Consider the following 138,377-nt stretch of genomic DNA (forward strand, 5'->3'; position numbering starts at 1 on the left):
GACAGGATCCCAGGCAAGATGGACCATTGGTCTGCTCCACATTTTGCAGGTCCTGTGCTCTCCAAAGGGGACCCCTACCTTACCATCCTGTTCTCAGCTATGCTGCCAGCACCATTGCCATTGGGAACCCTCCTAGAGTCTGGCACTACTTTCTTCCTCAGCTGGAGGGCTCCCATGCTTGGCCTACATACTGCTGAGCCCCGTCCAGAGGGAGTTCCCCTGATCCCAGCACTGTTGCTTCTGGAAGGAACCTGGTGTCTATTCCCAGTACTGCAGCTATTGCTATACAGGCAGTTCCCGGGTTACATGGATCCGACTTACATCGGATCCCTACTTACAAACGGGGTGAGGCAACCCCGCACTAGCTGCTTCTCCCCAGCAGACTAGGGAGACGCGAAGCTAGCACTCCCCCACCCCAGCAGACCAGGGAGACGCGGAGCGGCTTTTCTCAGCAGACACCTCAGCTTGAGAATAAAGGACTGAGGGAAGTGAGGTGTGGGAGAATAAAACTGAGCTCTGGAGAAATGTTTGGCTAGAGTTTCCCCTACAATATGTACCAGTTCCGACTTACATACAAATTCAACTTAAGAACAAACCTACAGTCCCTATCTCGTACGTAACCCGGGGACTGCCTGTATTCCAAACAGTATCTCAGCGTGGAAACGGCTTCCTCAAGAGGCAGCAAAATCACAGAATTGCTGCTTCTGCTTCTTCCATTAGAAGCTTGCTCCGGGCTCAAAGACTGCTGCTGCCTCCTGTTGAGGGAGCCAGCCTCCCTCTTTGCAGCTGATTTGAATCCTGTGTGCATGCATATTTGGAAGAAAGTGGTGGTGGGGGGGGTTATTTAATTGTTTCTCTCTTCCCGTTGGGTGTGCCATGGGATTAGCAAGCATTCGTGAATGAGTATTACTGGGAGCCATGACAAGACCCAACCTATCCTGCCTGGCACCTGCAGTCTTGTTTTCCTCATGGTCTTTGCCACCATTGAAGGCGAGAGTAACAGAATGGTTCAGAACCCAGGTGCACTTCCCTTGGGTTTGCTCCCAAATACAGGAAGCCATACATAGGGGCTCATTGAAGCTGCTGAGCTCTGCATGGTGGGACAAGGGCAGACATTAGGGTTGTGTGATCAGAGTGCCTAGAGGGCTCAGCCACGATCAGCAGTCCCTTGTCAGGGATCGGCAACCTTTCAAAAGTGGCGGGCCAAGATTTAATTGATTCGCTTCTATTTATATATCAGCGTGCCCCCAGACGAAGTCCCTGCGGGTACAAAGCCCCAAAGGGCCCCGAGCTCCCACCAGCGTCCTGCACGTGCCGCGTTCTCAGCCCCAGCGCCACCTCCTCCCACCACCACTGGGCGTGGTGCAGCCTAACCTGCTGCTGGGGAAAGGGGAGGGCACCGGCCACTCGTGCACCACAAGAATCCATCCCACCCAGACAGGCCCCTTGCAGCCCTATCTGCAGCCTGCCCTGTGGGAGCAACCGAGATGGATGCCCAGTGGCGGAGGGGTGCGGGGGGGGGGGGGGGACACGGACTTGTTGATGGAAGGGGGCAGGGCGGCGCTCCTCCACATGTAGCTCTGCAGCCTGTCAAGGGGGGAAAGGTGCGAGTTTGCTTACTTCACCACCCTGCCTGCCCCCCAGAGCTGATGTTGCAGCTTTGCAGCTGTGTGCCGGTTGTGAGGCTCCAGCAGCAGCACAGGCTCCCCACATGCCACTCAAAATCACCTTCTGTGTCATTTATGGCACACGTGCCCGTACATTGTCGACCCCTGTACTAGGCACTGTAAAACCATAAAGTAAGACCCGGTATTATTATTTGTATTTCTGTAGGACTTTAGAGCCTGAGTAATGGAGCAGGACCCATTCTGCATGATGCTGTACAGACAGAACAAAAAGATTGTCCCTTCCCCGAAGATCTCGGTGCCCTGAAGCATCTCTTTAGACTGTAAAGAATCTGAACTTTCCTGACTTCCAGTCCAATACCATTTCCACTAGGCCACACTGCCTCTTTGAGGAGTCTTCTCAGTAAGGTCAGTTTTCACAGGCTGATGAAGCCATGTGCTGCCATGTTCACCTTTCAGTAGGACCTGTTGTCTCTCCTTTAACTCATTTCTTGCCCACTTTTCAACTCTTGTATCAACTTATCTCCTGTTTAACTCATAATTTTGCATGTGGAACTGGATCAAATGTATTACTGAAATCCAGGTAGATTAGATGCACTGCATAGCCGTTATCTTATAATATTGATTATCTTCTCAGAGAAAGAGTTTGGGGTGGTCTGGCATGATCTATCTTTTGTAAAACCATGTTGTATTTTATCCCAGTTACCTTTATGTCCTTAACAACTCTCTCTTTCAAAAGTTGTTCTAGGACGTTGCATAGAGTTGAGGTCAAACTCCTAGGGCTGTTGTTTCTTAGATCACTTTTTCGTAAAAAAAAAATGGGTACTACATTTATAGTTCTCCAGTTATATTGTACAACCTTGGAGTTTACAGATTAATAAAATCCCTGGCCATTGGTCTTGCAATTTCATAAATATCCTTTGATGGAGATTATCTGGGACCCCCAATTTGAACCCACGACGATGCTTAAATTCCATCTTGGATGTGGTAGTTTCTATTTCCATATTCCTGTTCCCATTAGCCACAGCCCCCAAGCTCTTCAATACCCTTATTAAAAATGGAGGCAAAGCATTTGTTTAGGCATTGGGCCATGCCTGGTTTATCTGTAATCTCCACCCCATCCTCAGTGTTTATCTGTCCCATTTATTTCCTTGTTTTCTTTTTATTTATGTAGCTATAGAATCTTTTACTGTTTATTTTAATTTCCATTGCAAGGTCCAGCTCTGCTTGGTTTGGGACAGTTCTCATTTCCCCCTCTGTAGTTCTATACTTTCTGACCTCCAAGAGGCAGCTTTCCTGGCTGATACAGGCCTTCTTCCATTCTTTGTAGACTTTCTGCTTTCCCTTAATAACTTGTTTGGGACGCTTATTCATCCAGTTTGGTCATCAACCCTTTCCTTGGAATTTTTTCCTCTCCGTGCTTGGGATGCAGGCTTCAGGTAGTTTCTGCAACTTTGACTTCAATAATTCCAAGCATCCGCCATCTTAAGATCCTTAAGTTCCGCAGTCCAGTTCACTTCCCCAATTTCCCTAATTTAAAACATTTTTGGTCTCTTGAAATTAAAAATCCTAGCTGCAGAACTTCTTTTTTCTTTCATTTAGTTTAAATTGAACTGAATTAAGTCATGATCACTTGATTCAAGGCCGTCCTCTACAACCAGTTCTTTGGAGGCCCTTTCAATTCTTCTTGTTGGTTCGGTGACGAGATCTTAGAAGTAAAAACTGGTACATACAACAGGAAAATATCATTAAAGGGCCTTCTTTATCATTTTGGTTCAAAATTGTTTTGTCTAGTACCTTTTCTTAAATTAAAACATGTACAAACAAATAACTTTCATTTCACTGACCTATGACAGGAGTAAAAATCATTTTATAAATTCAGACACAAAACATTTCTCTCTCACAGCCCTTAGGAAAATTATTTAATTTCCTATGTAAATGTGGCCATCTCCGGGGTGACCCACAAAATATTTAACAGAACATGGAAATACTACAAAACACATTTGGCCGAGGGATGAACAACAATATCCTACCCCAAAGGATTCTAAAACTGTTCTAATTACACTCCTTCTTTCCAAGGGTCAAATATTTGTAGGAAAAAAAATCTGATAGGGCTCTTGTTGCTATATAATACATGTGGGCTGTGTCTAGACTGGCCAGTTTTTCCGGAAAATCAGCCACTTTTCCGGAAAAACTTGCCAGCTGTCTACACTTGCAGCTTGAATTTCCGCAAAAGCACTGATGATCTCATGTAAGATTGTCAGTGTTCTTGCGGAAATACTATGCTACTCCCGTTCAGGCAAAAGTCCTTTTGCGCAAAACTTTTGCACGAAAGGGCCAGTGTAGACAGCCCAGATTTGTTTTCTGCAAAAAAGCCCCGATCGTGAAAATGGCGATCAGGGCTTTTTTGCGGAAAAGCGCATCTAGATTGGCACGGACGTTTTTCCGCAAAAAGTGCTTTTGCGGAAAAGCATCCGTGCCAATCTAGATGCTCTGTTCCGAAAATGCTTTTAATGGAAAACTTTTCCGTTAAAAGCATTTCCGGAAAATCATGCCAATCTAGACACAGCCATAAACTTTAAGGTCAGAAGGAATCATCGTGATATTTAGTCTGGCCTCCTGAGCTTAGTAGAGCCCTCCTACTATTCATGACAGTATGTCCCTATTTGATTAAGCCTAGTGCAAGTAGTAATCAATAACATTGGGAACAGGTAATCAGTCTGCCTCACACATCTGCTTTCCAGAGCCCCCCGGGATAATGTCTGCCTGTGTATAACTTAGTGCTAACACTTTACTTACTGAAAACACGAACATTCCCTACTGTCAAAATGTAACAAGTAGAACACTGCAAACAACACACCAAGAAGCTATCACAGATACTATGGGAATCACAGTTGATCAAACGTTGGCCCCTCCAAGTGAAAGTGATGGTAAGCAGAATGTGATCTCTGCAGCCAGAACAAAGCCCAGATTCTCTGTCTAGTTCTAAGGAGAACATGATAAGTCTTTAATGAGTGCAAGTGGTCAGGTTCTATTAACTCATATGAAGAACAAGCTCAGTGTCACCCCATATTACACTTCAACAATGGTTTAATGCAGGGGTGGTCAAGACAGCCTCCGTGGGCTGGATCTGGCCCACTAAGCCAGTTGACCCGGCCCATGGCTGCCCTGTCACTCCCCCAACCCCAGGCCAATCAAGACCTGAGGAAAGGGACACACATGAAGTTGCCTCCTCTGGCCAGAGACACGTGGCGCCAGAGGGAGCCACCAGCTGTTCATATGTATGTATTATTCTTGTGTGTAAAATTAGACATATGGAGTAGGGAATACTTCATGGGTTTTAAATGTGTGAATGAAAGTCATCAAGGGAGGCCTCAGTGTCTGGGCAATCTTATGCAAATAGCCTTCTGTCCTTAAGTCTCAGCAGTGGTTGGTAGGGACAGGTCAGGTGACTCCCCATGCAATAAGGGAATTCCTTTAAAAGAATAAGAAGGTAGGAGTCTTTTGTATTTGGCTGGCTGGACACATCTGAGAAAGGTGAACCAGAGACCCAGTGGACGGGAGCTGACCCTGGTATGAAGGTGCAGCGGGAACAGAAACAGTTTTAGGGTGAGTTTGTAATAAGTGTATGCTGAGGATTTTAGTGTTAGAATTAGCTAAGCGTTTTCTGTTACTTTTGATTTGTAATCTACTTTGCTCTGCCTCTTCTCACTTATTACCACTTAAATCCTACTGCTTGTACTTAATAAAATCACTTTTACTTACTATCAAGCCCAGTGTAAATAATTATTACCTGGGGGAACAACCAGTGTGTACATTCCCCCCTTTCATTGTTAAAGGGGGCTTACCTACATAATTCTTTGGGGTTTGTTCCCATTTGGGGAGTGGCATCCCAGAAAGCTGGGCCCTAAACTGCACTCTCCTGGGACCTGAAGAGATTCAGTGTCTGTACTGCTTCTCGGGGAGGAAGTGGGGTGGATCTCAACTTGGTGCCTTGGCTGAAGGAGACCAAAGGAGCTGGCCCAGCAGGATCCCAGAGAGTGGGAAGGCAAGTGGCAGTGGCCGTGTCAGCACTCCGGGAATCAGCCCTTAGGGGTCGTCTCTGACTTCACCACATCATGGACACAATGTGCATTTTATAACAAACTAATATATAGTAAATAGTAAACCAAAATAAAAATAAAAAAGTGCTTTTCAGTTGAACAAGAGACCATATTCTGGTCTCATGAAACTTTAAATGCCACTTCAAGATATTTTCCACTCAAAGTTGCCATGCTAACATTTTGTAAACTATTCTGTTAGCCTGGGGCAAAATGTGTGTGAGAGAGTTCATGAATACTTGAAAAGGGTCTTGAAAAGAAATGGTGAAACCTATTTTTTCAGGTGCTTCTGTGGACTCCAGTAATCCATTTTAAACTCAAGACAGAATGGAATACATCCTACATGTATTGTAGTGCTCAACTTTCTCACTCTGTATGTGTCCAAAGAAAATAATCCCTCTGGTAAATCATAAAAACCACGCCAATAACACTGGAAATTTGGAAAAATATAGCTCTGAAAAGATCACTATTTGTGCTTGAAAGAGGAGACTGTATATTTGCTTTTGAACATGACACACAGAGCAGAGCTGTCTCTCGCATGTGAAACAGGGATTTCAGTTTATTAAAATCATGAGCAATGACATGGCTTTGGGTGTTTTAACATGCTCACGCTGCAATATAGTAACAGAGTGAAACAGAGCTGATGACTATAGCACTGTTCCTCTTTAACCAAAAGCGCAGGATCATGGTGATTATTGTGTTGTCTGATATTTACATGGTAAGAGTTTGCCAGTCCCTTACAACTCCCTAAACCAAAAGGGGGTGGAACTCTGAGGGACTCAAGAAGAAACCTTAGGATATATCTTGTTCCCTTCACTTTGCCAAGAGCCCTATTCTGCTCCCATTCTAGTCAATCGCAAAAACTCCCTGGGCTTCCCTGAGCAGCCAGAGGTAACAATTCCCAGCTGCTTCCAAGCAGAGACTCCCCACCCTCTTACAGAGGGGGGCCTACAGAGGTTTCTGGTGAGGAGCAAAACCCATCAGGAGCCAAGCCAGAGGAACGAAATCTCTTTGTGACCTCTGGGAAGGGTCAGCTCCCTTGAGCAGGTGGGAAGCTGCTCTAAGCCTGGCTCCCCACGCTGCAGCCCCTTCCACGCTTGGCGTCCCTCCCCGGCCAGCTGGGGTCAAATCCCGCGAAGGGGGTGGGAGGAGATGGCCGGAGGCTCCCACCACCGGCTCCCGCGCTGCAAACTTCGCACGCAACCGGGAGGCGGCAGGCAGAGGAGGGGAAACTGTCCCACTCCATTAAACCCTGACGATGAAGGGGACTTTTTTCCCGCCTGCCAGAGGAGTCCGCGAGCCCACAACCACGCCACTGGGAGCGCCCTGCTACACGTGCCCCAGGAGGCAGGACCCCTCCGCGGTTCAGCCTGGTCAGATGGGTTGGGGCCCGAGGCAACTAAGCAAGAGGGGGGTCCCATAGGGAAGAGCTAGGCAACTGCGATCGGTCAATGCCGGGCAAGCCGGGAAGGGCAGGAGGCTGCAGCAGCTGGGGGATCTGAAGCACCGAGCACCAGGCTCCGGCTAAGCTCAAAACTGTCCCGTAAGCCGCCCACGCTCGTTTGCTGGCCCCGTCCCACGGACTCTGCGCACGGATCCCCCACGGCTGGAGTGCCGGGGCCGAGGCAGGCTGCTGGAGGGCGAGCTCGGAAGGGTTAAAAGCTCGGAGGGTTACACACAACGCGCGATGTGGGATCCGCTGCAACTGGCATTTGCCTGCACATGACCTGCCAAGCGCCGGGTGACAAGAACCCGGGCTCCTAAGGAGTTTCCCACAGTCTGTGGGATCTGATCTTCGGCGCCGCGCCGCGCGCTGAGCTCCCCGCCAGGGCCTGCCCGATTGCACGGATCCCCGCTGCCCCGCAGCCTCCCGGTGCAGCCCAGAAATTGGAGGGAAGCCTCTTTCCACAGGTCGGTTTTATGAGATGTTTTTAAAGGGCTGCCTTCCGCTCCCCCCGACTCCCACGAGCTGCAAAGAATGTTTTTAGATGCTTGGCTGGGAGCTATGCGCTCCCACACTGGCCACTGCTGTGAATCGGAGTGTGAATTATATCCCTATAGCCCCGGGGCTGTCCCCCCTCCCCGCCGATGCGTGCCTGCGGACTGGGGCCGGTGCATGCCCACGCCTCATTACAGAAAGCGGAGTGTTATCCTGACTTACAGCCTCTCTCCTCGGTTCCGTCCAAACGCGCGCACAGTTCAGCGTGCGAGGTGCAGGCAGTGGGCACCGACGTGGGGTGACTTTGCCGCGATCTCCCCTCCCCTCCGGCAGGTAAAAGGCAGGAGCCTCTTGGGGCTCCCCCAAGCCGCGGCAGCTCCTTATCGCGAGCGGAGCCGCAAGGCAACCTGTCCCCGCGGGCTGGGACACCCAACTGCCCAGCCATTAGCTCCGCTTGTGCGGCCAAGCGATCCGTGCGGCTCGCTCCTTGCCCGGCGCTTCCCAGGCGCCTCTGGGGCGAGACTGTCCGAACCAGCCTCGGCGTGAGACCGTGTTCTGTTTACACGGGCCGTTCCCGCGAAGCCTGCCATGTGCACCCCAGCCCCCCCCCCTTTTTTTGTTGCCCAGCAGGTGCGCGCCCATTAACCCTTCGTTCCTTCTGAGCCACTGCCCGCGCTGATCTCGCCTCCTTCTCCCCGCAGCATGGCTCTCCGGCGGCTGGGAGAGGCGTTCGCCAGCATCCCGCCCCTGCAGAGCGCCCTGCTGCTCTTCCTCTGCCTGCTTGCCGCCGTGCACCTGACGAAGCGCCTTCTGCTGCAGCGGCGGCGCCTAGAGCCCCCGGGCCCCTTCCCGTGGCCTCTGATCGGCAACGCGGCTCAGCTGGGCAGCGCCCCGCACCTGGCCTTCGCCCGCCTGGCCCGCACCTACGGGGCCGTGTTCCAGCTGCGCCTGGGCAGCCGGGCCGTGGTGGTGCTGAACGGCGAGCGCGCCATCCGCGGGGCGCTCATCCGCCAGGGGGCCGCCTTCGCCGGCCGGCCGCGCTTCGCCTCCTTCCAGCTGGTGTCCGGCGGGCGCAGCCTGGCCTTCGGCGGCTACTCGGAGCTGTGGAAGCTGCAGCGCCGCCTGGCGCACTCCACCGTGCGCGCCTTCTCCACCGCCTGCCCGGCCCCGCGCCGCCTGCTGGAGCAGCACCTGCTGGGCGAGGCGCGGGCGCTGGTGCGGCTGCTGGTGCGGGGCAGCGCGGGCGGCGCCTTCGTGGACCCGGCGCGCAGCCTGGTGGTGGCGGTGGCCAACGTGATGAGCGCCCTGTGCTTCGGGCGCCGCTACCGGCACGGCGACGCCGAGTTCCTGCGGCTGGTGGGCCGCAACGAGCAGTTCGGCCGCACGGTGGGGGCCGGCAGCCTGGTGGACGTGCTGCCCTGGCTCCAGCGCTTCCCCAACCCGGTGCGCGCCGCCTACCGCGCCTTCCGCCAGCTCAACCGCGACTTCTACGGCTTCGTGCGCGGCAAGTTCCTGCAGCATCGCGGCAGCCTGCGCCCCGGGGCCGCCCCCCGCGACATGATGGACGCCTTCATCCGCCTCCAGCAGCAGCAGCCGCGCCTGCCGCTCGAGCACGTGCCCGCCACAGTCACCGACATCTTCGGGGCCAGCCAGGACACGCTCTCCACGGCCCTGCAGTGGCTCCTCATCTTCCTCATCCGGTGAGTGCGCGCAGGCCGGGAGCGGAGCAAGGGGGCCGAGCTGGGCTGGAAGAGCCCGCGCCCCCACCGCTGTACGCAGGGTGTCGGGGTGGGGCCGCCAGGGCCAGGCAGCCATAAGGGCGACTGTGAAAGGGGGGCACTGTGGGGAGCGTTAGTGTACATTAGGGGTGGTGAACCTGTTTGGGGCTTGGAGGCCGCTGACCCAGGGAAAATTAGGGGCCGAACACCATAGAGAAGCAAAGCAGTAAATAAACACAGACACTGATGTGGCCCTTGACTGAGGATAAAGACATTCCCCTTGCACACCACAGCCTAGTGGGGCTAGTAGATTTTGTGTGCTCCAGCCCCACAGGCAAGAGCACCCGCACAGGATCTTTAATGCTACGGGGATCCGGAGCTTCAGGGGCCAGGTCTAGGCAAGCTGGGGTACACATCTGGCCCACAGGCCTTAGGTTCCCAACTCATGGGTTAATAAGGTAAAGCTCCTAATATGGGGTCAGCAACTGGTCGCCCACTAGGACAGGCATGGGCAAAAGGGCCTCCAACAGCTGGGTCCGGCCTGGCAAGCGGGTTGATCCAGCCCGAGGTCCTGCTGCTCCCCAGCCCAATCAAGGCCTAGGAACGGGGGAGGGCGTAGAGCTTAGAGTCATACCCTGGCAGTTGGCTCTAATCGCCAGTTCAGCACCTCTGGGAGCAGTGTGGAATCGTGCAAAGTCTCCTCCCGCCATCCCCACCCTGCAAGGAGTGCACAAGCTTAGAAGCACCATGTGCTCCAGGCAGAGGGGGAGGAGACATCACACACTCCCCCTGCCTTCAAGCCCTGAAAGGACTCCTCCCATCCTGCAAGGGGCTTGGCCCTTAAAGTCAACTGCCAGCTGAGCAATAGCTGGCAGCACAGAGCTCTCTTGCAGGATGAGGGTAAGGAGCGAGAGACTTCACATGCTCCCCTTCTCCCAGTCCCTGATTGACTTGGGGTGGAGGGAGGAAAGGAAAGCATGCAGTCTCTGTCCACTGCCAGGAGCAGGGCGCCTATAGGGAACCGCCAGCTGTTCAGAACAGTTGGCGGTTCTCTCTGTAGAGGGAGCAAAGACTTTGCGTGCTCCCTCACCCCCAGACCAATCAGGGTCTGTGGATGGGTAAGCACAGATGTGTCCTGGCCCCGCCCCTTCTGCCTGAGGCCCCATCCCTTCTGGGGCGGCCTGGGGCCACTTCAAAAATTTCTGAAGTGGCCCTCGGTCAAAAATTATTGCCCACCCCTGCATCAGGGCCATCATAGTGTGATGTCCACCCAGCTCTGGACTGGCATTGCCGTCTTGCCTACAATCAACCTCCATACACTTTATCTCAGAAATTGGCATGAACTGAGCCTCTCTGATAATGCAAGATCCTAGCCCTTATCTCACCTTCCCCCAGGCCATGAACTAGATCCTGCATAGAAGGAGAGTCCAGTGCAGTATTCCCTCTCATTGTTTTAACATTCATGTTCAGAATAAATGTTATGTGCCCCAAGGCACATCTGGATGTGCACCACCATAGAAATACATGCTGCTGGCTGTGAGCTCTGTGGGCACTCTGTTAATCAACTAGGCGGTGCCTGAATCTCTCCTGGGCAGCCATCCTAGCACTCAGCTTACAGTGAACACTAGCAGGGCCGGCCCACAACATTTTGGCACCTGAGGTGGGGAGCTCAAATGATGCCCCCATGCCCTCTCGCTTGGGCCAAAACATTGAAAGGACTCAGTTCTGCCTTTTTCCTGTTCTGCTCCTCTCCTGGCACGCCACCATCTCTGTGCATGTAGAGCAGAGAGAATACAGGTCGTCCCCGACCTACAAATGCGTTGACTTACGACCGTTCTTATTTATAACCAACCTCCCATTAAGCCGGTCCCCAAGTTACAAATATGATCCGCACTTACGAACAGCGCAGTCACATTTAAATGAATGGGGTCCAACTTACGAACAGATTGAGTTACGACCAAGTGTTTGGAACGTAACTCATTCATAAGTCAGGAACAACCTGTACATATGCACCAGCAGCAGACACAATTTTTCTACACTCTGGGTCCTGGTGGCGACCCTTCCCCCCCCCCCAACCCCCCACAGTCTGGCACCTGAGGCAGCCACCTCAGTTCATCTCATGATAAGGCCAGCCCTGAACACTACTCCAGTGGCTTAGGACAGGGGAGACGTGGGTTCTGTACCTGGCTCTGCTGTGACCTTACATAAATCACTTCGTTTGTACGCCACCTCCCTACCTTGGCAGGATCAAGTACATGGTAAAGATTGTGCAGAGTGCTATACAAGAAATGGGTATCATCCTTACAGTGATTGTAGCTCTTCTTACCTATACCAAATGGGGATGAAGTTGCCAAGTCCTAGACCCTCTTCACTATTGCTGCTACACTAGCCTGACTGCAGCTGTTTCTTTCCAACAAGACCACCTCCCAGCTTTCTTAGGGGTGCGGACTGTGAAAATCTTGTCACAACTTGATTAAAAAATCCTCAAACCCTCTTTAGGGAAACATGGCAGTGACCTTCCTTTTAAAGCAAGAGCTTTTGGCAAGGGTTAAAATAAATTTACAAATACAGAGCCTGATTCTCTTCTGATCTCTCTGAAAGGGAGGGGGTGAGAGGAAATTCAGAATCAGGGCCACCTGGCTTTTTATTGCCTCAGGTCGGTTGAGTTTAATATCAGTTTATGGGATGCAGTTATGGCTATTGTTTAGACTTAAGCTAGAAGGATGTAAAGTTGCCCTTTGCTAGTCAAAATTTCAGTGTTCTGGGGAAATATATGCTATCAGTTTCATTTAAAAAAAGGTTTCTTCTCTTCGCAGCCATACTTCTGAAATGTGACAATGATATTGTGTCACTGATCAAATAGCAAGTCTATTTCCTCATGCCAGTTCCTCAGACCCAATTAGATGCAGCTGTTGGAAAGGATCCATATATAAAAGCCAACTAAAATAAACAATACTTAGAAACTAATAGGTCTAGCTGTCGAGATCATTTTGTGTGACATAAGAGACAAGTTGGAATAATTCCTGCAACCAAAATCTAATGTATTAAATACACTCCATGAACAAATTGGCCCATTATTACAGCAGTATGCTTAGATTGCCAGTGACGTGCAAGCATCACACTGAATTGATCTGCTCAGTAGTGCTTTGTTTCTAGTTGAAAATAAACATAAGGTAACAATCCCTGTATTTGTGGGCACTAAAGTACCTTGGTTGTTCATGATTAACTCACACAGAAGCTCTGGGAAAACTGCCAAAACTGAAGATATTAAAAAAAAAAAAACGTAATCCCAGTGGCACTCTATGTAACGTTTACTGGGTCCATGAAGAACGAGGCTGGCAAAAAGGCAACAAAACAAACCCAAAACAGTAACAGATTTTACCAGGTCAGGATCAAAGAGGTCCTAGGAACAGGATAGCATCTACTTAAGCAAGATAAAGACTTCTTGCACTGGTTTACAAACCCTGTATTATCTTACCGCTCCTTTCTTGTGTTTTCATGACTAGTGGGAAAAAACAGCCTCAAAGCTTAAGAACAGGTGGACCTATGGGACAGCCTGTGTGTATAAACATATCATAATGTTCATCTTGCTGAAAATGATTGGACTCAGCAAAAATACTGTGGTTGCAAGAGGCTTTTACATAGCAGGAAACTGGTGTTACTTCCTTTCCTTCCCCCAGTGTTCTCTTAATCATTTGTACTACTTCGCAACATCATCTCTTTATGCTCCTCTAGGTCAAGTCTACACTGGCACTTTAAAGTACTGTAACTTTCTGGCTCAGAGTGTGAAAAAATAACCTCCCCCCCAACGCAATAAGTTATGGCACTGTATAGTGCCAGTGTGAACCAGACTACAGCACTGTGAGCTGCGCTCCCAGCACTGTTAGGATACATCTATACTGCCACACTATTTCAGAATACATCTGGTATCCTGAAATAGCTATTCTGCTTCTTGACAGTGCGCCTGTTATTTCGAACTAACGAGCGTGCTATTCCAAGGTCCCTGTAAACCTTGTTCCACAAGGATTAAGGGACGTTTTGGAATAGCGCTTTATTTTGAAATTGACTTGAAATAAGCTATCCTATATGCGTAGCTCAAATTGCATAGCTTATTTCAGTGTAGATGCACCCTTAGCTACTCCCCTCGCAGAGAAGGTTTACAGAGGGTACTGGGAGATCTCTCTAGCAGCACTTGTGCCATGGCCACACTTTCAGGCTTATATAACCTGTGTGGCATTTTAACTGGAATACTTTACATTTGGACTTGTTTTCCATGCGGACATACATTTCACAAAGCAATCAAACCTCAAAGGCAACATGCACAACACTTTCAAAGATGAGCTGGAAGATTAATTTCATAATTTTGCAAAAAAACATGGTCAATAAACAATACTGGATTTATGGCTTATTACAACAATCTGTAATCCACTAAATGTCCCTTTTAGTACTATGACTACAGGCATGGGTGGTTGGTAAATGTAGGGCTAGGGGAGGCAAGCCCCCAGCCCCACCCCTGTCCCTTCAGATGAGGCCCTGCCGCTGCCTCCCTGCAACCCCACCACCACAGGGAAGAGGGTGGGTGGGAGGGTACACACACCCCAGCCTCTCCGGCACCGGAGCACAAGGAGGGTGTGTAGCGCATGGCCACAGGCTTCCCCCTCCCCTGCCCAGAGCACAGGGAGGGTGGACAGAGCAGCTTCAGCCTCCCCAGCCAGGAGCACTGGGAGGGTGGCCATTGGGAGCGTGGCCACTGGGAGCAACAACATTGTGCCCTCAGAATGCCTATAGTTTGGGCTGGCAGTTTGGGAAGGCAATGCCTTTCCCTGCCTAGGATACTGGATGCTCATGACTACAGGGGCCTTATTGGGCCACTTCATCTTAACTAGTCTCTTAGAATAAGTAGCACATTTTCTAAACTGTTGTACAGTATTTAGCTGTGATACTCTGGATACCTCTCCCAAACTTGAAGAAGAGCTACTTGTAACTCGACAGCTTCTCTCTCTCTCTCACCAACAGAAGTTGTTCAACCTGTATTAGACTATCTCTAATCCGTCACTCTTAGGACCTGACCGGTGCCAAATCATAGAATATGCCAGACCATGGGAAGTCATATTATTACCAACATTTCCACTGCCCACTGGGCTCTTAGAAGATGTTTAGGGGTAAATTAGAGCAAACAACAGCACAGAACACTGAGAGCTAGGACTGGTGGCTGTAAACGAACTTTATGGGACTGCCGGAAATTTGACCACACCCATGGTAAGTGGGCATTTGGCTAACTAAAACCATGCCAGACCATGGATATTGCTGGACTGGAGAGTGCCAGACTAGGGAGGTTCAACCTGTAAAAGATTACATCTCACCCCTTATCTTATTCAGAGAAGAGAGTGAGAGACACAGGAACATGAAAAGGCCAAACTTGAGTTTAAAAAAACCCCAAGATCTCAAAAAAATTATAGGTGTGGGGAGACAATAGAGCTATGTGGCTTTTAAGGAGGGTAGGTAAGAGGGTTAAAAATAAACAAGGAGATGTCACATTTTTCCTAAAATATGTTTTTGTTAATTTCCTTTATAATCTCTTTTTCTTTGAGATCCTTCTCCAAGTCTGTATAACAAATCTGGAATAATTTTTGCTAAATATAATGTAGTATCAAGAAAAAAAATGTATTTGATATTAGTAAATATCCACAAAGATTCGAGTGTTCTTGAACTTTCAGATCATTAAAAGAGATCAGATAAATATTTGTTTTAGTTTAAACAAGGATACATACAGCTCTAGTCCTTGCATAATATAGTCCCATGTGTGTTAATTCAAATAATGCAAATGGATTTGCTAGTTACATATAAAGCTGTTCAAGAAACAGAATTTCCAAAGTTCCTACTTTTGGAAAGGAATGTGGGGATAAGTAATTCTGATTTAGAATGAAATGCAGAAATTATAACATTTCCTACAAAACAAAAAATTCTAAAAAAAAAAAAAATTCTCATTTCAATCCATTGCGTTTCAATTTTTATCAAAATAGACACAATATATATAACATGTTAAATGTAATATAAAATAATATTTTAATATTGAAGTCTAAATTAAATCAAAATACTGTGAAACGAATCATTGACTTTTTCCCTATTGAAAATGTCATAATCAACATGTTTACATGAAATATCTTATTTTGACACAACGCCATTTGAAAATCGTGGAAAAATTTGAGCAACTCTAGTTAAATACAATTCTTTTAAAAGCAAATCTGTTTGAAAATTTAGATTACACTTGCAGAGATGATGTGTATATATTTTTACATCCCAACAGATATCCAAAGGTGCAAGTTAAAATGCAAGAAGAAGTGGATAGGGTGGTTGGCAGAGATCGCTTGCCCTGTGCAGAAGATCAACCTCATTTGTCCTATGTTGTCGCTTTCCTTTATGAATCCATGCGCTTCAGCAGTTTTGTGCCGGTCACTATTCCACATGCCACAACAGTTGACACCTCCATAATGGGCTACTTCATTCCCAAAGATACAGTCGTGTTCATCAATCAGTGGTCAGTGAATCATGATCCAGCAAAATGGTCCAACCCTGAGGATTTTGAGCCAACAAGATTCTTGGATGAGAATGGATTAATTAACAAAGATCTTACTAGCAATGTGATGATTTTCTCTTTGGGTAAACGCAGGTGCATTGGAGAGGAGTTATCAAAGATGCAGTTATTTCTCTTTACCTCCATACTGGTACACCAGTGTAATTTTATCGCTAATCCAAATGAGGACTCTAAAATGGATTTTACCTATGGGTTGACTATTAAACCTAAACCATTTACAGTTAACGTCACTCTTAGGGATACTATGGATTTGCTAGATAAAGCTGTCCAAAGATTTCAAGCAGAGAAAACAGCTAGTGAAAGTCACGTATCAGCACATTTGTGAACATTGATGTTTGAATAAAATACATAAGGAGACTCCTGCCTAAGTAAATAAGAATGTGCGGTGCTGGTGAGCTTTCTGTAACATAATAAGTGCCCCAAACACTGGGGAGTGGAATTGCCCATGCATTAAGCAGGCCTTCTTTTTTAATTCCAGAAAGAGGCAGGAAATATATTACCAATATATTAACTGCTGAAATATAGGCAGAGTGCATGATTTGAAAGTACATTTTTGGTGAACAAACAAGAACACGGCAGTTAATTTAACACCCTCTTCATTAACTGCCTAGCTGGCACGTCCCTGCCACTCCTTGGGCAACCCTTTCAAAGTCCCAATTTGCCTTCAAAGACTCTCCATCCCAAAGTGAAATCTTGTATGGAAAGAGGTGCCTAGATTGTTGGAGCCGGATTCTTCAAGTGCACTATGTGGGGGAACTGCCATATGCTCCTATGGTGTCCTGGGAGGAGCACTGAGATGTGGTTCAGTGCCTTGATGGTAAACATTCAAATGAAGTTTGGCAAAATGCCAAGCTTGCCTTTAACATTCCAAAGTATTTAAAATGGAACTAAAAAGAGACTGGTTTATGAGCACAATGGAATTTTGAAATGTATTTCATAATCTATATGCGAACAAATGGAAAGTACGGAACTATTTCATTGCATTGCAGGCAGAAAGGTTAAAATTGGTAAGTCACCAAATGGCAGACACGAAATATAATCTATTAACTTATTCATAAGCAGAATCAAAGGTACAGATCAAAGGAAAAAATATATTTTCATTAGGAAAACCTATGTGAGGGTGGCCTTTTATTGTGGACTGTTTATTCTGTCAGCTAAAAGCTCATGCCTGGTCCTACCAGGCCAACACTTAACCACATGAGCAGTCCCATTAAAATTCACATAGGTTTGCAGAAGGACATGCGTTTTAGAACTTTTGTGCCACTAAGATCAGATACTGTGCAGAATAGAGCCATTATAAGAATGTAATTTTATTATTAGCCTGAGTTACAATTATGCCTATGATAGTTCATCACATACCATTAATGGGATCTACTTCTAAGAAGTAGATGAAACAAAATAATGGGAGTTTTGGTTACAGATCCCACTTGGGCCCATAAATTGTAATTCAAACCATTTGTAGTTTGTATTATTTCACAAAACACTTAAAAATTTCAAATAAAGATTGCCTTGTGATCAGCTGTTAAGTAAAACATACCTGAGAAGCATTTCAGTCTTGAACTACTGTGTGATGTTTATGTAGGATAATGAATGCCACTCAGGCTATGTCTACACTACAGGGGTTTTGTGCAAAAACCCACAGACCGTCCAAACCTCAAGTGTGATTTTGCACAAGTAAATTTACAGTAACTCAAAAGAACAGAGGGGCTTTTGCAGTGTGCATATTCCTCTTTCTATGAGGAATAACTCCTTTTTGCGCAAGAGTTCTTAAGCAAAAAGGTGTGTGTGGACGCGCAATAGGGTTTTTGCACAAAAAGAGCCAATGGAAAAAAGCCACAGGTTCTCTGGTGGCTGTTCTGTGAAAGAAAGCTCTGATTGCTATTCAAGAGAACGTCCATGCAGTCTGGATGCTCTCTTGCACATGAAGCCTGCCATGTAGATGTACCTTCAGAGAACCTGCCTTTTGATATATAAAAATGCAGCTCTTGCATAGTGTTGGGCACCTCATGTGATACAAATCCCCTCAACTGTAAATGAAATCCATGGGAGTTAAGAACACTCAGCACTAAGAATGTAAAAGAGTAGTCGAATAGTTGACTACTCAACAAGTTTTGGCTTATCAGGTAGTTGAGTCAACTACTCACATTTCACACACTCCCTTGCTGTTTCTATGTCGGAGGGTGGGGGGAAAGCAGGAACTGGTACTGGTGGGAGATGGCTTAAAAAAGCCACAGGCAGCTCTTACTGCATTTCAAAGGCAGAGCCACAGTGGGGATAGTGAGTGCTCCCCTCCCCCCTTATTGAGTAATCGAGTACTCACTGGAAATTCCATCGACTACACAATTAGCTGATTAATCGAAATTTAACACCCTACTCAGTAGAATTACAATAGCACAGTGTTTCTTAAACTTTTTAAGACCGAGGAACACCAAGGATTTTTTATTGAGGGGGGAAAAAAAAAAGGTCAGGGGTTTGGGGGAAAAAGGTCGGGGGTTATTGAGGAAAAAAGATGGCCTGCCCCTTTAAGGCCAGCCATTTTGAATTCTGTTGTTCTCCACAGCACCCCTCTGACTGCCTCCTGGAACACAGTTTAAGAAACACTGCAATAGCCTGTGCAACTCAAGCAATGCCAGACTTTGTGCAATACAGAGGAATATGGGCCTTGTGCTATAAACATGAAATCAATGGGACTACTTGACAGAGTGAGGACTGCTCATGTGAATAAAGATTTGAAGGACCCATCCCTACATTATACAGTAGGTGACAATCCTACCCCCCTATTGATAGCAAAGGCAAAACTCACTCTGGTGTTGGATAGGAGCAGTGTTGAAGGCCTGATCCTGATCTCACTAAAGTACATAGGAGCTTTGCTCTTAACTTCAAAGGAATCTTTATCAGGATCTTAAAAGCATTGCCCCTTAAACCTAGGGGTAGTGACACACCTGACTCGGCTATCTAAAATCTCTGGTTTTGTAGGGAATGTATGTTAATTTTTTTTAAACTAAATATTTAAAAAGTAAAGGCTTTTTTTAAAATCTAAAAAGTATCCCTCAGGTATTTTGTGGATTATATAACATCTTTGAAATCCCAGAACTTAGCCTGTATCTGTGAAATTCTGTGTAAGACACTTAACATAGCATTCAATCTAATATAGATCTGAGTATGACTAAACACCACATTTGTCACTTACACTTTTATATGTCCATAAAAAGGCTGTAACCTTCAGAATAGTTATTCTAATTCAAGGATCATTATTTTCTATTTCAATAAAAACACCTTTTTGTCATTTTGTACTTCTCCCAAAAGCTTTAAAATATATATGACTTCTAACATGACTGTTACTTGTGCAACTGAATTGATTTGTATGGATGGCTTTGATCAGGTGATACACAGTGTAAATGCTTGTCAAATATGTACATCATACAATCCCTATGAAATTCTTCAAGTTTCTTAATACTCATAAAATGTATGCAGTTATTCAACAGCTCATCTTTGTGGTCATTTTAAGATGGATCATTCACTGTACTACCAAAATATTAAATAAAAACAATCTTACAGTAAATCTGCTTAGTTTATAATTCATTTTGGGGATTCCTCCCCTTCCCTAAAAAATTGCTTTGTCCCTGCTAGACTGCATTGACCAAAATATCATCCTCCCCTCCCCTCACACACACACCTGAGATTAAGGCAGAATCAGTTTGGGCTTTTATTCTTCTAGTCTTTTTGCATTCTCTCCTCTTTCACCATCTTTTTTCCCCTCCTTTCATCCAGGGGTCCTCATCCCACCACTTGGTCTTCCCAGAACTTCCCTATCAATCTTTTTCCTCCTCCCAATTTTTGTTATGTGAAGAACATTCCCTGTTAACTCTGCCATGATCTCTCAATCCCATCTCACCTTTCTTGATCTTCCCCACTTCCTGTTCACCTTTTCCCAATATCTATCACACCACTTTGTATTGCTCCTTCCCTGGCTCTTCCCTTCTTTTGTTGGCTCCACTACCACAGACTGCTTTGGTCTCCTTTCCCCTTTTCAAGCACCCCCTTGCCCATTGTCTTCTGGCTAACTAGCCCACCCGCTGTCTGTACTTCACAGCTGTCCAAAGTTGGAATTCCAACTCCCTCTTCAAGGTTAACTGGCACATTTTTTTACTCATCAGTGCTAACAGACCCTCTTGTGTTGATGCAGCCAGAGGACTTGGCTTGAAGTTTATAGTAGGGCACCAGCAGCCACCTGTTTGCTATCAGTTTTCAGCTGCTGGCCTGAGGAAAAATTTGGGGAGGGAGTGAATTTACAGGTGTAATTTACAATCGCTGATCTGGCAAAAAGAAGCTTCTAAATCATGTCACCTTAGGCCAACCATCACAACTTCCAGAAGTGGGGTCAAGTGAAATACAAATATTTCTGTCAGACTCCACTGGTTCCCAGCTTTAAAATGACAATGGCTGTAGCAATGGTTCTAGATTGGGCAAGGGTGTGTCCAACAGCAGACAAGTCACACCTTCATCAGATTTCCTAATAGTGTATGCCATTACCTCCCTAACCTGTGACTGGTTATCACTTTGGCAAATGAGAGAAAAAAAATAGATGCTGCTCCTAGGAAATTCTGTTTCACGACAAACAAGAAGAAAAGTGAGTCAAAGTTAAACAACAAATATTCAAATCCCCAAATTATTTTTAAAATCCTCTTGATGTGTTGTATTGAGGGCTTAGCAGCTGTATCCCAATTAAGACTTCAACAGAACTTTTTACAAACCCACTTCCCAATCCCTGTAACAAGTGTGGATGGAGAAAGGTATGAGAGAGACCAAATGACTGGATTAGTCATAACAAAAAGGCATCCTGATGCGCTCCACACACTCGTTGGGTTGTATATCTGGTAAACAAGGAGAACAAAACCAGAAATTAATGGATCAAAAATGGGTTTATTGGAAAGTAGATCTATGATGTCAAAAATAATGAGAACTGGGCTTGTGACAGACACTTGGGAAATCAAAGGGAAATTATCATTTACAATTCAGAATTGAACTAACCTTTCCTACTCCACTACTATGAAGGAATGCTAGAGAAATAAGACAGTGGTTTTCAGCCCATGGTCCATGGACCTTTAGGGGTCTGCAGACCATGTGTAAGATTTCCAAAGGCATCCGTACCTCCATTTGAAATATTTTAGGGATCCACAAATGAAAAAAAGTTTGAAAACTAGCAGCCCACAAGATAGCCTCTCTCTCTGAACAGAGAACATCGATAATTTTTGATGAAGTTTTGTTCTGCATAACCACAATTTCCAAAAGCTTTATGTTTTGTTCTGATTCTTTTCCCACTCTGAATCCTAATCAGTAGATGTCCAAATATTGGTGTGAAGTTATTAGTGTTTGCTCTGGGACTCAATAGGAGTATGTCTTCAGACTCAAAACCCCAAACCACATGTGACTATTTAGTGTTGAATAATGGCAAGATCACATTATTGCCTTTGACTGTCCTGGCCCTTTTATTCCTTCACAAACCACCACAAAAAGGTCTCAAGGGCCCAGTAATTTCACAGAGCTCAGAAATTAGCCTCCAGCACGTTCATCCCCTTCTCACTGGAAGGATTATCACTTTTTCTTTGTCTCGCCCAGCTCCTAAAAGTACTGATTGTGCCTTCTGTGGAATTGCTGTGGGCTGTAATAAGGAATTGGGAGATACAGAGAGAACAGAGGGCTACCAGGGGTTTCTTGGAAAATCAGCAGCTCCTAAACTGTGTCAACAGACAAGGTCCATATCAGTGGTGCCTATGAGAGTCAGAATGGAAGGGGGAGGCAGAATTAAATAGTTGTATGGAGCAGAGCACCAGAATGAATTGGTCATGGGGGACAGAATCAATTGTCTATTTTCAGTGGTGGATGGAGTTTTTGAGGGGGGCGTGCTCTGCTAAATACCACCACTTTATCCCCCCTGCCCAATTTGACCCTTGGTGATATAGTGAGCCAATGGTTCAGTAACTGGAGATAGAAAGCTGCCATCCAATCTACTCCTGAAGTGGAAAAAAATTAGATTCACCAGGAGAGAGATCAAGCTTCTCTTTCTAGCTTCTTCTGTCTGGAGCAACATTAACTTCATCCTTGGAAGTTTGCCCGTGTCCTACAGGCACATGCTATTATGGGCTGGGTTGTATCTTGTTATGAGTCAAGCATGGCTTCCACTTTGCATTCAGGCTACATGTAAGGAAATTATAGGAGGAAGTTTTAAGGTGTTTTGTACACAACTGTTGTAAGCTGAATAATGTAGCTGAAATGGGGATACTGTCATTTCTACCTTCCTCGTTGAGCAATAAGATTTTGAAAGACTCCTTAGGAGTCTCCAGAAGTAACGATTTTTTTCGTGCCACTGGATTCTGACTTCTGAGGCCGAGAGAGTGGGATCATCTCTGTGCAAAGGCTTTCCCACTATAATAATATTTTTCACAGACAGGTTACGTTGTGCAAAAAACAAAAACAAAAAAATATGAAAGACACAACATGTCTTCCTCAGCTCCCGAGAGATGACCAATAACATGACCAATCCACTGCAGAGTACTGAGAAATGGTACCTCTTGGATGCTGTGTGAGAGAAACAGACCTCTCTAACCCAGGTTATATTTTGACTGTGGGCTAACTATAGTTTCTCCACAAAAGGTGTGAACCTTAGATTGATTCTCTGTGGCCCAGCACAGTTTGACTGGCTCAAATCAAGTGAAAAAGTGCTATTGAAGAAATCTGTTGGTTTAGTTACTCTAATGACAGCGAGAGTTAAAAGAAAAGAAAAGAAAAGAAAAGAAAAGAAAAGAAAAGAAAAGAAAAGAAAAGAAAAGAAAAGAAAAGAAAAGAAAAGAAAAGAAAAGAAAAGAAAAGAAAAAAGGAAGCTGTTTTCTATGGTGGCTTTTCCTTTCTTTGGTGAAGTTCATTCGAGCATATAGCTGCTAGAACACAGTGTCATGTTGCCACTTGTTCTGAGACAGAAAAATGCTCATTGTGCTCTTCCTGGCAGAGAAGAGGTAGAGCTGTACCTACACCGGAGAACAATATGCCTGCAGAGAAGCTTTCTGGGTAGCCTTTCCAAGTGGCACAAGAACAAAGGAGAGAGGTTTTTCATAAGCTTTCTGCATGTGAAACATTCCCCCTCTCACTGACACCTTGCATATTTTTGCCAAGCCACCTTCTTTCACTTGCATGAGAGAAACACCTGTGATAGTGAGTTGGCTGCAAACTGGCTGGTACATCCTGAGAAAAAGCACTTGAGAAAATAATGCTCGATGCAGGAAACTGAAACAAGATCAAATCTCAAGAATAGGAAGAAATCAACCCAAGACAAATCTTTACAGTCTTTATCTGTGTAACATAAGAACATAAGAACGGCCGTACTGGGTCAGACCAAAGGTCCATCTAGCCCAGTATCCTGTCTGCCGACAGTGGCCAGCACCAGGTGCCCCAGAGAGGGTGGACCGAAGACAATGATCAAATGATTTGTCTCCTGCCATCCCTCTCCAGCCTCTGACAAACAGAGGCCAGGGACACCATTTTATCCCCTGGCTAATAGCCTTTTATGGACCTAACCTCCATGAATTTATCCAGCTTCTCTTTAAACTCTATTATAGTCCTAGCCTTCACAGCCTCCTCTGGCAAGGAGTTCCACAGGCTGACTACATGCTGTGTGAAGAACTTTCTTTTATTAGTTTTAAACCTGCTACCCATTAATTTCATTTGGTGTCCTCTAGTTCTTCTATTTAGGGAACTAATAAATAACTTTTCTTTATCAGCCCTCTCCACACCTCTCATGATTTTATAGACCTCTATCATATCCCCCCTCAGTCTCCTCTTTTCTAAACTGAAAAGTCTCAGTCGCTTTAACCTCTCCTCATATGGGACCCGTTCCAAACCCCTAATCATTTTAGTTGCCCTTTTCTGAACCCTTTCCAAGGCCAAACTATCTTTTTTGAGGTGAGGAGATCACATCTGTACACAGTATTCAAGATGTGGGTGTACCATAGTTTTATACAGGGGCAGTAAGATATTCTGGGTCTTATTTTCTATCCCTTTCCTAATAATTCCTAGCATCCTATTTGCCTTTTTGACTGCCGCTGCACTCTGTGTGGAAGTTTTCAGAGAACTGTCCACGATAAAGTAGAAAGAATTATACTGTAAGAGAAAGATGAATTATGCTGTAATAATTGAATAAGTTGAAGGAATACTGTTTGTCTCTGAACAGGAAGAAGAAAAGTATGTTAATGTTGTTTGTAGGTATGCAGATTCCAGAGTGCTAGCCAGAGTTAATAAGAAAAGGAACATTAGGTGTTAGGGAGAAAGCAATTGAGAACCAAGTAGATATGAACAGGAGATTGCTGTGTGCTTGATGTGGAAATGAAGATACTTGACTAGCCTCACATTAATCATGTGAAGTTTTGCCCCTCTTTTAATCGTTTCTTTGGACTGTATAAATCAAGGGGTTTGAACCTTGTATGGCACTCACATTTTCTGGATGCATTTTAGCAGAGCTTTGCTAAAATAAACAGAGCGGTCTGACAAATCTGTGAGTCCTGTCTGACTTTGACAATTTGGAGGTCCCACTGAGATGGCAACCATCTTCACTGAAGCTGTGTGATCCCTGACTGTCTTGCAGGATGACCGTGGTAGCCGGCACCTGGGCATTTCGCCCAGCGGTCCTCTGCCAGAATAGAAAGGTGTACAACCACAGCGAAGTCTACGCCATCGAACCTGTTGGTTCCCGCTCTGTTCTGGTAGGAATCCCGGGATCTAACATCAGGACTCTGGTCAGGTAATTATTTCTATGTTTTGTCCGGACTGAGGACTGTCTTGTCTCTGTGTCTATCCGTCTTCCCTGTGGTGTGAGTGAGTCTGGGAGCCATCCCTGTCCAGGGACTGGCTGACCAAGGGGCTCCTGTCCCCGCGGTCTGTGAGACTAGAATCTGCACAATCGCAGCCGCACCGCACCTTGGATAAAATCCTTGGAGTGAACGCAAGGGCGATTGAGGCAGTAGCCTGTGGGCTTCTTTTGTGTGTTGCACTGGGCACCGCTCTGACGAACCTGAATTTCCTCCTTGTGTGATTGGTGTATGAAGTCCTCCTGTATGGGTAACTAGACGTCTAAGCAGGGCAGTTCCCTAAAGGGACCCCGGCTCAGTTTATATAATTTAGAAAGGGTCCGGACTCCTGTAAATTTCTCGAAAAAATGTTCTAGATTAACTCTGGGGGGATCCCAAAACTCAGTGGCCACTGTTAGGATCTTGGAACAAAAACCAAGTGGACGTCTTAAAAGACAAACTTGGCCTTCCCAAAACTAAATTGGCTAGAGGAGAGGTAGATTGCTTCATGCAGTGGTGGGACGAGGCAAATCTTAGATGGACTGAATCAAAGCTCGCCTCCCTTAAAAAATTCTAATTATATGTAAAAAGCTTTATTGGAAACCTCCTCTCCCATCACCAGACCGAGCGCTTCCCTTTACCCCATCCTCCAAGAAGACTCAGACCGGTCCCACTTGGAGCTATAAATTCTGGACCCACACGAAGCTTCATTCAATTGTAAAAGGTTTTCCAAAGCCCCAGGAAAACCCTACCAAATTTGCAGAGGAATTTTTGCTAGTGTGCAATGCCTATGAACCCTCTGAAGCAGACCTCCTGCAACTGAGTAAGCTACTTATAACCCCTAGCAAGCAAGAAAAAAAAATGGCTCCTGATAGCAAATTGGCCACTGAGCATCCTTCTAATTTGCCAGACACTGGTCCTAACGCTGCCTACTGGAACAAATGTAAGAATCAAGCTAAGTGCCTGCATGAGGCCATTCCCCAAGTATGGACTCCAAAAACCAACTGGATGGCCATACATTGCTGAAAACAGCAACAGAGAGAAAACCTGGGCAACTATCACACAGACTGACTGATGGGTTTTTTTTTTGCAACATTCTGGTATACAGCAACCGGGTGAAAATGGACAGGGCGCCCTGGCGCATGCATTTGTTAATGGCCTCCTATCTGCTATTAGCAGTATGTTAAAGCAAATAAGTGTTGGATGGGAGGCCAAGACCATGGACAAATTGCAAGCAGTGGCAGAGCATTGCCACTGCACTCTAAAAGGAAAGAGGAGCAGTCCTCACAAAAGTTAATGGCTCTGCAAATACAGCATTATTCAGGGTAGGGCAGACAGTACTGAGAACGGGGAGGTACCAAGAACGGGGATGAGGTCGGAGAAGGGGTTGTGGCACCGGGTTTTTGGGATTTAGAGGTTTCAGCTCCGGTCATATCTACCCTGCGGGAACAAGACATTATTGTCCCGTGTTCCAGCACTAACACCCCTAGCCTCCCAGTTTGAAAGGTTGCTGGGAAATCATGGCTGTTTGTTCAGGATCTTCAAGCCATTAACTGCATTGTTGTACCCACCTTTCCAGTAGTCCCTAACCCAGCAACTATTCTGGCTTCTATCACGCCAGATGCAACTCATTTTCCTGTTGTTGATCTGTGTTGTGTTTTCTTTCTGTCCCTGGTGACACAGGTCCAATATGTAAATGATCTACTCCTCTGTTCACCTTCATTATCTGCCTCAGAAACTGACTCTTTAGTGCTTCTCAGTGCCCCCCACCTTAGGGTTACCTAACTATTATAAACCTTTTACTCTTTTCTGCCATGAGCAATCTGGTTGTGCACTTGGGGTTCTTACTCAGGAGCATGGTGACAAAAAAATCGTCCAGTGGCTTATTTCTCTGCCACCTTGGAACCCCGTTGCCCAGGGTTTACCCACCTTGCCTGCGTGCTGTGGCCGCTGCGGCACGCCTAGTCGAAACGTCTGAGTCCCTTGTCCTCCGCTCTCCTGTTTCTCTCATGGTCCCTCACTCTGTAGAAACTCTCCTGCTACAACGGAATACAGCTCACCTTTCCTCTGCCCGCCTCACTAGGTACGAACTTTTACTGCTTTCGGCTTCACATATCGCCATAAAGCGCTGTTCTCAGTTGAACCCTGCCACTCTCCTTCCTCTGTCCGATGACAGCGAACCCCCACGACTGCCTAGCAACTGTCTCTGCTGTCACCGTCCCACTCCCTGACCTTTCTGATGTCCCTCTCTCTAACTCCGACCTTGTGTTATTCACTGACGGTTCCTGCTTTAGAAATAGCCAAGGTCGTCGTCTCCTTTCAGGATATGCTGCGGTATCACTCTCTGAAACCTTAGAAGCTGTGCCGTTACCTTCTGTGACAGCGCAAGTCGCTGAACTAGTTGCCCTAACCCGCGCTTGCTTTCTTTCTGAGGGGCACTCCGCCACCATTTGTATTGATTCTCGTTACGCTTTTGGGGTTGTACATGACTTTGGCACCCTCTGGCAAGCTCGGGGTTTCCTTACCTCTGCTGGTACCCCTATCAAGAATGGCCCCTACATTGCTGCTCTCCTGTATGCAGTTTTACTCCCATCTGCCTTAGCTATTGTTAAGTGCCCTGGCCACTCCACAGCAGATACTGATGTTGCTAAGGGTAATGCATTTGCTGCTGCTGCCATAGAACCTTCCCCAGATGCGTTTCTCGGTTCCCTTTCTGTTCCATCCCTTTCTGAACTCACCCTGCGAAAAAGACTCCTGGGTTGCCCAGGGTTGTTCTCTACACCCCAATTCCCTTTGGCACTCATCTACTGGTGCCTTTGTGGCCCTGCCCTGCTTCATGGTGTTTCGCATGTCGGAAAGGAGGGGATGCTCTCTGCTGTAACTAAGGCAGGATGGTAAGCCCCCACATTTCAGCTGTTTTGCAGCCTGCCACTGTGCCACCTGTACCACTTGCCAAAGCTACAATGTTGGCAAACCTGTAAAGGTAGCTCAAGGGTTCTGGGGCCTACCCAAAGCAAGTCTTTTTGGTTATGGTATGTTTATTTTTGGGTTGGATTGAAGCCTTTCAATGTCACAAAGCTGATGCACTGCCTGTTGCCAAATGTTTGTTAAATCATATTATGCCTGCCAAAGGAATTCCTGCCGCTCTGACCAGTGACGGGGGTACACATTTCACCGGACAACTTGTTCAGCACCTGGATTGTGTATTACATGTCACGCACTTGCTGCACTGTCCCTACCACCCACAGAGCACAGGTGCAGTTGAAAGACAAAATGGCGTGCTAAAAAAAATAAGCTTGCAAAAATTTGTGACTCTACAGGGTTAAGCTGGCCAGCAGCCTTACCATTAGCCCTTATGGAAATTCAATCCACCCCATCCCAAAGACATAAATTAAGTCCTTTTGAAATTGTTATGGGGGGCCCTAGGAGAACAATGGCTATCATTACTCCAGTCTCAGACTTGAACTTGACTCACAGTAGACTCCTTCAGTACTACAAGGGACTAATACAAGCTGTAAGTCACTTCCGTTCACAGGTTCAAGCTGCCTGGCCAACGGAACCCACCTCTGATGCCTGCCATGCTCTCGAGACAGATGATTGGCTCTACATACGACACCACCACCAAAGACGCCTTGGAACTCCAGTGGAAGGGCCCGCATCAGGTGCTGCTCACTACCCAGACGGCTGTTAAGCTATCCAGCACTGCAGCATTGATACAGGCTTCGCAGTGTAAGAAGGCACCACCCCCTGCAGACCAATCATCGCCTCAGGACCATGCAGAGTCAATTTTGACTCCAGAAGAAGACGTAGAGGAACAGCCTGCAATACCTTACAACCTATGTTCGTGTAAGGGTTGCCTGAAGCAGACGAGGACCAAAAGCAAAGCCCAAGAAGAAGCAATAGTGAGCCTAGCGCCTGCTGCCTGGTGGACATAAAACTGTGACTGCGGTTCCCTCAGTGGAGGTTGTCAGAACCAAAAGGGTCTTGCCTCCAGCATGTGCCTCTGGTGGGGCCTGTTCCTTGGCCACTGGTGTCTTAAGGTCTGGGGAATCCACAATGACAATGACAATTCTTTTATCCACCAGCAAGTATGGATCGCTCAGACCCTTAATATCTCTAATTGCTGGGTCTGCAGCCACATTCCAGCCCACTCACAAGCTGGTTCCCGTCTTGGCAATCCCACTTAATTCTCCAGGCCTCACCAGAGGACCTCATCCGTTTAACAAGACACGGAACAGTAATGACACTTGGGAAGCAGTGGGAATAAATGTATCTAAATGGTTAAGTGTGGAGAAGGAAAAAAGGTCACTGGTATTGGGTGTGTAGTGGGACGGGTCTGAATCTGGGGAGGAGCAGTTGTCTAAGACTGGAGAATGAAATCACTCTCATGCTCCCCCTACAGCCATCCTAGTGAGAACAGTACAATCTTTCAATGCCATGCAAATAACACCACGCCCCGTAAGGAGAATCACCGTGTTCCCTTCGGGGGATATTACTCCTCCTTTGTAGACACCTATATGGCAAAGGGGTGCAACCGACCCTTCCCAGCTTTGGTAGGGCATCAGTGGGTCTGCGGGACAAAGGCCTATACCACATTACCAGTTAACTGGTCAGGTATCTGTTATCCAGCCCAACTTTTCCCACAATTCCGAGTGTTAGAGTCCTTCCCACGACAACGCCTCCATAATTTTAGGCGAAAAAGAAGGGACTTGTCAGATGCCCAATGGTATATGAATCACATAAGCCCCTTAACTTGGGAAGAGGCTATTGGTGGTTCCTTTATCCCATTTGGGGGAGTAATACATCATGCAAAAAGGCTTCTGAGGTTACAAGCAGTAGTTAAAATCATGGCAAATGAAACTGGAGAAAGTTTAAGGGCCCTGGCCAAAGAAACAGGAGCAATCCGACAGATGGCTCTCCAAAACCGTCAGGCATTGGATATAGTTCTGGCAGCAAAAGGAGGGACCTGTGCTCTCATTGGCAAAGAATGTTGTGTATATATAACTGACAACACCAATGATATAATAGATTGCGCTAGCCACTTGGAACAGATTGCATATCTTCCCAACGAAGAGCCAAGTTCCCTGTGGAAATGGCTAAGTAACTTGTCTAATTTCTCTGGCATAGGAAACTGGTTGTTTCAGGGAGCCCTGACTATCCTATTTGGGATCTTAATGATTTTTGTATGTTTTCAGTTAATCTCCTGTTGCATCCAAAACTATGCAAGACATGTCACACAGTTAGCTATCCCTCACCAGAGTGCTAATCTGATGATTTTAAATATCACTGATGAACAGAGAGACAAAGAAAGGTTAATGTATGGAACCCAGTAATTGTTGGTCATAGGCGTAGCTTGACCAAAAAGGAAGGATTATGAAAGTAGAAAGAATTATACTGTAAGAGAAAGATGAATTATGCTGTAATAATTGAATAAGTTGAAGGAATACTGTTTGTCTCTGAACAGGAAGAAAAAAGTATGTTAATGTTGTTTGTAGATATGCAGATTCCAGAGTGCTAGCCAGAGTTAATAGGAAAAGGAACATTAGGTGTTAGGGAGAAAGCAATTGAGAACCAAGTAGACATGAACAGGAGATTGCAGTGTGCTTGATGTGGAAATGAAGATACTTGACTAAGTCTCACACTCATCATGTGAAGTTTTGCCCCTCCTTTCAATCCTTTCTTTGGACTGTATAAATCAAGGGGTTTGAACCTTGTATGGTGCTCATATTGTCTGGATGCATTTTAGCAGAGCTTTGCTAAAATAAACAGAGCGGTCTGACAAATCTGTGAGTCCTGTCTGACTTTGACATCTGCTAAACAGAATGCAATACAGTTTAGAGACTGATGCAGTCAAAACAGTACAACTTTCTAGTGTGGCTGCAGTTATTTTGCTATAAGGCTGTAGTTATTCTGCAATAAGGCTATGTGTACATAGCAGCGTTATTTCAGAATAACTGACATTATTCCGAAATAACATAACTGCTTGTAGTGTATACACAGACTATTTCAACAATGTTGAAATAATGTTGAGCTGAAGGACTTCTTACTCTATCCCCTTTTTCCTCATAAAATGAGGGTTACAGGAAAGTTGGAGGAAGAGTGCTCTCTCGGACTTCCTGCTGTGTAGACAGTGCCAATAGCGGAAAGAAGCTATTTCGACTTAAGCTATACAATTGACGTAGCTGAAGTTGTATAGCTTATTTTGACTTTAACCCTGCTGTGTAGCCGTGCCCTAAAGGGGCTTATGCTAGCATAATATATTCCTCTAGAGCAGTGGTTGTCTACATTTTCTCATTTGCAGACCCCTAAAAAAGTTTCAGATAGAGGTGCAGACTCCTTTGGAAATATTACATCACAGGAGGAGACACCCCTAGGCTACGTCTATACTGGCCCCTTCTTCGGAAGAGGCATGCTAATTTCTAACTTTGGAATAAGGAAATGTGTGGGGGATGTAAATATCCCCCGCGGGATTTAAATAAACATGGCCGCCGCTTTTTTTCCAGCTTGGGGAAAAGCCATAAAAGAGCGTCCAGACTGGCGCGATCCTCCGGAATAAAGCCCTTTTCCGGAGGATCTCTTATTCCTACTTGCAATTCCGGCTTTTCCCCAAGCCAGAAAAAAAGCGGCGGCCATGTTTATTTAAATCCCGCGGGGGATATTTACATCCCCCGCGCATTTCCTTATTCCAAAGTTAGAAATTAGCATGCCTCTTCCGAAGAAGGGACCAGTGTAGACATAGCCCTAAGGAATAAGCAATACTGATATAAGCACTTCTAAACTACTGACACACGTCCACAGTAGCAGACTGCACTGATTTAACGGATTCAAAGTTATAGCAGCACAAAAATTGTGCAGACCAGCCTTTACTATGTTCTTTTTCAATTATATTGTGTGCGCGCACACACATGCTCATGTACACACATCACACAACAGCATCTCTTTCTAGCTTCTTCTGTTTGGAGCAACATTAGCTTCATCCTTGGAAGTTTACCAGTGTTCTACAGGCACATGCTATTATGGGTTGGGTTGTACCTTGTTATGAGTCAAGCATGACCACCACTTGCATTAAAGCTACATGTAAGGAAATTATTGTAATCATCAGACTGAAACAATTCAACCGCCTCCATCCCAAACCCAGGTCTACATCTCCAGCTGAAACAAAGACACAGCGAAGGCCGCTCAGAAATTTGAACTACATAGGCCAAGGCTGAGCTGGCCAGTGTTTGGGTTAGTGTGCGTTTGAGAGAGTGAGAAGGAGGACAGACACAGAAGCAGCCAAGCAAAAAGCATCAGAAATGCTGATAACAGGGCCCTGTAAGAAAGCTATTTGAGCACAGATTGCTGGCTAGTAGGGCAGGTTTGAAACAACAGCAAAGAAACCATCTTCTGCTGTTTGACTTCAGCGGTGTTCAGAGAAACAAGATTTTATGTACAATCTTTCTAAATAAAAGATGGCAGCAAAGAAGTTACTCAGCTGTATCCATCAGTTTCTCTCTCTATCTGGTACAACCCACAACCACCCAAATTTGTCTAAACAGTCAGTCAGAAGAGGGTAACAATACCATGTTGAGCAGTTGTCTGACTCTGCCCCATTCTTGCTGAACAAGCGAACAGTATCCTAAACCTGCGCTGTCCCTGGAGGAACATCCACTGGTGTAGGAAGAGGGGAAGACCATGCAACATAGCTACTGTTGTCTTCCTTCTGCAATATGTTAGGCCAGATTCCATGAGGTTTTCTGCACATTGCGCCTTGTGAGTAATCTAGGGGATCTCTTGGCCAAGAATGATCTATCACAAACTTGGCAGCTGCTGCACTGTGCTAGCAAGTCATTCATGTTTTCCACAGAAGGTTCTGTTTTCTGAACTAATGAGAACCTTATGCTCTGAGTAATCACCCCTAAACCAATCCCTGCACAATCCAGAGAAAAATTTACCCTTTGACGTGGGGACTGAAGAGCTGTCTTGCCCACAGGATCAGGACAAGTGTCACCGGGAGCAAAGGACCTAATAAACGGAGGACTGGAATCTTTATGTGGAAACATGTCTCCATCAGTGAAAGTTCCCTCATCTTCTAATCTATTTTAGCACTATTGCAATTTTGAATGATGATGCATTTCCCCTTTGAGAAAATGAGAACTGTAGGCAGTTAGCTTCACTGTCAGAACGCCTACCAAGGTGACACTAAGCAGAATTGTCATTCTGTTTCAAATAAGGATTGGCACAGAGCCTTGATTACTGAGTTCATGTGCCAAACCAGCTACTTTGATTCAATATTTAACTGTGATGTTTCAAGGTTTAATGATTTCCTCATTCCAAAAGAAATTAATACTGTTACTATGACCATATGTATCTGTGTTTAAATAATCTGTGTGATGCTTCTTTTACTTTCTTACTACAAAGAAAAAAATTGTTTGACTGAAACAGTTGCAGGATTTTTTTAGAATCCTTTCCTTGCTGTCTAATTTGATTTCAGTTATCCACATAAATATATACACAATTCTAAACTGAAGATATATTGCAGGAGCAATTCAGATAAATTAAATAAAAATGGGATTAGAAATTAAATTCTGCTCTCTTGCTTCTCTCTGTTGATCTCTTCTTGTCTTCATCACTTGCTGCTAAAAAGAAAATTACATGCTCAAAAAAATCTTTTTAAACCACAGGGAATGAAGACCTACAAAACCCCAAACTAAATTTTGTTTTTTTTAATAAGACCAGTACCCAATGACTCATGTGTCAGAAAACTTCGTGGTCCATGGATGTATTCACACATATCATTAGTTAATTTATGCAACCTATTTTATACACTCTACTGTAGGAAATGTAACTGCCCTGAGAACTGCAGACGGTACACAAGGTAGAGTGCAGTTTTTCTTTGATTTAAGTGTGTGCTTTATGCGTTATTATTTCTGTTGCTAAATGTAAACATTGTAAAACTATGCCACCAAAGATGAGAAGGTGAAATAATATATCATCTCAATGGAGCCAGTAAACCTAGGTAGTCATACAAGGAAAGTAATGGCCTATGCAAATTGTTACCAGTGTTTCCCTCCACACAAAATTTGGAGGGATGGGGAGGGAGAAGAGAAGGTTGCCTCCCTTATAACCTTTTTCCTACTAGTTAAAGCACTCATCTATGTTATGTGAGGATCTGGTTTAATCCCCCACTCTGCCTGATGAGGGCAAAAAATCTGAACAGGGTTCTTCACATCTAAGTGCCCTAAACACTGAACTATGGACCACTTTCCAGCTCTCTTGCTGAAGCTGTTCCACTTGGTGTTAAATAATATTAAACAGGCCAGGGAAAGAGTGAGAATGCCTAGAACTCAGACTAGGGCACTCACTTGAGAAGTGGGAAGCCCCTCTTCAAATGCCTTCCCTTCAGCAGGCAGAGGGGGAACTGTCTGCCATATGCCAGATCAGTACCTTACCTACAGAGCTAACAAGCTATAAAGGAAGCTGCTCTTCCTCTGGCCGTTTTGCATGGTGTCAGGTAGGTAGCTAAGCTGTTCTTGCAAAAATTGGCTTCGATGCTTAAGGCAGCTGACTCCTGAAGAGGGGCTCCCAGCTGCAGATTACAAAGTGAGATAGGCATGTCAGTCCATGCTGCAGGAAGGCACCTACTTTCCTAGAACACCCATCTCCACAGCATCTCCAATTGGTGGTGGATCCCATTCTCGGGTGCGTCTCTCTCCTCATAGATTGTATAGAGGGCCCAGGTGCCTAAATGAGGCTTTGGGTGTCCAGAGATTTTCTAGGCATCTAAAACTCGGGCATTGTGATACTCAGTGTTGCAGCACTGAACGCCCTTTGTGGAGCCAGGCCTTAGAGACCATTATCAATTTAGCTCTTAATCTTCTCTTGGAAAAAATAAAACAAGAGTTTAACGTGCGTAGTTAACCAAGGACCATCCAGAGGCCATTGCAATCAGGGATTCCATGGTGCTTTGGATCAGACCCTGGAAACAAATAGCGTGGCTTTTGACAGAATACAAGCTGCCTGAGAAGTATATTAACTTGTTTTATTTGAAACCCAATCAAAGGGCCCAGGCTACCTTCAGTTGTTTGCAACATAGTAGGTTTTTCCAACTAAGAAAATGGTTTGGGCTGCAGGGTTTGGGCTGTGGTTCACCCATGCTGGCAACTGCAGAGAGCGAGCAGCAGGAAGCCATTTTAGCTCTGATGTGCTGCTGGTGATGGTGGCAGGTACCACAGAGCGGCAGGCAGGAGTACCCAGAGGTCCCCTCCCCCCAAGCCACTGCCAGAGAGGGTCTCCCAGGTAAGCAGAGTACCTCTCCAGCCCTTCCAGAGCCTGCACCTTCTCCTTCCATCTCTGTCCTGTCACCAAGACCCCTACCTCCTGCCCCAGGACAGAGCCAGCACACAGATTCTAGCCCACCATTCCCTGTCAGTCTTAGGCAGGTGGAAGTGTTGACGGTGGGAGAATTTGAGCAGGGGAGGGTTGCAGGCTCTGGGCGTTCTGGGCACCAGCAAAATTTCTGCAAACCTGCTGCCCCTGACTCTGTGTGTGTGGCAGGAAGAGAGGAATACAGAGGGCCAGGCTCCCCTGTATGTCTACCCAAGCAGACATGCCTATTGTTCAGGAAAGTAACAAGGACACCTCCATCTGAAGCCTCTCCTTTTGGGATGGGAAAGGCGGCAGACAGTGGATCCCTGCTACCACCCTTAATGCTGCTGCTCATGGGTCTTATGCCAATACCTGCATGGAAGGGAACTCCCCCCCCCCACACACACACACTACTTGAAGGAAGGAGTGAGACCAGAGCATGTGAGTAAGGCTGCAGGGTTAGTGCCATTAAATGCCCCATATTATGCTGGGACTTGCTTTAATGCAGTCCTGGCCACATCTCTGTGGGGTAAGCAGGCAACAGGATTGGAATTCAAGGTCTTCTGGCTCCTGGTCCAGCACCCCTTCACCTAAACTAGAAAGTATCACAGTTTGCCATTCAAAATGGAGGTGAGTCTTCTTCATGAGCTGCTCATTCTACCTAGCTGTGAAAGCACCACTTTCTCCAGAATAAAGATGCTGTGAATGTGGTTCTGTACCTGTAGCCTCCCAAAGGCTACCAGAGCCAAGGAGATCAGGTTCAAGTAAAACACACATTTTAATACACACAGCATTGCAGATGGTTTGAGCACAGACAAATCTTGCCATTTCTATGAAGAGCTATTTTGTCATGGAAGGGAGGGAGATTTTGGATGGGCCATGCCGTGGTGCACAAGCCTTGTGTGATGAAAACACCAAGTCTTTAGGGATTCTTTGCAGAATGCAAGTAAGGTTCAGAGAGGGGCTGATGTTGGGATTAGGGGGCATACCAGCGTATAGCAGAGTTGACTAATGGGTTCTAATGAGGGGGATTACTCATCTCTACATGCACAGCAGCCTGTGCTCAGGGCGAGCACAAAGGTGAGGATTTGCCACTGTCAGTAACAGCATCAAATTGTATTTTGGTGGCTTGTAAATTACTAATGTCTCTTGGAATAAAAAGAGCCTGTTTGTTTTGGGGAGGGAGAGATTTTAAGAAATGACTTCATATGTCACAGCTGGAAATACTTTTTCCTGACTGCACCAATTTTGGAGTCACAGACCACTTACTGTCTACATAGATTTAAACAAAAAAAAACCCAAAAAAACAAAAAAACAGTAACTTCATTAATTTTTTTCTTTTAACCACACAACAAAAGTTTTTTTTCCCCCCATAGAAGCCACACCACATTAAGGCTACATCTAGACTGCAAGCCTCTTTCGAAAGATACTTTTGAAAAAGAGCGTCTAGACTGCACATAGTACTTTCGAAAAAGCAAGCTGCTTTTTCGAAAGAGAGCACCCAGGCAGTCTGGATGCTCTCTTTCGAAAAAGCACAGTTTGCATTCAAGAATGCCTTTTTTTCGAAAGAGTACTTTCGAAAAAAGGCGTTCTTCCTCGTGAAATGAGTACCACCATCGAAAGAAAAGCCGTGTTCTTTCGATTTAATTTCGAAAGAACGTGGCTGTAGTCTAGATGCAGGTGAAGTTTTTTTGAAAAAAGGCTACTTTTTTCGCAGAAACCCTGCAGTCTAGACACAGCCTAGGAGATATATTTTATATTTCATTTCACTCTTCACTAATATGCTTACCAGAACTGATTACCTCAGTAGGGACCATCTCTGTTTGAAATTGTTCACATACAATAGATGACATGCAGATTTAAATTAAATTATTCAGTAGTGGCTCCACTTTATTCCTTAACCTTTACAGCTAAAAAGAGTCTTAAGCAAGAAGCTACTCAGTTCATATTGGAAAATATCGTTGCCAGGGTAATTCACAACTGATTTCCCCATCCTGATAGGGAACTGAAAACTGTGTTAAACTCTCATCACCCAGAATGAGAATCTAGTACAAATGGAAATCATCTGTTTCTAGTACATGGGAAACAGTTAAACCAGAAATATAATACTGTTGGTTGATGAGTGGGCCAATACATACTAAGGTTCTCATATGTTATAACATTAAAGAGGGATTTCCAAAAGTAGCAAGGTGAGCTAGGAGCACATGTTGATTTTCATGCTTCTTTGGTCTTTCTGAAAATTCTACCCTGAATCAGGGCCCTTTTCTACAAGATATGGAGAAACACATAAGAGAGGATCCCAATATACATTGTTAACTTTGTTTGCTTTCCTGCCTTCATAATGTGAATACTGAAGAGTCTAGCAACTGCAGTAATGCATAGAATTAACATCAAATGTTTTACTGGTTAGCAGTTAAAAATGTCATGCAGAGAACATACATAACTGCTCAGCAGCTGCAGAGGCAGCACGATATCACTGTTTCCATCACAACTTCTACTATCAGAATAGCTAAATAGTTACACATGTTGGGGGAGAACCAGGCACTTTTATGTGGTCACTGTTTCTAGGAAAACCATAGTACTGTACATTAAAAAAAAAAAAAAAAACAATCTAGCTCTCCGACATGCTTCTCTACACATTAGCATAGATAGGGGGAAATATGGCAAAAGGCACAAAGAGAAAAATCTTTAAAACCACTTTCAATACAGCAAACATTTGGATGGAGTAGCAAAAATAGTTCACAGTTAGTTTCTGGAGATATCCTGTGATAAAACTGGATGAATTTTCAACTCTTTTTTATTGCTTCTGAGATCACGGGCAGACTAAACCTCAGGAACCCACCATGTTCTCCCTATCCCAGCTACATATATTATGTGAATTTTGCAGCATATTCAATGGCCATGAAAGGGTTAATGTGGAAATGGCAGCTCTCAGAAGCTGCTAGAAACAGCAATGCTCCCTCAGAGTAAATTCAGCCAATGAGAAACTGTTCTGGTATGTGCTTCATTGGGTGAGTCTCTCCTCACTGACTAGCCTGCCAGGGGGATGGAAGGGAAGCCCAGGTTCTCCCGGCCATGTGCTCTCAGCTCAGTTACCATTTAGCTCAGAAGTTTTTCTAATTTGCATTTGGATTCCAGATCTGTTTCCCTCTCTTAGAATTGTAGCTGGAGGTCCATGACCATAATATCAAAGTGACTTCCTCTGAAAAATCAGTAGCAAAGTTCCAGAGGACTTCATGAAGTTTAATTTATTCTACATTTGGTCTTATTACTTCACTCTTCGCCATTCTCTGAGCACCTTCCAGTTGTGCATTAAGCAATGTGATGGAACACCTGTCATGGGTGTGTTCCCTCATCCACTCACCAGAGAAATGCATTCATTGGAATGTCTTGTTTTTATAGTTATGGTTTAAAAAAAAAAAACCCACATATTGCTTAGAGTAAAGCCACCTCACAAAATGGGGGGGAACCCACACACATACAAGCCCAACTTTTACCATGAGGATTATGAAATAGTGAACAAACTATTACTCACTTATCTAAGAAGTTACTCTGGTCTTCATGGTTTGGGCTGAAATGCCATGAGCAAGAGTATGCCAAAAACAATAAGTGCTGGAAATCTTGACGGGAAAAGCCTGCCTTTTTGAGTTGCCTTATCTGATTTCCTAGGCTGCTACAGTTTCACCATATCTTCCCAGTTTGGGGAAAAGCAGAGAGAAGAGAGATTGTTCAACATCGTCTCATGTAATTTTATGGCTAGGTTACCTTTATGCCACTTAGAATAATACCAGATTGCATTCAGATACAATGGGCACAAAAACACAACCTATTCTTATGCCCCTCACTCTGTAAGAATGGGTTTTGTTGAGAAAAAGGGGGAGGTTCATCTTTAAAACTGGACCATCTCCAAATAAAAATCAGTGTGGAACTTAGCCATGGCCAAATAGTCCTCCACTCCAAATTATCTGGATCAAACTTATGACTCACTCCCATTTAAGTGCTTTGCATTCTGGGGTGTTCTAACACCAACTAGAATAAAAGGCACTTCTGATGACCTGTAGCAAATCCCTTGCAGGGGGCGGGGTGGAGACTTAAAGTACTTAATACATATTTCTGCTGTAGAAAAATACATTGGGATACTCTGGGTTACTAAATATGAAAACACTACCTGAAAGGTCATGGGGATCAGAACAGGGGAAAGAGTGCTGTAGTCTTCTGACCAGACTACATCTAATTAATGTAACTTAGTTCTGCTAGCAGAAGATTAAGGATCCAAACTGATACAGAAATAATGTCAGAAAGTGGACCATCACCTCCCCTGCATTGCACATAATACGTGCATTCAATACAATATGAATTAAGTAGCCTAACTAGTAATCAAAGCTACTCTGCATGAGGATGCGGGAGAGAATATGTTACTTTGAGACTCTTCTCTTCTGTGTTTTCCAACAGTTTAGTGTGTCAGACTTTCCCTGGTTCCTAAGTCAGACGTTAGGGGACGGGAACTCTGCAAACAGACAATAACATGCAAGAGTTTGTCAGGATTCCTGCAAACGAAAGCTGTGTGAAGTTTTGCCCAGGATTTGGTTTTTATAGACATCTTTCTTTCTGGGCATGGGCTCATCTGTCTCAGGTCAAACTTATTGACAGGCTTGTGGTTGTTGTCGAGTGGCCTGCCCTTCTGCTTGGTGCAAAAATCACTTAACAAGCCTTGAAATCCTGGCTCAAAGGCTCATTGGCTTAAGGTTACATTTTGGCTGCTTCTTCTTCATCCCTGGAACTCAACTGAAAATACCATTTGGTTTGGCAAGACAACTGGAATAGAGTCAACACAGCATTAGTGGGTGGTTCACTGATTATAATCTTGAAATTAACAATTCCATGGAGAGAAAGAAGGATACAGACACGCATTCTAGTCACCTTTGACAGGGCAGATACTATAGCTCAATTTTTTATTTGGGAAATTCTTGTGGCAGACACACTCTGTCCAAAGGCAAGCAGAGGAACAATGGAAGATTGCCTCCCAGATTCCCCCAGTTCACAGAGGAAGCCTGCACCATGCTACACTCGTTCACATGGTTTGGTATACTCTTCACTGAACTCTTACTAGCCTGCTCCACTGGCTAACATGGGTCAGATAGACTTTCACCTGCTCCCTTCCTGAGAGTCATGCCCTGCTGTGGAAGTCATGAGGGACTCTTTGGCTAGGTCTAGACTACAGAGTTTTTGCCGCCTTTTTGCGCAAGTAAAACAAAAGAACAGAGGGTTTTTTCCGGTGTAGATATTCCTCGTTCTACAAGGAAATAACTCCATTTTGCGAAAGAGTTCTTTTGCAAAAAGGTGTGTGTGGATGGGCAAGAGGGTTTTTTTGCTCAAGAAGAGGAAAGAGCATAGGTGCCCTGGTGGCCATTCTGTTCGTAGCAATCACAGCTTACATGCAAGAGAGCATCCAGGCAGTGTGGACGCTCTCTTGTGCAAAAGCACATCGCTTTTTTGATGAGCTTTTGCAGCGTAGACACTCTTGTGCAAGAAGTTTTTGTGGAAGATCTCTTCTGCAAGAAGCCTGTAGTCTAGATGTAGTCTTTGTATTGCCCCGAGATCACAGACTGAGATTTTAGCAGACCAGGCCGCCTGCAACTGCCAATTCACAACAGACAGACTCTAGCCCTGTTTTGCTTTTATTCTTTAAACAATTAGAAACAATCTCCTCCAAGGAAAAGAAGAATTCAGAAAAAAAATGGAACTACAATTAAGGAAACACGGGGGCAATTTAATGTGCTCATATCTAATGCCTTGTATGCAAAATGGAAACATTTCAAAAGAGGCACTTGAATTTTCCTCAAGAGCAAAAGATACTCCCCCACCCCCACCCAAATCACCTCATCCTTCCAAAGAGTGTAAACTGAGAGTTCCAAAAGGTAATCCTGGAGGACAGCTGTTTTAGTCATTCTCTGTGCTTCAGGGTCAGATATTGGCTTTGGATCCACCCTCTCTACACTGTATTTTAGACCCATTTAACAACCAAGATTCAAGAGTGAATTCAGAGCTCAAGAAGGTGAAGGGAGCCAGGCATAAGAAAAGTGCTGAGTAAGCTTTGCTCATGAATCTCTCTTACCGCAGCTCAAGCATCAGCTACAATACATTTGCTGCACAAATGCTGGGCCCCCTTTAAGTGGAGACTTTTTATAATCATGTTGAATTATGTGGTGGTTTAGTGCATCATAGATATATCTGCTAAGAACTGGAGAATTGATCCAAAGCCCATTCAAGTCTATCAGCATTGTTTTCATTGACTTGAATGGGCTTTGGATCACAGCCTGGGAACGTGGTTTTTTTTTTTCCAGATTCAGGTTAGGATCTGAATGGCAGGTCCCTAGCAGAGGAAGGCTAGTGCATTGATTTGCAACAGCATTTGCCCTTTTCCCATCCCCCTCCACAAAAAGGTAAGTGACCAGCTACAGAAACTGACTGGCCCACACCAAAATTAGTGTGCTCTGTGTAACTACACAGGCCCGTACGCGGGGAGGGGAGACGGGGTGCAAAGGCCACGAAAGCACCCTCCATGATCCCCCAAGTAAGCAGGCTCACTGCCCGAGCATTCCTCCCCCATGCTCTGGATCAGCCAGGGGAAGACTGGGGCTGATTTCTCTGTTTACTTGGGGGACTATGGAGGGGGAGGGGAAGGATGTACATTCACACCCTTGCAGTCCACATTTATATAAAAAAAGCACCCACCCCACATAAATTCCTGCATACAGGCCTTGTATTAGCTTGGCCCTTCTCTCCAAAATAAATAAGTAGGGGAGTTGCTTATTTGAAGGTTGTCAGCTGTGATTTCTTCCCTTTGCACAAGGTGGGTTTTAACACTCTCCCTGCCCAACGTTGCACCTGGTTTATATCAGCAGTTCTCAACCAGGGACAGGGGCCCCCCTGGAAAGCCACAAGCAGGTTTCAAGGGGTCCATCAACCAGGGCCAGCATTAGACTTGTTAGGGCTCAGGACAGAAAGCTGAAGCCCCGGCCACATGGGGTTGAAATCCAGAGCCCTGAAACCCACCACCCCGGGGGGGGGGGGGGGGGAGAGCCAAAGCCTGACTAATGTAGTTTCACAGGGCCCTATGCAATTGCCCTGAGTACTAGCCCCTAAACCAGGCACTGGCACTTGTATTCAGAAAACCATTGGGGCACCGGTGGGCCATGCAGCTTTTATACCATAGTGAGGGGCCTGAGAAAGAAAAAGTTTGGGAGGCTTTGTCACGTTGCTGAATTGGAGGGAAGCAGCCAGATCGCTGCTGCACCCCTAGGTGGGGGTGTTGGCCCCAGAAATTGGTGTGGGGGGAGCCATGTGGGGTATTGAATGGGAGATTATTGTTTGTTGATCTTATGTACGCTATTTATGTGAGTGTATAATGTCTATGTGTGTAGGTAGGAATCTGTAATCTGTGTGGAAGCTGAATATTTCTGTGAATGTGGTTAAGCATGGCTATGGACAGGCTGAGTAGCAAAGCCCTGTGGAACAATGACTCTCAATAGGCTATGGACACACCCAAAGAATGGGATTTGTCACCTGAGGGCAGCCAGCAGGGAACATAGAGGTTGGCCTCTGACCAGGTGACTTGCTGCATACAAGAAGAGACCAGGAAGGGGATAAAAGAGGCCATGCGGTCGATGCCATTTTGTTCTCAGCTCAGCACTTCATTCCAGAGGGAGCACTGCAGGGATTGAAGAGCCCGGAAGACCTGTGAACCCATCCTGATCGTAGGATGTGCAATAAGAACTTTTAAACCAGCAGCTGCAACATCTCTGCTAGAGCCTGCATCGAGGACTGGGAGATTCGGTGCATGTAACGTACTGTACTTTAATAACCTTACTCTCATGCTTTTCTTTCTTGTAATAATAAACCTTTAGATATAGATTCTAAAGGATTGGCCCAGCGTGATTTGTGGGTAAGGTCCAGAGGGTAAATTGACCAGGGATCTGTGGCTGGTTTCTTGGAACCGGACAGGACTTGTTCGGGGTAGGTGGGATTGGGTGTTAGGACCCCCCAGCTGTGTATGAGGCCCGGGGCCATCTGGGGGACGGATATTGCTGGGGTGTCGGAGGGGTTTTGCTCTTGAGGCTTCAGGCAGGCTGCTGAAGCGCTCTGTGAGACTGGTTTGTGGCCTGTTTGGAGAGGTCCCCAGTCAGGGGCTATAAGGAGCCCCGGATTTGAGCAATTCACCCTGAGCGGACGCCCTCAACTGTGCCCAGACACGGCCCGGTCCGTCACAGGCTTATATTATGCCCTGCCATTCCCTGTCTCTTGGGAAAACACTTTTACACATTGTGAACCCACCCTAAATCCCTAAACAGGCAAAAACTATTTGGCCTTTATATAACCACAAGATGAACTACCGCGTAAGTCAAACTTATCACAAGCCCTTCCCCTCCTCCCGTTTCATGGTATTTAATGATGAACGCAGTTGCCCTCTTTCACATTATGCATTCATTTCAGTACTCAAAGGCAAAGCAGAGATTAAGGACGTGAATCAATCTGATTTACACCAGCATGAATCAAAAGCCAACAGAGTTACACTGGCTTCAATGAAATCAGTCAGGCCCTTGGTTTTTATCCAACAGTACTTGACACACAGCATAAAACTTTCCTGTAGGCTCTTGTTCAAGTGCACACTGTTCATCACAAGAAACATGCCCTCATTCAGCAAGTTTCTTTTACCCTCCAGGTTTTTTTAAACTAGGGCTCCAATGGATTTATCATCTGTTTCACAGCATCTCACATTGCAATTTTCACTTAAAATGGCAAACCAGATCATCAGGTGGTATAAATCAGCCTAGCTTTACTGAGGTCAGTGGACCAGATCCCCTCCCCTGCCCAGTGTAAATTGCCATAGCTCAAGTGTTAACAGATCTATATGAAGGAGCTATACTGATTTAAATCAGTTGAGAACCTGACCCACAATAGGTACAGTACTTTTATAAAGGCCTATTAGTAAAGATTATCATTAACCAGAGTAAACGGAATTATGAGAATTAAATAAAACAATAACAATGCTAAACATGTTTAATTATAAGCAGCATAAATATCAGACAAATCAAGGGGTTCAACTTTTTTTTTTCAAACCCTTCATTCTGTTATCCCACTTAGTAATTCATAGATACATAAGTGCTACAGAGAGAGAGAGAGAGAGAGAGAGCAAATAATCCATATCTGAAACAGCTCATTTTATTAATTAAGGCTCTAGGGTTGGAACTGGTTTAATACAAGTAGGTTCTTGTGCACCCCGGGAATGTCATTGAAGACACAAGGACTTATCATGCCTGTGGGTAACATCCCTACCATCAGCTTCTGTCTTTCTCTTTGTTAACCCCTTTAAACAAAAGTCATCCACTTACACATATCCCTTCTTCCAAGTGTTGTCAACAGCAAAACCCAAACACCTCCAGCTTCATATCCCCTCCCCCACATACACACACCCAGAAATCTAGGAAACTCCAAACTGCCCTGGGTGCCCTGAGAAGCAACATTTCTCCACCCACAAGCACTGAGTGCAGGGGTTTAAAACAGAAAACTGCATTAGGGAGGAGAACAAGAAAAAGCACTTGGGAAAGGCAGCAGTTAATACATGAACAAGATCTGTTTGGCAAGACTCTCTCTCCCACAGGCTGCTTGAACAGTAGCTCCAACCTTGGCCCTCCTCTTGCACTCAGGAGTGGTTCATACCCACTTCCCTCCTCCCCTGCTTCCTTACTCACTGTTTGTTGTCCTGGGTTTGTGGTAGCCAAAGGTTCTGGTGCTCCGGGCTGCCAAGGTTGCTGCAAGGGCTCTATCACCTGATGTGGAGTTAGCTTTGATTGCTGGATAGGAAAGCCAGCACCAGAATCTCTCAAACAGAGAGCTATTCACTACAGCCTCCCCTAAAGCAACTCAACACCATCTATTATCTCAGCTCTAGTACACCCACCTACAGTTTCAGCTGTGCATGAGCCACTGCTTTGTAACTGTCTCATTTCTTTAGAGAGGCATTTGTAGGACACAGGACCCTTAACAAAATCCTTGTCCAGGGACACCTCCCTCAGCAGTTAGAAACCCTTCTTACCCTTTCTCTCTCATTTAAGGCTCCCCCACCCTACTGTGCCTCACTATAGTAAAGGTTAGGAGTACCCTTCACTCCAGGCACAGGTAATGCACTCCTGTTGTCCTTCAGTTTCCCAACAGGCACCATTTTATAGCCCTCAAAGGCAGAACGTGACTGTTTATTCACCAAAATGTCCCCAAATTATCACAATTGAAATGCAAATGGTGCCTAGCCCATTCAGTCATTCCCTCTTCTTCCCCAATAAATACGGACAGGGCTCCCTGCCAGAGCTTTCAAGAGCCTGAGCTTTCAAGCAGCTCTTCTCCTATTTCACCAACAGGTGTCAATAGTGAGCAGCCATCTCTAGTGCTTCAGGCCACACAGTTCACAACAGGATTCAGATATGGGCTCAAGCCTTAGGGAATGACGTTAGGAGGAACCCAAATTTGACAGTGTTGACTGCAAGGCTTGTTGCACAGTGTGCGCTAAACAGACTTCCCTTCTCATTTATTGCAGGTATAAAAATTCAATGTCTCCTGAACAAAAAGAGGTCCAGGTTGAAACAAACGTGGATTCCTGCATCCAAGGATTACTGTGGTGGATGAGCTCAATGGGGTTCAAAAAAGAGGCTGAGTTATGTTCTAGCCTTTAGCTTAGTGTAACTCACCCATTTTATGGGAGACTCCTAGTTTGAGTTCTGCTGCCTTCTTGATAAGGACAAGGTATTGAAATAACTCTCCACCACCTCTCAGCCAAGTCATTCTGCACCTGGCCCAATTAATACATAATTATTTAATGCAAACAGAGCAGCTTCATTAGGAGAGAGCCCACACTAGCATATTCCACAGCCTACAGATTAGGGCACTCACACCAGGAGAGGGTATGATTGAACTAACAGTCTCTCTCAGCCCAGGAGAATGCTCTAACCGCAGCCTAATTGACAGAGAACCTTGCTCAGCTGTTTTGTAGAGTTAGGCAGCCTCTGAGTACACCTAATGTGACTCAGCCAGCCACATGTCAGTCTTGTTTGTGGATCACTCTGGAGCTTAGGTGGGAAATAGATGCCTAGAATGAGCTAGCAGTACACATGCCCAGAGGCAGAAACACAGGTGTCTTCAGAACTTTTCTGTAAAAGCACAAACATTTATGCAAAAATGTAGGCACCAGAAAGAGTTAGGTTCCTACTCAGTTAGGCTGTGGATGAATAGGAATTTGGAATCTAAGTCCCTTTGAGAATCCCACCCTAAGGGTACGTCTACACAGCAGCATTATTTTGAAATAACTAGTGTTATTTCAAAATAATGTCAAAATACTGTCATGCTTGAGGACTTCTTACTCCGACTCCTGTAACCATCATTGTATGAGGAGTAAGGGAAGTCGGAGAAAGAGTGCTCTATTTCAAAATAAGTGCTGTGTAGGTGCTCCTCATTTCAATTCGAAATAAGCTATGCAATTGACATTGCTCAATTTGCTTAGCTTATTGTGAGTTAAGCCCTGCTGTGTAGACACACCCGATGTCAGTGTGTGGGACAGTGCTGCCAGTGAGTGGAATAAAGATGGGGGGGGAGGTGGCATATAGGAGCAGGTGAGGGTGCAGATGCAAGGGAGGGTGCAGGAACAGGGTGAAGGTAGGTTTCTGGCCAGAGGGGAGGATACAGGTGTGGGCTGGGGATAGGGTGTCAGTGCAGGCACAAGGAAGTGTGCAGGAGCAGGTGTGGGAATATGTGTCTGGCCAGAGGGAAGGCTGCAGGAGCAGGCTGGAGGTGCGGGGTCTCGGCAGGGGATAGTGCAGAAGCAGGGTGGTGGGTCACGGTCTGGGCATGAGGGGGCAGGAGGCACTTCCTTGCTTTAGTGGCCCACGCCACTCCCAGGCATGTATCCCAGGCATGGCCTTTTGCTGCTCCCATTGGCCAGAATGTGGACATGAAAGATGAACAAATGTTACACACAGAGCTGAAAGGAGAAGGGCTCTCAAAGCTAGACCAACAATACTGCAACAGGCTATTATTCAAAGACAAATTACCAGGACTCCTCTGGTGGAGCTCATGTATCACAATTCTAACAGATTTAATCAAAATGTTTCCTTTCATTGGTCCAGCTTTTAATATTTTCCTTTCAAATAACATAAAATATAACTTTAAAACATGATTGATAAAGTTTTCATTTTTCCATCTAAAATAAAAATAGGCTGAAGTAAAAATACCTCTTTTTAAGACCTTCCCTTTTCCCTTAACTTCATCAGTATTATACATTTCTTGTGAGTAAAGGCAGAGGAACAAGCATGCATGTGTTTCTGACATGCCTTCATATACATGTATACCAATCAATTGGTAGAAATATAATTTAATGTAGAAACAAAGTAATTGCTCCATACAGCCCTGGGCTGGCATGGCAGTTTAGCTGATTAATCATTCCAAGAATGTTAACACATCTGGCGTTCTTGCCTGTGCCCACTGCCAGCAGTGAACGTCATACCAAGAGACTACTCTTCCAGCAGTGGTAATTTAAAACAAGCTGTAGATCCAAAAATTAAAAATAAAGCTAGAATCAGACAGAATGCATCGTTTTCAGAGCCTAATTGCCATCCGCTTTCAGGGCTTCTTCCAAAAAGGATTGAAATCAAGAGCAGTCTTTCCACTAGCTTCAATGAATGTTGGATCAGACCCCCAATGATTAGTTTCTATGGTTCTTCTACAGCAGCATTACGGCATAAAAGAGTTTAAAGTGGTTTTCATCACAGCTGCAGCGTTAGAAGTAAAGCTTCTAAATCTTTCTGGGCCTCTTTGTCCTAAGACCGGAAAACAAACAAACATGTCATTAGATGTGGAATGCTCCTTGTGTTGCAGTTTGATTTATCATTCTGATATGTGCTTATGCACATTTCTCTATTCTCCAAGGCATTACATAAAAATAACAAGGAGTCCTGTGGCACCTTAAACACTAACACATATATTTGGGCATAAGCTTTTGTGGGCCGGAATCTGCTTTATCAGATGCATTCCATGAGGACATGAAAGTTCAACAAATCTTACACGTGGGGTGTGTGGGCCAGAGGACTCCTTGAAACTGACTAACATGGCTACCCCTCTGATATGTACAACTAACAGCCATAGAATATACAAAACAACGAATGGCAGAACTAGTTAACTTTTCTTTTTCAGTGATCACATAAGAAAAATGGTGGGAGCGAGGGGGTGGGAGAGAACCAGGTGCCAGCCTTCTTCATTCAGTTCGGACAAAGCACTTCCACCTCACCACCATCTGGCCATGGTAGTAGTGGGGCTAACCCCACACTTTTACAGGTGCAGTTTGGATCAAAAGACATTTCGCTTTATGTTGTGTGTGGAAGTTTGTATGCTGTGAACATACAGGATCTAAGACGTCATTTCTCTGACATTTCTTTGGAACTCTACCATCCAATTATTAATAAAATGTGGCAAACATACCTAATGATTTAGAACCAGATTTTGCCTTAACCCTGATGTGTTGATAAACCCTGGCCTCATTAGCCCCAGTTCCAGGCATGGAATGGAAGTGAAAGGGCTGCATGCCTGGCAGTTCCCCCTCACCTGTACGTATTAGTGAGAAGTTGGGGAGTGATACAGGTTTGACTCCACTCTCCCTCTCCCCAAACTCTCCAGCCAGTAGAGCTGAGGCAGTGTGGGGGTAAAAGGAAGTAATCTGCTACTGCTCTAGCAGATTGCTCTCACTTGGAAATAATTTGGGAACAGGGGGAAAAAGTCTGGGCTCCTCACAGGGCAGTATATAGGTGAGCAGCTTATACGGGACTGTGCCTGAAGGCAAAACCCGACCAACAGAATTCTTTTGACGGTCATAAGTGACTAATTTTTGGCTATTAAATATAAACCATTATGCAAAGGTGGGGAGTATATACACAAAGTATCAGCACTAAAATATTAACATTCTAGTTATCGAAACATTTCTCCTGAAAATTGCTACCTGTGTGTTACTTCTCCCTGCTCGTGCGCACATCTTCCTCTCACAAAGCCAGAATCAGATCAGCTAAAGCTACATTTTGAAAAGCCTGTTCGTGAGGCACACAAAGAAGTAGGACAGGTGGGAACACCTGATTCATGCATACAAGTTCATGGTGCCCATGCACCAAAGTGTAGGCATGCACGCTTATGTGTTTTGTAGCAATAGTTCCAAAATTAGAAACCATAGTTTCTTTAACAGTCGAGACAATTCTGAAAAGGAAATTTTCTAAAAAAAAAATTCTGTAGACCAAGACAGTGAAGTAATCGCTTAACTTCAGGATCACTGCGTTATTAAATCAAAGAACTGAAACAAAATACAGAACATTTTAAAATATAGTTTATGGGTGAATAAACTCCTGCTCCTCTTTATTTTGGTTAGTTGTTTATAATGACATGGTGGAATAAAAAGAAATATTTGAAACTGATAGAAAACATATGCAAGAAATGTCAAAGCATATTAAGCTATCAGGCCAGATTAAGGCATTAATATGTTAGCTGAACAATTCTTTTGAATATGTGCTCTTACTGGCAACAATAGGCTAAACTATCCACCTAATCATTTATCAGAGCCTTGAAAGGCACATATTGTACTGCTGGTACACTCAAGCCACAATATTTTTTAGTAATAGAAAGACATATCACATTTTATCCCACACCTCTTAAATTCCATGCCACTGCACCCCATGAGAGCGTCTGGTCCAAAGCTCTTAATTCAGAGTTGGAAAACACAATCTTGGCATCAAGAGACTGCCACAATCTTCGTCTAGAGGAAGTATACATAGGCTGGCAAATTTATGACTGTTTATTCAAAGGAATTCAGAAATGATTTTCAAGGCTAACATAAGAATAAGTACACTGGCACTTTTTTCATCACTCAGAAAAACACTCCACAGTTCTATTTAATCCTAGCCTTTTTCACACTTCTCTCAGCCAAAAGCTATAAATACAGACTCAGGTTCTGTCATATCCTAGTGAATTTTGTTCAGTGTTTCAAAGATGGATTGGGTTTTCTATTCATACCACAAATTATCCCTTTTAAAAACAGGTCTCCAAAATAGTCTTGCATATTTCTCTTTTTCCAGAGGAGAAATGGAAGACTAACACACTGGGCAATCTTTTCAGAGAGTTGCAACACACTCAGGCTATGTCTAGACTGCAAGCCTCTTTCGAAAGAGGCTTTTTCGAAAGATACTTTCAAAAAAGCCTCTTTCAAAAAAGAGCATCTAGACTGCAAGTGGAACTTTCGAAAAAGCAAGCCGCTTTTTCGAAAGAGAGCACCCAGGCAGTATGGATGCTCTCTTTCGAAAAACCCCTATTTGCATTCAAGAACGTCTTTTTTCGAAAGAGCACTTTCGAAAAAAGGCGTTCTTCCTCGTGAAATTAGGTTTACCGCCGTCGAAAGAAAAGCCGCATTCTTTCGATTTAATTTCGAAAGAATGCGGCTGCAGTCTAGACACAGGTGAAGTTTTTTCGAAAAAAGACTACTTTTTTCGAAAAAAACCCTGAGTCTGGACACAGCCTCAGAGCTAAAAGTTGGGCAATCTTTCCTGCATCTGCTTCTGCTGCTAAGAAAAAATAATTAGAGAAAGAAACCAAATGGTGGCTGTTCTAAAAACTACTTGAAAGAAGAGACAGGTAATAGCATGAAGAACCTGGCTGGGACTTAAGCTAGGCCCCACCAGTAAAGACTGAAATCTTTACTATCTGAAGACTATTTGATGGCTTACATGGTTCGAGTTGTTCCATTCAGTGATACGAGAAGACACTGTAAAAAGCACAGCTATTGGGATAGTTGCTGACAGTAACAAAGAAACCATTCACTGAATAAAAACAGAGCTGTCATCTCACCCTTAGATACGGTCCCTTCAGGTGAGGGTTGTGGCACGCTAGCAGGGAAGAGAATCCTGCACTGCTGCTAATTGTAACTCTGATTTATGGAGGGAGCGCTCCGATTCCCGGGCAGTCAACCTGTATGCATTGGGGCAATGGAGAGGTACAGGGGAGGATCCCACATTGTTGTGGGAGCAGACGTGGATCACTGTCCTACATCTGGACAGCTTTTTCCCTTAAGGCAGTTTAGAAATTCGCTGGAACTCTGATCTTCCAGGGATGAACCATCATATTGATTCATTTTTAGATGGGAGGATGGGAAGGCCTTGATCTCTCCGTGGAGGATTTAGGCAGACAGGGAAAGCAATTTGTTAGCAAGAGCCCCAGTTGTTCACTCCTAGGCTGAATGCTGGCTCTAGCTGAGCAGGTAGGACTAACTGCAGTTTTCATCTTTGATTTTCTACTGAAAAACATACATTTGTTAAAGCCTTCTAATATTTTTTTTAAAATCAAATGTGAGTTGCATATGTTATGTGGACCATAATTGCCTCCCTAAAGGACATTTTAAGGTCATAAACTCATCCACTGCCTTTTTTCGCCTCTCTCTTCTCTCCCTATTCAGTGGTCTCTCTTCCATCAACTTCAGGGAATTTAGCAAGGGAGAGAGAGAGATCTGAGGGTACCCACATGGCCCCACAGTACGCTAACAACTTTATGGCAGACTTAGAACAACGTTTCCTCAGATCCCGTCCCCTTTTATCCCTCCTCTACTTACGCTACATCGATGACATCTTTATGATCTGGACCCATGGCCAAGAAACACTGGATGCATTCCACAGAGACTTTAACAACCTACACCCCACTATCAATATCAGCCTGGACCATTCAACATGAGAGATCCATTTCCTGGACACCACAGTACAAATCACCAATGGTAAATTAGATACCACTCTCTACAGAAAACCCACTGACTCATACAGGTACCTACATGCGTCCAGTTCCCATCCAGAACACACCATATGATCTATCGTCTATAGCCAAGCCCTTAGATACAACCACATCTGCTCTAATCCCAGTGACGGAGACCAGAAACTTCAGGATCTGTACCAAGCATTTATAAACCTCAGTTACCCACCCAGGGAAATAAAAAAAACAAACTGAAAGAGCCAGACGAATATTCAGAAACCATCTACTTCAAGACAGACCCAGGAAAACCAACAATAGAACACCACTTGTCATTATCTATAGCCCCCAACTTAAACCCGTCAAAACGCATTATCAATAAACTACAGCTTATACTGGAACAGGATACTACACTCCGAGAGGCTCTGGAAGACAGACCCATAGTCTCCTATAGACAACCACCTAACCTCAGGATGATTCTTACCAACAACCGCAGGACATACCACACTAATACCAACTCTGGAACTTTCCCTTGCAACAAACCCCATTGCCAGCTTTGTCCACATATTTACTCTGCTGACACCATTATTGGACATAACCATGTCAGTTACAAGATCAAGAATACATATTCCTGTTCATCCAGAAATATAATTTATGCCATCATGTGAGAACAATGTCCGTCAGCTATGTATATATGGAAAAAATTCTCAGACATTTCGCCAAAGATTTAATGCCCACAAATCAGACAGTTTCACAAACAAAAAACAGTTTCTTGTCATTTCAATGCCTGTGCATTGTCTCAACGACATCACTACATGTATATTATTTCAAAGAGACTTTAACACCAGACTACAAAGGGAAACCTCAGAACTGTCATTCATGCTTAAATTTGACACATTACGAATGGGCCTTAACAAAGATGCTTAGCTACCTTCCCCATTACAAAGATAGCTTCCCCAATTATCACCTCTTATATCATTATCTCGTAGACACTAATCTCTCTTCCTCTGTTCTAAAATCTGATTTGTCAATTTTATATGTTTCACTTTTTTTTATTGTATCCCTTTGGTATATATGGTCATGCCAATTTTCTTCCACAATTTGATCTGAGGAAGTGGGTCTGGCCCACAAAAGCTCATCATCTAATAAACCATCTTGTTAGTCTTTAAAGTGCTGCATAGTCCTGTCTTTTTTTTCTGAGGGATTAGAGAGAGAAAAAGTAAAGGGAGGCAGCTGAGAAAGGGGACGAAGAGGAAAGGAAGGATGTCGAAGAGAGGAAAGGTAGAAGAGGTTATTGGGGAAAGAGGTTTGCTAGCTCTAATCTGCATTTGTTTTGCAGCTAATTTCTGAATGTTTTTCTTTAACTGCAAATACAAATATGGGAGAAAGATAAAAATATCTTTTTTATCTTCCATCTCTCAGCTAAATAATTCCTCATGCATAAAACATACTCAACACAGCAGATATTTATTAAGCTCAACTGTGCATCACTGGGAGTCAATACACCATGGAAACATTGCCAAAATGGGTGCATCAGCCAACCAAAGCATAATTTTGTACTATTTGGTCCAAATTCTATACAGTTATCTGTCATGTATGACCTCACTGAAGTCAATGGGGCTGCAAGGTATGTTCATCAGTTCAGAATTTGGCCACCAGTTTCTAAAACTAATATTCATTTAAACAGCATATTTTGGTTTTGAGAAACAGTCTCATGACTTCTGGTTATAGCTGCCTATACAATTTCTGTATAGTCCCATGACACAGCTTCAAGTACAATACAAGAGAAACCCTATATCATACAATGGTGACCAATTAGAATAAAATCTCTTGTGGATGAACATATTTAGTTTTTTTAATCTAAATGCTGCCTGTTCCCAATTTAATAACCACAACAGAAATGTCATAAATAATAAGCATGAATATAGTAGTCATCAATTTAAATATAATTTCATAATATTGCTTTCCCCTTTGCTATTTCAATAAATTCCCACAATCACCCATTTTGCAATTTTCTACACAGTTACTGCATGTCACAAGACAGGGCATTTTTAGTCTCAGATATTTCTTATGTCTTCCCTTGGAAATGAGCCATGCTTTCTCAAGGATTCTAATCAATTCCAGCAAAATGAAAAACATGCAGTTGACTGTTCACAATGCTGCATGTTCTAATTACACTTTATAAAAAAAATTAACATAAAAAAGTCTGAAAACTCCTATTTCCCCTAGTTCTGGGATTTGAGTTGCAGAGGTGTGTCCTCTACATACAATCTGAGGTTCAATGTATATTGATAATCAGTTATGTACATTTTTATATCCTGACTGATTCATTGTCCAAACTCAAAAACCAAATTTCACCTCTTAATTTTAGCATAGTAATAAGCAGTGTATCCCAAAACTTTGACATCTGAGCCTCCCTTCAGGAAAATTGAACTAATTGCACCTCCCTTCAATTCTCCTATGTGCTGCCATTTCAATTTATATTTCTCCTGCATGCCTGTAACTAGTCCTTGGTACACCAGCTGCAGGACATGGTCCACACTTTTAAGAAAGCTGTGTTCAATGACATTTTGATTATGTTTAAACATTTAGGGTGACCATATAGCAAGTGTTCACAATCTAATTACAAGACAAGAGACAACAGGTGGATATAAATGGGGGGGGGGGGAAGCACAAGGAAACAATGAGACATTATTTGACAGTATGACAGGCAGTAGTCTCAGCACACCAGCTACCTAACTGCCATCAACTTTTTCATAGGTCTTTAAATCAGAGATTTAAGGAGGGGGTCTGAAAGAGGATAATGGGTCAGTTCTGTGGATATTCTTGGGGAGCATCTCACAAGCATGAGGGGTCAGATGGAAGAAAGCACAAAGATGCTTGCTTGAAAATTTTAACAAGTGGATGATGGAGGCTGGCATCGTGGGTCACTCAGAGGAGGGGGTTGACTTTTCATTTGAGAATGATAAATGATAGGGTGGAGATAGGCTGTGAATGGCCTTGAACTTTAAAGATGGGTAGATTATGTTTGGTATGATAGAGAAGAGAGAGCCACTGAAAGAAAGGGGTACCATGGTCCCAATGATAGGCTAGGAAAGTGATCTTTGCAGTCGCATTCTGAATGGGTATCAGTGGAGCAAGACTGTATTTGTGATGCCAGAGATAAGGATATCACAGTAATTGAGACACGATGTGAGAGCCCGGGCAAGAGTTTTTGCTGGACAGATGGATCAATCAAAAGGCCACATTTTAGAGATGCTGTACAGAAAGAATCTCCAAGGCTTAGACATAGCCTGGAAATGAGGATTTAGAAAGAGGTTCAAATCAAATGACGACTCCCAGGTTACGGGCCTGAGTGACACGTGGATTGATAGCATTGTTCACAGTGTTATATTATGCTTCTGCTTTTTTATGTAAATGTGCACATTTCTCAATAAAAGTTAGTCTGTAAAAAAAAAGAAAATATAATCAAAGAATTCCCCTGCTGAATTGACATTTTAATCACTTGAGAAGATGGATGTGATTACAGTCGGAAATGTCAGATTTCTAGCATGACTGTGACAGCATCTGAAGCCAAATGTCAGATGACAAATTTTGAGACTCTGGACAATTATGCTACAGTAACCTTTATACTGACTACATTCTTCCTCAACTGTGTCTCCTCTCCATCTTCAATCTCTGACCTCCTGATTTTCAGATCTGTTGACACTTTAGCTACTTTACTGGTATCTATTTACTATTTTCTTTCCATGAGCCTCTGTACTCTTACTACAGCCTTTTCCATCTCCACCTTAATCTTCAAACCCTGAATCATTTCAGGAGCTTTTCCATCACATTTTTTCCAATTTCAGCATTAGTCTTTCCCATATACAATAATGAGAACAATCCACAATGTTCTAATTCAGATGAAATTAGGGCTGGCATTTGGCACAAATCATCTTTCAAATCTCTATATTTGACTTTGCTTGTTTGATCACACACATTATTGCTTTTACTGCATTACTCACTGTGACCCCAATGTCTCTTTTTCTTGCACTTCCTTCCAAATCTAATCCAAAACAATTTACAAGTAAACAAGCCAAGTCAGGCAAACAACAATCCATGGCCAGAATGTTGTGATACCTTTAAAATCATGCAAAACAGAAAAAGATGAATCATGTAAGTGTTTTATTTAAACAAGTCTTTTGTTGTTAAGGGGAGCTCAATTTGACCCCACTCTTAAGCTTGTCTACACCATGGGGTGCTACATTCTATAGGGTGTGATTTCTAAAATACAGTAAGGTGCAGAGCATTAGTTGTAAATGAAGACCCTGCTGGAGTGTAAATGTTCCCTGGTGCATTTTACAGTAAACTTCCGATAATCCGGCACCTTTAGGACCCAGGGGGTGCCAGATTATCAAATACAGGCAGTCCCCGAGTTACGCGGATCCGACTTACGTCGGATCCGCAGTTACGAACGGGGCACTTCCTCTCCCTGGTCTCGAGCAGACCAGGGAGAGGAAGCAAAGCGGCGGCGGAACGCGCGGCCAGCTGACAGCCCAGACGCGTCTGGGCTGTCAGCTGGCCGCGCGCTCCGCTCTGCCCCCCCCCCCATCTGCAGACCAGGGGGAGGGGGAGCAGTGCGGAGCAGAGCAGAGCGGCGGAACGCGCAGCCAGCTGACAGCCCAGACGCTTCTGGGCTGTCAGCTGGCCGCGCGTTCTGCCGCTCTGCTCTGCTCTGCTCTGCTCCGCTCTGCTCTGCTCCCCCTCCCCCTGGTCTGCAGACCAGGGGGAGGGGGAGCAGAGCGGAGCACGCAGCCAGCTGACAGCCCAGAGGCGTCTGGGCTGTCAGCTGGCCGCGCGTTCCGCCGCTCTGCTGTGCTCCGCTCTGCTCCCCCTCCCCCTGATCTGCAGGGTCGGGGGGGGGGGGGGAGCAGAGCGGAGCACGAGGCCAGCTGACAGCCCAGATGCGTCTGGGCTGTCAGCTGGCCGCGCGTTCTGCCGCTCTGCTCTGCTCCGCTCTGCTCCCCCTCCCCCTGGTCTGCAAACCATGTGGGGGGGGGGAAGCAGAGCGGAGCACGAGGCCAGCTGACAGCCCAGATGCGTCTGGGCTGTCAGCTGGCCGCGCGTTCTGCCGCTCTGCTCTGCTCCGCTCTGCTCCCCCTCCCCCTGGTCTGCAAACCATGGGGGGGGGGGAAGCAGAGCGGAGCACGAGGCCAGCTGACAGCCCAGATGCGTCTGGGCTGTCAGCTGGCCGCGCGTTCTGCCGCTCTGCTCTGCTCCGCTCTGCTCCCCCTCCCCCTGGTCTGCAAACCATGGGGGGGGGGGGGAAAGCAGAGCGGAGCACGCGACCAGCTGACAGCCCAGACGCGTCTGGGCTGTCAGCTGGCCGCGGGTTCCGCCGCTCTGCTCTACTCTGCTCCCCCTCCCCCTGGTCTGCAGACCTGGGGGACGGGGAGCAGAGCAGAGCAAAGCCGCGGAGCCCGAGGGCAGCAGGATAGCCACGGCGCGTCTGGGCTGTCCCGCTGCCCGCATGTTCCGCCGCTTTGCTCCCCGTCCCCCTGGTCTGCAGACCAGGGGGACGGGGAGCAAAGCAGAGCAAAGCCACGGAGCCCGAGGGCAGCAGGATAGCCACGGCGCGTCTGGGCTGTCCCGCTGCCCCCGTGCTCCGCAGCTTTGCTCCGGACGCCTGTGGTACAGCAGCTGGGGCGCTGCCGGTTGGTCCCGTAGCGCCGCTCTGGGCGCCACTGGACCAACCCAGCAGCACCCCAGCTGCTCTGCCCCAGGTGTCCCCTAGTCAGCAGCTGCTGAAAATGACCAGTGGCTGACTACAGGAAGCCCCTGCCCCGGGCTTCCTGGAATCAGCCGCTGATCAGTTTCAGCAGCAGCTGACTTGGGGATGCCTGGGGTTCTTAAGTTGAATCTGTATGTAAGTCAGAACTGGCGTCCAGATTCAGCCACTGTTGAAACTGATCAGTTTCAGCAGCGGCTGAATCTGGACGCCAGTTCCGACTTACATACAGATTCAACTTAAGAACAAACCTACAGTCCCTATCTTGTACGTAACCCGGGGACTGCCTGTATGTCAGACTATAGGAAGGGGGGGCTATGAGGGGTCTGGGGTGCAGTGGGGGGAATGCGCCCCTCGGCGCTGCGGGACCAACCCGGCAGCACCCCAGCTGCTCTGCCCCAGACTTCCCCAAGTCAGCCGCTGCTGAAACTGACCAGCGGCTGACTCCAGGAAGCCCGGGGCACAACACGCTCTGCCCCGAGCTTCCCGGAGTCAGCTGCTGGTCAGTTTCAGCAGTGGCTGAATCGGGAAAGCCAGGGGCAGAGCAGGTCCAATGGTTGCCGGACCATCAGGAGTGCCGGACCATTGGATGCCGGACCACTGGAGTTTTACTGTAATATAGTGCTGTTTGCTTCAAGCTCTCTTCAATCGGTTTTCACATATACCTTGAAAAGAACAGATCTTTTCAGCTTGCTATATTTGAGGGATCTTGTGTCCACCATAATCTTCTGGAATCTGTCTGTTCTACATTTTTATTGTGATACCTTTTTATTGTGTAATATTGAAAGTGATTTCCTGTACTTTTCCACCCAGAGCTCATTGCAACAGCATGAGGATAACACTAAGGTGACCATGGGGGCAAAACGTAGACCCATTCAACACATCTAATGTGGACATACTGCTAAACTGTCATTGCTTAAACCAGTTCAGTTACAAACTGTTCCCCTAAAACACTGGCCTTGATTCTTTTACAACATAATTCTGTATACTGCTAATTAAAAATGGAACCTCTTCACTTTAGTTAAAAAAAAAGGATAAACTCAGGGAATATCTTACCATTAACTAAATAATGAGATGCTGCTAAGAAGATTAATAATATTCATATTTGTACCGTGCTTAAGTAATTACTTATATTATTACAATATACCCTAACTTCAGCTGATACTAAGGCCCTCCCAGAAGCTGTTCTTGGTGCAGCAAGCAATGGTTTTTCTTCTGATAAGAAACATTTAACTTAGTTGTCAAACAAACTAAAGGTCTTCTTTAACTTCAAAAACAGAATGGGGTATGGCCATTTTCTCACAGAAAAAGCTTCTGTTATGCTCACAGCTTTGATTTTGTGACACTTTAGGACATTAAAGGCATCTTCAGTGGAAGATGTGTAATTGTGGAACTTGCTCCTATAGGAGATTAGAGTACATACATGAATCGTACTGCCATGACCTGGTCTACATTGGAGAAATTAAACCAGTTAAAGTCTGTAGTATTGTTAGAGACTTTACAAAGATCCCCACTTTACAAAGATCCCCACACAAAAGCACTCCAAATGATCAACAAAAGATCTAATAGAACAAACTTTCTTCAGCAGATGTAACTGGGTAATGTTCATCTGGTTCAGACTGAACTAATTTAATAGCAGTGTGGCTGAAGACATGTTGAAGCTTGTCCTCCTCCTGGTACAGACCCACAATGCACTAGTGCTCTTGCAGAATCACCAAGCTCCAGAGTGCATTGCTTTTAGAAGCAGAACTAGAAATCCAGCATCCAGCGTCACTGACAGTGAAATTATTTAGGGCAGAGCAAATGTGGACGTGGAGCAAAACTTTTCAGCATGTCAGGCCAGATGCCTTTTTCTGCAGCCCCATTAGGACAGCAGCAACCATGAGCTAAGGAGCAGAAAGTCATAGTTCCCTGTAGGGTGCATGCCTGCCCATCTCCTTTGCAGAGCCACACAGCAGCACTCACTATCCATCTAGAAGGTGAGTGGCGTGGCGGGAGACTACTCTGGGCTGGGGCCAGCTGAGGCCTCGTGGTGAGGGGCTGCTCCAGCAGCTGGGTGGGGCCTCATGGCAGGTCAGGAGCTGCTTCGGTGGCTGGGTCCTGCTCAGGGGCCTGCTGCGGCCACCTGGCAGGGGCTGAAGCCTGCTCCGGCAGTCGGAGACCAGGGCTTATCCTGGCCACATGGTAGGGAGGCCGGGGCCTGCCCCAGTGCCTGGGGCTGCATGGCAGGGAGCTGTTCTGGTAGCCAAGGCTGCTCCTGGAGCCAGCTCCAGCCCTTACCCAGGGCTGGAGCTTTGGCCAGGGTTGCAAAGTGACTTCCCGACTGCTCCCTGGACTAGCCATGTGGCGGCTGCTGTGGTGCGGCCGCTCCAGGGACTGGGGCCTCCTGTATCTCTCTTCCCTCCCCCCGCCAAGTTCTCTTTTGCCCCTCAGAGCTACCTGCCCCTACCTTCTGTTCCCCCCCACACACACTCCACACATGGCACTGCCCCACCCCCAGCACCTCACTCCCTGCAAACCCTGGGCACTGGCAAAAGCTTCCCTCTGCCCCGCAGAGCTGCCCACGGAGCAGTCCCTGCCCTGCACACAGGCTGCCCATGGAGCAACGCTCCCTGGGGAAGGGCTTGTCTCATCTTGTCCCCACAAGGTGGGGGGGGGGGCGCTACCTGTCAGAGTCTCTTGGGAAGTTGCACCACTAGTGGGTGCCACACATCTGAACAAGTGCACATGACCTCATTGTTGGCGCATAAGACAAAACTCACTCTGCTTGTTGATGGAAAAACTTAGTGGGAAACACTGCTCACAGTCCATCTTAACTGCACCAAAACTTTGTAATATCGGGCTGTTAGGAATACACTCCTGTCCTACCAGTTCCCCACCACCACCGGATAAAGAAACAAATCTTAAGATGTTTAAAGAAAACTTGATAGCCTTCTGTGTGGCAAGGAATCACTTAACAGTTGTGATTATGAAATCTACACTTCCTTATTGTTTTGCTCTTAAGGTCCTCCCTTCTCTATTGTCTATCTGTATGATTTCTGTCTGATTTGTTGATTGTTTCTCTCTGTTATATAATTAATTTTGCAAGATTTCAATCAACCATGGTGGTGAGGTACAACTGACTAAAGAATTGTTTCGTAATGGGGTAGGATCGGTGGAAAAATACTGTTTTGTCGCACTTTAAACAATTAAAAGGAAGCGCTTCAGAACTATACTCCATAACACAGTTCACGAGATCAGAGCTGTCCAACCTTAACAGCCTGCCAGCTACATCATGCAGAAACTGGAGGAACCCCAGATGACCTGATCCAGAGTGGCTACCAAGAAAAGTTCATCTGCCTTATTCGGAGTGATGAGCATTGTATGAATAGTGTGTGTACTGTATGAATAGTATGTGTATCCTGCTTATTATGGTGTAAGGCTCTTTCAGTGGCATAAGCCCCGCAAACCCCTGGAAGATTAGATCTGAGCCCAGGGAACTGGACAACGGCAGAGGCCTAGGAACTGGGGGGGAATGGGACTGTCTAAATTAATCATGGTATGCCTTGAGCCCACAGAAGGGTAAAGGTGGGGGACCCCAGAGCATGCAGGTAAGAAGCATGGGTAATGTGGACACACTAAACAGTTTAAACTTAAGATGGTTTAATAAACTAGATAAATTACAAATGGGTCAACTCTCCAGAATACACCAGATGAGTAAACTTTAGGAAGCTTCCCAAACAACCTTTTTGCAAGATATTTCACATAGATGGACTCAACCATTGTAATACGCTGGCTGAAAAAGAAAGGAGGAGGGCTCATCTTAAAGAGGTAAAGGGATGTAGCTTTATTGCCGTGGTGTACTGGGACACAGCAGTGTCAAAGAGAGGACAAGAATCACAACAGACACTTGTCACTTTTGGTACTCACATCATTGGTAACTGGTAACACTGACGATGCAAAATCACAGTATTTCAGTGCATTGCTTCTATGGCCAAGATCTTTGTAACACTGAAAGAAAATAATATGCATAAAAATTAACCAGGCCCTCTAGAATACCAACATCTGTGAATTATTTTTAAGGTAAATTGTTTTAGTTACCTTTGCCAAATACACATAATTGTACTTGGAATATCCAGGATGCATTTCTTCAACCTGCATAATGAAATACAGGAAACAACAGAGACATAAATATAATATGATGAGACTAATGTGGTCAACATAAAATTTCCAGTGAAACACAAAGCTTGCTTAAAGATTTAGACTGGTTCCCTGCTATCTGAATACCTCATACCTACGCTCCAGAATCCTTTTAATGCAGTTCAAAAATGTAGACATGGAAAATTCTTATGGTTATGCACAAAAGCTGGAAAATTAGTTTTTGAGACTTTCGTTGAACCCTGGAACTCTCAAACTCTTGTAACAGGATCAAGACAATGAATCACCTCAGATACAAAATCAACAATGTTCCCCCATTTATACCAAGTGGAAGATAATAATAACAAAAAAGTAATATTTTACTCCCTGGTCAAATAACCAAGTGACTATTGCTCACTGTAGGCAACTGTGCAAGAACTAAACCCAGTTGCTTCATACATTTTTTCATCCTTCCCCTTTTCTCCTTTGCTCCTTTTATCTCTGCGTCCACCCTCCTCTTCATCCTGTCCTCTGGAAATGTTTAAATATTCAAGATGTGTTTAAACATATTTGGAAGCATCTGATTTGTCTCCCTTTGCTCTTCCCTAATATTAACTTTGTCTGGACAGACTCCTCTGATGACCTGCAGAGTTTGATACATGTACTGAAAAACGTATTTCAGCAGACACCACAGCAATTACCCCTTTTTGAACATTGAAGAAATGTGCAAATCTTAATGATGACTAAGCACTTTACAAAACATTTGGTAACCAAGAGGCAGTGTCAGTCAAATAGCACATTGTAGTTATTAAGCATTTCAGCGGAATTGATGACTACTGCTACTTCTTAGCCCAAAACAATCACTGGAATTGGTGACACTGCATATTACCAGACAATGAAAAAAATGCACAAAAATGTATCATCAGGCTTAGACAGGAGCAGGAAATCATTTAAAACTACAATTACTTTACAGGACTGGAGTCTGAGCCAAAGTCCACTGATGTTAGTGGGAGTTTTTCCACTGACTTAGTGGAAAGTGACCCTTAAACAGAATAAACACTTGTTCACTAAGGCGGCTGTAGTATAGATGCAGATATGCATTGTCCAACAATACAGGAATTTTTGTTTGTTTAATTTTTAAACAAATTAGGGACATGAAAAAAAGCAAGTTTGATATTGAGGAAAAATGTGTTTGTCCAATGAATCTGAAAAATGGTTCAAGAAGGAAACATATTTACGAAAATGTATTCTTTTGAATGTGTTAAATGGCTTATCCTCATCAGCAACAGAAACAGCAATGACAGGTAAAAGTTGCCCAATGGCAGCTTTAACTTGTGCACACAGTTTTCTTAAAATTGTGAATTCAAAGACAAATGCATGGGAACGTGCTCCTATGTGATGAAGCCATTCATTTTGCTTTATTTTACGTGCTCTTTAATATTTACCCATCTTCCACACACAAGGAAGGCTGTCCCACTGAAAGCTAGAGAATGTAAAGTTTAGATTAAAAAGAGGAAACTGCTACAGTGTCATCGTTTCCCATTGAAATTGCATAAAAATCATTCTCTCTTATGCAAGTCCCTTAAAAATGAGCTTAACTTAAGAATTGTTCGCTAAGGTTACTTTTGTCTCAAAGGCATCTGTAGTTCTGATGTTAAATCTGATAGCAACTAACCTGGGAGGTTACTGAAATTATTAGAAAGAGAAAAAACAAATGAGTAGTGTTACTCCCTCTACACCCTACCAACTTAAAAAACTTCAGGGGGTAGCCGAATTAGTCTGTGATAAACTTAAAAAACAACAAATGATCTGGTAGCACTTTATAGACTAACAAAGTTATTACAGATACATGTGATGGAACCTGGAATTTAGATCTGCTGATTTGTTCAGCTGATCTCTTTCAAACAGTCACACAGAGTATTTAGTAAATAGATACTCAGGAAAACTATTGGATAGGATCTACCTTAAGGAAATTCTGCAAAGCTTCTTGTACTGTTGAAGTTGGTGGAGTCCCAAAAAGAGTAGCAGCTACTTTCTTTTCAATCCAAGACAACTGTGCTACCTATAATAAAATCAGAGAGGAAAAATACACTTAAAGCTCACTTTTCAGTTGTAGAGCAAAATATTGCCTTGTATTACGGCATATGTATACAATTCAGTGTGCAAAGAAACACCAGAGGTCTTTAATAGAATATTAAATAGAATATTTTTGCTTCACTGTCTCAAAGAGTCATCTTTTATACAAGCATTGAATATTTGATGTCATTTAAAGGATTTTTTAATAAATCCCTTTTTACTTTAAGAATACAATGTACACCTCATGAGAAATTCAGTGCAAAATACTGATTGAACTAATATAGGATTATCACTGGATAAGAAGATTAAAGTTCAGGCCAAATATAAACCCATATTAGCTTTTAAAATGCCAGATCTGAAATAAATAGTAATGCTCTTCTAAGACAGATTCATCTTTTGAGCAGAGGTGTGACACAGATCTCTCTACGCAGGTGCCCAGTTATCTTCTTGAATTCTTCCAACGGCATGTACCAAGAAGCCTCTCATTTCCCAGGAATCCAGGCTGGTGTAAAGGAACCTCCTGGAGTTTTCTTTACTCTGTGCTGCCATTGTCACTCTATACACTGTATACTAGGGCTACGCAACATGCGTCCCACGGTGCAATTTACATGGAGCTCAACACATGGCCCATGAGTGGGAGCCAAAACAAGAAAGTAGTCAATATAATGGTCTTCTCTTGATATGCATGTTAGTAATTAAACTCCTGGACTGCCATTGCTCATTAAAAGTGCTGTCATCTGGCTGGAAAGCGGGTAAATATTGCATTTTATTAATATCAGCAGAACTGACTTAAATGGGGCCTGCGTGTTGTGCAGTTTTGCCTTACTCTTTCTATTCATGCCTGTCAGTGTGAAAGAAGCTAGTTGCATATATTTGCATATATATATTTGCACGTACAGGCAGTCCCCGAGTTACGCGGATCCGACTTATGTCGGATCCGCAGTTACGAACGGGGCCTTTCCTCTCCCTGGTCTCCAGCAGACCAGGGAGAGGAAGCAAAGCGGCGGAACACGGGGGCAGCGGACAGGGCTGTCCGCTGCCCACGCGCTCCGTGGCTTGGCTCTGCTTTGCCCCCCCCCCGTCCCCCTGGTCTGCAGACCAGGGGGACGGGGGGGGGGGGGGGGCAAAGCAGAGCCAAGCCGCGGAGCACATGGCTCTGGCTCTGCTTTGCTCTGCTTTGCTCTGCTTTGCCCCCCGTAGCCCTGGTCTGCAGGGGGGGCAAAGCAGAGCAAAGCAGAGCCAAGCCGCGGAGCACGCAATCAGCTGACAGCCCAGAAGCTCCGCGGCTTGGCTCTCCTTTGCTCTGCTTTGCCCCCCCGTCAGACCAGGGCTACGGGGGGCAAAGCAGAGCAAAGCAGAGCCAAGCCGCGGAGCGCGCGGTCAGCTGACAGCCCAGATGCGTCTGGGCTGTCAGCTGGCCGCGTGCTCCGCGGTTTGGCTCTGCTTTGCCCCCCCCCCCCCCGTCCCCCTGGTCTGCAGACAGGGGGGGGGGGGGGGGCAAAGCAGAGCCAAGCCGCGGAGCACATGGGCAGCGGACAGCCCAGACGCGTCTGGGCTGTCCGCTGCCCGCGTGTTCCGCCGCTTTGCTGCCCGTCCCCCTGGTCTGCAGACCAGGGAGAGGGGGAGCAAAGCAGAGCAAAGCCACGGAGCCCAAGGGCAGCAGGACAGCCACGGCACGTCTGGGCTGTCCCGCTGCCCCCGTGCTCCGCGGCTTTGCTCCGGACACCTGTGGTACAGCAGCTGGGGCGCTGCCAGTTGGTCCTGTAGCGCCGCTCTGGGCGCTACTGGATCAACCGGGCAGCACCCCAGCTGCTCTGCCCCAGGCGTCCTGATTCAGCCGCTGCTGAAACTGACCAGCAGTGGCTGACTACAGGAAGCCCCTGCCCCAGGCTTCCTGGAATCAGCCGCTGATCAGTTTCAGCAGCAGCTGACTTGGGGATGCCTGGGGTTCTTAAGTTGAATCTGTATGTAAGTCAGAACTGGCGTCCAGATTCAGCCGCTGTTGAAACTGATCAGTTTCAGCAGCGTCTGAATCTGGACGCCAGTTCCGACTTACATACAGATTCAACTTAAGAACAAACCTACAGTCCCTATCTTGTACGTAACCCGGGGACTGCCTGTATATGCAACCTCAATTAAGTTGCGGCCCTCAGCATGTACTGTGAGAATCATTGTGGCCCCTGGGGCTTCCAAATCTCAGGAGCCCTGCTATATACCATTTTTCCCTGCATATATCTAGGCATACACCTGAAGTCACAAGAAGGGATTCTTGAGGCTGAGTGGGTTACTGCCATAATATTTTTAGTTCCACCTCCTATGAAACAGAAACGCCAAATCCCTATATCAAAGGAAGAACAGCACAGAGATGACAACACAGGGATGGAGAAATTTCTCAAATGGGAGGCCATTTCACTGAGTGGAGAAACTACCAATTTCCCTCCAGCTGATGTTTGGAAGAGATGCAGTGCTTCTAGAGAGGGAAATGCTTCTCCTGGACAGAAATACTTTAACCATATCCCTGATACTTCCTGACTCTGATTAAAAACTGACAAGGCATATGTCCAAGTAGTTGGCAACTATGACTTCTTGGCAACTGTTGGCATGACCCACATAGAGGGGCCAGAGAAGAAGGCATGCAGCAAAGAACGCAGAAATGTTAAGAGCATGTGAGAACCAGGAGCTGAAAAATGTGGTGAGAGGCAGCCTGATCTCAGCTTAGAGAGAGCGTTGCTTTGTAACCCAAGACTCGGGACTGTCTGTTCTGCCACAGTACTGATGGCTGGTGGTAAATGAGATGGGGAGATGGAAAACTTCAGAACTTTCGAACCCTTGTTTCATTGCTCCTCAGCTCTCTTCTGCTGCAGTCAGCCACTATCCACCAGATTTTGAAAGCTGACAGCTTTCCATTAAAGAAAAGAATCTATCCCAGATTAATCATGGTAATTCAGGTTAAGCCTCTCTGGTCTGACAACATGTGGTCCGGCATGATTTTAAGTTAGCTGGTTGTCTACTTATTGCGGGTGTGAACAAGTTTCCTGCGGTCCTGTAAAGTTTGTTTACAGCCACCAATCCTGGCTCTCAGTGTTCTGTGCTGTTATTTAGCTTTAAATTACTCCTAAATGTCTTCTAAGAGCTCAGCAAGCAGTGGAAGTGTTGGTCATGCCGCTAAGCATAAGCATCTTTTTATCCTTCATCCTATTTCCTAGTACCGATACAGTAAAACTGTGTAACAATGCTAACACTCCATTATGAAGAGAGCTGATAAGCTTTGGCTAGGAAAAGGCTTATATGGAGTGTATCAGTACAGTCTTACATTATTAAGCAGCATTGCAAGCCCTATTCCATTTATTTGCTTCAGTGAACTAAAAATAAAGAAAAACCCACTCACTACAATATTGACCCCCTGTGGTTCAGCAGGTTCCAAAGGTGCCAGACTACAGAGTTTCAATCTGTATGTACAGCTGTATGTTGGTTTTTTTTTCATTTTTATGGGAAATGAATTTTAAAATATTTATTACAAATTGTTATACAAAACACACCATTGCCAAGTATTAATACAGCCAGCACACTGTAGCAAAGGGTAGACAGATTTTTCTTGTCTGGCCTCAATTGCTTTGGCCACATTCAAGTAGCACTGCATGGAGACAAAGCAACCTGGTCCAGCTTCACTGTTCTTCTGGAATACTTGAGGAATACTCATTTGCTAGATGTTGTCAGTTTGTCTTTCCCTTGAAACCACTACAATACAATTCTGCGGATAAATAACATGAAGAAGTAACTGTGGTATTTTCATTATCTTCTTCAAATCTCTTCCTAATGCCTCTTTCAAAATCTTGGTTTGCAAAGAAATACTCTTTGACAAGCTCACTATTCCTTCTTCATTAAAACAACAGGGGTTTCACCCCCTACGTTGCGTAGTGCCAATAACGTGCTACAGGTTGCACCTCTAAAATCTGGGATTCTCTGGTCCGGCAACATCGGTGATCCGGCATGACCACAGATGTTCCAGGATCAGAGAGTCCTGTTGTGCTGCAAGAGGGCGGGGGCCTGGGAGCTGGTTAGTCTGTGAGGGGGAAGCCAGGAGCCAGTGTGCAGCTCAGCTGGGCTGCGGGGGTGGAAAGCCAGGAAGCCCGGTGGAGGGGGTGTGCATGGCGGGGCGGGGAGGGGAGTGGCAGCAGGGGGCCTGAAATGACCTCCCCGGTCCAGAAAAATCCCTCATCCGGGACCAATCAGGTCCCGAGGGCGCCGGACGAGGACGATCCAACCTGTACTAAGTGCAGCATATGAGTTAAAACATAGAAGTGCATTGTGAGGAGCAATCATTTTATCTACACACTTGCTTACACTTCCTCTTCTTACCTGAGGAAATGTAAGCAAGTGTGTAGATAAAATGATTCCTCCTCACAACGCACATTTCATCTGCTCTTAGTTTTCTAAACCCTATTGAGCTGGACAGGAAGGCTGCAGCAGAGTTTATAAAAATATATTCCTTTCTTCAGGCAATCCACCGCTGCAATGCTCTATGCTCTCTTAGGGTATGTCTAGACTACATGGCTCTGTTGCCAGAGCCATGTAGATTAGTCTACTAGACATACCCAAATGAAGTGGTGATTTAAATAATCACCGCTTCATTTAAATTAAAATGGCTGCCGTGCTGTGCCAATCAGCTTTTTGTCGGCTCAGCGCGCTAGTCTGGATGCTCCGCGGTCGACATCAAAGGCATTTGTCGACCACCCCATTATGCCTCATGGGATGAGGTTTACTGGAGAGGTCGACAAATGCCTTTGATGTTGACGGCGAGTGTCCAGACTAGTGCGCTGAGCTGACAAACAGCTGATCGGCTCAGCGTGGCAGCCATTTTAATTTAAATGAAGCGGCGATTATTTAAATCACCGCTTCATTTGGGTATGTCTAGTAAACTAATCTATATGGCTCTGGCAACAGAGCCATGTAGTCTAGACATACCCTTAGATTGGGAAAAAGGTTTTTCTGTTATGTTTAGGTTCATCGGATCCAGATGCAGGGAGCCCATTAGTAGGGTATGAGAGAAAAAAGAAGGGAAAGAAACATCTCATATTGAACTTCTCTCAACTACCCAAAATTCTAGAGTTATACACACTCACACACACTACAAACGCACAATCACTACATACGTGCACAAGTGCACATATGCACAAAGAGACTTCCAAGTTTTTCCACTATGAAATTTGTGATTAGCTGCTTTAATTCTGCAGGCTGAAATTTAAATACAAGCTCTTTCTGGCAGATCTCTTTTTTCTTACCAGATTTAATCAGAATTGCTTTACTGGGGTTTAAGTTTTGTATTTGTTTGGCTGGTTTGGGTATGCTTTTGCACTGCTCAAACTGAAAAAGCTTTGTTCCGTCTTCCTTATATATTTTAAAAGTATGCATGGGCAATATTTCATTTTTAACAACATTTAATGTGCACTGAGTTTGGTATTATTGTTATCAATAATCAGGACTTGCCGAACCGCAGCAAGCCCTGCTCACCAGCCGTGCTGTCCGGTGATCTGCGCACACGCAGATCGTTCTGCACATGCACAGATCGCCCAAACCCGGCTCTTCCGGGTTGCAATCTACTTGCCACAGGCGAGTCGATTGCATTATTTGTTGAGCCCTGTCGATAATACATAAGCACCCTAATGCCTTCTACAGAGCTTTAAGCATTCAGATTTATGCTCTAGACCAGGGGTGGGCAATAATTTTTTACTGGGGGCCTCTTCAGAAATGTTTGATGTGGCGGAGCCACAAACAGAAGGCATGGTTGCAGGATACTTCCCTGCTTCCCCACCCATAGACCATGATTGGTCTGGAGGTGGGAGAGCACATGAAGTCTTTGCCTCCCCCTCCAGAGGTTTTCCCCTAGGCGATTTTGTGTGCTTCCAATTCTGCCCCCAGGCCAATCAGGGCTTCGGGGCAGGGGGAGCACACAAAGTCTCCTCCCAGGCTGCCAGGAGCACATGCTCCTTGCAGGGGGAAACTTCGCATGCTACCCCTGCCCTCAGGCCCTGATTGGCCTGAGGGTGGGGAAGCAGCAGGGCCTCTGTGGGCCAGATAAACCAGCTTGGTGGGCTGGATCTGGCCCACAAAGGCCCTTTTGCCCACCCCTGCTCTAGTTTAACAGCTTCCCCCAGAATCCCCACTCACCCTATTGGAGCTTCTCTCCCTCTCCTGCATATCATAGAAGTGGTGCAAAAATAAAGGGAGGGCACAAAGTTTGCCCCTCATGTGTATCATTTTTAAAAGGTGATTCAGAGCCAAAATGATTAATTGCATTGGCATTCTTGACATCTTTTCTCCGGGCTGTCTGCTTCCTTTTTGTTTTCCTTACTTGAAAAGTGCTCTCTCCTCTGAGCACCTAAGAAGTCATCAACTCCCTGATTAACCCTATGATTGTTGGAAGGGATGCAGAGCAGCAAGATATTCCACCTCCTGATGAAGAGAAGAACAGTCAAGAGGTCACCTGCAGAAATGGTATCAACAGACAGGGAATCTTTTACATGCAGGAGGGAAGAAAGCTACCTAGGGGATGCTGCCAGAGGTGATGGCTGTCAAAAATCTCACACAAAATCCTGCTATTGGAGGATGGAGAGCAGAATACTATTCTCTACTGGAGATTTTAAGGCTACATGAGAAGTCCTTCGTGCCTTTCCTTTCCCTTGGATCCAGGGGTATCAGAGCTTAGTGCTATTGTCTAAGTCTTACAAACAAAATGTAAACTGTATACATTCAAAGTCTTTCACATACCAAGAATCTGCTACCAAGGAAACAAACTCATTCCATCTGAAAATTCAGCCTGGAAGAAACTTGCTCCTACTCCCTAAAGAATTTACTCCCTCAATGCTTCCTTGGGAATAGCTAACTAAAACACACAGTACAATTGTCCCCAATAAAAACTTCCAAACCCATCCAACTTTAGAAAAATATTGCTGTCACCTACTTAAATATCATGAGAAGGTCTTGTTTTAGTACAGTGTCTTAAGATGGAATTAAATTAAGAAATTTTATAATGTCTCAGGAAGAAATTAAGTAACTGGACAGCAGCCTTGTAAACAATCAGCTTCCAACATAAATACTTTCATGTTTGCCAGGATAAGAGTTGAGAAATGCTATAATAGACTGCAATCGTATCTATCCATTTATCCAGCACAAACTCCATAGGCTTTTACTTACCAGTGAATGAAAGGAGGAGAATGACAGTATAGTATAAGGAATTGGGTCAAATTGATCCCTGGTGTAATATTACTGAAATCACTTGAGTGACACACAGGGTGAGACTGAAAACTGTGAGTAACTTGCAAGAATAAAATACAAGAGAGTCAACTTTTAAGACCTAAATGGCCTTTAGCAGAGGCTCTGCTTGAGTTTCACAGCTATGTTTGGCTGTTCTTAATCACTCCCGCAATAGGAAAAAGCCAGAAATCCATTGTAACCAGATTCTTGGGTCAGATTATCGCTCTTTTGCATTACTAGACCAACAAAAACTTTATTATAAAAAAATCATGTGTTTGTCTGCATGACTTTGAAGAAAATCTAACAACGCTACAGGACTATAATGGGGTGTGTACCCCATATGGGGCCTGAAAGAGCTAATGAGGGCTGGAAAGGCCAGTTATGCTCCTGGACACACCAAAAGGAAAAGCTAAACGTAATGAAACATGAGTGTCAGCAGGGATAGAGCTGTGTGGTTATTAAAAAGCCAGGAAGTTCAAAGCAGAAAGGGGCTTCAGGGATAGTATACAAACAGTCTCTGAAACTGGACACTCTGATTCGAAAAGGTAACACAGAGAAACCTGTTGGGGGACATTTTAATTTGCTTGGGCACTCATTAATGGAGCTCAAAGTCACTGTATTATTGCAAGCCAATTTAAAAAAACAGCTTGAAAGGGAAGCTGCAGAGCTTAATTTCATTGACAAGTTTGATACCTACAACAGAGGTTTAAACAAAGACCTTAACTGGATTACCCTACTACAGCCTAACGACATGACATAAAAAGCCAAACACCGGGTACTTAAGAACACTTAGTACCCACTCCATCAGCTTCATTTAGCATGGAGGCACTAATTGACAATATTTCCCCCCTTTTTTCCCTTTCTTTTTCCTTCTCTTCCCTCCCACCCTTACCCTCTCTTTCTCTGCTATTTATTTGGAAACTGGACCCCTTAAGTCCATTCATCTAAAGAAGTGGGTTGTGCCCACAAAATCTCATGATACTATCTACATTTTTGGTAGTCTCTAAGGTGCTGCTAGACTATTCATTTTTTAAGTTTTTTCAGTTACCGATTAACACAGCTACCCCTCTGAAACTTCTGAAAACAGAGAGATGGGAAGAGGAGGCTCAGGGATCCTCCAGACTAGGAGAAGGCTGAGAAGAAAAGTTGGGAGCAGAAGAAGGGAACACCCCCAAAATGCATGCCCAGACAGAAGAGCAGGACTGGGCGAAGACTCTGAAAAGGGAATTAAGCTCTGAAACAGGGGCAAGGAAAAAGTCCCAGACTAAAGGGAAAAGAAACAATAGAAGGGCTTGCAGAAAGGAACTTGTACCCTGAGACTGTCCCTCCAGAGAAGCAGCGCAAGGGACAGTGGCTTAGGAGACAGCCCTCTGTGACAGAGTGAGGAGGAGTTCTGCAGAGCTCCAAGAGTAGGGCAAAGAGTGCAGAGTACAGATTATAGGAAGGACAGAAGAGGGGGATTTGTTCCTTTGAGTTGGGAAATTATTATTCAGGAAAGGGTGGACTAAGTCACCACCTGGCTAGAGGGCTGAGTCACAGGAATGAGAGTGCCAGAGTAAACATCAGCGGGGGCACCAGACAGGAGACAGCTGCTACCAAAGGAAAACGCTCCTCCACTGAGTGCAGTGCTTCACAAGTAACTAAGCATAATATTCTTAAATCAAACCTGCTTACATAAATATCAGTTTCCCAAGCTATGTCTAGACTGCAAGCTGCTTTCAGAAGAAGCTTTTCCAGAGGAGATCTTCTGGAAAAACTTTTTTCGAAAGAGAGTGTCCACATAGCAAAAGCTCAATGAAAAACTGATGTGCTTTTTCAAAAGACACCATCCACAATGATTGGACACTATCTTGAATTTAAGTTGTGATTAGTATGGACAGAATGGCCACCAGGGCACCTGTGTTATTTTGTGGAGGCCTCTTCTTTCGAAAGAACTCCAGGTATGTCTACTCTACAAAGTTAGTTCGAACTAACGGACGTTAGTTCGAATTAACTTTCATAGGCGCTACACTAGCGCTCCGCTAGTTCGAACTTAATTCGAACTAAAGGAGCGCTTAGTTCGAACTAGGTAAACCTCATTCTACGAGGACTAAGCCTAGTTCGAACTTACTAGTTCGAATTAAGGGGTGTGTAGCCCCTTAATTCGAACTAGTGGGAGGCTAGCCCTCCCCAGGTTTCCCTGGTGGCCACTCTGGCCAACACCAGGGAAACTATATTGCCCCCCTCCCGGCCCCGGACCTCTTAAAGGGGCACGGGCTGGCTACGGTGCCCGTGCCAGGTGCAAGCCTGCCAGCACCCAGCCAGCAGACCCTGCACCTGGCACAGCTCGAGCCAGCCACCTGATGCCCCCCAGCCCACCCCCTCTTCCCGGGACCAGGCTGGCGGCTCCCAGGAGCTTGCTTGGGACCGCAAGAGGCGGGCACCCGCCTGGTCCAGTGCAGACATCGTGGACCTCGTCCACGACCTCCGCACTAGGCACAGAAAAGCGGCCGTCTAGGGCAGGATAGCTGCCAGCCTGGCCACCCAGGAGCAGGTTTGCATGAAAATCAAGGTGGTCCACTGAGACCACCGACCCTGAGCCCTGAGCTTAGAATGGCCGTCCTGAGTCAGACCAAAGGTCCATCTAGCCCAGTAGCCTGTCTGCTGACAGCAGCCAACCCTAGGGACCCTGGAGGGGATGGACCAAAGACAGTGACCAAGCCATTTGTCTCATGCCATCCCTCTCCAGCCTTCCACAAACTTTGGGCAGGGACACCACTCCTACTCCCTGGCTAATACCACTCCATGGACCCAACCTCCATGAATTGATCTCACTTCTCTTTAAACTCTGTTCTAGTTCTAGCCTTCACAGCCTCCTGCAGCAAGGAGTTCCACAGGTTGACTATTTGCTTTGTGAAGAAGAACTTTCTGTTATTAGTTTGAAGCCTGCTACCCATTCCTTTCCTTTGGTGTCCTCTAGTTCTTCTATTATGGGAACTAATGAAGAACTTTTCTGTATGCACCCTCTCCACCCCACTCATGCTTTTATAGACCTCTATCATATCCCCCCTCCATCTCCTCTTTTCTAAGCTGAAAAGTCCCAGTCTCTTTAGCCTCTCTTCATATGGGACCTGTTCCAAAACTCTGATCATTTTAGTTGCCCTCCCCTCTCCCACCCTCTCTCTTCCCCTCTCCCATCTCCTTTTCCCAGTCTCCCCCAGTTTTGTTCAATAAAGAGAGATTCTATTTTTGAACACAATTGTCCTTTATTTTGTACATCAGGAAGGGGGGCTAGAGACGGGTAAGTGGAAGGAGGTGAGGGAGGAATGGGGCACGAGCCCCCGATGGGGAGGACTGGGCTGGCTCTGCGGGCTTCTGGGGGTAGAACCTCTCCTGCAGCCCCCCAATTGCCTCCTCTCCCCAGATGGCAGCCTGTGGCAAGTGCAGCCGGTCTGATGGCCGAGTGCTGTGATGTGCCCAGTGTGAGTACTCCGGGCAATCCAAGCCAGGACTGCTTTGCAAGCGGGGCACCCCTGAGAACTGTCTGTCCGGGGTGGGGGTCGGGTCCCTTTAAGCACAGCCCTCGGCTAGCCTGAGACAGCAGCTCCACACTCTAAGTCCTCATCTGATGCCCTGCTGGCACTGCTTCCGGCCATCCTTAACCCCGGTTCAGGGTCCACTCTGTGTGGACATGCTAGTTCGAATTAGCAAAATGCTAATTCGAACTAGTTTTTTAGTCTGGATGCGTTAGTTCGAATTAGCTTAGTTCGAATTAACTAATTCGAACTAAGTTAGTTCGAATTAGCGCTGTAGTGTAGACATACCCTCCCTCTTCTGTGTCCACGCACGCATTTTTCGGAAAAAGGCTTCTTCTTCGTGGAAAGAGATTTACTGCTGTCGGAAAAACCCCTCCATTCTTTCAACTGTCTGTTGAAAGAACGCAATAGCAGTGTGGACTTAAGTATAGTTTTGCTGGAAAAACGGCTGTTTTCCAGAAAAACGCTGCAGTGTAGACATATCTTCATGGAATAGAAGGTGTTTGTCGTCACATCATGGAAACCACACAGTGGAAATGTAAAGGCACACACATGGTACTCCTTGAGCCTTGTGCCTCAATGAATTGTCTTTCAGCACCACACAAATGTCTGCTTCTTAAAAAGGCTGGTGCTAGGAGAAATCCTCTCATTAAAATATCTTCTCATAACATCCTTGGAGATGAGGAATTATTATTATTATCCCCATTTGACTGCAGCACAGACACTACTAAGTGACATACCCAAGGTCACACCAGAAGTCTGTGGCAGAATGAGATCTCCCAAAGTTCAGACTAGTGACCTACCGCATAACCATCCATGTGTCCTCTCCAGATCTTATTTACCATTTCACTGATATGCAGAAATAATAAAGCAAAATTCAAAACAAGGGGCTTTAAAAAATGAGTATATGGCATAGTTAACACCTGTGATAACGACTGGGAGTAAGACAGCTTGTATTAAATAACCAGGCAGGTGGAAATTATTTCATGAGAAGAACACAGCAATGCTTTGTTTACAATTTCAAAGTTTCCACTTCAATAAAGATGTCATTTCTCTCAGATTTCAGTTACAGTATTGCAGTGTAAACAAATTATCATTTTTCAGCACATTCCAGCCAAATATTAGGCACAGAACACAACTTACTGAATAACACCATCTTCCATTTAGGTGATATAAAAAAGGATCTTGAGGCTTAAGTTCAATTGCTTTATCTAGATGCTCCTGTTAAAAAGAAGTTCAAAAGAAAGAATATAGGATATTCGTTTCTGTTTGGGAGCAGTCTTCCAACTTTTTAAAACTACAATACAAAATTTAGCACAAATTTATTTAAATTCTCATTTGTGACTGCTTTTGCTGCAGTTGTTCTAGTGTTCTGTAAATATTTTAAGTGGCAATACCATTGCTTACAGAAGAAAACCACAAACACAATTTTTTAACAACTCTGCGCATAACATACCAGGACACATGACATTTAGAAAGTGACCTAACAACTATAAAGTTCAAGTAAATAGTTGAAGGATCTTTAAAACAAACAAAAAAGAAGGGTGCATTCCAAACTTTGGTTTTAAACGTATTTGGTATTAGAAAAGCATAGCACATCAATCCAGTGCAAACAATCCTATTTTGCTTCACAGATATGGTATACTCAAACTAATGATCAGTCACTGAAGTGTATCCTTCTCTAGCATGAAGCATAAGTACCACTATGAGTTGGTGCACCATGTAACATTTTATATTCAGAAGCAGGGCCTGATTTTCTGTGATGTGGCTGGCAAAAAAACATATAATCGACAAACAGTCGGGAATCTAGAATAAATTTGACATAGATGTCTAAAACAGTGAACCACAGTCCAAACTTTTGAATTACAGTAGAAGTACAGATCCTACGCCCTCTGCCCTGCAGTTCAGGAGTTAAAAAGAATCTGAATAAAAAAGCAGAAAGGATAATTCAAATTAAATGAGACATTTCTTCCAAGCCCACCTTTCTCTTCCATTTTCAGATCTCATTTATGGAGATAAATCCTTACTGCATAATCAGGATTTCAAAAATAAGGAATTTCTTGAAGAAATGTTTTCTACCCCTTTTTATTATTTCCTCTCAAAATAACTCAATTGTCAGATATTGCAGGTTTCCTTTTTCCAACATCTCTATTTTTTTTAAACCAAGCCGATCACTAAAATAATGGTGATCTTATAACTTCTCACCTAAACCCCTCAAATGATCATCTTGGTGCAGTTAGGGTGGGATACTCTCTGAAATGAGATATGTACTAGATGGGCACTATACAATATGCTTGTTCACATACCAATTTAAACACCTCCTTTCAGTTTAGACAATTGCTAACAATTTTACTTAATTATGAAAGCATTTTTATTTATATAAACTGCCTTATTTGGCACAGGAGTTCATTGGTTGTACTTTTTTCCCCTTTTTTGTTATTTACTGTCTAATGCAATATGCCCTGATACCAGTGAATAGTAATATATGGGACAATTCTGCTACCCTAGTGCTTGGCAGCCTAAGTACATCAGATGTCTATTTCTGGGTCTCATTTATTCATTGGAACTACTTGTGCAGTAAGTTGGTATTCAACCTGGATCATAGAGGTGCAGACAGGCCTAAATAGATAATATTTAAAATACAATAGCACATGGCTAAACTTTGCCTTGGATGCTTTTAAATTACAACTAAGATTTTAAGCTTTTGGTGGCAGAGACTCAGTTTCTTCTGAGGACAAAGCCCCCGGCAAGGCCTTCCCCCATGTTACAATGCTAAGTGACATACCCCACAGTTTTGAATATGAAATATACATGTATCTGCAAAAGGAAAACATTAAACTACAGTATTATTGTCCAAGGGTGACACTGATCACTGTAGGAAATTGCTGAATTAGTGTTATATGTGTTTCAATTTTCCACTTGTTTTTTTAAATTACAGTGGCAGAATCACTTTCCCCCCCACTTTGCTTTGGTCAAGAAATAAAGCAAAAATCTTGACATTGACATATGAAGTCATATTTAAATCCTTATAGTTTGAAAGCTAATGGACAATATGTGGTAGGAGAACATATAACCATAACACTGGCACTGAAATATACCTAGAGACTAAATTAGTTTGCTGCAAAAGCATTCCTTTTCTACTATCGGGGAAAGCAAATTAAGAATGGCTGCTAATGAAACTACCAAAACATACCTTAAAGAGACCACCATTCTTGATTTTGTTTTGTATGCTGTCAAACTCAGACATATAGCCGCACATGATTGCAAACCTAGGGGAGGGAAAGCAAAGCAGAAAAAAAAAGTTCACACATTTATGATCCTTTTAGTCAAATTCCTTTGAATCAAATGATAAAATATTTCCATAATTATATCATACACTGCTAGAATACTCTTGAAGATTTATTGGCTGGCTCAAAATATCACATGAATTGTGCATATTTGGAAAAAACATCATAAAATGGCAGCAAAAAGTTGTTGGACACTGCGAAAGTACAACTGATTTGGGCCATCAGTGGAAACTGAAACCAGGATCTTCCTACAGAGCTGAAAGCATGAGCTTCTACTGCTTAAGATGAAGGATGAAGGATAACATTTTCAAAGGTGCCAAGTAATTCGGGCACTGAAGTGCCATTTACAAATCTGACCTGCCTGTGGTGGGGAGGCTACTCCATCCCAGCAGGGCTAGAGCAGCCCCCTTGCTCCCTCCTTTTAATTGGTTAGCCCTTAAACAATATGTATAACAGGTTAACCAATTAAATAACGCAATAATTGTCACATCAGTTATATGGTGCGGTAGAGGTTTGATAGGGAGAGAGAGCAAAAGGATAGAACTGATAGTTCATGGTGTGCAAAGCTCACCATAAGATCTGTTCAGTTTAGCATATGGAGAGCAGCACAAACAGAAGTACAAGATGTAGCTACACAGAGACTAGTCTATGATATTGTACTTGAGAAACAATATGTGATCATGTAATTAAAAACTGTACCATTCTGAATATTCATGAACAATTGTCCTGGCTCACTGCCACTGATGGACCTGGCAGGGATGCAACGTCATCCTCTGAATATCTCTAGTTTCTCTTTGCCAGAAGCTGGAACTGGCAGGGGATAGCTCAATCACTCAATAATTGTCTGGTCTGTTCCCTCCCTCTGAAGCACTTGGTATTGGCCACTGTCGGAAGACAGGATACCAGGCTAGATGGACCATTGATCTGACTCAGTATGGCCATTCTTATGTACAGGAGAAGAAAGAGTTAAGACTATGTGCACAACCTTAACTAGGCCTTTTCTTGACTTAAGAATGCCAGCTTAACATTCACTTCAGGTAGATTTTTCCATTATAGAAATCTATATAAGTAGATTACACTGTACACAATGATGTAGCACTAAATAGAGCCAGAGTATTCTTAGCTCTGCATGATGTGCTTACACTCACGAGTGAACAGTCAAAATATAAATAGGCCCTTTCAATCGTCTGTATTTTATTTTTGGCTTTTTCTGCTGTACTTGAATGAAACAATACTGTCACTGGTTTCCTGCTATCTAGATTTCTAGAAGTTTTCCAAATATCCTACTCACTTTTCAGAACATCCCCTTTCTCCATTCCTCCAGGATGTTAGTCGTTCCGGTGTTTCTAGTATTCTTTGGTTACATTTTAAAACATTTTAAAATTTGTGTTCTGTTACAGCAAGTCACTGAACGCTGCTCCTTCTAGTCCAAGCCAAGTCTCCTACTGACTTCTATCACATTCCTTCTTTCTCAGGGCATCTTAGGAACTGTTACCCTAATTTGTCTTTTTTATTAAAAAAAAAAAATCACAAGAAAAATTCACCTCTTTTTAAATAAACTGCCCTATCACATCTTGTGGTTTCCCTCCCAGCCCTTTTCAACAGGAGCCCATGATCAATTGTTGGAGGCAAGCAGCATTTTAACAAGGAAGCTGTGAGGTCCCAGTGGAGCTATTCATTTAGAGCCAGTTCTGGAATGTCTAACTGTCATGTACATTGATTTCTATCGGACAAATCACATACATAAAAGTTTAACGTGTACATCAAGTGCTTGGTAGGATCAAGGCCTTCATTCCAAACTGCTTATAGCTGTGAGACATTTCAAATGATATTAAACTAGCAAATGTAATTACCCGGTATTGTTTAGGTCATTAAGAGGAGGTGCAGGAGTCAGGGGAAGGGCTTGAGGATGAGGGGAGCTCGGGGCTGGAGGCATAGGGGGGTGCAGGAGTCAGGGTTGGGAGGTGAGGAGGGGCTCAGGGCAGGGGGTGGGGAATGCAGGAGTCAGAAACAAAGGGTAGGAGGGCTCAGAGCAGAGGGTGAGGGTGCAGGTGTCAGGACAAAGGTTTGGGAGGTGTGGGAGGGCTTCAGGGGCGAGGGTTGCTGGCGGCTGTTCCCGGGGGCCAGGCCGGAATGGTGGAGGCTGCGCAGCCCACCTGTCAGCTTCTCCCTGGGACTGGCCCAGCCTGCCTGCTGGCTTCTCCCCAGAGCCAGCCTGGGAGTGCCAGGGACTGTGGGACCTAGCTGGCAGCTGCTCCTTGAGGCTGGGGTGCTTGCTGCCCCCTGGTGGTTTTTCATCAGTGTAACTGTCTCTGATATCACACCTCTCCCTTTCCATTTGATGAGAAACAATTGCATTACATACATGTCCCATTGTCTGGGCACAACAAAACCCTGATCTTGCTTTAAGTTATAATACGAAGTCGCTGTATACCTAATTTGGTAATCCTAGCTCTAACCATTTAGTTATTGAACAAACAGACCCACAGAAGGACGGAGGGACACAAAGACAGCTACACAAACACTATAAAATATATAACAGATTATGAGGTATGGTGACACTAGCATTTCAAAAGGAAATTTAGGGCCACTCAACAATTATATAAAGTTGTAAGTGGGGAAAATGTGCTGTTTTAAAAATACTTTTAAATGGACTCCCTCTCTACGTTTGTATTATCTGGACAATACTATCATCTTCTTGACTCTCCAAGAATTTATGCACTCTTACTGATGCACACATATTACTTCAATTATAATGGAACCATGCATGAATACTGAAAGGAATACAGACCCCCTGAGCCGGACTATAATTTGCCTTAAGACTTCTTTATACCACTGTATAGAAGTAATAAAGCGGCATAAACCCATAGATATGCTTTCCTGGATCTTGTAGAGTTCAGCTATGACATGTAGGATTTCACAATGTATTATTAAATCAAAATAAGAAGTAATCTAAAAGAGAAAACATAAACTGAAGTATGAAATAGAAGTAAGAATTATGCAGAAAAGTTTGCAAGTAAATGCCAGTAAGAGCAGAACATTCTGTGTTAGTATTCATTTATTTTAAGCATGGTTTAAATTTCAGCTTCACTAGGAATTCTTGTTAAATGAACATACTATAATTGTTGCACAAGAACAAAAATATTTTACTACTTATAAATAAATCCAATGTTTTTACTATAAAAATCAATGATAAAAGTAATCACGTTATGAACTGTTAATTTCTGATACTGCTGATGTTTCCTGAAAGTGGGGATAATAACAGCTGTTAAATTCATGTGACTTTCAGGCAGATTGTCAGTCATTGTTGAGCAACATGTCCACTGAACAGAATCTGCCTAATCTTGCTGGCACTCCTGTCAACTAAAATACCATGATTTCACATGGAAATGAGCTGGTGGGGGTGGTGGGAGGATGAAGCTAGGAAGGTCATGAAAGTTCAGCTCCTTAGAGAGAGAGGAACCATACTAAAAACTTTATTTGGCATAAATTGCTCAACCCTAAGCAACATGTCTCCCTTTACTCATTAGGTGCTAATCAGATAAACTCAGCATACCATAGCTAAACGGATTGCTGCTGGAAAAGAAAACAATGAAAAGCGAACAAGCTAATCCAGCATCTTGCAGTATTTTCCTGTCTGTGCGTGACAAGGAAAAAAGGGCCCTCGCTTAAACCAGTTCAGATAAGTACTTGTATTTTATAGAGCTTATCTGTGAATAAAAAACATACAAAATGAAAAACAAGCAAGCTAAAATATCCATCGCTGTCCAACAATAAGGATCTTTGTCATATACTCGCTGCAATGTTCTACTTTACACTTTTGTATCTGAATAAATAGCAATGCCAGCAACTTGTGAATACAAATTAATTAATTGTGTAGGAGTTAAAATTGCAAAGCACGTTGGACAATCATTTATGGAGAGTGGCTGGCTAAAAACAGAATTCATAGCTTTCCAGATCTCCAGGTGTGGATGCATTTGAATGCAAATGAAAAAGGGGGGAGTCTTATCTTTATTTGCAAACTGATACTCTACTAAATGTGTTCACCAATCTGAACAACTCTGGTTAGTTACAGGTGCACCTTAAAAACAGGAATGGGACTAACAAGACATGTGCCAGTCATTGTCCTGTCCAATGTTTTTGATGCTACTATTAGACAAATAATAATAAACAGTTCTCACTGGTAAAATGTTTCACTAGAGGGAAAAAAAATCAAGAGGAATTTAACAATAGACAGATGAAAGAGTCTTCAGTGCATAAAGATCCCTGTATGGACTTCTGGCATTTTTATTAGCAAAGCTAGCAAAAGGAATAAAAGTGGGGTATGGCTTTTACTACACCTACAGAAATATTAACAACCCCTTTTATCCACATCCATCATTTACATGCATGTTCAGGGTTCAGAGCCAGGCACTGCTAGGAAACCTCTCTCAAGAGTTCACCACCCCACAGTCACTTGCCCCATCTAGTGGTTCCAGTAGGAACCCACTGACACGTTTAATGAAGGGAATATTTAGTAACTGTTGGTATGATAATGCTATTACAAAATTGGTGAAAAATAAAATGTTCAGGTACCGCTTAAAAAGAATAAAACTTTATAATACCCGGAGAGGGAAAATAAAGAGGAAATCTTTAAAGACTAGGGACCCACAAGTCAATGACATTATGACTGAGTTAATGTTGGTATGCTACTAATATCGCAAATACCCACATATTCAAACATGCTAATTAACTAAACATAATGGATATACTTGTAACTACTATAGATGAGCCACCATTGTTTCTGCTAAAGTTACATCAAATTATGAACTTGGAAATATGCTTTTCACTTTATAAGAGATGCTGAAAACATGCAAAGCAAGAAAAATGGAAACAAAGGTAAAATGGCTAGACTTCTAGAAGGAAAAACTTACGAAAAACAAGAATTATTCTCCTGCATTCTTCTTCTTTGCACAAACCATGCAAAACACCTCACCCTTCATTCAATAAACGTGATTATATTTTTAAATACTCCACACGTTAATTAGAATTATTACAGGACATTTTCTGAAAAGTATGCCTCAACTTGTTTATAAAAGTGTGATGAAGGAAGATCCATTTATTATCAAGAAAAATGGGCGTACAAAAGTTAGCATTCTTCTTGGCACAAACACACACAAGAAAAATCAGCTAGCTTTCAGCAGTCACCAAGGATCTGATCTTGGAATGAGCTCTGGTTGGCTGGACCCCAGTGCCCACATGAAAACCTGCTGAAATGAAGTAAATGAAGCTCTATGCAAGTGGATGGAGCTCCTTCAATATCAGCATACAATGAATCAACCTTTCCCAGGATGGTATTCCAGCTGGTCTACTGGCATTCAGCCAAAACTAGGACAAATGAGGGCATACCTGTTACAGTCGGAAGTACAGTGAGTTCGTTCAGCATGCTCAGAAGAACCAGGCCAAATGTTAACACACAAATTGCAGATGGTTCTAGGATATATGTCTGGCTTAAAAACAAAGACACCTATAGATAAATGAGCCTTTGTTACACATGCTCTATCACCTGTGTCTTGACAGCAGAAACATGATTCTCAGCAGATATGCTAGGGCCCTAAGTTATTCTCCTGCACTAATAAAACAAGAGGCAGTTTAAAATATTTGCCAAAGCATCTAAGTAACTTAAAAGGCTATCCAAATCAGAACAACTCCAGAAGAACAAAGATGAATTTCTAAGTTGTTTTTGTAGTTGCAAATGAAATAGTTCCAACTAGTCTGCTTTAGTAATACAAAATACTAAAACTTGTAAGATAAATCTGAATTTAATCTTCATGTGCATTATAGCAGTGTGTCAAATATGAAAAACTCTACAGGGAAACAAAGATCTTAGCCCTTCGTCAGTCCTGGGACCATCTTCTAACTTCTATACACCCATTTTTCTGGAGAATAAATGGATCTTACTTCATCACACTTTTCTAAACAAGTTGAGGCATTCTGTTCAGAAAATGTCCTGTAATAATTCTAATTAACGTGTGGAGTATTTCAAAATATAATCACATTTATTGAATGAAGGGTGAGTTGTTTTGCATGGTTTGACTGATTTTTAAAATGCAATTAAAAAATAATGAATAGCAATTCTGCCACTTGCCGGGCTTGGAATGCTTAAAGCATCCTACTGGTTCATCAGTACTTCTTGCTAATACCACTGTTAATAATGGAAACAGCTACTCCATCTTAGGCAGAGTAGTACTATTTGGCTCAGCTATAATATAAAATAAATGGATAATTAAAGGAGACCAGCATTAAGAGCTTTAGCTATACAAGTGTGTAAAAATATTGCTTCCATGTTAGAAACTAACTTTAGCTGTAAAGTATTATCCTTGCATATACAGGCAGTCTCCGGGTTATGCGGATCCGACTTATGTCGGATCCGACTTATGTCGGATCCGACTTATGTCGGATCCGACTTATGTCGGATCCGACTTATGTCGGATCCGTACTTACGAACGGGGCTTTTCTCGCCCCGGAGGACGTGGGCGACGGGACCGCCCAAACGCGCCGCGGTCCCGCCGCCCGTGTCCTCCAGGGCGAGAAAAGCTGCTCCGCGTCTCCCTGGTCTGCTGGGGGGGGGGGCAGCAGACCAGGGAGACGTGGAGCAAAGCCGCGGAGGACCCGGGCTTACGTACAAGATAGGGACTGTACGTACAAGATAGGGACTTTGTTCTTAAGTTGAATTTGTACGTAAGTCGGAACTGGCCTCCAGATTCAGCCGCTGCTGAAACTGACCAGCGGCTGACTACAGGAAGCCCGAGGCAGAGTTTCTCTGCCCCGGGATTCCTGGAATCAGCCGCTGATCAGTTTCAGCAGCAGCTGACTTGGGGACACCTGGGACAGAGCAGCTGGGGTGCTGCCGGGTTGGTCCCCGCAGCGCCGCGGTGCGGCGCTGCGGGGACCTACCCGGCAGCACCCCAGCTGCTCTGCCCAGGCGTCCAGATTCAGCTGCGGTTGAAACTGATCAGCGGCTGATTCCAGGAATCCTGGGGCAGAGAAACTCTGCCTCGGGCTTCCTGTAGTCAGCCGCTGGTCAGTTTCAGCAGCGGCTGAATCTGGAGGCCAGTTCCGACTTATGAACAAATTCAACTTAAAAACAAACCTACAGTCCCTATCTTGTACGTAACCCGGGGACTACCTGTATTTCATACTCTTGGTAACCTTTGTTTCCCTAGGGAAATATTTTATAGTCATTACTCCTTTTCAAACCCTGAATTGTCTAGAACATTTTTGCTATTGTGAGTGCCTAACAGTATACTCTATTTTGCTGGGAACTTTGTGTAAAATCCCTTCAGCCCTGTGTTAGATGAGAGTTAATACAAAGATACTTTTTCTCCATATAAATAACTCTCTTCCCCTTCCATAGCACTCTCCCATCTTCACACAACTCAAGTACTTTCAAATTTGAAATGTTCAGGTTGGCTAGACCAGAGGACCGGGCCCCTTTTTGTTAGTCACACATGCACAGCTGTATAATAGCCAAGTTAAAGCATTTCCAAACTTAAATTTCATGCATGCACAGTAGTAACTTCTGCTAGGACTGGGAGCAGAACACCAACTGTGAGTTGGGTGAAGCTTAATTCTGGTAAAGTCAAAATGATGATATTAGGATACAGTAAGCTTCCAAAATTACAATGGGGTGATTATAATGTGTGTCCTGGCTGAGACAGTTGTTTCCCTTCAGTTCATGAAGTTCACAGTTTGAGAATGCTTTTAGATCCCTATGTTTGGATTCTCAAGGGACGGAAGAAGCTGCCAGTACCTTCTGGTTGGGCATTTACACAACCATCTCTCTCATATCTGGACTCTCCATGCCTTCGCAATAAGCCATTCTGGAAATTACAAGTGCTCTGCACTGAATTACTGTTGTGACTTTTGCTCTTCACAAAACAAACATAAAACAGAACTACCTTTAATAACAGGTCAAAGTTTAAGCTCGCAGAGCAAACAGATGATTGCCTAGTTGGCAGTGTTAGCCGCAGAGGCCCGGATCCACCAAAGGACCTAGGTGGAACTGTGTCTTGCAACACCTAACTTTTAGATACCTAAAAAAAAGCACTGGCGCCATGATGGGATCCACAGAACCTGAGTTAGAAGCCTAAACTCCCTATACAATATATGCGGAGAGATAGGTGCCTGAGAATGTGATTCATAAAAGCCAGCACACTAGGCAGAGAGCCACCAATGACAGCCAATAGGAGAGGTCAACGCCATCCCTTTTACAAAGGCAGATGCCTAAATCCAGGCTGCAGGGTATATCTGTGCTGGAGATCCACAGGTAAGAACAACTCCACCCTTTCCTCCCCCGAGAGTCAGGTTGTTTAGTCATCTCAGTTACTTCTTGTGAGAATGTGTTAAGCACACGTCTCACTCCACACAAAATGGCCAAAGGAGAAAATGGTGGTGGCAGTGGCGCCCAACATAACCCTTAGCTCAGTGGTAGGGATGTAAAATCCCGTTTTAATCAATTAACCTGTTAAATGTTGTTTGACCAGTTAACCGCTTAAACAGAGGTTGGCAAGGGGGCTGCTTCCTGCCCAACTGGGCTGGAGCACCCCTCTGCTCAAGGTGTGGTGCAGAGGGTCCAGCTGGGCTAGAGGTGTCTCCCATCATGGGTGGGATGGAGCACCCCCTAACTGTTGTGCGATGGACCCAGTCAGGCAGGAGCGCCCCCAGCCTGCAATGCAGGAGGGGGACTGCTCCAGTCTAGCCAGGTCAGCCGCACAACAGGCTGCCCCAGCCAGGCTGGGCTCACTGCAAACGGGGACTGCTCGGGCCAGGCTGCATGTACCGCACCACACTGTGAGCAAGGGGCCGCTCAAGCCGGGCTGGGTTGGGGCCATTGTGCCACACCGCAGGCAGGTGAGGAGCTGCTCCAGCCCAGCCAGGCTGCCAGTTAACCAGTAAGCATCACCCAGTAAGGGTAATGCTTACTGATTGACCAGTTAACCACCGACATCTCTACTCAATGGCGAGAGCACTCACCTGGCATGTGAGAGACCCAGGTTCAGCTCCTCCTTTGGCTTGACTGGAAGAAATGAAAAGGACTCTCCCACTGCTCTTAGGTGAGTGTGCCAATCACTGGACTATGGGATATTTTGATGTCGGGCTCCCTGAACCTCACCCATTGAAGCCATCCCACTTTGGATAAGTCACTGGAGAGAGACGTGTGTCTGTAGCCTGGTGATTAGGTCAGTCACAAGGGAAGTGGGAGATCCAGAGTCCAGTCCTCGAGCTCCAATGACTACCATCACCTCTGAGCAATGCTGGCAGTGGCACAAGCTTTACAGCTGGGCATCTGGCCAGCAGCCTTCCTCTCCAGCTGTGCAGTTCAGAAGGCCACACCAGGGCAGAGGGGACCACTCCCACAACCCTGTTATTACAACCTTTTGGGTTGGGATGCTTTCCATGGTGATACCGTGAAATTTCAGATCTAAACCTCTGAAAACGTGAAATTGACTAATTTTATATCCCATGAAATTGACCAAATGAATCATGAATTTGGTCATAAAACATCAAAAAACAAGATTCTGTTTGAGGGTTTTTAAAAAAAGCTTCTTAGCTGTCAAATTCCACTTTTTGCATTCTGCTCCCATGGACATTGGTACACATTCCACTGGTAAAAATGCTGCACAGGCAAACATATGAGGGGCATCTTCAACATTTACATCTTTGGCTAAAATCTTAGTCATTCTAATCCCTCTTCAAAGGGAACAAGACTGATTAAACCAGGGGTGGGCAAAAAAACAGTGGTGGTTTGCCAGGGTTAGTGCCAGGAAGGCCGCCACCACTATATTTATCTCACTTCTGCAGGTATGGGCAATCGCAGCGCCTGCTGACCATGGATCGCCATTTCCGGCCAATGGGAGTGGCGGGAAGTGGCACAGACTGAGATACCACTTCCTGCAGTTCCAATTGACCAGGAACAGTGATCCGTGGCCAAGAGAAGCTGTGATCGCCCATACTTGTGGAGACTCAGTTAAATATAGTGGTCAGGTCTGCCAGGCCTGTGGGCCGATATTTGCACAGTCCTGGATTGGACAGATGAAAATTACAGCTATGATTTTCATTATCAAGAGTTTGCCTAAAAGTAACCATTTAAATATGTCTAATCAAAACACCTAAAGGTTTCATGATCTATCTAAGGACCATAAATGAAGGCATGATCACTCATCAGCTGAAGCCTGGATGCATGCATTAATTTTGAGATTATTAGTGGCTGCAGAAAGATCAATTGCCAAGGCTGACTGACCGATAAATTATTTTTTGTTCAGTACTTTCTATATTTATCCCACTCAATTTAATTTGAAGAATATTGAGCATCTGCCAAGCTGCTGGTAAAAACACTGACAAGTGGGCTGTTACATTAGCTTAGAGTGGAACTTTGAAGTGCAAATTTGCATTGTGAGAGCAGTAGAAAGGTAGGTGTTTGCTCAGGTCTTGTGATATGAACAAAGGATCCCTGTCTGTAACTATGGCTTTGATTCAAGATCAGAAGGGAACATTAGCATTTATGATTAAACTTGACTGAAGTGGTATTATGGTTTATATGTCTCTTTGAAGGTTGTGGTAAACTGTATGTGACATGTGTAATGGATAAATTACCTTGTGCTAATTGCCATGGTGTTTGGGAGACAGAAGGTTAAATCAAAAGTCTATTGATCTGTCTCAGGCCAAGAGACTGCAACTATAACGGTCTCTTTGGACAGAATCCTTTTTGTCTCCAATCTGCTTGAATTCTCATAGGAAAAACTGCAAGCCATAAAAAATGAGATCCCAGGAGATCCTAGTGGCTCATTTAATGGTCATTGACTGAAGTCTTAGATCTGCTTCAGGTTTCATACAAGAGAAACCTAAACCACCAGGACCAAGGTCCTAGTCTTTGGCTGGAATCATCCTGAATATGGATTTTGGACTATAGCCATGGACTTAAATTCTAAAAACTTTTCGCAACTACAAGATCACTATCTCTTTTATATAACTGAACCTCAAGAATCAAACTCACGTCTGTATGTATATTGATTTTTTTAACCACTACTCTCCTCTCCCTTTCCTTTTAAAATACATCTTAATTTGGTTAATGAGAATGGGCTCTGAGTGTATATTTGGGATAATGTCTGCAATAAAGATGTTAAGAAGTAGGTAACTGACTAATTGTGTAGTCAATACAATTTGTATCAACTACACGATTAGTTGATAAGGTGCCCCGCTGCAGCTCTGCAGTTTAAATGTAGTAGGCAGCCAGCCCAGCTCTTACTACATTCAAAAGGCAAAGGCGCAGTGGGGGTATGTCTGGAAGCCGGCAGGAGCCAGGATTGAGCAGTCCCAGCTCCCGCTGGATCCCAGACTGCTGTGCTTCTGCCTCCCCTCTCCCACTCCGTACTGTGGAGATGATGCTGGGGGAACCAGCTTTTAAGCTGGCTCCCCGCAGCACTGGCTCCTGCTCCTCCCCTCCTTGCTGCCTCTGATACAGAGGCAGCGGGGTGGAGGAAGTGAGTAGTTGAGCAGTGACTCGACTACCTGATAAGTTGACTACTCAACTAGTTGCTTACATCCCTAGTCTGCACTATTTATTGACCTGGAAGGTAATGTGTCCAGTCTTTTGGGATTGGCAGAACTTTTTTTGACTGACACGTCTGGGTGGAGGCCTAAGGCTGGGTACTTTAAGGGAACTGCATTGTTTGGATTTCTGATTGACCAATAAGGTACTATTGAGGCTGTTTTGTGCTGGCTTGGTAAATATAAATACTGGAATGTCCACCAGCTCTGGGGAGCGGCCGCCCCATTTCTTGCCGTGCATCCTAACCGAGTGATTTTTTTGCTGATATAATTGGAGGACCCTCCCATATCAATTTGACAGCCCCTCTGTGAAATTGGCCCTGCCCCATGAAACCCAATCTCCCTGAAAATCAATCAGGCTGGGGCTGGAAGTGCGAGGGCGTCAGGTGGGACTTGGGGCTTCCACCCTCTGCAGCTCCAGCCCCCACAGCTCTACCCAGGCTCAGGGATTCCCCCTCCACTCCCTGCCCCACCGGTGGTCATTGCCGGGGCTCAGAGCTGCTGCTGCTCCTTCCTCCCCTCCTTCTGGGGTTCTAGACTTTCACCTCCTGCAGGTACTGCTTGGGCTCAAAGACCTGGGCTGAGGGCTTCCTTCTCCCTGCAGGCTTTTGCCCATCACAGCTCCTGCCTGAGCTGCCCCCCACCCTCCCCACAGCTCCTGCCCAGGCTCGGGGGCTGCTTCCTCCTCCTAGGCTCTAGCTGGGTTTCTGGGTACCAGAGCTCAGGGATTCCTCCCTCCATCCCCAGCTCCTGCCTGGGCTTAGGGACCTAGGCTGGTGGCTCCACCCTCCAGGGCTTTAAGTTCCTGCTTGAGCTCCAACTTCTGCCCCCCAGGGCTCCAGTCAGGGATCAGGGCTTCAGCCCACACAATCCCAGCTGAAGCCAGAGCTTCCAGCCTATAGTTCCTGGCAGACACAAAGGTATTTCTTGGTTGAAAGGCATATTTGTCTTTGCTGAGAATGCCCATCACTTGTTCTCATATCACAGGACTTTTCTGAACAAGCTAAAAAGTCACCAGGGTTAACATAGAACATCCAGAATATGGTTATCAGGACAAATAAATCTAAATAATCTGAATGGGTAGGAAAAGAAAGCCAGAATTAACAGTCCTTGGATACAGACATTCCCTTTCAATCAATTATACTTCATGGTTGCTGAGCTTCCTTGGCTTGGTACATACAGAAATTTATTTACGTTTAATTAGAGCTCCTACTTAATAGAGATCAACTTCCGAGACATGCTTTTTTGAAATCTTATCATCTTCACCCTCTGAGACGGATAGATGTTATGTTCCCAACAGACAGACAAAATAAAATCCAGGGAAACATTACTGCCAAATTATACAACAAATTTTCTTCCACAAGAGCAAGGAATAATAATTTGCTGTACAATTTTGAATGGTCTAATTAAATTTCATTTCCCCCTTGTTATTAGATTATAAGTGTCTCTCATCAAGGAAGAAAGACAAAGAGAAAGAACTATACAAACTTAGGGCAGGTCTCCACTTACAGCAGCACAGCTATAAGAGCACTTCTGTAGCACCAGATTCCTCCCAGCTCCAGGAGCATGGCAGTGGGAGAGCCAACATAGCACTGTGCACATGAGTGCTGATGCTGGCAAAACGTATGCCGCCAAGGGGGTGTTTTTTTCATAGCCTCAAGTGACAAAAGTTTATGACCTTAATAAAAGCAGATAAGTAGACTTAGCTGACTGCTAGGAATTATACTATACTATTGTTGCTTTTGTTATTGCAGCCCATCTGCATCACATGTGCAGAGTGAACTATAGATAACCCTTATCATATACTAATTGGGGGAATAATGTAAAATATTGCAATATTCTTCAAAAACAAAGTGGAATTATAAACTACTTGACAGTCTATAGCATATCAATCCTTAAAATCACCACCAGTGCTGAGCACTTGATCTTTCCAAACTAATGAAACTTACAATGCCATTATGTCTTTGAAAAGACACTGTGTCACTGGTTGCATAGTAAAAGAAAAGTTTGCACTTAAAATACAAGGATGAAAAACTATACAACATATATACTTTTGCTGGAAAAAAAAAGACACACCCCATGTTAAGAAGCATGGAACTTCCTTCCACACTTCAGCCTCTAGAACAAGTTTTTTGATTGGTCTAATTTTGGTTTCCGCACGTTTGTATGTACTTTCCCATTAGAGGAGGCCTATCATTATAGTATTTTACTTATAAACTATGATAAGGTCAGCATGGAAGAGAGGATAAATTAAAAGCCTTGAAGGGTAATGTCCTCTTGCAAAGCCGAAATTCCCCTTCCATAAAATACCTCTTTAATGGCCCATAGCCAGAAAGTAGAGATGGATGAAGGGGAAGTGATATGAACATCAATGAAGGGGAAGGATACACCATTTTAGGAGTACAGCAATTCTCTCAAGAATAACTGTTCAGAGACAACACAATGAAGTGGGGACCTCAACCTAGCAGGCAGACTAATATGATAAATAGTAAAGAATGAGCAAACTGACACTGGAAAGAAACAGCAACAAAACTTTCATCAGAAAGGAGAAAAGAAGTAAATAATAGATAAAATAGCAGCACTGAGGAAACTCAACCTGAAACAAACAGACAATTTTTGATGGAATATCTTTCTGTCAGGTATGCTGATTTGTCACTGTCATAATGGAAAAGAGGTTCTCTCTCTGTCCTTTGTTTGAGGTTTAGAGCAGTTTCTTCAACGTACTGAGGGAGATGGGAGACACTTCTTTCTCTAAGAATGGACTTCTTACAATGTGTAAGTAGGGAACAGTTTAGCTAGTCCACCGGGATTTATTGTTTTCCTTGTTTGGGGATGTGGAAATAACGTCTGAGCTGTTAATTGTGGGGGTTTTTCTTTTGTAACTAAGTCTGTTAGCCCAGGGGTTTTCTCAGAGTATCTATATCAATTGGTGGCTCTTTCTATCTAGCCACTTTACTATGCTTGCAACTGCAGTTTTGTTTGGATAATAAAGGATTGTTTTCTTTTCTAATTAACCGGGATTGGTTGATTGTTGTGTCCTTAGGACTCAGTGCCTAGTGACAAGGACAGAGTCCATGGCTATCTCTGGATTCCCTGTTTTTCCCAACTCCAAGTAAAATGGAGGTTGGGGGAGGAGAGAGTTTTACCTTAGGAAAGAGATTTCCCAAGTGATCTCTTCCCTGTTTTTTTTTTCTTGGAATTACCTGGGTGGTAGCAACGGATTCCCCAAAATCTGGGTATTAGGATTGGGGGGGAGAGGAGTTTTTATACCAGAGCCTGTGGAGGCAAGGTTTTGGAGTGCTCTTGTGAGCCCCCAACTCCTGCATTCGTCATGCCAGAGTGGGGAACAGCCTTGACAGTCACACTTAAAACATTTCATGGGAACATATAGGCTGTGTCTACACTAGCAAGTTTTTCCGGAAAATCATCTGATTTTCCGTAAAAACTTGCCAGCTGTCTACACTGGCTGCTTGAATTTCCGGAAAAGCACTGACGATCTAATGTAAAATCATCAGTGCTTTTCCAGAAAAACTATGCTGCTCCCGTTCGGGCAAAAGTCTTTTTCCGAAAGACTTTTGCGCAAAAGGGCCAGTGTAGACAGCATAGTTCTGTTTTCTGCAAAAAAGCCCCGATCACGAAAATGGCAATCGGGGCTTTTTTGCAGAAAAGCGCGTCTAGATTGGCCACAGACGCTTTTCTGCAAAAAGTGCTTTTCCAGAAAAGCATCCTGCCAATCTAGACGCGCTTTTCCGAAAATGCTTTTAATGGAAAACTTTTCCGTTAAAAGCATTTCCGGAAAATCATGCCAGTGTAGATGTAGCCATAGACTTTGATAAGTGCTTTATTTTAATAAGATCAAAACAATTTGTTTCAACTATATTATATTACCTTAAAATTACTGTAGAATGTAGTAGTACACACAAAGCCCTTTGGTCTTACTGAAACAAAGTGCCTTAATGAGGCCATTTTGATATCATCAAACTATATTTCTTTCAACTTTTTTTCAGGAAATGTTGACTTTTTGTTCCAATTTGAGACTAAAAAAATTCTGAAATGTTGGAATTTCTCTTGCAACAGAAATTCTAAATTTTGCCCAACTCTAGTACCAACTTTTCATGTGTCATTTTTGTTCATGACTCTAATTTTTACATCAAGCTACAGGAAAACATATATTAATTTTCAAAAGTAAAACTATAGAAAAAAGTTCTGGTAGTCTAGAAGTTACTGGCCCATTTGTAATGCAATGTTCCTCATAAAGAACACTTCACATTTGATCTTCATAGTCTGCACTGGCCATCTACTCTTCTTTTTCAGGTACAATTTATGTTATCGGAATTAACCTGTATAGGCCTACATACCCCATAACGTCACCTACTCCTCACAATGTATTATGAGATTAACTAAAGTGCTGCAGCAAATAACCCCCTGGTTTATAACAATAGGGAGCTGAATAAATGAGTTTGGAGTTTCCTTTTTCCTTTGATCCATAAGACCCTAAGTTGTTGGCATCCTATTAAAGCTGCAAATCATTCACTACTCTCACAGTTTCTTTCTTGTTGTATCAGGATGTGGGAGAATTTTCAATTTTGGATGGACATTTGGCCAATATCTTGAAATTCCAAACTAACAACATTTCATCAAGTAACATGATAAAATGCAGAACTTAATATCTGAATGTCCCATAATCTCCAAATGTTCACATAAGCGGTTATTTCCCATTTGTCCCTCTCTTCTTTTACACTGTTTACTTTTTTTTTTGTTGTTTTTCATAATTAGCTATTCTTATAAAATTCCTATGATTTTTTTCCATTTAATTTATTATCATAATGTGTTAAAACTCTGGATTCCAGAGGGATTACTTGCATAGAAAGATACTGCTCAATATGGAAAAGGGTTTCAAATGTGGCGCTTATTATTTAACTTTTATTGCTACATATTTAAGTTCATCTAGAACTTTGGATGGGTGCATTTGCATGAGCTTGGAAAAATAATATCACAAAGAAAATAATGTCAAACATGGAACTGTTTTGCATAGTTTAGGTTAAGAAAACAAAGACAATGGAAAATTATAGGAGATACTCATGTAATCAAATATTCATTCCTGCCTTTCATTATACTTAGTGGAAAATGATACAGTGCCTTATTTCACCATAAATTGAAGCAAGTTTACAGCAAATTATAAACAGCTAACCTGCAAAATTGATAGTCAACCAATAATCTACAGCAATAAAAGTATGCAACCTGTAACTAACTGCTATAGGATTTGTTGTGGACATTGTTTATAGACAATTTCAGCTTTCTGACTTTGCAGAAACCCTTAATACAAACAACATTTCTCCATTATTCAAACTTACCACTGGTGACTCTCAGCACTCATGGCATCCAGCTGAATAGCTTTTTCAGCTACAATTTTTCCTGTAAAAGAAATAAAGATATATAAAGATTAGAGAGGTTGAACCTCTCTAATTGGCAACATCCATAGTCCAGCATGATTTTAGTTAGCTGAATGTCCACTTCTCATGGACATGACCAAGTTTCCTGTGGTCCCCTAAAGTTTGTTTACAGACACCAGTCCTTGCTCTCAGTGTTCTGTGCTGTTATTTAGCTCCAATTGACCTCTAATTGTCTTCTAAGAGCCCAGTAAGTAGTGGAAGTATTGGTAATGCTGCTAGACAATACTGACTTCCCATAGTCAGGTCCCAAGGGTGACAAACTAGCGAGGTTCAACCTGTTCTAAAGGACCTCACTATCTTAGATTAAAGCCAGGAACTACATATTGAGATTATATAAATTTTCTATAAAAAGAAACCAATTTGACATTCCATTTAAACATTGAAAGGGATATTGTAACATTATGGATTCACAGTACGTTCAACATACACAAATGCATTTTTTATACTTTTGTTTACTTAGAATAGTTCATTTCAGATGCACTCAACTGGTTTTCAGTGATGTTCTCCTTTTGACTCAGGAATAAAGAAATTAAGTGAGTTGGCCCAAGTCAAATTTTGAATAGGAGTCCGGAGGATGAGCTTGCTGTATTTAAAGCCTTTTCTGTAACCAATTAAGCCACACTTTTTATTAATATTATTATTTTTATAAATAACTAGAAAAACAAGAGGTAAAACAAATAATCCTCTGTCCAGTTGGAATTAAAAATAAGTGACTGTGCCAAGTCCCCTTTAGAAACGGTTCTCTCTGAGCCTCTTCCAAAAACAAACATACAAAAAATCACTGCAAGAGACTTTAGAACTCAGAATATCGAGCCACTGCAGGATTAATATCTGAACAGACTGTCACTCAACACAGCTGATCACATAAATACCAATGACCTACTTTACATACCACCATTGCTTCTCATCTCTGCCCTGCACCTTATCATTATCTCCCATCAAGTGCTAAAATTAATCACGTGCAGCAGCAAATTATCTGAGTCCAAAGTGTGTATATATATATTATTATTGTTTATACTGGTAGCTCCAGTGTGCTGAGCACGTTCCATGCAAAGATGGCAACTTCCCTGCCCAAAGGAGACATGTAAACAAATAGGCAGTAAGTGGAAGGGGAGATAACAAAGATACACTTGTGTTTATTATTAACATATCAAAGCCAGTCATGAAACAAGACAACATCAGCCTGCAAGTTTCTGACAGGAATCATGACAAAGATGAATCTTCTTGAGAGACTGGCTGACAGACAAAGCAGGTATCCTAAGGAGCAGCTCAGAAAGGACATGCTATGTGTAGTACAAAAGAAGGCATGGAGAGGTGGTGTGTGGGAGAGAAGCTGTCAAAGGAATGGTTCAGGCTGGCATCGCTGGGGAAGCGGAGTAGGTTAATGAAAACTCAGAACAAGACAAAGGGATAAGCAAGGAAAGGGTGGATTATGTAGGGGTCTGATAGCAATAAAGAGAAACTAAATTTGATGCAGAGCCAGTGAATGAAGTATAGGGGGAATGATGTAATCCAAGAGATGGGCAAGTAGGATGATTTTAGTGGCAGTGTGTTGTATGGAAGAGGAGGAAGCAATGTGGATCTGAGAGAGGGAAGAGAGACGAATGTTGCAATAGTCAAGATCAAGACAGGCTGGATGAGCATTTCTCAATGAATTACTAGAGATGCTAAAGACACTGGAAGAGAAAGAAGTGAAAAGATTTAGATTTAAATGTGCAGGACTGGGAAGAGAAAGCAAACGACAGCCTCCCAGTTATAGAATCATAACATCACAGACCATTAGAACTGGACTTCATTGAGTCCAGTCCCTTGCCCTCATGGCAGGACCAAGCACTGTCTAGATCAGTGTTTCTTAAACATTTTAAGATTGAGGAACACCAAACAATATTTTTTTTTATGGGGAACACCAATGATTTTATTTTTTGTCAAGAAAAAAAAAGCAGACCTCCGAGTAGAAACCTCGACCGTCCCCGCCAGCAGGGCTGGGGAGGGGCGCAGGGGAGAGAGAGCAGCAGCGCATGGGGGGCAGCAGAGACCAAGTAAACCCCGAGGCGGGGGGGCAGCAGAGCCTGAGGGCACCCCAGGTGGGGCGGGGAGCAGAGCTCGAGCATGCCCCAAGGGGGTGAGGACAGCAGAGCCCAAGCATGCTCCAGGTGGGGGGGAGCAGCAGAGCCCCAGCATGCCCCAAGGGGAGGGGGGCAGCAGAGCCCGAGTGCATCCCAGGTGGTGAGGGGGGACAACAGAGCCCGAACACACCCCAGGTGGTGGGAGGGGAGGGGGCGGCAGAGCATGAGCCAGATTCCCTGCAGGCGGCAGTTTTAAAACTCCAAGGTCTGGGAGCAGCTCCTCAGCTTCGGCCACTCCTCTCCCTCCCAGCAACAGCAGCCACTGTAAAAACTGCCACCTGCATATGTGGAGGAGGAGGAGGCTGCGCAGCACTGGAGGACCTGTGGGACAGGGGCTGTCCTGTGGGCTGGGGAGGGGACAGCCACAGCAGGAGCTGCCTATGGGCTCTGCAGGGAGCAAGGGAGAAGAATTTTTTGGGGGAAACCTGAGTTCCACTTCGCAGAACCCCGGGGTTCCGTGGAGTACCATTTGGGAAACACCGCCCCAGGGAAAAGTTGTTGCGCAAAAAAAAAAAAGGAGTGTTGCCCCTTTAAGGGCAGCCATTTTTAATTCTGTTCTCTCTACGTCACACCAGTGTACTGTGGAACACACTTAAAGAAATGCTGGTCTAGATCATAAACTCAAGTGATGGCCAATATGGTGATGCTTTGGAAAGTTACAAAGGAAAAAGAAAGTAATGTGAAAGAAAAAAAATCAGGAATTCAGTTTTGACCAGTTTGAGATTCATCAGACAACAGGACATGCAGAATGAGATGATGGATTGACAGGCGAGGTGATGTGGATGCAGCATGTTCTGCTTTCCAGTCTCTAGCATTGCTTCTAGTCCCCAGAATTCCCAGGCTCCAGAATGAGTCATATTCAGTCCTCCTCACCTAAGACAAGGTTACTAGACTGTAGGGCAGGAAACCCTGGACCTCTACCTTTACCCTAGGGGAAAAAATATTGGCTTTGCCTTGGCATTTATTTAGCTGTCATCAGGCTGATGATCTTTGTTAATTTTAATTCTGTGTCAGTCTGGCTCACATTTAAGCATTAAAAGCATCGACTAGAGTGAATCCTGATTGGCAAAACCCCTTCCAAGAACTCTTCTGAGCAGAGTGAAACTAAGTGTTTGATTCCAAAACTTGTGGCAGTTTTATCACACAAAACATTTTCATCAAGGTCTAAATGCTCTCATAATCAAACAGATTACAAAACTGCTTGGACTACAATAAGTTGACAGCATGAGCCTCTTCACAACAGTCAGGTGCCATTTTATCTAGCCAGCTTTTTACTCCACCTACCACTAGCAACATATTTCTTCTTTTCTTCAACATCTGTAGTCGTCTCAAACATATCTCCATAAGCTCGTGCAAATCTCCAAAGAAACTCCACATGGTTTCCATACTGAATGGAAAAGGAAAAAGCAGATATATTAGACAATGAAATTGACCAAAATGTAAAGATAATTTTATATAGCTTCCTTGAATAATAGTTAAAATAAGTTAACAGCATATTTATTCTCTCCCTCCTGGCCCCATCCCCATTTGGCTATTTTTATTTCTGCCATACTAGTTTTGTTATGTTTGGTGAGCATGGTAGATTAATGTTTCCTCTACGAAGAGAAATAAATAGCGGGAGACTTAGCTAGTACCAGTGTATTAGATTTGTACAGGTTTTTGGGTTATTTGTGCAAAAGGACTTTCTATAAAACTGTTCATCATCACATAAAAAAGGTAACCTGTTATAAAATATATCATGCAGTAAGCTTTTTTTTAAAATGTATGAAATAAAATACGCATCACACACTCACAGTAAGTATCATAGCTACCAGTCTGACAGCTATTTTCTACACTCAAATGAGGAATCCTATCAGAATCACTAATATCTCTGCCTACCCAGAAGAAATGTAGGAAGAGTACACACTGTATTGATTACCACACCTTAAACTTCCAGTGATTTCAAGGACAGGTCAAACTCATTTTAAAGAAAAAGTCCTAGTGTAGGTAGTAAATAGGCAAATCATGGGTCAAATTTGCATCGCCAGACGGTTTTGCACAGACTCCAAAATCTTTTTATTATTGTTATTGCTTTATTATTATCATTATTGCGTTATTGCTTTATTATTAATTACTCTAGAGTATGGACCTTGACTATAGCTTCACCAGGAAATCTGGACCTTGATAAAAAATAGTTGACTATCCCAGTCTTAGGGAGTGTACCAGAAAATTGTAGCTTTCTACTGGTTTTTCAGATCACCCTTTTGAATTTAATAGAGAATTATAACCCCCTGTAATGGGGTATACCAGGCCTTTGTAGCCCCCTGCTTGAGGCCATGCAGTCCTATTACACCAGGAGTTCTCGAACTGGAGTTATGACCCCTCAAAGGGTTGCAAGATTATTACATGGGGAGTCACAAGCAGTCAGCCTCCACCGTAAACCTTGCTACACCTCACTGATAAGAGTGTTAAATATAAAAAACAATGGTTTTAATTTATAAACTGGGTGGCACCCAGAGGCTTGTTCTGTGAAAGGAGTCACCAGTACAAGAGTTTAAGAATCACTGTACCACCTCTGCCCTATGAAAAGATAGGTTCTATAGGCCCGACTAGACAGACTACATGGCAGAAGCCAATCAGAGCCCAGCAGACTCAGATAAAAGGAGCTACAAGGCCCAAACGGGTGAATTGCTGTCTCTGACCAGAGGAGCTGGGAAGGGTGCTCCTCTGTGGTCACAGGAGTGCTAGAGAAAAGCATAAGGCTTCCGGTGGTATTTGCATTCAGAGAGGAGGAAGACGCTCCGAGAACTTAAGCTCTGAGATATGGCAAAGAGAAGGGTGCTGCATGGGGAAAGGCCCAAGGAATAACAGCAGCAAACTGGAGAGAGCAGTTAGTGGCTGCTGGGTGTTGGGACCTGGAGGAGCCGGGTGGGGCAGGTCCCTCACCAGCAAGTGCGGGAATGACCTAAACATTAGAAAGGGGGCACATCTAGTTTAAACGCCCAAGAAAAGGGGTTAATTTTAAAAGGCCAAGGAGCAGGGCTGAGGTCCCAGGCGAGACTCTTTACTAAAAGCATGAGAAAAAGGCTAGACTCAAAAGGTCCACAGGCATTGCTGAACACACTGCTAAGGGCACACTGATGAAACCGAGTTACCCTAGAGGGGATTCATACGGACTGTGAGACTTAGCTAAAGAGCTAAGCCATTGAAGACCCACAAATCTGCAGTGAGATGCAAGAAAGGTCTGCAGTACCACACCCAGCCATTAGGAAGCACTCAAGAGGTGAGCGCCCTGTCCTACTCTCCTATAGAATTCTATAGGATGCTGGAAACACATTCTCCATTGCTCTATTCAATTTTATCGGTGAGATCCTCAGGTGATGTAAACTGTCACCACTTCACTGGCTTCAGTGGGTTTCTCCCTATTGGTTTTTAGTGTTATTTCTGTAAACACATGATAAATTTCTTTAGCACTCTATTGGTTTCTTCCCTATTTAATGCTGTAGGACTTTTCCATTTAGATACATTTAAAAAATGGGAAAACTATTCCTTATGCCTAAAAAAGTCCATAACATGTCTGTTCCTTAAGAAGCATGAACAAATTAGAACTGGATATAGTTTAACTTTAGTACAAACCAAAACAAACTTTTACAGCTACCCTAACAAAAATACTGATGTGATGACACTTAGAATGTTTGTTATTAATGTAAACTGTTGTACAAAACCTTGCATATTTTCTGTATTTAGCTTTAACATTTCAAAGACTTAAAAGGATAACATATGCAGTAGTGAACTGACAGCCAGGACTATGAAAATAATTGCATATTTATCCCTTAGTACCTTTTCCTCTCTCTCAAGTAACAGTCTGAAGCTCTCCTTTTTATCACCATCTGAACCACAATGCAAACTGTCCATGCGCTGCAGAAGATCAAATAATTCTGTTTCCTTTTCTGGTCTTGCAGATGCTGCAGGTAATCCTTTTTCTTCTTCAGATTCTCCTTCTGTATCAGTGTGAGCTGTAATATAGCTAAAATTATAGAAATAACTCAATATTCTAAAAATATTGACAAAATATTCTATGGTAATTAGTGCCAGTTCCCCAACTTTAAAGAAGTTAGCTCAATTCCTGATAAGTTCAAAAACATTTTACACTATAGTATCTCTATTCTGAATTGGAAAATAGATTAATTATCAATAGCATATTAAGCAAATAATCTTGATGTATTCTGCCTAACTAAGAATCTGCAAAACATGATTGCCAGAGGCATTTCCTAGTGGTTAGAGCATAGGAATACTGTGAGTTCTTACTCTGTTTTCAACACTATCTTTGGAGCTGTCATGGTCCTGTTACCAGATGTGTTCATCAAAAGTAGGGACCTATCAAATTCATGGCCATGAAAAACACATCATGGACTATGAAATCTGGTCTTTTGTGTACTTTTACCCTATACAATACAGATTTCACAGGGGAAACCAGTGTTTCTCAAACTGAAGGTCCTGACCCAAAAGAGAGTTGCAGGGGGGCCCACAAGGTTATTTGGGGGAGAGAGGGTTGTCACGCTTACTTCTGTGCTGCCTTCAAAGCTGGGTGGCCAGAGAGCAGTGGCTGTTGGCCAGGTGCCCAGCTCTGAAGATGACATCTCGCAGCAGCAGCACGAAAGTAAGAGGAGCAGTACCCCAAATCTCCTACAATAACCTTGCAACTGCCCCCAGAATTCCTTTTGGGGTCAGGACCTCTACAGTTACAAAACAATGAAATTTCAGATTTAAATAGGTAAAATTGTGATTTTTTAAAAAAATCCTATGACCATGAAATTTAGCAAAATGGACCATGAATTTAGTATGATCCTAATCATAAGACCCTTTAAGGTGCTGCCAGGAATGGCTGAGGATAGTTTAAATAACTTATATTGTGCACAGTGATATTTAGTTCCTGAACAGTCATTTTAAGTGATCATTTTAAGAAAGCTACCAGAATTCAAATTACACTGTATCTTTACAGTTTGCTTGGATACTTTAATAAAGTATGCAGCTGCTTATTGTATAACAAACATTTCAAGTATTGGCACTGTAGTTTATAAATCTAAATTAACCCCTCGGTATGAGGAAAAAAAGAGGAATATAAAGCTGTTTGATGACAAACTGAAAAGCAAAGAGAGGTGGACAAAATAAGTGAAATATTCAGAATAGAGTCAGGCAAAAGGGGATGTTTTGTTTCACTACCAACTGAAAATGTTTGGAGTTAGTGTAAAGTTGCAAAGAGCACCAACCGATGGGGAATCAAGGTCTCAGTGTTATCTATGATCATTAATGATAACTAGCAGAAATAACATCTCCCCCATTTGTTGTTGTTGGGTTTTTTTCCTGCAAAACATTCCCTGTTCAAGGCTGAAACACAGACTGATTATTGCAAGGCTGAAACACAGGCTAGATTATTGCAAGATGTTCGCACATAAGCAAAAAATGCCAAGGTCAAGTTTGTTCTGAGAAGCACTCATGTCAGTCACAGCAAGCCCATCACAGAACTCCAAAGGGTTTTATGTAAACCTGACAATACAAAGCATCAGCTCAGATCACACATGACCATTTTTCTACAACTTCACTTGAAAATCTGTAAACATCTCATGGCTGACCAATATTTTGTGGTGGAAATCATAACAAGTGAATAAGCTTCATCATAATAATCTCAAGGATGGCTCAAAAGAGCAGTTTTTTCCAAAATTTGGTGCCGTGCAGATGCGCCAAATTTTGAAAAAGCCTCTTTTGAAAGTAAATTGAAAAAAAGATTTGCAATTTGTCTACTGCAAATTGCATATCTTTTTCTGATTTAACAGGGCAGTCTACACATAGCCATACATAGCTTCACATGTTAGTAACCCTATTCACACAGAGCAATGGGAATATTCAAATGCATAATTTAAGCTTCTGCTTAACTGTTGGCAGGACTGAGGAACATTTACTTATACATTTCATTTACCTATACATTTAGTCACTGACTGTTCTATCCTCCTCACATTTATAAAATATTTTAAATATCTGCAGTGGGGATGTAAGCAACTAATCGACTATCCGATAAGCATAAGCTTATTGGATAGTCAAATAGTGACTCAACTAGTCGCTCCTCCACCCCCACCCTGTTGCCACCTCTATCAGAGGCATGGGTGGAGGGTGGGGGGGAGAAAGAGAGCAGGAGCCAGCACAGGGGGGAGCCGTCTTAAAAGCCAGTTCCCTCCAGCACCATCTCCATGAGGTAGAGGGATAGAGGGGCAGAGGCGTAGCAGGGGACCAGGTGTGAGACGGAAAACCACTAGGAGCTGCCAGGTTCTTAATACATTTAAAAAGCAGAGGTGCAATGGCGAGGGGACTGGGCACGAGCCAGGAATCATTGGTCTCGGCTCGCGCCTGGTCCCTCCCCACCACTGCCCTTTAGCCTTTTAAATGTATTAAGAGCTATGCACACTGACACATTTCAGAAGGAGCTTCTTTTTAAACATCCCATCTGATGCAGTGGTGATATGGGATGCCTCCAAGAGAAAGTTAAGAGCAGTGCTGTGTAGGAGCTACAAATTATGTTACATATAATTTTTCATTTTTTTTTCAGAATTTGTTTTCATTCTGAATAGGAACAAACCCAAAAAATTTAAAATTCCAGGAAAAATATAATTTTGGAAAAAAATGTTTCAAGTCAATCAAAATGGGACAGTTGTATTAAAATTGAAACATTTTATTCTGATGTTGACTTCCAAAATTTTATATAATAATAAATTTCAAAATTAAAAGTAATGTTGAAACAAAATGTTGAACCATTCTATCCCACTTGTCCCAAAATGCTTCATTTTCTTCTGACCAAAATTTCATCGAAATTAAGATATTCTCAGAAGGTCTGTGCAAATCAGCCAGAGCCGGGTACAGGATCTGGTCCTACTGATTTGGAAAACTTTTTCAGATGCGGAGATACAGAATATTTAATGACTACACATGAAACATAAATTAGGCTGCTGTTTACAGAACATATATCTACATATATGGTACTAAAATGTTGTTTGCATGCCTATTTTAAGGTGTATTGTGCATGAAATATTTTAAAAACTTACCCTCCTTCACTGTCTGCCTCCTCAGAGCTGGTGGTTTCTGTTGCACTATATGCTGTCTCTGCTCTTCTTCTTTTCGTTGCTCTGTGTGAAGGACTAATCCGCCGAACATCAGCCTTTCCTTGCAGCTCATCTCGAACAAGCTCTTCCAGCTTTGGAACAGCTTCTTTAAGCAACTTCACCTCTCTCTTCAGTTCTTCTACACTCAATAGTAAGCCATTCAATTTTTCCAGTATCTGAAGCTGTCTTCCTTGCTCATTACGAGTTTCATTTTGCAAATCCACAGAATTAAATTTGTTGTGTAAATCCAGAAATGCAGGCAATTTCACAATTGCCCCAGGTTTTCGGATCTTATGATACCAAACCAGGACCAAACTTATTCCAGCAGCCCCTGCCATGATGCCCAATATCAGGCTTTTGTTTTCAGAGTGGGACATTTCTCTGTTTGTCTGAAAATGAAGGAGGGAAAATGAAATCATTTGCACCATCAGAAATAGTTTCTTACTCTTAAATCATAAATCTAAGACTATACCAGCCAGAAGATACTGTATATATTTAGGTATCACATACATCCATTAGCTTCAGAAGTAATAAAATATTACCTATCTGCAATGTAAGTGACAATGTTGCAAAGACCTTAATTTAGATACTTCCCATGTGCCACAAACACGTGTGACTTAATCTGTTACAAAACTCCAAAGAAATTAAGAGAAGAAATCTGTGTAGTTTGATGTTACACAATCCATTGTGTTTGAACTGCAACACTTTCTAGAATACTTATTTACTTAGGGTATGTCTACACTATCCTCCTAGTTCGAACTAGGAGGGTAATGTAGGCATACCGCACTTGCAAATGAAGCCCGGGATTTGAATTTCCCGGCCTTCATTTGCATAAGCGGGGCGCCGCCATTTTTAAAACCCCGCTCGTTCGAACCCCATGCAGCGCGGCTACACGGGGCACGAACTAGGTAGTTCGAACTAGGCTTCCTAGTTCGAACTACTGTTACTCCACATTCCACGAGGAGTAACGCTAGTTCGAACTACCTAGTTCGTGCCCCGTGTAGCCGCGCTGCACGGGGTTCGAACGAGCGGGGTTTTAAAAATGGCGGCGCCCCGCTTATACAAATGAAGCCCGGGAAATTCAAATCTCGGGCTTCATTTGCAAGTGCGGTATGCCTACATTACCCCGCTAGTTCGAACTAGCAGGGTAGTGTAGACATACCCTTAGGGATTTATATGTTCACAGCATCTTACAAAACTTAAGCCGGGAGTGTACAAAGACTTTTGTGTATAACTTGAGATTTGACCCACACTTCATGCACTTAAAAGGTACACACATACATAAGTATTTGGGAGGTCAGTTCTGCATGCAGATCTGTTCCCCTCCCCCCCCCCCCCCCCCCCCCCGCCACCCTGCAGTGCCCTCAAAGAAAATAAAAAAGGGCTCCCTTAGTTTGCATTTTTCCCACATGCAAAATACCTGGCTATGGCATTATGGAATGGCACAAGCCTATTTCACGGCAGGCACTGATGTAGTGTATAAAATGTCTATTGTACATATACAGAGGCTTAAAAAAAAGCTATGGCTTGTATCTGCCTAATTTTAAAATGTTATTTTTAAAGAAGCACAGTAATTTTCCTGTTGTGGCCAGTTCCATATTTGACAGTTGTCTGAGAGATTTCCATGCACCGAAGTAGTCAGAACAACATTTTTAGGAGTAGTCAGAACACCGTTATCACCCCCTGGGTCAAAAGTCAGCCCAAAGGGAAGGTCTCCAGACTCTAGAGAAGTTCACCTGGCAGATTGAGCCCAGAAGGAGGCTATTTGAGACACGCACAAATCAATCAAAAGAGGGGCCGTTAGAGGAGTCGAGGAAGGTGCACCAGCCCCAGCTCGGAGGGTCACTGCGGCTCTCACTCCCCCCCGGGGCAGGTTAGCCAGGGACGGTGCGCAGGGCACAGTCCAGAGGCGGGTGACTGACACCCCCGCCAGACCCGTCCCCCGGGGGAAGGCGGGAGCCAGACCCTGCCCGCGGGGGCAGCTGCACTGGCCGAGCAGGCGCCTTCTCAGCAGGCAAAGGGCGCGCAGGCAGCTCCGCAGCCCGATCCCCGGGCGGGTGCAGCCCCGCACCGCTGCGCGGAGTCCTGCAGCCGGGGGCGACGGCGGGACCCCGGGGTGGAGGCAGCCCGGGTTACGTACCGGGCAGCGCGGGGCTCCGGCTCGCAGAGCAGACGCGGCTCCGCCTGTGCGGACGGAGGGGGCGGGCGCGGCGCAGGGGCCGCCCCGGAGCTGCCGAGACCCGGATGGGCCGGGCGAGCGGGGCCGCGCCGGGGCTAGAGACCCTCAGGGCTGCGGCCAGCTCCGAGCCGCCCGCCCGCCCGGGGGCAGGGAAGTAGCGCTCCGAGGCCTGGCCTGAGACCGCCTGTAAAGCGCCCAGTGGTCTCGGGCTGGGCCGTGCGCGGGCCGGCTGGCTCAGGGACCCAGGGTGGGGGTGGCGCTTCGTAGCCAGCCCCCCTCAGTGAGGGCGGTGGGCCTGCAGCAGTGCCCTTTGGGCAGGGCTGCTTGACAGGCAGGGGGCGGGGAGCCATTGAACCCCATCGCATAATGGAAACCGCTGCATGCCAGGAGTTGCAGTAGCCTCCTCCCCCAGAGCCCTAGTTCCAGCATTTATGGTTACTGGTGGCTGGCGCTTCAGAGAAAGGAAGCCAAAGCAGGGCAGGGATTTTGCAGGAAACATAAGAATGGCCCTCCTGGGTCAGACCAAAGGTCCATCTAGTCCAGTATCCTGTCCGCCGACCTGGAGCAATGCCAGGTGCCCCAGAGGGAGTGACTAGAAAAGAGAACCAGCACTGATCCTTCTCCTGTTATCCATTTCAGCCTCTGGCAAACAGCAGCTAGGGACACCGTTCTTACCCATCTTGGCTAATAATCATTGATGGACCTAACCTCCATGAATTTATCTAGTTCTTTTTTGAGTTCTTCTAAAAGCCTTCCCATTATTTGGGATATATTTTTGATTATTCATGTTTCCATGGTGCCTCAGTCCTGGACCAGGATCTTACCGTGCTAGGCGCTGTGTGAATAGAACACGAAGCTGGCTCTTGTGTCAGAGAGCTTACAATCTGAGCATAGGACAAGAGACTGGTAGATCTGGACAGATAGCTGGGAAGGACAAGGACACAATATGAGAGTAATGGTCAGCATGACAGCCAATGGTCTTGTCATGACAGCAGCTGAGTCACTGTGCAGTTTTTGTAGGCATTACAGTAAAGGAAGGTTTTGAAAAAGGATAATGAGGTTGATCTGCGGATGGTGAGAGTTAGCACCTCTCAAGCTTGAGGAGTGGCATGAGAGAGAGCACCAGGTGCTTGAAAGTTTAACTGGAGGGCAACAAAGGCAGTGGTAGCAAATGAGAGTCGATAAATGGGATGGGGTTAGGTCACGAAGGGAAAGAAATGACACATAGCTAATCTTTTGGTACAATAGAGAAAGGGGTGCTATTTCCTCACAGGCTTTTACATTGCATGGTGCACCCACCCTCATACACCATACTTTGATTTTTAACAGGACTATTCACAGAGGTAAAGTTCTTCTTCAGCCCACAAAAGCTCATGATGTCATCTACATGTTTTGTCTATAAAGTGCTACCAGACCATTTGTTGTTTTTTTGTACAGACTTAACTTGGCTACCCCCTGAAGCTTCATTCTAAACTAGTTTCCTCTTGAGCCAGCCTCACCTTCCTGCCTGCCTCCTCCTACAAATTCATTTGTGCCCCTTGGATCTGGTTAACCTCACGCTCTCCTAAGCAAGTCTGATCTGGTCTAACACCTTTCCTCTGGTCCTCCCCATCTGGACTGGACTGGCTTCCATACTTCAGGGGGTGTGATTTGGACTTCTGAAGTCTCATTTGGTTCTTATACAATTAGACCTCTAGCTGGGCTTTCTGATGCAGATATTTCTTAGGGGCTGGCAGGGCTTGGAACTATTGTTAGTAAGTCAGAGGAATGAATGTTGGGACTGTGAGGTAATAAATTATGAAAAGTTGGCAAGACACGTAAAGCTGTAAGGGCCAAGTTTTCAGCCTGTCTCCAACTAGTGAATAGCTGCAGTCATCAGTCCCTGAAGGATGTATGCTTTTATTTAAATGTAAACATTTATAACTTTTTGCAATGAGGACCTGCAGCATTTGAACTGAATATAAACCAAAGCAGCCTTATCTGGATAAACTAAAACAATACTTTGCAGAGGGGGATAAAATGCTTCATTCATCTAAATGAAGTTGAATAACAACAATACTATTAACTATTTCATTAATAATTTTAGTAAACATATGAGTATTTCAAGTTCTCCAGCACTATCTAGTGGTGAGGTGATGAGGCTGACTGTCAAGGGCTGTAGATTTTTCAGATGGAGTGCCAACATATTTTCATTGTCCAAAGCAGTGTGATGTCACCAACAAACTTTGTTTTGGGCACTAAGTAATTCTGTGCTGAGCAGCTCCTCTGGTTAGTCTTCTGCTAGCTAAAATAGGACCAGCCAGGGGGCAGGTGTAGTGCTTCCAACCATGAGAAACAATACAAGCGATAGCTCTCCCTCTGAGTACCCTGCATCAGGGATTCTCAAAATTCATTGCATTATGACCCCCTTCTGACAACAAGAGTTAATTCATGACTCCAGGAGAGAGGACCAAAGCCTGAGTCCACCTGAACCCCACTGCTTTGGGTTGGGGGGGGGGTTTCAAATCCTAAGGTCTTCAGCCTCATGTGGGAGACCTGTAACCCTGAGCCTGGCCACCAATGCCTAAAGATTTGTCCACAGGTAGTGGGGGGGTCAACCCTCAGGCCCAGGCTCCAACAAGTCTACCGGCAACCCATTAAAACACTTCGGGGTCCTGACCCACAGTTTGAGCACTGCTGTCCTCCATTGTTCCTATTGTGCAATTAGAGGTGATCTAACATGCTATGCCATGTGTGTGTTAGAAATGTTTTACCACTTGGCTTACAAAATTTCTTCCTGAAATGTTCAGTGTCTGACTAATACGTACAGGGGCTGCAGTTAATGCTGCATCCAGGGAATTAAATTATCATTCAGCTAATAGGGCGGTGCTGAGCTCTACCTCACAAAAGGCGTTTGCCGCAGACGCTGGCTTAGGCACACTAAGGCAAGAAAAATGCCTCCATTGGTCCAGGGGTGTGCTGTTTCATCAGCACCATGCAGTTCTTCCAGCAATAGTCTTTAAACCTGTGTTTCCCAATTTTATTTGGCCACGGAATCCCTACAACCCCAACGCATTTTCTCGAGAAACAAACAAACCAACCACTGCCACATTTCGTCAAGGGGCAGGGGAGTGCTGGCTCTTCACAGAACCTAGGAGCACCAATTGGGAAACACTGCTTTAAACACTAGCAATGGGAGCAGGGCATTCTATCTTCCAGCTTCCACCTCCACAATTTAAAGTGTGGAGTATCACTGGCTCTATTTACCCAGCTCCCGAACACTCAGGCTATGTCTACACTGGCATGATTTTCCGGAAATGCTTCTAACAGAAAAGTTTTACGTTAAAAGCATTTTCGGAAAAGCGCGTCTAGATTGGCAGGACGCTTTTCTGCAAAAGCACTTTTTGCGGAATAGCGTCCGTGGCCAATCTAGACGCACTTTTCCGCAAAAAAGCCCCGATCGCCATTTTCGCTATCGGGGCTTTTTTGGGGAAAACAGTAATGTGCTGTTTACACTGGCCCTCTTGCACAAATGATTTGTGCAAGAGGGCTTTTGCCCGAATGGGAGCAGCACAGTATTTCCGCAAGAAGACTGACGATCTTACATGAGATTGTCAGTGTTCTTGCGGAAATTCAAACGGCCAGTGTAGACAGCTGGCAAGTATTTCCGCAAAAGCAGATGATTTTGCGGAAAAACTTGTCAGTCTAGACACAGCCTCAGAAGCTATATCTACACAGCAGCATTATCCCGCGTCTACACAGCAAGCCCGTTATTTTGAAATATAACAGGCTTGCTGTTCCGACGTCCCTGTAAACCTCATTCCATGAGGAATAAGGGACATTTCAGAGTTGTGGGTTACAGTACTTCAAAATTTGGTGCTGTGTAGATAGCTTATTTCGTAATTGGGCTCTATTTTGAAATTGACTGGAAAGTAGCTACATAATTTGCAGAGCTCAAATTGTGAAGCTTATTTTGAACTAAGGGTGCAATGAAGATGCACCTGGAGAGTGCAAGCACCAAAATTCTGGTTGTCACCTATGCTGGTGCAGAAGAGGGGCCAAGCCAGTGGCTTCCTCCCCTCTCTTTGTTGCCCTGCTCTCAGGTTGCCACAGTCCAGCACTTGGAAACCAAGCCAATGTCTACACCATGGGTTCCCAAACTGGGGGGCATGAAGAAATTCCGGGGGGGCACAAGGTGACCCAGCCCCCCTTTGTCCACTCCTCCCCCCCCTAAGTTTTGCTGTTTTGTTCCTTTTTTTGGGGGGGCTCAAGTTTTGTGGCTGGGGGGGCATGAGGGTTTCTCAAAAATCAAAAAGGGGGTGTGATGCCGCAAAGTTTGGGAACCACTGGTCTACACAGCATTTTGGAGCCCATGGGATGTAGCCTGCAAGTCCAGGTTGACAGAGTTGGGCTAGCAGTGCTTGCACTAGTGTCCTAAAAATAGATGTATAGGCTGCGCTCTGAAGTTGTGGTTCAGAGTGGAGCTCTGAGACAGGGGGAGCGTCTGAGCCCCCCCCCCCCACCACCAAGAAGCTGTGGCTATGTCTACACTACAAGGTTTTTGTGCAAAAACTGGTGGAGCATCCACACCTCAAGTGCATTTTTGTGCAAAAAAAATATAGGAAATCGACAGGACAGAAGGCTTTTGCCAGTAGAGTTATTCCTCTCCTCCCTTTATGTGCTACAGCTCATGTGCAAAAAGCAAGTGTGGACGCTCCGCAGGAGTTTTTTGCTCAAAAAGAGCCTATCAGAAAAAGCACAGGTGCTCTTGATGGCCATTCTGTGAATGACAATCAGAACTTTCTTGCACAAAAGTGTCCATGCAGTGTCGATGCTCTCTTGCGCAAAAGCACATCGCTTTTGCGATGCACTTTTGAGGTGTGGATGCGCTTTTGCGCAAGAAGTTTTTGCGGAAGATCTCTTCCGCAAAAAGGTTTTTGCACAAAAGCCCTGCAGTATAGACAAAGCCTGAAAGTTTTTGATGTAAGGGGAAAATAACCAGACATTGAAAAAATCACTGTTGGCAAATGATAACTTGTTAATATATCAATATAAAGCAGGAAAAGTGGTGAAATGAGAAGAATTGAAAGGAAGGAAGGCACCCACAATATGTGGTAGGATATTTGCTATATACAACCCTAATTTTAATCTGTGATTTAGGTTGCTTGTAGCAAAAATAATTCTGTAAAACCTCTCTGCTTTGTAGGAGGCATTTGATCTTTTGGATGGTGCAAGTTCCTCAGGTGTTATTTTTCAGCAGTTGACTGGTATGCTAATGTACAGTGTCATATTTTGGGGTACAACAGAGACGAGTAAGGGGCTGGGTCACCGTAGGTGCTTTAAAAGCTCTGCTGTGACCCATAGATAGGAATCCCAACAGCCAAGCATGTACTTGTGGTACCTAAAGCATGATGCACAGGCCTGGGTCAGTGCTTCTGCCAGCAATCTGCCACAACTCAGATACCCTGGGTGCATCTAGACTGGTAAGATTTTGCGCAAAAGCAGGTGCTTTTGCACAAAATCTTGACGCCTGTCTACAATGGGTGTGAGTATTTGCGCAAGAACACTGACTTTGTACTGTACAAAATCAGTGGTCCTTGCGCAAATACTCCGACACTCCTGCTCAGGGATAAGCCCTCTTGCGCAAGTATTCTTGCGTAAGAGGGCCAGTGTAGACAGCCAAGTTATTTTCTTGTGCAAGAAAGCCCGATGGCTAAAATGGCCATCGGAGCTTTCTTGTGCGAGAAAGCGTCTACACTGGCACAGATGCTTTTGTGCAAAAGAAAATCTTTTTGCGCAAAGGCACATGCCAGTGTAGACGCTCTCTTGCGCAAATACTTTTAACGGAAAAACTTTTCCGTTAAAAGTATTTGCACAAAATCATGCCAGTCTAGACGCAGCAGCCCCTGTGTTTCCACCAGCTTTTGGTTACACCCTGCAAAAATGGCCCCACAATACCTCCAGTCCCAAATTTCTCTCAAAACATCTGCTTGGACATGTCCTGCCCTCTTTTCTATCACTCTGAGAAATAGTAATAAAGCAACAATGTGTGGTGTGGTGTGGTGTGGTGTGTGTGGGGAGGGGGAGAGGGGGTGAACACTATCTAAATTCAGGGTTTTTATTTTTCCTGTGTAGTTTTCACCTAGTTTTATCTTCACGTGTCACTTTTCCTGTGTGAATACCACCTACAAATTAAACTTATCCACTCTTTACTAGAAGATGAAAAAAGTTTATTGAACATCAGTGGGATGCTCAGTCTTACCTGGGACAGATTTACAATGAATCATACCATGCCGTGGCATGGCCTCCCCCCCCCTCCACCTCCGCAATGACTTGGGGCCCCCAGAGCCAGGCAGTCTAGCACTGGCTCTGGCACTCACCCACACAGGGGGCAGCCATTCTGCGGGGTGGAGGGCAGGAGAGCAGGGAGCTTCACCTGGAGGCTGCAGCCTCAGGACAGCCAGCAGGAGGCAGCAAGCATCCCAACCATGAGCTGGAAGGCGTCAGAGGCAAGGGGCTGCCCCACAGCTGGCCAGAGAAAAGCAGGGCTCTGATGCAGGAAAGCACCGCTTCTCGCTTTTGTGTTCCTGTCAGCTCTCCCAGGCTTGTGGTGGGTCAGTACTTGGACAGGAGCATGCTGAGAAACAGATAAATTAGGCAGCAATGTGTGTTATGGATTCAATACATGGCATTTTCCCCTCTGAGTCACGACTGAACAAATGTGCTAGACTGGTGAAGGTGCTCTCCTCAGGGTAAGAAGGAAAACGAGAGTCCTGACCAAAAGTCTTCATTAAAGAGCTCAATATCATTTATGGAAAGGTAAGGTGTTCTTTTCAGTGACCTTCCAATCACATTGTAATTGGCTGTGCAGCTACTCAGTGCTCCTCTGAAACCTTCCAGCCCCTGTTCGTGCTATTGACTGCCTCCTGGTGAGTGGTGGCTGCCCACGGGGTGGGGAGGGCGGCTGGCCGTGGTCACCCACCACAGGGGTAGGTGCAGCCAGGAAATGGAAAGACTGCAAGCTACACAGCTACCAGGAAAAAGCCACACTTTGAAGCAGGAAAGCACTTCTTCTCTGGCAGCTGGCTGCGCTCTTGGCTGCCACCTGGTGAGTGCTTCCCATGGGGCAAGGGGAGAGCATCTGGGGGATGGAGAGCCTGGGATGGGAGGGAGGTCAGGTGGCCAATGGACCTGTACCCCCCTCACTTTCAGGAGGATAAGTTGAATACGTTTCTTCAGAGGAAGTTATCTTTTATTTGTTCATCTAAACATTTTATTTTTTACACATTTTCCATGTTAGCTTAATGCCAATGCAAGCTTTCATCTAGACCAGAAGTTCTCTAACTGTGCTCTGAGAACTCCACACCGGTGGACTAAGGAAAGGTTGTGGGTTTTTTTTTTAAATACATCACTCTTATCCAAAGCACTTTACAATAATTAACTAATGGTACAAACAGTATTTGGAAAGACCATTAAGTAGTCCACCGAGACCCCCGCAATTTTCAAGCGGTCTGAGAAAAAAAGTAAAAGTTAGACTCCAAAAAACAATCAAGGTACCTCACTTTATTTTCATTTACTTCTTATTACTTGCAATAATACAGGAGGATGAAGAAAAATGAATGCAAAATGGGAGCGGCAGAAAGAATGTGTTCTTTTTCTTGTCTGGGTTCCCAGGAGGGGCCCAAAAATAAAGCTGAGCTCAGGGCCCTATTAACTCTAAACCCGCCACTGAGTCTTACAGTTAAATAATGCTATCAATGCCACCTAGTGGGAACAAATGTTATAGCAATTGTGATATTAACTCACTTTTCTTGTGCAGAAGCCAATATTAGAATTAAGCAAGAGGATCACAAACTACATAGCTTTTCTCCATCTGTTTTCTTTGTTTTTATTAGCTTTTACACATATACAGCAACTCAGTGAAGCAACAGTTCTGTCACATCTGAAGATTGACTGGCAATGCGAACCTCAAAAAGAAAATGTACTGACAATATCAATTTGTTAACTGATATTCCATTATTGTCAAATTTTCAATCACCCAAACTCAAATGTATTATTTTGTACTTTAATGGGCATATTAAATAGGAATTACATGTTATAAAGTACGTTAGACCTCCCCAAACCAGGACTCTCTGGTCCCGCAACATCTATGGTCCAGCAGAACCACAGATGTTCTTGGACCAGGGAGTCCTGGCTGGGAGCCCCAGTGGCAAGAGGGATGGCAGCTGGGAGTGTGACAGGGTCAGGGATGTGGCAACCTCAATAGCAGGGCGATGGCAGCCCAGGCCGCTGGAGCCACAGTAGGATGGTGGCGGGAGGGGGCATATCTGGAGCCAGCATCAGGGAGGGATGGTGGGTTGGGGGCCAATAAATTCTGGTCCAGCAAATTCCCTCGGTTGGGTCTGGTCAGGTCCTGAGGGTGCCAGACCAGAAAGGTCCAACCTGTATTCATATTTCCCAGTTTGGGAAAGCATTTAAACACATGCTTAAATCCATCCTTATTCAGTATACATGCTTAAAGTAAGTATGCTTATCTAACTAAGGATAGATTGCTGAATTAGGATCATAGTGATTAATTCTGTAGATTACACAGACTCCCTGAAGTCACTTGTAGTTCTACATGGATACGGATGGCAGGATTAGACCCAGAGCCTGCAACATTAATATTTCGTTCAGTGCAACTTGACAAAACTATATTAATTGCAGTGGGAATGATCTGCTCCCACAATATGTAGTGAGTTTTAGAACAAATGCTTATCTGCTGCTCTTATAAATATTTCAAGATTTTGAAGAAGGCTCTGAATTGTTTAAGAGTTGCTTTAAGATTAACAAAAGAATATAAATGGTTTTCAATGTCTATAATAAAATCTCACTTTTAATTTTTATTTTATTTTGTTTTTTACAATTGTTTCAAGGATACATACAAAACATTAACACATTTAAATGCAACAGACCATGTGATGCAAAAAGTTGTATTTTTAATATTTAGAAAAGTGTTATGCTATAAAGCAATTCATGGGTTCCCATTCCTTATTCATCCAAAAGTCCTACTGAAATCAACAGGACATTGAGGAGTGCCCAGAATTTACAACTGAGCCCCTAAACATGTATCAGGCTAAGTAAAAAGAACTATTTAGACATGCCAATTGCGGTTTGTGCAGTAAACGACAGTTATGTCAACAGTATCACAGTCTTAGGCCCTGATTCAGGAAAATGTCCCTGTAAAGGAAGGGTGATTAAGCATGTGCTTAATTTTAATTTGAGGCCTGAATCAGGGCCTACATTTGCAACTTGTTTACATCTGTAAGTAATACTTAATGTAAATTGTATAATCACGCATTAAGTATTAGCTGTGACAATGATGCAATCAACAAGCACTTTTGCCATGTACAATAGAAACACAGCTGAATGCAGGCAGGAATTTGCAAATGTTGGAAAAGAAAGATTGGGCTCAGCAAGGGCTCATTTAGGTTAGTGAAATTTGCAATTATGCAAATACATTAGGATACTTTCATCAGTGCAAAACCCTAATATAAACACACTGTACTAGTGTAAAATGGGGCTTACACCAGTAAGGCAATACTACATTACCAAATGTAGTATGTAGTAAGCAGCATTTCGGTACATGCTATGTTCAAGTGGACAAACTGCAGAAATAGAGTTCCCAACAAGGCAACATCACTCTGATTAACAGAAGACACATGTACGCAGCTGGATCAGAAATACATGTAATTTGATTTATTTATTTCATTGTATTTACAAAATAAGTGTCTAGTCCAGGTTGGGGGGGGTGGGCAGAGGGGAAAAGAACCTCCAGTACACCGGCCGCATGTGCTTCGTCAGGGTTAGCCACTGCCTGGCTAGCGGGTTAACCACTGCCTGGCAAGTTTTTTCAGTTAAAGAGGCCCACAGCTCCCCGTGGCCACCGTTCCTGGCCAGCAGGAGCTGCAGGAAGAAGCACGGACTGAGCCACCATTGGCTGAGAACAGCAAATTGCAGCCACTAGGAGCTGTGATTGGCCATACCTATAGACACTCAGGTAGACAAACCATCTGACAGCCCATCAGCAGCTAATCCTGACAAACCGTATGCATCCCCTTGGCTGGAGGTTCTCCACCCTGATCTAGGGCAACCTCTAAGTAGTTGAACATCACCGATACAGCCCTATGTGAATAAAAGATAATGTACTTACTTTCAAAACTGTGCTTTTTTATGGGCATTTATATATTCTTTGGGTCTACACAATATTAATGTTTAATAACATTTTACAATTGCAACCCTTCAAGGTCACTTCATCCATCATTTTCATTTGACTCAATACTTTCTGCCTCTTCAAAAATAGTCCATGTTTAAAAGCTATTTTGTGTGCCATGCAACAAGCCAGGAACATCTAACACACTTTGGCATGACATTATGGTAATCTTCTGAAACAGAGTGTTTTAACGTGTCATCTGATTTATCTAGACAAGTAAATCTTATTTTAAGATGCCAAAAATTCTTTCAATTACCATTCTAGGAAGTGAATGATTTTATGTATATTTTATTTTTAGGATTGAGAAATGGGAGTCGTCAGCCATTTTTTCAAAGGATAGTTAAGTTCATGCCACTGAAAAGGGGGGGGGGGAATATACACAAGGTATGTTTACACTTAAAATCTTTCGTACATAGTATCTAACAGTTTACAAAGTGCTCTCGTAGGACCCCATCATTACCAAAAAGTTACACAAATCCCAAGTAAGAGTTAGCTAGCATATATAGGCATTTCTTCCCTCTGACATGTTCTGAGTGAATGGGGAAATGTACAGTTTTGGCAATTTGTTTGACTACAAAAGTAGAAAAAGAAAACAATATATGTACAATGTATTAGACACAGGACAAAAAGTTATAACATTATTGCATAATTTTAAAGTTGCCACTGTGAATCTGAAGCTACCCTATAACTTTTAAATTGATTTAATTTACATGCATTTTATGGCAAACATTGTACATTGACAAGTGTCTAGTAATTTATTTTACTCCTCACACACTTACAGTTATGTCTCTTTAATGAAGCCTATGGACGAGGATTACATTCCCCCCTCCCCCACTCTACAGGACCTCTTTCAATAAATTTGTACTTTGACTGGAGGACAAGGAGAATGATTTTTATCCCCTCTATCTTTTACTGCATGCTACCACCTGTCTTTTAACAAGCTACATAATTCTCCTTTAATTTTATACAAGGGGGACCCATCTCATCTCCTAAAGCATTGCATTCATAACTGCCAGTGCCCCTTTTGCGTAAACCTGACCCCTTTAATTTCCAATTGTTCTACAGGAAAAGAAAAAACTATGTAGCACTTTAAAGACTAACAAGATGGTTTAATAGGTGATGAGCTTTTGTGGGCAAAGCTCATCACCTATTAAGGCATTTTGTTAGTCTTTAAAGTGCTACATAGTTTTTCCTTTTGTTTTAGCAAGATCAGACTAACATGGCTACCTCTCTATTACTACAGGAAAAGAGTTAATTTTTTTAAAACAGGAATTCAGTATTATTCAATTGCATTCACCCCTGAGAGCAGGAAAGGCCCTTAAGAAATTGTAAAGCCTGTAAAAGCAACCCAATAAATATATATCAGTATCTTACAAAAGCTTCTGTCAGCTCTCGTCATTTAGGTGAGTTACTGTATCTGAAAAAGTACTCAGTTTTTGGATAACCACATGTCATAACTCAAGTGTAGTGTAAGGACAGTGAGGAGGGATACAACAGTTTGCTATGAAGCTATATTTTCTCTATGTAGTGTTATTTAGTGAGTTGTTTTTTTTTTTAGTAAACTGAGTCCTCTTTGGTTCCACAGGTTCTTAAGAGCAGATTCTAAATTAGAACCAGAGCTTGTCCAGTTTGTGATCCAATGTACTTGCCAAAGTGTAAAAGTCAGCATTTTGACCTGTGGAGTCAGAAAGTCAAACAACATGAAGGAAACAGTGAAAACTAGTAAGAAAAGTAGCTCCCAATGAGGCAGTCAGAATTACTGCTATATTTAAATAGGATCAGAGATTATTTTAAGGTTATAATTTGGCACCCCCTACTAAATCATATGGTATTCTGTGTGATGCATGTTCTGAACATGAGCCTGATGTGCTCTGACCTTGCTGAGACATTTGAAGTAATTTCCTGCAAGTCCTAACGATCCAGCCAATCCATAAGCAAGGGTCTAAGCAGATCATGCTGAGGCAGACACATAGGCTTCTAATGAAAGTTTGCTCAACATCATAACTTTGTTAGGGATAATACTCCCATCTGCCTGGTAGCTCTGACAGACTGTCTTTTGTTTTGAGTAAAGACCTGACCAGTTGCCCAACTGTCTGAAAGCCTGCATACATTGGGTATAAGTGCATGTGTGTGGGTGGCGAGATATGGTGGGAAGATCTGTTCAATAGACACAGCACAAAGTGACTTTAAAGAACCCGTGCAGGGGAAATCTCCATTGGCAATAATCTGGCAAACTCCACCTACCCCAACTTTACACCCTTTCTGCAAGGTGTAAGGTGAAAAGGGGCTTATTTAGAATTGCCAATGCTCCAGAATTGTCTGGAGCAGAGGTGGACAACCTGCAGGCCACATGCAGTCCATTGAGGCTCTACCTGCAGCTCATGTACCCCCTAGCAATCTCCCCTCTCCCACATGCCTCTCGCGCTCTGAGGCACAGGAGACCCTGTCACGTGGTTCAATGTGTTTTAATTACAAGAGGAGCCAATAAATACCTCAGATAAACCCTTTTTAACTTTATTGTGCATAGAATAGTAAAGGAAAGCAATGCAAGGTTACACAGATCTATTCCAATACATGGGATAGTTAGCAATATAATATACTATAATATAACACCACCTACACCTAGGACAATACACAAGATACTCAATTTTAAGAATATGAATATACATGTACTTATGCCTATAAATCACACACAGTTCCAATGCTAAGAGCTTTATGATTGTCAGAAGAGAGGTCGTGGCCTCTGTCTTGCCCCACAGAGGTGCAGAGGTGTTCACATTTTTCACTTTTCAAAAATGGAATGTATCAGTACCCAGTTGTTTCTTACTTTTTGGCCTCGTCTCACAGTACTATGCAGTCTCTGCATGACTGTGCAAGCATTCCTGCCTCTCAAAGCTTCCCTGCCTTGCCTGTGTGCTTACGTGCACCAGATAGGAGACAGGCCTAGGGATTGCTTTGTTAGAGATTTGTACTTTAACTTTGGTCAAGGCCTGACAATACAGACATTGTTCTGGTCAAGGGAGAACCATCCTGGCTCCCCTATAGCCCTACACTTCCTACACCTCTCCCTACCTCCTCGAACTAGAACGTCACAAGTCAGCTGTTTGCAGAGTTCCAACTCTGGGATGGAGGTAGAGGAGCAGGTAAGTGCAGGACTCTGGTGCCCCAATGTGCGAGAGGCACATAGGAAAGGGAGGTACATGGGGGGCCACTGGTGGAATACCAGTGGTCTGTGGCTGCTGTGACCCACTGAAGTGAAGAAGGGCCCTATTTGTGGTTATCCATCCCTGTCCTGGAGCGTCCAGGAATTGAAGAAGAATCAAAGCCTATGTCCTGTGATGAAACCTCTAGGAATACATCCAACCTAGACTGGCAACCCTGGGCCTACTGTGGGCATTTTGGATTCAAGTCGTGTGGGACAGAGAGGAGGTGGTGTGGTAGAGCCTTACCATGCTCAAGCCTCTGGTATGTGTAAGAACCTGGCCGGGGGGGGGGGGGGCAGGCCAACTTCCACAGAAGGCATAGCAGGAGTGCCACTTAATCCAGCTCTGCCCCTCAGTTACAGTGCCCCTACTCCACCCCCATCCCAGCAGCTGTTCCACCTGAAGCCTGGCTCTGGCACCAGTCACAGCTCCACTCCGTCTCGTGTTTCACCCCCAGCTCAGTTCTGGCCTCATTACTTCTCCACCCTCAACCCATCTCTGCCTCTAGCCCCGATTCTTCCCCCATCCCCAGTGCTACTCCCTTGCTCTGCCTTTGGGTCAATTCAGCAGACGCTCTTTGGCTAACTGTGCAATTATGTAGGTGTGTGTGTTTGGGCAGATTCCACAACTGATTGGGGTGGGGGGAGCATGACAGGATGAGTTTGGTGTGACTTACGGCCAAATGGAGCTCATCTCCTTGGCCACAAAGCACTGGTTGTTTCCCAAGCTTAACAAATGTGCCTTAACTAAGGGGTAGGGATCCTGATACAGGGTCACTCGTCAATAACTTTTCACAACCATTTTTTTAAATGCCTATTTTCCATTGGGCTTTTTTCATTTTACAAATTTCAATTAGTGTTACAGACATTAATGGGAAAAGAGATTTTCTCTTCTCATGCGCAGAGTCATATAGTTAAGTTTGCTGCTAAATGAAACAAGTTTGTAGAACAAAAGTGTAATGATGGTAATTCACTAACTGGAGGCATGGCTGTGGCAAATGCAGACAGTTGGGGCCCAGCTCTGCAAGGTGCTGAGTTCCTCTTGAGAAGGGACAAATGTTATCAACTTCCATCAGAGACACAAGATGAGAGAGGTAATATCGCTTGTAGGACTTAGTTCTGTTGGTCTCTCTAATATCCTGGGACCAACATGACTACAACAATACTGACATTGCGGGAGCATGTTCTGAGGGGATAGGGCATCTAAAGGTTCTTCAGTCACAGTGGAGGCAGACTACGCTGGGAAGCATATGGCAGATTTGCTTTGCTTCAGTAAAAATGCACAACTCTCATGGACTTCAATGCGAACTGCACCGAGTAACTCCCAGGCTATATTTGGCTCGGAGAGAAATTTTCCTTTTGGAGGCTAATGCAGTGTTTCCTGAAAAGGGTTGAAGAAAAGGTCAAGACGACACAGAAATTTAGATCCAAGATGTTTCAATACTTTGTACATAACATTTTCCATCAGGTTTGGCCAGGTTAGAATATTTTTACATCTATTTTTCATTTTACAATTTAATGCTACTTAAATTGCCAAGGAAATACTACCAAATATTTTGTTTAAGACAGTCTGAAATTGCTGACAGTTATGAGAGCAGAGTCAGAAATGGATATGCACTTTGAAGGGAGGATCTGAACTCTAGGGAGGCAGAAACAAGAGAAAGGAATAGCAGGAAGATGAGATCTAGAGAGTGTAGAAGATTGCACTCCCACTACTCAAATTTTATTACACATTTTATTTGTGATAGCAGCCACGGAGGGGTGGGGGATGCAAACAATTTCCAAATAGAAATGACAGCAAGACCTGTTCCATTAAGAACCCTTGAAGGGTGCCTCAGGAGGCATGAAGGTAACTGTAGTCATGGGCAGCACAAAGTAATTTGAAATATACTTGACACACAAAGTGGATGAAGTAATATGTTTTATTAGACCAACTTCTGTTGGTGAGAGAGACAAGACTGCAGTGGCCTGAAGAGCTTCAGGGAGCTCAGAAGCATGTCTTTCATCAATAGAAGTTAAATTAGAGAAGATGGAGATTATTGCTATAGGTTGAATCTCACTAGTTTGGCACCCTTGGGACCTAACTGTTGCTGAACCAGAGAATTTGCTGAACCACTGGAGATCAATATTGTCTAGCAGCATTACCAGCACTTCCACTTCTTACTGGGCCCTTAGAAGCCATTTAGGGGTAAATTAGAGCTAAACAACAGCATAGAACACAGAACCAGGACTGGTGGCTGTAAACTAACTTTATGGAACTGTGGAAAACTTGGCCATACCCATGGTAAGTGGATATCCGGCTAATTAAAATCATGCTGGACTACAGGTGTTGCCAGATTAGAGAATGCCGGACTGGAGAGGTTCAACCTCTAGAATTAAAAGGTAGGTAAGGAATTTGTTAAAAGAGAGGCAACAGGTCATGCTGAAAAATGAGCTGTCAGATTGGAGGGAAGTCACTAATATAATTCCTTAAGGACTGGTTTTGGGAACAATATGAAAATGTTAAATAATTAATGACCTCAACACAAAAAGTAAGAGGGTGCTAATAAAATTTAAAGATACGGTAAATTTGGGAAGTATACATAATGCAGAGGAAGATCAGATTATCACAGGAAAATTTGGATGGCCTTGAAAAATGAAGTAATAGAAATGGGATGAAATTTAGTAATGCAAAGGGCAAGGTCTTGCGCTGAAGGACGAGCAACAAAAAGTTTGCTAAAAGCTGGCAGCATATCAGTTGGAAGTGACAAAGGAGGAGGACCTGGAGGTAATTGTGAATCACAGAAAGATTATAAGCCACCACTGTGATGTGACCATGAAAGGGGCTAATGTGATCCGAAAATGCATCAGGTGAGGTATTTCCAGTAGAGATAGAGACATGTTATTATTGTCTGGAGAGACCTCATCTGGAATACTGTGAAAATTTTTGCATCCTTAGTTTATGAAAGAACAAGTGCAGAGAGGGGCTACTAGGATGATCAGAGAGGTGACTAAGAAGTGGGCTTGTTTAGCCTAACAAAACAATGGCTGAGGGATGATACGATTGTTCTCTATAAATATATCAGTGGAATAAACCAGGAGGGAGAGAAGTTATTTAAGTTGAGGTGCAATGCTGGCACAAAAACAAATGTACATAAACTGGCCCTCAGATTTAGGTTTGAAATTAGATAAAGGTTTCTAACCATCAGCGGAGTGAAGTTCTGAAACAGCCTTCCAAAAGGAGTGGGAAGGGCAAGAAACAAGCTAGATTTTAAGTTGGAAATTGGTATGTTTATGGAGGGGATGGTATGATGAGGTTGGCTACAAAGGCTTATCACCCATCCATGGCTAATTTGGGCATCCCTGAGATGGGATTCTAGATGGTCAGGGCTTTAAAAAAAAACAAGAATATTGGTTAAAAGATCAATATACATGCAGACATGAGTTCAGTTCTTGAGGGTCAGATACATAATGGAGATTGTGATCTTGTAGTTGCAGATGGATCTTTTCAGAGCAATACAGAGATATTAAGTCAATGCCCATTATAAGGGAGTCAGGATCTCTTGGGATCTTATCCTTTATGGCTTCGAGCTTTCCCCATGAGCATTCAAGCAGTTCTGTGTCAAAAAGCATTCTATCCAAAGGGACTTTATACTTTTGCAGCAGTCTCTTGGTCTGGGACAGCACAATAGACCTTCTGTCTCCCAAACATTATGGCAATTAGCACAAGGTTATTTACCTTTTACACAGGTCACCTAGGGTGCATCTACACTGCACCTGTAGGTCGAAATAAGATACACAATTTGAGCTATGCAAATTGCATATCTTATTTCGATCTAATTTCAAAATAAGCTATCTACACAGTGCCAAATTTGGAAATAAACCGCTATTCTGTAATGTTCCTTAACCCTCATGGAATGAGGCTTACAGGGACATCAGAATAGTGAGCCCATTCTTTCGAATTTTTTTCCTCAAAAGAACAGGCTGGTTCAAAAGACACGGAATAGCTATTTCGGGATACCTGCAGTATCCTGAAATAGCACCGTAGTCTAGACGTATCCATGCAGTTTACCACAACCTTCAAAGAGACATATAAACAATCATATTACTTAAATCAATTTTCATCATTAACGTTCCCTTCTGATGTTGAATCAAAGTCTTAGTAAGAGACCAGGATTGTTTGTTCACATCACAATACTTGAATACCTACCATCTACTGCTCTCACAATGCAAGTTTGCACTTCAAAGTTCTACCGTAACAACCACTTATCTTCCCAGCAAATCTTTACAGATGGACCCTGGGTCAGTCAGCCTATGAGATGATTAACCCTTTCTGGCCCTGTGCTACATTTGAATCAGGTGTTTAATATTTCAATCAGATGTCACAGGACAGTCTTCTTTTAGCATCTCCAAAGGGAAGAGTTTACCAAGGTCACTCTACCCCATGTCAAGCCATGAGCCCCTTCCACACTCTGGTCTTTACCTTTGCTACTGCCAGTGGAGCTAAATGAGTGAAGAATTACAGGCACATAGACACAGCCTAAGATTTCCATTTACATCAGACCAGCATAAACATAACATAAGAACGGCCGAACTGGGTCAGACCAAAGGTCTATCTAGCCCAGTATCCTGTCTACCGACAGTGGCCAGCACCAGGTGCCCCAGAGAGGGTGGACTGAAGACAATGATCAAGCGATTTGTCTCCTGCCATACCTCTCCAGCCTCTGACAAACAGAGGCCAAGGACACCATTTTATCCCCTGGCTAATAGCCTTTTATGGACCTAACCTCCATGAAATTAACTAGCTTCTCTTTAAACTCTATTATAGTCCTACCCTTCACAGCCTCCTCTGGCAAGGAGTTCCACAGGTTGACTACACGCTGTGTGAAGAAGAACTTTCTTTTATTAGTTTTAAACCTGCTACCCATTAATTTCATTTGGTGTCCTCTAGTTCTTCTATTTAGGGAACGAATAAATAACTTTTCTTTATCGGCCCTCTCCGCACCACTCATGATTTTATATACCTCTATCATATCCCCCCTCAGCCTCCTCTTCTCTAAACTGAAAAGTCCCAGTCGCTTTAACCTCTCCTCATATGGGACCTGTTCCAAACCCCTTATCATTTTAGTTGCCCTTTTCTGAACCCTTTCCAAGGCCAAACTATCTTTTTTGAGGTGAGGAGACCACATCTGTACACAGTATTCAAGATGTGGGCGTACCATAGTTTTATACAGGGGCAGTAAGATAAACAAAAACATTAAGGGCTGTTGGAGAAGTATTAAGTTGGGGGACATTCTGGATGGTATATATGCTTATGCATTGCTGAGATTTTCCCTCCTTTCACAAGAAAAGGAGTGGCAGCTCAGTGAATTCCTTTAATGGGACCCCAAGGAAAGGAACAAGGAACAAGTGTTCATTCACCTGGTGATAATCTCCATATTACCTTAACTTTCTTTGCTGCAGAATGGGTGAGCTTGAGGGACCTCCTGCCACACTCCTGTTGCTCCAGAGAAGGGGATGGGAACAGATCTCTCTTCCCCTCAGGATTCTATTACTATCCAAAAGGTGGTGGGGTCTCCAAGCAGCCTCCATGCATGTACCCAGACCCTGTAAAGTCGACTACCAGAGAAAGGCATGGGGGGGGGGGGGAAGGGTGGCTCTGTGCCCCAGAAGGGGCAGGGCCAAGGGCAATGTCTACACTCCGTTTTTTTTGCAGAAGAGAACGTGCAAATGGCGTGCTCATTTGCATATCTTCCGATTCTTTTCTCAGAAGAGGTTTTGCCGCTAAAAAGCCCCGTGTAGATGGGGCCATTTGTCAGGGAAAGGGGGTAAAAAAAAAACCCACCCTTTTTTGCAAAATTCCTTATTCCTCAAAAATTGAGGTTTACAGTATCTTGCGGAGAAGGGTTTTTTTTTTTTTTCTGACAAATGGCCTCATCTACACGGGGCTTTTTAGTGGCAAAACCTCTTAAAAAAAATCAGAAGATATGCAAATGAGCATAACATTTGCATATCCTCTTCCACACACAAAACCGCAGTGCAGACATAGCCTTAATGCTGTTTGGAGCGCAGCTTTGGGCCCCTCCCTCCCTACCTGTCCTTGGACACACAAGCTTTCACCTTTGAAGAATAGCAACAGCCATAGGATGTCTCCACCTAACAACCCTATCGACTAATCAAATAGTCGATGCAAAATGCATCAACTATTCGATTAGTCAATTAGTCGATATTTAACATCCCTACCTCTGTGTGTCTTAGCCACTTCTTAAAGGGGGCAAAGTTCTGGATGTCTCTCCATGGTTCCTGCTGTCTCTGATTCAGGAAACCAGCTGCTGATTGTCATCTCACTAAAAATCTGCTTTCAGAGATGGACCTAGTCCATGAATGGTCTTCTTCAACCCACTTTAAGCAGGCCTCAGTGGCCCATACATTATCTTATGTTCAGGCTGCTGTTGTGTCCCCTTCGGTGAGACAATGAGGACATGGAAGGGAATGAGCCTCTGGCAATAGGTTTTGGTCTGAGTAAAAGGTGCTGATTGCAGGCACATCTACAAGCACTGGGCAAACACAGGTGACACTGGGAGTACCTACCGTAATTCAGCATGGAAGCAAGTGGGAACACAAAAATCACACTATAAAACAGCAAGCCTTTTTTAAAATCCTCAGCGATATTGCAGGGCAAGCAAGTCACAATTGTTACTTTCTGAAAGCAGACGCAGTATGGCGCTACCCTACAGGTTAAAGGTGAGTATTTGGAAATACTAGCTATGACTTCTTCCATATTCAGCCACATATACGAAAATGCCTGATATTTGGCTGCTCTTGAGCTCTCTCTAGGAAAAGTAAGGGTCACCCTCCGTTTCTGTGGCCCTCCAAATATTGAAAGGATCTGTTTTAACTTGAAAAAAAAAAATCCAGGTTATCTGTTAGGGCTCCTTACATCACCTTTGTCTCATCTTAGGCTCGTATTTGTGATCATCCACAAGGGGGTGCTAGAATGTAACGTGCGGTCAGGAAGAGGTAAGCAATTGCTGAAACATCACTATTTCAGAGCTGTAACTATAGGAGGCTTGAGTACCCCTCCAATTGCTCATGAATAGCAGTGCTGAAACAAAGCAGTCCCCTTTAAACAATATTTGGAGTGACGCTGGGCCTGATCCTGTGAGAGATCAAGTCCCCTTTACTCCTACTGACTTAATTTTTTTTGGCATCTTTCCAAGTTTGTACAGCAGCTTCTGGATCAGAGAGGTCTGGGTAAGGTCCTCACTTATCCTAGCACATATCAGCCCTGTTCTCTAGCATACTATTTGTATCAACACAGACCCTTGTCAGTGCATATTACATTCCAGGATTTCTGTCTTCTAATTTGCTGTTTTAACTAGGGACAGACATTTTAGAAAAAAATAAGAATTGCCCTGAACTTTTGCACCATCCCCTGAAAGGAACTTTTATAAACTTTGAAAACGTGCAGACCCTCCCCCACCCATTTTTTTCACAAGTTGCTTTTTACCGTCTGATACCAGTCAGGACTGCACATGGAAATGTTGAAATGTGACAAGGTCTTGCTACAGTTCTTGTGGCATTTTCATGCTGGCAACAAACAGGAAATCTCTTGTAAGAAAGAGCCTCAGTAAAAGTCTACAGGACTGAGCAAGATTTTTTTAAATGGGAGACCTAAAATGTTCCTTCAGCATCCATATTTAGGATATAAATGTCCGACTTCGCTGGAAAATGTGAGGTGTTGAGCACTCTTGAGAGGCAGTCCATTTATTTTGGTGCTTAAATATGAACTTAGGAGCCTACTTTTAGGCACTCAGTTTTAAATGTTGGTGCCAGCAGTTTTAGACATTTTGCATAAGGTTGTGGTTGCTGAACTGAACAGCAAATTTCTTTTTTTAGTTTGGCTATGACTTGTTTTCTAGGCAGAGCTATTGAAAGAAGAGAGTAGGCTAAAAACAGAGAGGTCTGGAACCAAGGAAGGTGAAGACAGAATGATAGAGAAGAGAGGAACTGGGTGGGTCATGCTCCTGCCCCAGATATGGGCTGATCACAGAGCTTCCTTCTAAGCAAGATCCACACTGCATGTGTTTAATGTAAGAGCCTTTAATGCTCTGCCAGGTACTGCTGAAGTTACCTGCTTTAAGCTATATTAGACCAAGAGCAACAGAGTGGCTGAACAGTACAATACAGCTAATGGGAGCGGTGGGAAGCAGCAGCCGGCACATCCCTGCAGCCCACACCACTTCCTACAGCTTTCATTAGCTGGGAACAGCAAAATGCAGCCAGTGGGAGCCGTGGGGGGCCATGCCTGTGGAGGGTCAATATAAATAAAGTATCATACAGTCCATCCTGATTGCCCATCCCTGGACTGAAGCTACAGCTTAAATCCTGGGGGAAGGACACAGGGGGAAGATTTGCCCTACTTGCCCTACTTGCTATTCACAGTTGCTGGTCCTGGCTTTCCTAGGCAGAAAGTCACTGGACCATGTGGGCCATGGAGATTTCATAGCACGTTGGGTGGGCTTCAGAAAGAAAAAGCTGGAGAACCACTGATCTAGCCGTCCCAGCAGAGTTTGTCAACCCAGACTTTGGGACTCACTGCAGGCTCACCATGTAGCTGTATCCTGAAATGGGGACTAGAGAAAATGAGGGATGCTGTGAAAGAAGGAGAGAGGCAGGTTACAAGCAGAGGAAGAAATTATATTGTGCATCAATATCACTGCAGTACTCAAATCTTTCTACCAGCAGGGCAGCAGTTACTATCATGGGTTTGCTAGTTTCAGAGAGCCATATAGCTCCCTTTCCTTTTGTTCTTCTTGTTTTGGAGGTTGGAGCTGAACTAGTCCACTGATCACAAGGTTTGTGTATTAGCAGACTCCAACACAAAACCGTCTCCAAACATGGGTTTATCCTTCAAGTTGCCATAGTACAAGAATTGCAGGAGAAATGTTGAAGAAAAATATTGTAGGGAATGATGGAAATCAGAACAAAGAAGCAGGAAAAAAAAGAAACTGCACAGTTATAAAAGCAAAGTAAAGGAAGAAACAGAAAAGTAAAAGATAGAATGGATTTTTTTTCCTTTCAAAGAAGGAGATGTTTGCCAGGCACAGCCAGAAAGCTTTTGGCCCATATGGAAAGGTCCTACAGGCTGTAGTAGAACATAACTTTTCTGTAGGTGTTCTACAACAATCCTACTGAATTTAATAGAAATTTACATCCCCATCATAGAATTGTGTAGGTTGGTTTTACAAATAAAACCATGCATAAAAGCCTTCATTCACTAATAGAGACTATGAGTTTTCAGAGTAGTTTAATACAACCCTGTTACATTTCTGTAGAACCTTATTAGTTTCACCTCTATTCAATTCCATAGGACTTTTCCATAAAGGAAAATGGCCTATTAAACAGTAGTGGTGGCCCAAAGCATAGGACTAAAAGCCAACCAATCGGGACACTGTGGCAGCAAGGAACTTTGTGGGGACTCCGATGGGTGAAAGCAGCAGAAAGCTCCTTTTAAGAAAATTTACCCAACAACTTTCTTTTCTCCATTTAGGATCGGCTGGTAACTGATGGTGAGGTGTCTGTGGATGCAGCATCAGCCAAACCGTTCATCTGTGGAATGTGGGAGAGGTCGGGTGCACGAATTATAGACCCGAGGAAATGGCAGGGTACGTAGATTTCTCTCTTCCAGTTTGACTCCAAGCAAGCCAATGATTGAATGCCAAAAAATATCTGTCTGCAGCACCAATTCACCCAAGGCTAGGTCCTGTCTATTTAGGGCAGAGGTCTAATTAGCAGAGCCAGTTAGGAAAACTGTTGAAGGTTGGAGGGGCAAATAAGCAAAGACAAAGAAAGAGGACAGAGGACTTACAGCGATGGTGCTATAATTGTGTTGCTATATCATCACAGTGCAGATGCTTCCCATGATGATAGAAAAGTCAATCCACCCTTCCAAGAGGCAGGAGCTAGATTGACATAGGAATTCCTCCATCAGCACAGCTATATTTATCTACACAAGGCAATAGGTCAACCACTTAACTATGGTGGATGGAGTGTACATTTGGCATACCCCTGAGAAACATAACTGGGGGTTGATCTAATTTCTCAGTGTAAACTGGAGTAAAAAAGTGATTCAGATTTAGCCTGTTCAGTGGCAAAATCAAGACGTGGGACCTGAGGGAACAGGAAGAGATGGGTAACACGAGGAGTGCACGCTGTTCTTATGAAGATGCAGAGAGCCTCCAGCACAAGTGGGGGAAATGAAAGCTAAATCTTTGGTTCTGGCGTGCTCCCAGGTAAGATCTGTTTAGCACAATATTCCTAAGGGAGATCTCAGCACTTTTCCTGTTTGTTCAGCTATTTAAAATAATAATTAAAAAAAAGTCAGCACACTTTACTCTTGCCTTTGGTATCTCAGTAGTACAGGGTCTTACATTTTCAGTTTCTCTCCTTTTACTGAGCCTATCTGCAAGTTGTCTTCTCTAATTGCTTCACAGCGGCTTCTATGATCTTTGGCTTTTATTGGTTGAGTCCTGCCTCTAGATGCTCCATACGTAGAACACATTCAACGTGGCACAGTCTTACATTTTGTCTCCTGTTCTATTAGGAGTGTGTTTGTAATGATGAATGTTTATAACAACATGACCGAAGGAATTTCATCCTCCCCTGGAACATTGTGTAGGAGACAATCTTAATGGACGACGAAAAACGTCTGCTGGGTTGTAGCCAAAACCTTGCACTTGCTGGGGGAGGGGGAGGACCACATGTTTAACCTTCTGGTATTGTGTACAATACAGGTTTTTTAACAAAAATATTCGCTTCTCAGCTTACAACCTAAAATGGAATCAATGAAAGAGGAATGAGCTCTTTGCATGTTTTTATGGCAAATCTCTTACTCGTTACAAGTTTAATTCTTTCTCTTGACCAGATGCCTTACAAGGCTGCACCACTCAGCTTGTGCTTGCACAAATACCCTTAAGTGGTCAAATAAGCTTGAATGAAAACTAAAAGGGATTAAAACAGAAATGGAACAGTGTGAAATGAAACTGAAGATTTTATTCGCAGGTGGGACATTGCTGAAACTTCAAATGGTAGGTGAAAAGTGGAAGCTCTGTTTTCACCCAGGAAAAAAAGCTTCCACTGACTTGAACAAAAGCTTTGCTCAAGTATGAAGTGACTCTCCAATTCAGCAAAGCACTTATATCAATGGGGTTCAAACATGTGCTTATGGGTTTCACAGAGTCTCGTTTTGACACAGGGGTTTGGGTAAAGCTAAACTTTACTGTATGGTAACTGCCATTTGCCCTATTAGTTTATTCCACTATCTTTACTGTAAAGAAAAAGAATATATTCAAAGCTGGGTGGAGGCATAAGTACCATGCAGGAATAGGGTCTAAGTGCCTCATGTTGTGATGAATTCAGCATCTCAGCTTTCCTTTTAAAAAATGTCAATATCTAGCACTCATGTTTGCAAAGAAAAGTTTGAAAGATGATCAGATCATAACTGAGGCACCCATGTGTTGCCAATCTGTAGTCAGCCTGAAACAATAGCTTTGAGTGTAGCTAACTGCCTCATGTATCTCAATGGACTGTTATCTCCAAGACCCACTGCTCAGTGGGTGAGGGCAAGATGGCCCATCAAACACCAACTCAGCAGAAAACTGTGCGCTGAACAGCTAAAATAGCCTGCAGCCCTGGTTCTCCCCTTCCCCAAAGCAGACATCGCTAGCTGCTGCAGTAAGCAATCCATTCCCCACTTGTACCTATTTTCAAAAAGTGAAAGAGGACCCAAGAGCAGGGTGCACTTCCTACAGCTCCTGGGATGAAGAAGGATGCTCCTTGCTGCTGCCCTTGCCCTGGCTTATCTGAGAGAAGCTCTTGTTTCGAGCTGTGCAAGAACTGGAATTTTTGTCCTGCAGAAATTCCTTAGAAAATGAATCCATTCCAAATTGGAACCAAAGGTCATCTACGTAAAACCTTTCCACTGGAGGGCCATCTTCCAAAAACTGCCCTCAGGAAAACGGATATGGAAATTCCAAAAAAACATCCCATCATCTTGGCCTCTCAGGCCTAAATTCCTGGCCTGCCTGATAAGCTTCTGAGGAGCTTAGGAACCCTGTGGGCTGTTGAGGTGGGCTGCTGCCATGCCACAAGCAGGTTTCCATTCTAAGTCTTGTTGAAGTCAACCCATTTTCACAGTTTTGGATGAATCTGCATTTTCTGATGGAAAAAAACATTCCACTGGAAAACTTATCAGCTCACCCCTTCAATACCACTGAGAAAGCCATAAAGGACCCATGAGAAAGCCATAAAGGACCTTGCTGTATGGTGTGACTCACATCCTGGCTTTCCCTTAGTCCAGCCTTGAATATACTTTTAACAATGTAAGGTAGCCTATCCAAAAATTAAATATGCTAGCTCAGTTGCCATGTAGCTATTGAAATATGACAGGCAACTTGACCATTGTTTTTAAACAAAGAGAGCCTGTAACATATTTGTTTATGTAAACCATTTATGAAAACCCTTCTCTCCTCAGCAGATAGACAAATTCAGTATAAATCTATTATGAAAGTTAATTCTCTTGATTTCCCCCCTCCTCAGTAAGAGGTATATATTTGCTTTATTATATATTTTAGCTGTTTGAACTCATGTTTATCAACTTCACTGACTGAAATGCAAATAAGATCCATTTGAATGATGGAGTCCATATATAAAGCACACAGTAATTCCAAATTCCTGCATTCTTTTAGTGTGATCAAAGCATTATTCTTGCACTGAATGGGGGTATTATTCCATATACACATACACTTCACTTTTAAGGTGCTACAGTGCCTTGCTTTCTCAGATCAACTGCCATATTCCTATATAACTGATCTTCTTCCACATATTAGGAAGAGAAACAGCAGAGTCTCTAAGGTATTCATGATTGGATACGGGAAGAAAAAAGAGAAATCTAAGCAGTAACCTGACCTTTTAAACTAACAAGGTTTTATCTGTAATCATGGATATGCAGAACCAGAGTTGAGCTAACATTTACTTTTTATTACTTGTAAGCACTGATGATCTTAGTGCCGACAGATAAAGCCAGCCATTGCTTCAAAGATTACAGTGAAGAAGGCAGAAGAATTGTGTTGGCTTAGAAATAATGACCAAAATTCTCAGCTGTGTGCTTTGCCAGACCTCTTTAAGTATAGCAGACAGGAAAGGGCAGGGACAATCAGGGAGCCTGACACCTTCTTGGTTATCTGCTTAGTGCTGGTACAGGACACTTTAGGTGTGTCTACATTGCACTGTTATTTCGAGATAACTAGCATTATTTCGAAACAACGTGAGCGTCTACAGAGCCATTCTGTCATTTTGAACTAATAAGAAGCTTATTCCAAAATCTGTGAGCCTCATTCTATGGAGGAATAACACCTATTCTGGAATAAGGCATGTGTGGACGCTCCACTGCTGCTATTTCAAAATAGCCCCTCACCAAGGCCATTCTAAGTTACTTCTCCCCAGTGCCTCTAAATTGCGATAGCACATCTACGCTGCAGGGAATTAGTCCAGGCAGGCTTCCCTAATGTAGATGTGCTATTTCGAAGTAACTATTCCAGAATAGCTCATTTCAAAATAGCCATGAAGCGTAGATGTACCCTTTGTGGGCTGCTCCTACCCCAGATACATAAATTTTAAGGCCAGAAGGGACCATTATTGTCATTTAGTCTAATCTTCTGTATAACAGAAACCGTAGAACCTCACCCTATGATTTCTGCCAACATCCAAAAGAAGTGCCCACCGTCTGGGGATAGCCAAAGCACTGCACCCACTGGCCACAATGAGGGAAAGATGAGAAGAGGCAGATTTGGAAGTCAAAGACTAAAGACATGGACATAAGGTGTAAGGCAAGAAGAAGAGAAAACATTGAAGGATTTGAAGGATACCTGCAAAGATTAGAATCCTAGGGCTGGAAGAGACCTCAGGAGGTCATTGAGTCCAGTCACGGGCCCAAGCAGGACCAATCCCAACTAAATCATCCCATCCAGGGCTTTGTCAAGCCGAGACTTAAAAACCTCTAGGGACGGAGATTCCATCACCTCTCTAGCTTACCCATTCCAGTGCTTCGTCACTTTCCTGGCAAAATAGTGACCCCCCCCATATCCAACCTAGACCTCTCCCACTGTGATTTGAGACCATTGCTCCTTGTTCTGCCATCCGTCACTACTGTGAACATCCTCTCTCCATCCTCTTTGGAAGCTCCCTTCAGGAATTTGAAGGCTGCTATCAAATTCTCCCCTCTCACTCTTTTCTGTAGGCTAAATAAGCCCAATCCCTCAACCTCTCCTCGTAGGTCATGTGCTCCAGCCCTCTAATCATTTTGGTTTCCCTCCACTGGACCCTCTCCAATGCTTCCACATCCTTTCTGCAGTGGGGGGCCCAGAACTGGATGCAGTACTACAGATGTGGCCTCACCAGTACAGAATAAAGGGGAACAATCACTTCTCTAGATCTGGTGACAATGCTCCTCCTAATGCACCCTAATATTCCATTAGCCTTCTTGGCTACAAGGGCACACTGTCGACTCATATCCAGCTTCTCATCCGCTGTAATCCCCAGGTCCTTTTCTGCAGAACTGCTACTTAGGCAGTCAGTCCCCAGCCTGTAACAATACTTGGGATTCTTCCGTCCCAAGTGCAGGACTCTATACTGTCCTTGTTGGACCTCAGATTTTTTTTGGCCCAATCCTCTTATCTGTCCAGGTCACTCTGGACCCTATCCCTGCCCCCTTCCCCAGCATATCTACCTCTCCCCCTAGCTTAGGGTCATCTGCAAACTTGCTGAGGGTGCAATCCATCCCCTCATCAATAAAGATGCTTAACAAAACCAGTCCTAGAACCAATCCTTGGGGCACTCCTGTCACATTATTGGATTTTGAGGGGAGCAGCCAGGTCACTGCTGCACCCATGTGGGGAGGGTGTTCACCCAAAAGTCGGTACAAAGGGGGCCATGTGAGGTGTCAAACAAAGCTTACTTTCTACTTGTTCTGTATATGCTCTTCATATATCTGAATGTCTGGGGGTGGAGTTATGAATATGTACTCTGTATAGAGACTGGAAGTTTCTCTGCATGTGGTTGAGTAATAAGCCAGGAATGTTTGTCTATGTACATGCTAATGAGCAAGTCTCCAGGGAACAATGGATCTCTGGAGGCCAAAGACACACCTGGCCACTGGCCATGTGACTCTAGCCAGCTTGGAAGAAACCAGGAAGGAGGTATAAATATGCCATGTGGCTGACTCCATCTTGGTCTACAGATTTGCTCCTGACACCAGATGCAGCTTCGCAGGGATTCACGAGCTGGGAAGAACTGTGGACCCATCCTGGCATACATAGGATGTGCACCAAGGACTTGTAAGCCAGCAGCTATAGCATCTCTGTTGCAAGCCTGCATCGAGAACTGGGTGATTGGAGGCATGTAATGTATGATACTTTAACAACCTTACTCTCATACTTCTCTTTCTTGTAGCAATAAACCTTTAGATGTTAGATTCTAAAGGACTGGCTCAGCATGATTTGTGGGTAAGATCCAGAGGGTAAATTGACCTGGGAACTGTGGCTGGTTTCTTGGAACCAGACAGAACTTGTTCAGGGTAGGTGAGGTTGGGTTCTAAGACCTCTCACCTGTGTATGAGGCCTGGGGCCATCTGGGGCATGGATATTGCTGTGGTGTCGGAGGGGTTTTGCTCACGAGGCTTCAGGCAGGCAGCTGAAGTGCTCCATGGGACTGGTTTGTGGCCCTTTTTGGAAGGTCTCCAGTATGGGGGCTAGAGAGCCCCGCATTTAAGCAATTCGCCCTGAGCGGATGCCCTCAGCTGTGCCCAGAACTGGCCCGGTCCATCACAACTCCGCTTGAAACAGACTGCCAACCTAACATCAAGCCATTGATCACTACCCATTGGGCCTGACAGTCTAGCCAGCTTTCTAGCCATCTTACAGTCCATTTACCCAATCCATGCTTCAGAATGGATTCCTTGAGGATCCCCTCCATGAGTTTTCAGGGACTAAGGTAAGGCTGACTGGTCTGTAGTTCCCTGGATTGTCCTTCCCTTTTTTAAAGATGGGCACTACATTTGCTTTTCCAATCATCTGGGATCTCTCCTGATCTCCACGAGTTTCCAAAGATAATGGCCAAAGGCTCCGCAATGACATTTGCCAACTCCCTCAGTACCCTCAGATGCATTAAATCCAGACCTATGGATTTGTGTATGTTTAGCTTTTCTAAACAGAACAGGTTAGGAGCTTTCTCCACCAATGGCTGTCCCCAGACTACTGCACTAGGCAACACAGTATGGGAAGAAGGTGAACTGACCTTGTCTGAAGACAGAGGCAAAGAAAGCATTGAGTACTTCAACTTTTCCCACATCATCTGTCACTAGGTTACCTCCCTCATGCAGTAAGGGCTCCACACCCTTTCCGATGACCCTCTTATTGCGAACATGCCTATAGAAACCTCTCATTATCCTTCACATCCCTTGCCAGCAGCAATTCCAGTTGGGCTTTTGCCTTCCTGATTACTCCCCTGCATTCTCTAGCAATAGATTTATACTCCTCCCTAGTCATCTGTCCAGATTTCCACTTCTTGTAAGCTTCCTTTTTGTGTTTAAGCTCACCGAGGATTTCCCTGATAAGCCAATCTGGTCGTCTACCATATTTGCTTTTCTTACTGCACATTGGGATGATTTCTTCCTGTGCCTTTAATAAGGCTTTGTTAAAATACTGCCAGCTCTCCTGGTCTCTTTTCCCCTTCATGCAAGCATCCCAGGGGATGCAAGCATCAGTTCTGAGGGAGTCAAAATGTGTATTTTGCTACTCTCCTTTCTTCCTTTTGTCAAGATCCTGAAATCTACCATTTCATGATGACTGCTTCCAAGGTTGTCATCCACCTCTACTTCCCCTACTAGTTCCTCCCAGTTTGTGAGCAGCAGGTCAAGCTGTGCATGGCCCTGGGTTGGTTCCTTCAAAACTTGTACCAGGAAGTTATCCCTGACATTCTCCAAAAACTTCCTGGATTGTCGGTGTGCTGCTGTATTGGTTTCCCAACAGATGTCAAGGTGATTAACGTCACCCATGAGACCCAGGGCCTGTGATCTCTTAGTTGTCTGAAGAAAGCCTCATCCACTTGATGTGGTGGCCTATAGCAGACACCAACCACCACATCTTCCCTGTTGCTTCCACCTCTTAAACTTAACCCATAGACTCACAACAAGCTTTTCTTCCTCTGCATACTAGAGCTCTAAACAGCCATACTGCTCTGGCGTACAGTGCAACTCTTCCTCCTTTTCTCCCCCTCTTGTCCTTCCTGAACAGTTTATACCCTTCCATGACAGTGCTCCAATCATGTGAGTCATCCCACCACGTCTCCATTATTCCAATCAAGTTCTTTGACTGTGCCAGAGCTTATAATTCTTCCTGCTTGTTTCCCAGGCTTCTTGCGTTCATGTACAGACACCTTAGATAACTAATTGACGGCCCTAACTTCTCCATTCAAATCAGGAGTCCTCCTTTGTTGCTCCTTGTATTTCTTCCCTGGTATCCCACTTACTTCAGGCCTTAGGCCATCATCCTCCAGTGGACCTCGTTTAAAACCCTCCTTACTAGTTTGCAAGCCTGCCCGCAAAGATGCTCTTTCCTTTCTTGATTAGATGGATCCCATCTCTTCCTAGCAATCCCTGTGCCCGGAACAGAGTCCCATGGTCAAAGAAACCAAAAGCCCTCTCTCCGACACCACCTGCGCAACCACGTGTTTACTTCCTCAATTCAACAATCCCAACACGGACATTTTCCCTCAACAGGAAGGGTGGATGAGAACACCACTTGCACTTGAAATTCCTTGATCCTTCTTCCCCACGCTACATAACCTGGGAGTGAGGGATGCAGAAAAGAAGAACTGAATTGCCAAAGTGTCTTCTTTCAGCATCCAAGGCCATGAAAGCCAAAAGAGGGGAAAAATGTCAGTGGGGAAGGATCTAAATCTTCAGAAAGATCGAAGAGGGAAGGTTGACAAGGGAGTATCAGCCAACAAGCTTAACCATGATGAAGTGATTGTGACCTTGGGGAGTGTCGTTTCTGTGGAATGTGGGGAAAAGTAGATAGGGGAGATCCAAGACAGAGTTAGAAGAGGACCCGAGGCAGGGACTATAAAAAGCCTATTGAGGAAGCTTAGAGATGAAGAGAAGAACAGTATTTAGAAAGAGCAATGGAGCAGATTTCTGAAGCACTGATGTTACAAATCACGTCTCCTCACTGAAGGAAAGAAGCCAGACACAGAAGGTCAAGAGTAGCTAAGGTGAGTGCTGGTTACAAAGTGACCAGTGTGCACTGATGCCTTAATATAAGCTTCAGCCCCAATACCACAACCAAGGCCTAACCACATACATGGGGCACCAGGATTCTGTGTCTCAGGGCTCCTTTATAATCACTTGCAAATCATTGTGGAATACATTGCTTGGAATTTGAGTC

The 138,377-nt window shown here is 44.2% G+C and overlaps 2 protein-coding genes across 6 annotated transcripts; one reads left to right on the forward strand and one right to left on the reverse strand.

The window, feature by feature from the left end:
- The first annotated feature begins 6,878 nt into the window (after nt 1–6,878).
- Nucleotides 6,879–19,529, forward strand: CYP1B1 (cytochrome P450 family 1 subfamily B member 1). Of its 2 annotated transcripts, none has more exons than XM_089776903.1 (3): nt 6,879–7,997; nt 8,366–9,364; nt 15,690–19,529. In XM_089776903.1, exons 2-3 carry the CDS (start codon nt 8,367–8,369, stop codon nt 16,300–16,302), a joined length of 1,611 nt encoding a protein of 536 aa, XP_089633029.1. In that variant the 5' UTR covers nt 6,879–7,997; nt 8,366; the 3' UTR covers nt 16,303–19,529. The 2 variants fall into 2 exon arrangements, with proteins under 2 accessions (XP_089633029.1, XP_006131369.3); XM_006131307.5 differs by having other exon boundaries at nt 6,879–7,636.
- On the reverse strand, nt 15,832–106,678 carry RMDN2 (regulator of microtubule dynamics 2). 4 transcript variants are annotated; one of them, XR_012902853.2, is made up of 12 exons: nt 106,424–106,678; nt 104,227–104,672; nt 100,973–101,159; nt 98,438–98,540; nt 94,929–94,989; nt 77,892–77,967; nt 75,842–75,919; nt 63,817–63,915; nt 61,818–61,871; nt 61,647–61,727; nt 55,975–56,089; nt 47,380–48,024 (listed from the first exon to the last, which is right to left on the reverse strand). XR_012902853.2 is itself a non-coding variant. In XM_075924967.2 (11 exons), exons 2-11 carry the CDS (start codon nt 104,658–104,660, stop codon nt 15,911–15,913), a joined length of 1,218 nt encoding a protein of 405 aa, XP_075781082.2. In that variant the 5' UTR covers nt 104,661–104,672; nt 106,424–106,678; the 3' UTR covers nt 15,832–15,910. The 4 variants fall into 4 exon arrangements, 3 of the variants coding, with proteins under 3 accessions (XP_075781082.2, XP_075781081.2, XP_006131367.3); XM_075924967.2 differs by lacking the exons at nt 47,380–48,024; nt 55,975–56,089 and adding an exon at nt 15,832–15,955; XM_075924966.2 differs by lacking the exon at nt 55,975–56,089 and having other exon boundaries at nt 106,424–106,677.
- Between the last annotated feature and the right edge of the window lie 31,699 nt (nt 106,679–138,377).

Source organism: Pelodiscus sinensis, chromosome 3 (genome assembly GCF_052426305.1).
Source record: "Pelodiscus sinensis isolate ZL-2025 chromosome 3, ASM5242630v1, whole genome shotgun sequence".
Taxonomy (NCBI): Eukaryota; Metazoa; Chordata; order Testudines; family Trionychidae; genus Pelodiscus; species Pelodiscus sinensis.

Bases quoted from the DNA above. Each gene is read 5' to 3' on its own strand.
- RMDN2 (XM_075924966.2), bottom strand. From the start codon at position 104,660: ATGTCCCACTCTGAAAACAAAAGCCTGATATTGGGCATCATGGCAGGG. The intron at 94,990-98,437 runs GTAGGTGGAGTA...TTTCTTTTACAG, and splicing joins GAAGAAATATGTTGCTAGTG to GAAAAATTGTAGCTGAAAAA. The intron at 63,916-75,841 runs GTAAGTTGTGTT...ATTTTATTATAG, and splicing joins ATGGAAGATGGTGTTATTCA to GTAGCACAGTTGTCTTGGAT.
- CYP1B1 (XM_089776903.1), top strand. From the start codon at position 8,367: ATGGCTCTCCGGCGGCTGGGAGAGGCGTTCGCCAGCATCCCGCCCCTG. The intron at 9,365-15,689 runs GTGAGTGCGCGC...ACATCCCAACAG, and splicing joins CTCCTCATCTTCCTCATCCG to ATATCCAAAGGTGCAAGTTA.